The sequence below is a fragment of the Anas platyrhynchos genome, chromosome 3 (genome assembly GCF_047663525.1).
Source record: "Anas platyrhynchos isolate ZD024472 breed Pekin duck chromosome 3, IASCAAS_PekinDuck_T2T, whole genome shotgun sequence".
In the NCBI taxonomy this organism is placed as follows: Eukaryota; Metazoa; Chordata; class Aves; order Anseriformes; family Anatidae; genus Anas; species Anas platyrhynchos.
This window is the reverse complement of record NC_092589.1, coordinates 67,802,288-67,946,466: the sequence shown is the minus strand read 5'-3', so window position 1 is coordinate 67,946,466 and position 144,179 is coordinate 67,802,288. Positions and strand designations below refer to the sequence as shown.

At 36.4% G+C, this 144,179-nt stretch overlaps 1 protein-coding gene across 9 annotated transcripts; it reads right to left on the bottom strand.

Annotated features, from left to right (window-relative positions):
• Window positions 1-60,250: 60,250 nt before the first annotated feature.
• On the bottom strand, window positions 60,251-142,529 carry TBC1D32 (TBC1 domain family member 32). 9 transcript variants are annotated; one of them, XR_005264622.2, is made up of 35 exons: window positions 142,381-142,529; window positions 140,359-140,513; window positions 137,485-137,646; window positions 135,263-135,440; window positions 134,552-134,623; window positions 133,230-133,355; window positions 132,221-132,299; window positions 131,983-132,083; window positions 131,835-131,896; window positions 131,237-131,381; window positions 130,413-130,472; window positions 128,759-128,858; window positions 128,350-128,487; window positions 126,691-126,783; window positions 126,298-126,440; window positions 121,284-121,411; window positions 119,886-120,087; window positions 116,002-116,084; window positions 114,244-114,382; window positions 113,510-113,597; window positions 111,865-111,983; window positions 111,067-111,183; window positions 109,197-109,285; window positions 97,497-97,619; window positions 95,655-95,763; window positions 94,758-94,851; window positions 84,030-84,155; window positions 78,844-78,927; window positions 69,025-69,094; window positions 68,067-68,182; window positions 66,934-67,088; window positions 65,136-65,276; window positions 63,757-63,945; window positions 63,534-63,598; window positions 60,251-60,927 (listed from the first exon to the last, which is right to left on the bottom strand). XR_005264622.2 is itself a non-coding variant. In XM_072036065.1 (35 exons), the coding sequence occupies exons 3-35, from the start codon at window positions 140,511-140,513 to the stop codon at window positions 60,808-60,810; spliced, it is 3,906 nt and encodes a 1,301-aa protein (XP_071892166.1). In that variant the 5' UTR covers window positions 140,865-141,092; window positions 142,381-142,397; the 3' UTR covers window positions 60,251-60,807. The 9 variants fall into 9 exon arrangements, 6 of the variants coding, with proteins under 6 accessions (XP_071892166.1, XP_071892165.1, XP_027310414.1 ...); XM_072036065.1 differs by lacking the exon at window positions 63,534-63,598 and adding an exon at window positions 140,865-141,092 and having other exon boundaries at window positions 142,381-142,397; XM_072036064.1 differs by lacking the exon at window positions 63,534-63,598 and adding an exon at window positions 140,889-141,092 and having other exon boundaries at window positions 142,381-142,397.
• Window positions 142,530-144,179: the final 1,650 nt, after the last annotated feature.

Genomic DNA, 144,179 nt, shown 5'->3' with positions numbered 1-144,179 from the left:
GTAGCTATCCATAAAGAATATACTGTAATACATTTAGAGGTATTGTAGGAATGAAAATAGTAGGGAAACAGAGATTTTAAAAAGACACAGCAATAGACCTTTCAGATAAGCACAATTGGCATCTGATAAAATGTCAGTTGTGATACAGAAGGGATTTTTACCTATGAGTGGATAATTATCTTTTATATGACTATTCAATTACTCTTTTTTACTAATAATGATCATACATGATAAGGCAGGGGTGGTTATGTCTGCCCACATTCTAGCTCTTCCATACTGGTTGTCCTTAAATGTGCATATGCATACCAGTAATGGAGCTGTCATATAGCTGTGCCAGAGAAGGTTTCAATATGCCTCAGATTTGTTAGTAGCTGAAATTTTCAGTGGAATTTAATGGGAAAAGAATAGAAGAAACAGAAATAAAAGTTGCTAGATAATATTTTCTGTATCTGCCTATTTCATGTTTTTCCTGCAAAATTTGTAAGAGGAGCACTTGTCTCCTGGCAAGGACATTAGAACTTTACCTGCATGGAAATGAGCGCGAGGTGTAACAGGAATGCCTCCATAACCTGAGGATGGGCCAAGCTTGCAGGAAAGCAAAGATTGACCAAGAAGAGGAAGGTTAGATTGCATTTCCTGGCAGATGTGCATGATACTGAAATGAGTATAGACAGTTGCAGACTCCTATTGTTTATATTTGTTCTTTTAAAAGGGCAAAAGAGAAAGTGCAATTATAGGTGTGTGTACAGCATATACAAGTAGAGACTTCTGGGAGCAGGTCTTTTAAAAATGTGGTGAGTTCTCTCCTTGTTTCTGTATGCTGAACATAGCTTAATGGAAATGACATGCCTCATTTCTTCCCTGTGCTCTAGTTTAGACATGACTCCTTTGTTTGTTTTTAAATAGTGCTCAGTTTATTTGAATTCCTTCTGGTTAAGGAAAACAAGGCTGCCTTAAAAAGCTGCTGGAACATTGGGTGCTATTCTGTTCAAAGGCATTAGCTATATAATTACTGTTTGTTTCAAATCCCAGTGTTTGTCCTCCTGGTTAGATTGCCGGAAGAAAACCTTTCCTCTTCAGATGCAGAAAGTAATATATGGATTTTGTTCAGTTTTTGTGAAGCCCCTCTCACAAATTACAGACATTGAACATCTGAGATAAACGCCACTTGTAACTGAACAAATGCATATTTGGAAAGGATTTTTTGTGTAGAAGTATCTCACTGACAGTGAAGCTTCAAAGAAGAAATCTTCTCCTTTCTGACTCCCTCAGTCTGTAAAGGGGAATGTATTCTTCCTTTAGTAAAGCATGAATTTATTTCCAGTTGTCCTTTTCATTCCCAACAGTGGTCAGTGTGCAAGATGTAAAAGTCTGTCTTCACTGAAGTCAGTGGTAAAACACCCAGTGACTTGAGAATGGTCATAGATTTCTAAATTGTCTTGCTGTCACTGGCACCTTCCAGTGAAATCATTTGCCCTCCCTTTGCCTCAGGCTGTGAGGCAATTTTTAAAATTGAATCCATGGAATCAAAGCTGAATCAAGTTTAAATATGCAGACAGATTTGCTTAATTATCTGATGGTTACATTACAGTTTGTGCCAGTTTTATGCTTTTATGATGGCATTATGCTCTGTCTTTTTCCAAGACATGAGTTGACATTTTTGAGGCACATTTCTTGGACAGGTATATTCCCATCCTAACCAACACTCAGATAGTGCTGGCTGGTGCCGTGGCTGGGGTGCTGTGATTGGGGGTGGCCATCACATATGATGCAGCTGAGTAGATAGAACTGAACTGGCTTAGAGCATGGGTGAGTAGGCATGCAGCTGGATGTACCTGTCCACATACAAATTGTCTCTGCTATGTGATCCATGAGATATAGTGGGTACCCGTGATTTTCAGGGGTTTCTTCCTGACTGTAAGACAAGGATCTCTCTTATGTTCCTATTGGCAACCCAAGAGGCACCCTTAAATCCCATAACTGATTCAGACCTTGTGGAGTGCTGGTGCTGCTTAACCATGCCCATGCAGGAGGAATTTGAATAGATAAAGAAAGGAGACCAAACTGTATATAAGAAAGCAAAACAAGGACTTTATTCCATTGAAATAATATGCAGGAGCTCACAAAATAGCTGTTTACATTATCTTGTCTCGATTTTACTGATTTGCTGTGATCCACAGTGTATTTGATTGCCCTTACATCTTTCTTATGTATGTAACTTTGACTTACAGTGAGCTCAGTAGAACAACATGATTGGAAATTGTTATGCAACCTAAACTGGAGAAAGTTGTTAATGTAGGTCTAAAATAGCCTCAAACTACTACAGTTAGAATGAAGAAACTTTCTGACATCACTTGAGTGACCACCCTAAAGGAAGGTCACATCATGCTGGGAAGTGACTTAGCCTGACAGAGTGGAGTTATTTCAGACTGAAAAAATAAAACTGTACTAAGCAACTCAAAATATAATATAGTTTTGTATAGTTATGTTAATTTTCTCTGTTTTGTTCTCCGTAGTGGGCTTGCTTCCTTGCAATGATTGTCTGCCCTTGATCTGAAACCTGAAAAGTCACTTTTAAAGCCTGTTCTCAGTGAAGACATGAAGTCAGTTACCAGCTTAGAGGTATTGCCTATTCTTTCCTATTTGCCTTTCTTTTATAGACATATGTGTGCATGTGTATACATATCCATATATTTCATATCCATATCCATATGGATATATCCATATCCGTATATTTCAAAACCAAAACCAAAACAAAACAAAAACAAATAAAAAAATATTTGTGCCCTGCTGCAGACTGTCTTGGAGGGAGGCTTCATGTCCATTTTTAGGGCATTAGCATTAAGAATTAAGAAAAAGAAGCTGGTTATGTGTTAACCACACTCAAAAGAATATGGTTCACTGTCTGCCTGGCAAAAAATAATTTGGAGATTTGTCCAAATAACGCTTAGGACACGTGTTGAATATCCTTCAGTGTTGGCTTGGGATTTACCCTTCTGGGGTTTGCTGCACCCAGCAGTCCAGTAGAAGCAAGGCTGCCACAGTTCCATGCCCCAGGTCCAGCCAGTAACGAGGCTGAGCATGTAATCACCCCCCACACACACCCCTACAGCACCTCTATATATATACTCATGGTCAGCCACACCAGTCAACACAGACACACTCAGCACTAGGGCTAATGCAAACAGCAGTGATGGCCTCATCTTGTTGCCCTCTCTGCCTGACCAGGATAACTTTTGTGCAATTCCCAAATGCACTTCCCTTATAATAAACCCACACACCTGGAAGTAACCCCTCAGTCTGTGGTGATCTCAGGACACCACAGATCCCAGTCTCCTGCAGACTCATGGTGGTGGCTGTCACCCCAGACCTGTGGGGCTGATGCCCTGGGGTACCAGGGCCCTAGAGATCCTTATGTCCCTGACAAAGTTATTGGGGTGCCCCCTGCCTGGCACCACACCCTTCTGCTTCTTCATGCCTGAGGAGAGCAGCTTCTTATCACACACCTCAAAGTGTAGCAGTGCTAATTCACTGCCTACAGGAATAACAATGCCAACAAGATTCCTGAGCAGTTTTCAGTTAAAAATTATATTCTGTCTCTTCATAATTTCCCATTTTAATATAACATTTTTCATGACTTAAGCAAATGTGCTGAGGTGCAGTACGCTATTAACTAATTGCTATGCTTCCTCCAAGAGGTGGCTGCATGTCTGTAGAAGTGTAATAATTTGCATATGCTTATAAAATATTTTGGAACTGTAAAAGTGCTGTGTAACTCTTCTCTACTCTGTTTTTTCATCAGATTTTTTCATCAGATTTTCAAAGCTGACTATTAAACTTCAGAAAAAATAAAATATTATCTTGTGTTCAAATTCAGTAAGGAAGATGAGGGATTTCATGTCTACAGGCAGGTCAAGTGCTTGTCAGATTTAAGAACAGCACTATGGAACTAAAACGAGATTGATGTCATTAACACTGAAGGAAATGTTCTTCATTCTCTGACTCCTTGCCTTCAGTTTTTTACTTTTTTTTTTTTGATACTCATTGCTGCAATATGAAAACCTCTCTTAAACAACTCTGAGATCTTTTTTTCCCCTAGATTGTGTTCTGATAAGCATATAATTGCACTCAAAACCCAAAAAGACCATGATTTTCATTAGAAATTTAATTGTGTTAACTCCAGAATCAGTGCAGTGTAAATTAGGCACAGGTGTAGAGCAAAGAGAAGGTTTCTTTACCTAAAGTGATTTCCTTTCTCTATTGAAGAGCTGCATTTCAGGACTCCAGATTTTGGGAAGATCTTACTTTACGACTAGAGAGTGTGTGTGCATATTTGTAATTGATACAGGCAATGATTTATTGCCATTTTTCTTTGAAACGTCTTAGTAAAATGGTCTTTTGCTGGAAATGCCCATCATGTGCTGCTGATTCTGCAGCTCTTTTACAGAATCCTTGAACTCACGGGTTTGGTTTTAATCAGGTTTGCTCTTTAAAATTAAGGCAGCACATAAATAATCTTACAGCATTAATTCAAAGTAGTTGTCATACTTGTCAAATGTCTGTAGTCTGCACAATTAAAGGCCTGTGGGGAGAAGTTGGGGAGGGGGGAGCACTGTTTGAAAGAGAATTTACAATGAAAGAGAGTCTTCTCTTAAACAATCAACAGGACACTAATGAGGTCAGGATTAAGCAGAAAAGACTGGATATTTTTGCTTGGTTGTTAATACAGGAATGCTTGAGCTTTATCAAGAAGAAAAGAGGAAGCTTAGATATTTGCCTGCTTCCTATACACAGCAATTGGTCCCTCTTCAGTACTCTGTCATGTTTTCCCCAGGGTAGCTTTTAAAAAGCAGTGTGTCTCTAGAGTTCCTCATTAAGCTTCATGTCCTTAGTCTGAAATTTACATTCCTTAGAGCTTTTTGGGGGAGGGAGAGGGATTGCATTTTTGTTTTGTAACAGCCTTTTTTTTTTTTTTTTTCCTTTTTTGGTCTAAATCTAGGTCTTACTTTCAGAAATCATTACAAATAAAAATGTATTTGATGTTATTGATGAAAAGCAGCAGAAATGAAATCTTTCATAATTTGTCTTGAAAACTCTTGCTGAAAAAAAAAAAAAAAAAAAAAAAAAGCCCTTTCTTAATGTGGCAACCCGTTTTTCAATATATAGTATGAGTAATGAATAGTCATTCTTCTTGCCTCGGGGATGCTGGATAATAATACACAGAGGATTTGCTTTATGATCATTTAAGGTGTTTGGGTACAAGTACACATTTAATCAGTCAGTTTTCTGAGTAGACATAGTAGAATAAAATGCTTTCATAGAAGATATACCTTTAAATATTTACTGAGGGTTGGTGGGATATGGTGTAGAGGAGTTGGTCATCGTATTATTAGATAAAATCTTAAGAGGATCATCTCCCTTTCATAGGATTGATTTTTATCATGTTGGCTCTGCATTTTATGTTCTTCCTTCCAGAACTCTCCCTGTGGTTCTGACGCTCTCCCAAGAAGCAAAAGACAAAAGATATTTCTTCCATTCAGATTTTATTCTGGTTCTTGTCAGTTTCTTTAAATTTTTTTTTTTTTTTTTTTTTTTTTTTTTGAGATTTTGATGATTCTGGCATTTCAAGGTGCTTTGTGAATGAGACATGAAGAGAAACACAGTATCTGTGGAAGAAAATGGATCAAGTAAATACTGAATAATAGTTTGCATCGCATAACTTTAAACATTAGCTCTTAGTTTTTTTCAGAGCTCTGCATGAGGTTGTTGCCACACCAATTCTTTAAGTAAAACTCTGCATGACTCTTCTCGACATAGAAAATATTGAGCTGCTACTGAATGAGGAAAGAAATACTGTTCAAGTCTAAGTGCCATTAACTTTTTTGCGTTGTTTTCTTTAGAGGTCATATTTTATCTCAATGTCCAGAAGCTGTAGAAAAGAGTAATATCCAGCCTGAACTTTCAAACTTAGTTTCCTAAAGTAAAACTAAATTTCTGAAAACTGCTCCATGTATTTTCAGTTCCTTAGTGACTTACTGAAACTGAAAACATTGAATGAAAAATATGCAATTTTAAATGTGATTGTTCACAGAAGTGTGAACTTGTCACAAAAGTGATTGTTCCCTAGAGATCTCACATTGGTATATAGCACATAGTAAGGCAAAATTTTGCCTGTAGCAAAGTCTTGTTCAGTGGGCTTGCACTCAAATGCCTACCAAAAGTCTCCATGAGTTACTTTGCTTCCAGATGGAATAAGAGTGTTCATTCTTATTAGATCAGCTTACTCCACTATGTAGTAAGACAGTTCTTAATGCTACCTCAAGTGACCTGATCTAACATAACATAGAAAGCTGGTTATTTTTTTTCCTCTCTGATCAGCCACAAAAAAAAAGTGAATCAAGTCTGTGATGCTCATTGAGAACTCAAATCCCTTTTTTCAAAACCCAAAGGCCTGTAATGCCTCTATCTTACCAATAATTGTGTCCTAACAAAAAATGTCAGAGACACCATTCTACTCCTTTCCATGACAAGAAGTGTCACTCCTACTTCATTTGGAATGAGCAAGGTTGATTTAATCGATCTTAATCCTGAGCCAACTTGAAAAAAGAAATTAGATTGTCAAGCAGTATTGAACTAGAGACATACCATAACTATCGTTTTACAGGTTTCATTGTTATCTGCCTGTTATCTTACAATTCTTCCAAGTCACTCTGTAAGAAGGCTGAAACACAGAGCATGTAACAAGGTAGGCAGACCTTATAGGGACTCTTGTCCATGGGACAAACATTTCTTCAAACCTTCCTCAAGCACTCCTTTGAGAAGAGGGGAGGGAGTGGGGCCACGTAAAAGCTGAGTTTAGTCTTGTTTCTGCTCTAACATGATTGTGTATTCCTTTGCAGTGTTGGATAAAATAGTTGGCAGTATGGTCCCTTTGACTTAGCATTAGCCCTTCGTGTAAGGGATCTTGAAGTGGTTTCATTTCATAACATGTTCCTCATTAATTGATGTTTTATTGTAATTGTCTTCCAAGACCTCTTAACTTCAGAACACTACAGTTCATTGTAGAAGAGCACCCTGGGCAATACTTTGTAAGCACAAATGATTTGGTTTTCAGCCATAAAACAGAGTAATACATCCTATATTGAGAAACAGCTGATTGTGTTTAAGGCAACTTAATAAGTTGTTTGTTAATGTAGTTAACACCCCAGACTGCATGTGTTTGGACTGCGTTCTCAACAATGAATGACTGTTCTGTTCTCTGTGAGATTAAGGCATTTTTAGGATACTAGTTAACCACAGAATTAAATCCCAGCAGTTATGTAAAGTTGCATTTCTATACTTGTTCAAACTCAAAGGTTGTTCTGGTTAAGTAGAATAGCTTTCCTGATTATTATCTCCCTAGTGGTAGACTGTTAGCTTGTTCATGTTTACTGTTAATCAATTTTTAAATTTCTGTTTATAGGTTCTGTGACTTCTTCAAAAGAGGTATAAGTGAGGTTCAAAACAGTTTTGTCATTTGGTTAGTTTGACCTAAGTGGTAATGAACAGCTTCTTCCAAGTGTTCTTGATTACAGTAGAATCAATGTTAATTTTTATAAGCAGTTGTTGTGCTAATTTATAAAATGCAAATGAAGTGATGTGGCTTGATTCACAGAAAGGTGGAGCTCAAAACTACAGCTGTTAATTTGAACAACACCCAAACACCTTTTGCAACAACTGACTTCAGGTTACATGATAAAGACAAAGTTCTATGAGGGTGTCACAATGTCTTGCTTTTTTCCTTAAAGTCTCTTATTTTCTTCACATTTTGCTGTTCATTAGTTTTTACTCTCTGGGAGAGAAGAAAAGTGTTTTAGTTGGTTGGGTTTTGTTTTCTTTGGTGCTGTTTAACCGGAATGGAAAAGGTGTTTTTGCTAAAAACCTCACTTGTAAACTTTTTTCAATAGAGAAGACAGACACATTTTCTTATCTTAAAAATAAAACAGAAACATCACCAAAAAAAAATAATCACAGTGTCTAAAACCTCTTTTTTGGTGGCAACTGCTTGTTAGATGTTGAAATAATATGCATTTTTTTGTTGTTGTTGTTTGTTTTTTAACTGATAGTCCTGTTTCCTCGGTAATACAATTGATGTGATTAGTATAATTAATAAAGAGGCCTGTATCATTCTAGTATAGCATAGGTACTCTAAATTTGGAGAAGATGCCAATTTTCAATTTATTTTTTGTTTGTTTGTTTTTGGCATCTTCCTGTGATTGTAATGTTTAGGTTATTTATAAATTTGATAAAACCAGTTCTTGATATAAATGACTAGCCAGTGAGTTCTTTGAAGACTATTAAGACTACTGAGGTATGGCAAATAAGAACATAAGAATTTTTTTTTTTATAACTAGGAGTGATTAAAAAAAAATAATAATGTTTGTTTCAGATGAATGCTTTATGAAATACCTGAGGTAAGACAAAGGAAGGGAGCATATAAACGTGGTAGGAGAGACAGAGGATAGTGGCAATAGTGACACTGTTTTGAGCATATTTGAACATTTTTTATGTGTTTAATTAAAATATATATATATAGATATTCTACAAGGGAATGCCTCGGGGTTGTTTTGTGATGCTTCAGTGCACATATAAGTACAGGTTTGCTCTTCTGCTTTTTAATTTGGGCCCATCAGTCATCTTCTGCCAAAACTGATTGTAAAGGAAAACTGGGATTTTGACTAAATGAATGGTTTCATAACTATTTTCTCCTGTCCATGGAAATCTCCAGAATTTTTAATGGAATACTAAATTAATGTAAATTGGCTTCTACATCTTCCTACTGAACAATGCATCTTGAGAAATCTATTCTAGCTTAGAGGGGACAACGGGAGCATATGAATCACAGCATCCATTCAGCATCAACATTTTTATTTTGATTACATTTTAAAATTCATCTTTCTTAAAAAAAAAAAAAATCCATATACATTTTCTGATCAGCTTAAATTTGAAAAAAGGTGACTAATTCATGTCAGAGTACTACAAAATGCAAGTGGGGTGTTTAGTGTTTTTTTTTTTTTTTTTTAAAAAAGGCATTTTAGAAGTATCTATATTTCAAGCACATGAAATGACTTCTGGTCATCTATCTAACATAACGCAAGACGGAAAGCATTAGCAAGCCAAGTTTGTGAATTATCAGCAATTATAATTCATAGGCCTTTTTCCTTTTTTTTTTTTTTTTTTTTCCCCAGGCAGCTCACAGGCCTCTGATCTATTTATGTCTTGCTCTTTCTCCTTCAGCAGGATCTCCTGTTGTTGTTTTGCTCACCAATGTTGTTTGTTTGTTTAATTTACTTGAAAGAGATCATCTTCTTGCTTATATTCAAGAACTTGTATTTTTAAAGAGCACTGTTGTTCTAAGAGGGTAGGGCTTATCCCTTGAAAATATTGCTTTAGGAGAAATTTCAAAGACTATTGGTACTTTCTTTATTTGTGTTATTTCAGCTAGGCTACATATTTGGGTATGATTATGGACACTCAAATTAGTGACTGACAGACTTGACATGTGGGTAGCTGAAATGGACAGACAAGCTTGTGTCAGACAAATTGAACGTTATGTTCTTAGTGTAATTTTTTGGAGGTGGATAAGCCCATTGAGGATGTTTAACAGCATGAGATCTATACTTCTAATTCCTGATCTTGACCATATTCCTGCCTGTTCAATGACAAAAGGAAAAGTGAACAGGTGCAGGAAGCCAGCACAGATGATACGCTCTTTGTTTGTGAGTGCACAGATGTGTTTTATCCTCATTTTGATGGAAATTTTATTCCAGGAAAGGATGTTCTCAATTTATTATTCATAGTTTTGGATGATCAGAGTAGCCTAGAAAATGCTTTCCCAAATGAGTTTACTCTACTATCAGAACCTGTATGAATGAACTTTCAAGTTTTAAAAGAAAAAAAGGCATAGTACAAGTGTCCAACACAGGAGATGTTCTGCTCTGTGTGCATTTAAGCAGGAACCAACACCACTTGTAATAATACACCTTTGTAGGATGCAGTGGAATGGCTGAGCAGTTTCTGCCCCATGTTTCAGCCCCCAGTTTCAGCTCTGAATCGTTCTACAACTGCAGTCTCTGCACAATTTGATTTACAGCTCCCTGCCTGTCTACTTTGATGGCAAGACAAAGTTATAAGAGCACAAAAAAGAAGCAGGTCTGTTGTGTGTATTACTGTATAGAAGTAAATAAAAACTCATGATTTTGAAAATAAGGGGTTTGTTTCTGAAGCTGAAGACAACTTTTTTTTTGTTGTTATTGTTCTTTTTATTGTTATTCATTACTTTCCTAATTGGCTTTTTTTGTTTGTTTGTTTTCTTTCTGAATACTGACTATGTAGTGAAAACACTGAATTTTGAAACTCTAAAAGACCATATGTCTTTAAAGTGTTTTTGATACTGTAGCAGAATTATAGGCTTTTTGAGATGAAACTGCTGCTATTTTCATAGATGAAAATCAAACTTGCTCAAGGTGTCATTGGCTTATTGTGCAGCCATTTTCAGCTTGCCTGGGTAAAACATATTCTCTCTTTTTCCTCTTCAGGCACTAACTGTCAAAAGCTGTGCTGTAGTTAAGTTTCCTCCTCGGTCATTTCTGATATTTCCTTTCATCTCTGGTTTCTTTTTTATACCTTATAATCCACCACATCTAGTGTTTTTAAGGCACCGGTCTGAGCAGCAGGTGCCTGTACTGGACAGTGGGGTTTGGGGTAGGCTGCAGGGCAGCAGGCCACTGTGCCACAATATGGCGCTTCCACTCAGACAACTCAGGAGAGGATGGTAGCATTGGCTGGGGTAAGTGATACAGGGTGACACAGACTGGAGGAGATACAGCTGGAGACACACTCTTGGAAAGAGACATGCTGTGCCAGGAAAGGCACACCCTGAGGGGCGGCAGCCATGGGCAGCCCACACCAGGACGGGGACACCCTGAGGGACTGTGGCCGTGAGTGGCCCACACCAGTGCAGAGACACCCCAAGGGACTTCAGCTTGTCACACGCTGATGTGGGTTGCTCCTGACACAGCAGTGCTACTCATTTCATTTAATTTTTGATTGTAAAGTTTTGTATTCTGGACCACTCTGACATGTTTGAACTCTGAAATGTCTTTTCAGTTAATTGCTTTTTAAGTTGTCTTTTAGAGTACAGTTCATGTTATTTCAAATTCCCATCTTATTCTGAGGTCATATTCATTTAAAAAAATAAAGGAGAGAGTAGCACATTTTCAGACAAGATATTCATAGCAAGTGAGCATTCATAAGATCAAATCAGTGTTTGCAGAATGGTATGAGTTGTTTATTTTTTATTTTTTTTTTTGGAACACTTTTTAACTTTGGCATAAGTGAAGAAAGAGAGAGATATGTATTCCTGTATAACAGAAGTCACATTCAAATTTAGGCATTTCTACTGTGTTCAGGGTGAGATTTTCCTAAGTCATCTGCTTAGCAGCAGAGCATCATTCTTCCCTCTGTTGTCCTCTGTCAACTCTACACTCGAACCTGTTCTCAAATAGCAGAAACAAGTATGGAGCAGTATGCTAGTATGGAGCAGTAGTTGTGTACACATACAAAAGGCAGTGAAAGAGATTATTCAATATATTTACTTACAACGGCTTTGTGGTATTTTAGGATTTCTGCAGCACTTTCCTGATCAAATCTTGTGTCAATTCAAACAGTTGTCTTTCTCTCTCATCACTCACTCTCAAAACTTACAAGTAGCAGAGGAAATGCTTTTCTCTTGAATAGAAGGAACCACAGTAAGCCATTTCTTCAGACATACCACCTCTGAATTGGACTTTAAGAATATTTTTCCTCAGTATATATTTTCACTCACGTTGGTTCAATGATTCAGTTCAAAGGATGGCCTCACAAACGTTTCTCGTTAAAGTGAAAGAGGCATCCCTGTACTTGTAAAGGATGTAGGGGAAAGAACTAAGAATTCCTGCTACTCCTGCTAGAGATGCTTTGCTATGGTACTGCAGCCTTCCTATACAATCGTTTTCTGTTGGCTAGTGTTCAGCTTCATATGGAAGAGCAGATGGAAGTGGCTAAAGGGATAATTAGGTATGGAAGCCATAGAAACCAACAGTTGTTTTTGTAGTCTTTCAGGTGCAGTTTGCAAAAATATGGGACCTCAAATATTCAATCTTCAGTCTTGTGCCATATCATGTAACAGCTCTTGAAGGCCTGCCTTTCTGTGTTTGCCTTTTGCCTCTATCTATCATCTGTTCACTTCACTTTCAAGTCAGGTGCTTAAGTTGGCATTTTCTCTTCCCTGCTTCTCTCTTTGAACATCTGAAGTTCATGTTTGTAGAGATGCTGTTTTTCCAGCAGGAATGCTCTAGCAGTCTGGACTTCCTCTTCATATTTGGCTGTCTGGCTTAACAGCTGCAGTTTGATAGTTATTACGATTAATTTAAGTATAAAATAAAGGCTTCACTGTGCATTGCTGGGCATTTTACACCTAGCTGACAGAAATAGCACCTTTCTAATTACAATGCCATTCTTGCACTGCTGTGTCTGACCTTGCTTATAAATCTGAGTCAGACAAGCGTACAGGAACCTTTAATTTAGAAACTGTCACCATTCCCAAAACACACAAATCAGAATTGCAACCTTCATTGATTTGAAAGGGAAAATTCTTCTTCTTAATGACTCAAATGTAGCCTTTTGTCAGAAAGGAAAGAATAACATCAGGAAAATCAGCATGCAAAGGCATAATTTCATGTGGAAGAATACATTATTTTGTTGTCTTGTAAGTATTGGTACTTGTTTAACTCACAATATGTTTATAAATAATAGCTTGATCCTGAAGTCAGGCACACATACCTACAAACCACCACCTACATACTCATTTAAAATAATCAAACTTAATTTTCTGTGATGTATACCATTTGGATTTGGAAGAAAAAAATGCTGCATACAATTATCTGATGTCCTATAAAATATAGCCCAGATTCAAAGAGAAACTTTTGCATGGTTATATGCAAGTTTGTAGGTGCTTGGTTGATACAAAAGGTCAGAAGCATTTAGACTCATATTTACCAGCCCCAACCACTTGGCTGAGCTGAAGGTATGTAGTACTGAACTTCAGGGTGACACCAAACATTATAGACATTTCACTAAGGTTCCTAAGTCAAGATCATTAATTATGATCAGGCCATAACTTTCAAGACAGAAAAGAGAGGCATCCCAAGATGTGATTAAACCCATATATGATCTGCATCACTGTCTAGATCCTCTCTCTTACTGTCATGAAAGATCCTGACATCGTTTGCTTAAATCTCTAAGTTCTATTAAATCTGTCAGTTTTATACATTTTGACCCTGAATTTCTCTTTCTACGTGATACTGACAGAAACCTTGGAGACATAAAGTGTTCAGGTATCAGTTCAACACTACTGAAAGAGAATTTAAGTCCAACCAACTAGAATTAGATTTACCTATATTAAAGAGTATTTGAGGAATGGCCTCTTCCAGGTTGTTTGAATTTTACCTAGCACAAGCTCAGAACTTTGGAGGGGTTACTATATCTCTTATAAGACACAAAATGTTATTAAAGCCAGTGAAGATGCTTTATGGAATCCTATTGAGACGCATATTTCTATTCTCAGAATCAAAAGGCTATTTTTGTTTAAGATCATGATATTCTGAAAATGTTATGATTATGAATGTTATGAAAAGTTTCTGCTTTTAATTTACAATGACTATTTTTATTTTTCCTTTCTTATTTATTTTTCCTTTCTTACTGTAATTATAAAATGGTAAATTGTTTCATATCAAATTTGGCTGCAAGATAAATTTCATAAATTTATTTTTTTCATAATGTTATATATGGAGTGTTAATTCGTGTCAGAAAAAATGGTTGATATTAATAAAGAAGGGGGACATTTGGGAATGGCAGTGGGGGTCAGAAAGCCTCGTGGTTGGTGATAACATCAGACTCTTAACGATGAGGTCATCAGGAATGTAAAGAGTTTAGAGGAAACAAAGAAGGGTGATTGAGGCGACGCTCTGCCGTCTGGGGTTGCTTGTTTTCCCCTCTGTTAAGGCACGGAAGTTGCTGGGGGGGGTTGCTGGTTAGAACTGTTAACATTTATTGTTTAATGTTATATGATAATAATATTATTAGTGTGATTTCAAGGGTTAACGAAACGCAGGAAAAGCAATCACGTTTTGTTGCTTTCGGGAACCTTGTGGTGGGCAACGCATGTGCAGAAGAGGGAGACAGTCGAAGCCGCTCCTGCAGTCTGGAACAAAAGGTTGCTAATGGTGATGGGGAAACCGTGAGCCTTTCACCCACAACGACCACCACAAAGAGAATTATAATATGAAGCGGGGATAGGATATCCATATGTATAGGCGTACTCGGGTTTCTTGTAAATATGTAACAGCAGTGTCCTAGATATATTTGGAAAGTTCGACGGGTGCGTGTGCGTGTTGGTAGAGCATAGACTCCCCGCGCACCCAGCGCTGTTTACTTGCCTTTTATAAATATTCTTTTATGTTACTAAATTCAGAGTTGAGACTTCATTTATAACAATTATGACAATTCCAAGCATTTCCCAGTTCTAATAATAATCTTGAACCAAGACATTACTATTGCATTGTTTTGTCTAGTGTATGAATAAAATAACTAAGTATAAGTTTTGAAATATGTGCAAGGGAATATCCAAATGACCAAGGTAGGAAGAAATACAGTGATGTAAGGAAAGGTTGTGGAAGATGGGTAACCCAGGAAAATGAAGTACAAACTGATGAAGACCAAACAGCGATCCTGTGTCACCAGAATCATTGCAGTGCTGGTCACCGTGCCTTCAGATAGGAAGACAAGAAGTGACTGTGAAATAATACAGATTTTAAAGTGTTTAACATCTTATTTTAGCAAGTGTAGGAAAGGATTTGTTTTAGGATTATTTCTTATACCAAACATAGTGAAATAAAGAGTGAACAGAAGTGGAAGAGAATTAAATATGGAATAAAAAAGTAAAAATACAATGATGTTCCCAGGATTAGTTAGAGGTAAGACTTTTCAGACTTTGAGGATGCTTTAGGAGACTTGTTTTTCTTTTCAAGTGTATGAATTCTGATGATTTTGTTCTGACCCAGAACCTAGAAGTGAAAATAATTGGTTCCAGAGGTAAGGTCAGTGTCTTCTGTCTATAGGGACCTCAGGAGCCTCACATGGTTCATTTATAATTTGAATGTATCTTTCTATACAAAGATTAGTGTGTCCTTCAGTCCTTCACAAAGTTTACACATGTATTTTCTAATACATAAAATACCAAGAAGAATATGAAGGAACTGTGTAAAATAAGCAGAAAGAGAAACTAGCTTCCCAGTAGGACTCATATTGGCTACTAAAATTATGAGGTTGAATGAGATCATATTTTATAGTTATGTCATTGTTACTATTATTTTTTTGAGGTATACCACATTTCATTAATCTAAGGTTTTTTTTTTTTTTTCCTGTTAACGTCTTTCACTGTGATTCAAAGTAGTGAATTTTACATGTTAAAAGAGGTGGCTTTAAGAAATAATGTTGCTGAAAGTTCTTTCTGCAGATCTAAAATGCTACTAAATCAGCACCTGTGTAGCTCATAAAAATGCATAACACCTTGGTTTGTTTTGGTTTGGTTTGCTTGTTTTGTTTCACTGCTTCCTTGCTTTGATTTCAACTGGTAACTTGAGCTAGAATGGCTCTGTGTACTTGAAAGCACCACATCTGTTGTGTAAGCACAAAGTGCTGTAATCCATTTAGAGCATTCTCCATACAAAGGTCTCACAAACTGCAGTAATGTGACTACCAAGTATCCACTGGGTGGTGCAAACATGCATTCTGTAGTTCGTTTCCATCAGATGCATCAGAGAGCAGGGCGATTGTCCTATTCACCCTTGCTGGCCATCATTGCAGTTTCTTTATCTTAGTTTTATCTCACATAAGCACAAACTTGATGAGCTGTAATTGAGTAATTCAACTCTTTGGAGTGCTGCCGGTGGGGGGTTGAGGTGCTGACCATCAACTGCAGTCTGAGTATACATTGTGTGGTATTCCTGTCAGAGGTGGTAAAGTGACCACTTTAGGATTGCACCAACTTTTGTCCTTGTTTCATACAATGAGAAAAGGTAGAAAGTACAAACTGATCGATCTTCAGTGTACAGATTTTAATTATGAACATCTTAATTGAATCTCCATTAATTTATCTCCGTCCTCCCTATTTAATTCTCATATTTAGAAACTCCTGGCATATGTAAAATATGCACTGTGAAAATTTTCTGCAGACATTTGCAGATATATCAGGAGGTAACTCTGCTGTAAAGGTTGCATTAAGCTTTTTAATTAAAACAGACATAAATTTTTCTATTTCACACTTTAATGATCAAATATAATCTTCAAAGATTCTAATGGCCATTAATTTTTTTCTAGAACATTTATAAGCTAAAATAAACTGTTCCATTAGTAGCAGAACTAATGAAACTTCTTTTCCTATTGACATCAGTCCTTGCACACTAGCTCACATTCGTAAATTTTGTCATGCAACCATCACAGCAGGCAGCATGCCTTGTCTGGAGCTGTACACATTCCTAATGGACAAATGGTATATTTAATTTTATTTATTTACTTTGTTTTGGTTTATTTTATATTTTATTTCATTATTTATTTTATTTTGCATGTTGACTGATTCTTCTGGGAACAGATTCAAACTGATGCATTTCTGATTTTCCTTTACTGATGGAATATATATATATTTTTTTTTCTTCACTAGAAGTAAATTTCCACTGAAAAATGAAACAAAACAAACAAAAACAACAAAACTTAACAAATAAACAAACAACTCCCACTCCACTCTGTGTTGCTGTAGCTTCACCTCCATCATTGTGTGCAGTTTTGGGCACCACCATGTGAAGAGGACATAAAACTACTAGAGAGTGCCCAAAGGACGGCTACAAAGATGATGAAGGGTCTGGACGGCAAGACATGTGAGGAGTGGCTGAAATTCCTTGGTTTGTACAGCCCAGAGCAGAGCAGGCTGAGGGGAGGCCTCATGGTGGCCTGCAGGTCCCTCACGACGGGAGCAGAGGGGCAGGCCCTGAGCTCTGCTCTCTGGGGACAGCGACAGGACCCGAGGGAACGGCATGGAGCTGGGCCAGGGGAGGGTCAGGATGGGGGTTAGGGAAAGGTCCTTCACCCAGAGGGTGGTCAGGCAATGGAACAGTCTTCCCAAGGAAGTGGTCATGGCCTGCCAGAGTTCAGGAAGTGTGGAAGTGTTTGGATAATGCTTTCAGACACATAGTCTGATTTTTGGGTCGTCCTGTTGTTATATATGGAGTGGTAATTCGTGTCGAGAAAATGGTTGATATTAATAAAGAAGGGGGAGGTTTGGGAGTGTGGCCGTGGGGGTTGGAAAGCCCCGTGGTTGGGATAACATTAGAGTCTTAACGATGAGGCCATCGGGAATATAGAAGAGTTTAGAGGGAACAAGGAAGGGTGATTCAGGAGACTCCATGCAGTCTCAGGTTGCTTGTTCTCCAGCCGTTAAGGCATGGAAGTTTCTGGATGTTTGCTATTACTGTTGTAGGTAAAGTTGTTTGACCAATGAAAAGTTGTTTTGAAAAAAGGAATGAAAAGGAACAGGTTAGTAGGACGGAGATCAGGACGGGAACAGGCACACTGATCGCCTCATGAAGATGGGTTCGGCCAAACTCAGCAAACCGCTCAGAGAAGCTCATACTGAAAGTCGCTGGAAATGGGCGCACTGGATGGAGTTGGAGAGAAGCTCGAGCTGAGAGAAGCGGAGCCATGCACACAACTGCCTCTCGCTGGTAAGAAGTTACGCATTATGGGGAATCATACGTCCTTGGAAACAAAGACTGTCCTGGTAACCTTACAGCTTATTCTCCTTATTAACAATAGGACAGTTTCTAATCCTGAAAAGTGGGACCAAACTGAGGTCAAGGTGTGGGACTCTGCAACTGAAAACAAGAAGGTTGCAGTGGGATTGCTCGGCACCTGGTGAGCAGTCTCTGAGGCCTTAAAGAGCCCTGTGGGGCCACAGTCAGACACGTGTGGTTTGCCAGACAGTGAGGGAGCTGCAGGTTCCTTTACTGATCCGACTGCTACGCCATGGGCCCCTCTGCTGCTACAGCCATCGCAGGCTTTTGCTGTTACACCCCCTGCTGACCTGGACGTGCCTTTTGACCCAGGCTTATTGGCCTTGAAAAGGAGACGGATATGCTTTTCTTCGATATGGGAAGAACGGGATACATAAGGCCTGAAGACTGAGTTGCTTGACAACTTAAAGCGAGACATATTGTTCAAAAGGAATGGAAAATGGAGACTGTTAAGTCATGGAACTTAAAGGATTGTTTGTTACCTTTTCTGATAGTACATATGTGTAGGCATACTTGGGTTTAGTATGTAAAAGCGATGTTCTATGTTTAGAATGTCTGATGTTCGTGTGTGCGTGTTAGTGGAGTGTAGACTCCCTGCACACCCAGCACTGTTTACTTGCTTTTTATACCTTTTATAGCTTTTATACCTTTTATAAGTATAAATATTACTAAATTCAGATTGAGTTGAGACTTCATTTATAACACTGTGCTGAGCCAGGAGTTGCACTCGGTGATCCTTGTGGGTGCCTTCCAACTCAGGATGTTCTGTGTTTCTATGACTAATATCCCTAAGACCTTGTCCACTTTAAAATGTGAATGAAAGCTACCTATTGAGGAGAGAGTGACAAACAGTATAACTATTTGCATTTTATATTTTAGGAAAGCTTACTAAAATATGATATGTTTAATAAAATAATCAAATTGAGGAGGTACACAGTTTTGAAATATATCTTTAAAGTTAAAGATCACTTTAAATATAGGCTAAGAGTTCCTAAGGTAAAATTCTCGCTGTAGGGAGCTTGCTCTAAGTTGTCTGTTAGCTCTCAGTGGGGTCAAAATTATGTGCTTTAATTTCATATAGGGGCATCTAATCAGACTTTCTTGAAAGTGTAGTTTACAGACTTTAAGCCAACAGGGAGACGGGGGAAGCAACACCCATTCCTTCTACTTTGTGGTACAAGGTAACTTGGGTCGGGGAAGATTTCCACATCTCAGTCATGCTCCTGTTGTGAAGCCAAGATTACAGATGCTGAATAGCATTCCTCATAGCATTTGCCAGTGTTATTTCTCCCTATTGCTAAAAGACTGCTCTTTATTCAGATTGCTCTGAATTTACCTAGCCAATTTACTGCATAAAATAGTGCAATAAAAAGGTCACTGTAAGGTCTCCCCAAAGCTTTCTCTGCTCCAGGCTCTGTTTGACCAGATTGGTCAAACAAATCCATCCACAGCTATGTATCATCTGTAGTCTTGTTTTTTGCTGTTGTTGGTTTTGTTTGATTTATTTTGTTTATGATATTATTTCCCTCCTAAGCTCTCCTCTCTGGGCTTGATGCCGTAAGTTTTATATAACAAATCTGTTGTGGTTAAAGCCAAAGCTGAGTTCTGATTTGGGAGATATATTTGACATGTTGTTTGAGAATGGCTCTGTGAATGAAGTTTTGTTACTATTTAAGCTGAGGGGATTTTTACTATAGATATCTTCACAAAGAGGAATTCTTATGGAATGGGTAATGCAGTGGTGGCAGTGCCCTCTAGTTCAGGCTGGTGGGGCTAGACTGGTGATTAGTGTGACGATGTATTCTTACATGGAAATTTGCAGATTGCTTTACATATGGTGCAATCATGCTGTTTCATACTGCATACGGTGTAATCATGCTGCTTCTCTAATTGGCTAATTAAGTTTTCTTTTATTGTGATTTCAAATCACTGAAAGGTGAGATGATAATTTACAGTCTCTGTTGTTCCCTTTTTCCTGCTGTTTAGAGAGCCCACCCTGAACTACCAAAATAACGTGTCATTCTTAAATTTCCAATTGACTACTTACATATGTACATTTACTAACCAAATTATATGATAGAACTTGTTATAAATATATAAACTTGTGTTCCATGACATTTGAGGCAAACTAAACATGTCTTTGACCTGATGGAGTTATTTCTTGAAGTACCTCATGAGGTTCAACAAGCCAACTGCAAGGTCCTGCATCTGGGTCAGGGCAATCCTAAGCACAAATATAGGCTGGGTGGTGAATGGATTGAGAGCAGCCCTGAGGAGATGTACTGCGGCTGTTGGATGATGAGAAGTAAAACATGAGCCAGCACTGAGCACCAGCAGCCCAGAAATCCAACTGTATCCTGGGCTGCATCAACAGAAGCATGGCCGGCAGGCCAAGGGATGTGATTCTCCCCCACTGCTCTGCTTACGTCAGCCCTCACCTGGAGCACTGTGTTCAGCTCTGAGGCCCCAGCACAAGAAGGATACGGATCTGTTAGAATGGGTCCAGAGGAAGTCCACAAAGATAATCAAAGGGCTGGAGCACCTCTCCTATAAGGACAGGCTGAGAGAGTTGGGGTTGTTCAGCATGGAAAAGAGAAGGCTCCGGGGAGACCTTATAGAGGCCTTCCAGTGCCTAAAGGGGGCCTGCAGGAAAGCTGGGGAGGGACTCTGTCAGGGAGTGTAGTGGTATGGCAAGGGGGAATGGCTTTAAACTAAAAGAGGAGAGATTTAGATTAGATGTTAGGAAGAAATTCTTTACTCAGAGGGTGGTGACACAGGTTGCCCAGAGAAGCTGTGGATGCCCCATCCCTGTAAGTTTTCAAGGCGAGGCTGGATGGGGCTTTGGGCAACCTGGTCTGGTGGGAGGCCCATGGCAGAGGGTTGGAATTAGATAATTTTTACTTCCAACCCAAACTATTCTATGATTTTTTAATTTTTATTTTATTGTATTATTATTATTTTTTAATTTACTGTTGCAGTTTCTTGATTTGACAATACAGGATTTAAAATTAAACCAGTAACCAAATTACAGTGGGGATTACTTTTTTGGGGATATAATTGCTAATTTGCAGTGATTATATTATTTTCAAATAAAAGAGATGTTAACACTCTGCCTCTCTGCTAATCAGTGTGGTCTCCCAAAATAGTAGCCTAAGTGGTAGTAAATTTTTGTTGTTTCTGTTGTTTTGTTTGTTCGTTTGGGAGGGGTGTTTTTTCCCTCTCCTTGCCTTTAGTCAAAACAGAAGTTTGTCCCAGTTGCTTGTGAAAACCTCAGAGGAGTGGTCTGAACCAGAGGATGGGAGGGCAGCTACCACGTCTGGTGCCTGACAGCATGCCCAGCACCAAGTCGCAGTGGTTTAGGTGCTGTAGCACCTTTGGTCTCCCCAGGAAATGTGTTTCTCCCTGAAGCAGTAACTCTTACGCAAGTAACTTTTCTAGTTCAGATAACAGTTTGTGCTGCAGCAGCTGCTTAAAAGCAGCAGTCAGTATATGGAAGGTAAACTGATAAGAAAACCAACGATTCAGAAGCCAGAATTACTTTTTCATGAAGCCAGTGTAGAATATGAATATTGGGATGACTGTCTCAAGCTTGTTGCAATTATCTTCCAACGATTTCTACATAGGCAGTGTTATGTAGGCAGTTGCTATTTTTTTTCTGTAAGTTTCTGTTTCTTGAAACAATACAGCAATTAACAGGGGAATTGCTGGGGTTTTGTTTTGTTTTTTGTTTAAGAAAAAAAATCCTCTATTACTCAGAAAGGGGTATGAGCCATTCTGTCAAAAACAGTTCTTTGAAATGGAATCAATGTGTTCTGTTGCTGTGCAGCCAACAACTCTGATTTGGAAGATAAAAGCAGTTACAAACCAAAGGTCTTCATTTACATTGAGGCACAATTGCTTGCACAAGTATATGAAACAAATCCTCTTTTTAACATGTATCCCAAAACTGAGGGAAGAAAAGCAATCCAACCCACAGATTTAAAATGGGATCTTGTTAGTGTTGAAAAACAGAGTAATTTAAAACAATGATAAAATTTTACATTCTCGTAACTCCCATTTGCTGATACAATCTCTGATGAGAGTCCTCAGATGGGAAGTTGAAATTTCGGAACTGCAAGGCAACTGGAAGATGAATTCCTGTGCTTCTGACAAACTCCTGTCAGTCTCACGGGATACAATTGAGATTGGAAACTTTGATGTTGAAAGTAATAAAGTACTTGACGAGAAGAGATTCCAGACACTGTAAGGAGATTGAGATGGAAAGTGATTTTGCCTTAGATAGCTCTTGGACAAAATTTACTTGTGTGTACCTTGTGAAGGACTGTATGCAATTAAAGTATACTACTTGCTAGAAGGCAAAGGTTTTGAAATTAGGTAATGAATGCTTTTTAGTTCTGGTGTGATGATGGTGTTTTGGTGTGGTAGTGAATTTTAATATCTTGTTGTTTTACATGTTGGAAGGCTTATGAGGGAAGGAAGGAGTTGTGATACGGTGATTATCATACCACTCCAATGGTTGACATAAAAATTTTACTTTGGAATACAAAGTCCCCTAGTCCCCTGTTTGGGTCTTTTAAATAACTTTTTCAGTGTTAGAAACAAATATCAATGCAATAAAACCAAAATAAATTGTTGTATTTCAAGTGTTCTATCAGTTTAGCACTGTTAACTGCTACCAGTGTTTGCATTTTTTAGACTGTGTTTTAAGAACTCATGAATTTCTGGTCACAGACTGAGAAAGGTACCTAATTCCTTTTAATCTGGGGAGGGATCTAAAACCCATCTTATTTTCTCCTTTAGTTGTAGACCTTTAAGAAATTGTGGTTTAACTAGTATTTTCTACACTGCTCTCTTGAAAAGGGAGTTAGAAGTACTGCCTTAACTGGGAAAATACCACATTTTCACATAAAGAAACAGTTTTAACTTTCTTGATTGTTTCTTAATTCCTGGAATATTTTTGCCTTGAATGAGCTGCTGCTACCTTTTACTGGCTTGCTTTTTCTCTTTCTTATGTTTTCATGCATATATCCAGTATTTCAATGGTAACTCTAAGCCAAATTGCCAAATGAGTTGTTATGTTGCTTTTCCTTGAATTCAATGTGAATTTTGATGTTTAGTTTTGAGATGGTTGTTTTCAGGTTGTTTGTGAAGAAAGCTGCAGTAATATTCAGATAATAGTAACATGTTGCTGGACCTTTTTATCTTTTCATTTTACATAGGCCTAGTATATATAACTGTGAAAAAAAGATATGGTTATAAATCTAATTTTTAATCCTCATTTTCTCTTCTTATTTTTGAGGTATGCATGTATAAGGTATCTCATAAGAAATCTTTGTGAAATTAAAATGTTAGTTTATGAAATGAATTGGTGAACGTATTGGCTTTAAACTGCATAAGCATTGATATTCAGCATCTTTATTAGTATTTCTTTTCAATTCTTAATCCATTTCTACTGATGTCATGGAACAAGAATCTCGCTCCCCTGAGGCAATTTAATATCTGTGAGCTCCCATAACTATGAAGCTGATGAAAATGTACCCTACTGGCTAATGTAGCATTACCATATGTTTATAAGGCTGTGAGTTCAAATTCTATTGTGTTTGTCTCAATTTAAAATAATTAAATGATTATTTTGTCACATTTTGCAGCCAGTTCATATGTGCAAAGTACTTTACATGTAAGGGATGCTTGCATCTTAAGCACTGCAATATTTCATCATGCTACATAATCAACATGAAAAATTTAGTCAGACACAAAAAAATTAAATAGTGTTTCTCCCTTTGAAAACTGCAGGGAGGAATGCTCTGAGGTGGCTTTGTCATTGACTAGAACAGATCTGTGCTTTTGAGCTTCTTAGTTCAAAGTGCCCTAGGTGGAAGCTGTACCATTGGCTTGTCAGGTTGAAACTAATATCATTTGTTTGCTTTAAAAACATTTCAAAAGAGCTTGTGCTCTACATGAATATGGTACTATGAGTTTTGTGAAAACAAGACAGGTAATCTAAACAATTTTAAACTTCTGCATGTTATAATTAAGGGTGTGTTTCCTTTATTTAGTTGCCAAACTTTCTCTTGTGCTGTCTAATATAACAGATACAAAGATATTTTATTTGTCCATCTGATACTGTTAAAAAAGTTCCATTATGCACTTGAAGTAGATATATAAGCTTTCTATAAATTTATTTCTGTACAAAACTGCAAAACATCACCTTCAAATGTATAATTCTTTTGAGCCGTGATTCACAAGTCTCTGTATATTCTTGGCCTGCGTTCAAATTGGTTAAAAGTTGCTTCCTTGAAGAAGTTTGATACCTGTACTTCTGAAAAGCAGCCTGAACTCCGGAGGAAGATGGGCTTTACTTGTGCCAGTAAAGCACAAATTTTAGAAATTATTCTCTTCAGTCAAAGGTAACAAAGCAAATGCATTCAAATTATGGAAACGGTCGCAAAAGATATATGGTAGTACATTCTTTTATGTAAGCATGCAACAACAGAATATGTAATTCTAGGTATTTATATATAATACTATATATAGTATTGCAAAATTTTCCAAAACACATTTAACATGTTGACCTGTTTACTGGGTAGCCAAATAGTAGAATATGTCAGTTAAAGTCTACCATTATTGCATTTTTATGTGTCACAGTAGAGAGAGAGAAAAAAAAAAAAAAAAAAAAAAAAAAAAGGAAGCATTGCTTCTGAGTGCATTTAGCAATATTTAGCAATAAACAAAAAGAATCCCCAGGTTGTTCAAGTGAATGTAATTTGAATTAGTTATCTCCAGACTTCTCTTGGGTAGGATGTTCAGTCACTTATATAACAGCACTTTATACATCTCTCTCTCTAAAACACTGAAGAGACTTTCTTGTCTCAAGAAGAACCTAATATTGCTGGGCATAGTTTCTCTCTCTGCCTCTCTTTTTCAGCATTCCCCTGACTTGTTACAAGAGGATTTGAATGAAGTTACTGGAATCTTCAGTCTTGTTAAACACTTCTCTTAATATAAACTATTTTTTCATACTGAAAGTAAATGTTTGCACTTTGAATATGTGTAAATTAAATCACTTTGGAAAGGAAGTACTGCAACTCTAATAACTATTAAACGAGCCAAGTTCCATTTGTCCAGAAACTGCTGCCACATTTTTGTGAAGATTAAGAGTTGGGTCTTTACCTTCATCAAATAGATTTTAATCTTCAATAGGTGCTAAAGTTAAGTGAAGTTCACAAGTGTGAGTGACAGGCACATGGGACAGATGTAAAGCATAAAGGATCTGGAGAACAGCATGGGCAAAAGTAATTTTACAAACCTTTTGAATCTATGTCTGGAAAAATACAACTTCATTAATAACTAGGGAAGTTCTGTATACAACAAGAAATTGCTAGTAGGTAGGTCTAAGATCAGGTCCTCAGCCAAATATGATGCCCCGGCAGATTAGAACATTATTTTGTTTTCCTTTCTAAATTAAGGAACGAACAAAAATAAAAAATGTCTGTCTGCCCTGGGAGACTTTTGATAATTTTAATAACCTACCAACCTCATATTAAATTCAGTTTTGCCATTATGATAGATAAAGGTTTCAGCAAAGCTATCTTTATAAAATTTGTTTTAAGAAATGCAAACTCTTTTCCCACTTTATCTTAATATTTGAAGGAGATCGAATTAAACATAGTTTTTAAAATAACTTATGAGGAAATAGTAACATCTATTAAACTTCACAGCCTAGTATAATCCAAGTCTAACACCGAATATTAAAAACTTTACTCTCCAAATTACTATGTACTTGAACCTAAGCAAGTATGCCTGATGCAAAATCTTACTGTTCCTAGAAGATTTTCACACTGGCTTTAAGTCTTTACTTTTTTTCTATCTTCCAATGCTTCACGTGTAACAGTGGAAGTTATGTTAGACTTTCCAGAAAAGGTAGCTGAATATGGCTACTGTTTGGTTTGGTATGGCTACCTTTGATATATGGCTGAGACAGTTACTGTAACCTGTAAATATTAACCCGTATTTGATATCTGACTAAGAAGGCATAAATTATTGATGTGAAGATCAATTCTTGATTAGGAGTAAAAATCTACGTTTTCTTTGGTTAGCTTGTTTCAAGAGCTACGTATCTTCTGATTTAAAATATGATTAGTTTTTAAATAGAATAATTTAGTATGTTCTTTCAGGGTATGATAATATCAATTGCTTGGAGCAATGGGGAAGTAAAAGATGATCTTTCTTGGAGTCATGACAAGTAGAGAAAGAAGAGAATATTTGGATAGAGAGTTTTTGAGAGCTGTGTCTGCACATGTGTATCATGTCTTTGCAGCAGAACTGTGCATCAAAGATGATCCTAGGTTCTGATACAGAAACTGTGCAAGTACACAATCATGTTGTTTTCTAAAGGAAACTGGAACATTCTTGTGCAGTGTTTGGAGGATACCAGGTTAGAAGTCCTTTTCTTTTTAATGTAGATACACCATCTTTACATGGGCTAAGAAATATTTTGCCTCTGGTTCTAACAGAATATTGCATGTCCTTAAGTTTTAACCAGTTTTAGAAAGTGGGCCAGATTCTCAGATCAAAGGCAGTCTTACTGAAATCATTGGAACCATCTCATCTCACAGAGAACTAACTTTCATTGCCACTTGCCGAGGCGATCAGCTCCGGGGCAGACGCGTTCTGCAGGGCCAATTTTTCCGGCACCGAGCCTGCTCGAGGGAGCCGCCAGGACTGGGCAGCCCTCGTGAGGAGCTGAACGAGGCGAGAACGAGGCACAGGCGGAGCCAGCAGCACCCCCTCCCCGGCCGTTCAAAAACTGCCCCAAGGGAGCGTGGCTACCAGGATGGGCACACAGGGCGTGGCGCCTCAGTAGGCAGGGCAAGCAGGCAGGGCAGAGCGCTCCCCCTGCCCATACGAACACCTCCTCTAATGGCGGTCTACCTCTAGCTCAGCTGCAATGATATACACCAGGCACAGCACTTCTCCAGGAAGTCTGTACACAGCACTTCTCCAGGAAGTCTGTACACACCCAGACCGACTGCCCGCTCAGAAATGCGTCAGTTCAGGTCTACAGGTACAGGGAGTGCCTGAGCCTGTCACTACCAACTGCGGGGGGCAGAGAGACTGTGTGCGTGAGGTGCGAGCAGGTGGACGACCTGGTCCGCCTCGTGGCAGAACTCCAGGAGGAGGTCGAGAGGTTGAGGGATATCAGTCAACTCCACGCCTCAGGACTGCCTCCACCAGGACAGAAAGAAGGGTGATTGTTGTGGGCGACTCCCTTTTCAGGGGAACAGAGGGCCCTATTTGTTGGCCTGACCCTACGCGTAGGGAAGTCTGCTGCCTCCCTGGGGCCAGGGTCAGGGACATTGCCAAAAAGCTTCCCAACCTGGTTCATCCCTCTGACTATTGTTCTCTTTTAATAGTCCAGGCTGGCAGTGATGACACTGAAGAGAGAAGCCTGAAGACCATCAAACAGGACTTTAGGGGACTGGGACAGTTAGTGGATGGAGAAGGAGTACAGGTGGTGTTTTTCTCCATCCCTACGGTGGCAGGAAGGGGTACAGAGAGGACACGGAAAGCCCACCTGATAAACACGTGGCTCAGAGGCTGGTGCCAACACAGAAATTTATTTTTTTTTGACCATGGGGTACTTTACTCAGCACCTGGCCTGATGGCCACAGACTGTCTCAAGGGGGAAAATGGATCCTAGGCCAGGAGCTGGTGGGGCTCATTGAGAGGGCTTTAAACTAAAAAAGGCCAAAGCTCATCTGCAGCTCAATCTGGCTACTGCCGTTAAAGACAACAAAAAAAGTTTTTACAAATACATCAATGCTAAATGGAGGACTAAGGAGAATCTCCATCCTTTACTGGATGCGGGGGGGAACTTAGTGACATGAGATGAGGAAAAGGCTGGGGTACTTAATGCCTTCTTTGCCTTAGTCTTTAGTGGCAAAATTAGTTGCTCTCTGGATACCCAGTACCCTGAACTGGTGGAAGGGGATGGGGAGCAGGATGTGGCCCTCACTATCCATGAGGAAATGGTTGGCGACCTGCTGCGGCACTTGGATGTGCACAAGTCGATGGGGCCGGATGGGATCCACCCGAGGATACTGAGAGAACTGGCAGAGGAGCTGGCCAAGCCGCTTTCCATCATTTATCAGCAGTCCTGGCTATCGGGGGAGGTCCCAGTCGACTGACGTCTAGCAAATATGACGCCCATCTACAAGAAGGGCCGGAGGGCAGACCCGGGAAACTACAGGCCTGTCAGTTTGACCTCAGTGCCAGGGAAGCTCATGGAGCAGATCCTCTTGAGAGTCATCATGCGGCACTTGCAGGGCAAGCAGGCGATCAGGCCCAGTCAGCATGGGTTTATGAAAGGCAGGTCCTGCTTGACGAACCTGATCTCCTTCTATGACAAAGTGATGCGCTTGATGGATGAGGGAAAGGCTGTGGATGTGGTCTACCTTGACTTCAGCAAGGCTTTTGACACTTGTTTCCCACAACATTCTCCTCAAGAAACTGTGTGTTCGTGGCTTGGACTGGTGCACGCTTCGTTGGGTTAGAAACTGACTGGATAGCTGGGCCCAAAGAGTCGTGGTGAATGGAGTCAAGTCCAGTTGGAGGCCAGTCACTAGTGGTGTTCCTCAGGGCTTAGTACTGGGGCCGGTCCTCTTTAATATCTTCATCGATGATCTGGATGAGGGCATTGAGTGCACCCTTAGTAAGTTTGCAGATGACACCAAGTTAGGTGCATGTGTCGATCTGCTCGAGGGCAGGAAGGCTCTGCAGGAGGATCTGGATAGGCTGCACCAATGGGCTGAGGTCAACTGCATGAAGTTCAACAAGGCCAAGTGCCGGGTCCTGCACCTGGGGCGCAATAACCCCAAGCAGAGCTACAGACTGGGAGATGAGAGGTTGGAAAGCTGCCAGGAGGAGAAAGACCTGGGAGTATTGGTGGATAGTTGGCTGAATATGAGCCAGCAGTGTGCTCAGGTGGCCAAGAAGGCCAACAGCATCCTGGCTTGCATAAGAAGCAGTGTGGCCAGCAGGGCTAGGGAAGTGATTGTCCCCCTGTACTCGGCTCTGGTGAGGCCGCACCTCGAGTACTGTGTTCAGTTCTGGGCCCCTCACTACAAGAAGGACATCGAGGTGCTCCAGAGAAGGGCGACAAAGCTGGTGAGGGATCTGGAGGACAAGTCCTGCAAGGAGCAGCTGAGGGAGCTGGGTTTGTTCAGGCTGCAGAAGAGGAGGCTCAGGGGTGACCTTATTGCTCTTTATAAGTACATTAAAGGAGGCTGTAGAGAGGTGGGGGTTGGTCTATTCTCCCATGTGCCTAGTGACAGGATGAGGGGGGAACGGACTAAAGTTGCGCCACGGGTGTTTTAGCTTGGATATTAGGAAGAACTTCTTTAGAGAGCATTGTGAGGCATTGGAATGGGCTGCCCAGGGAAGTGGTGGAGTCACCATCCCTGGAGGTCTTTAAAAGACATTTAGATGTTGAACTTAGCAATATGGTTTAGTAGAGGAGGAGGACTTGTTACTGTTAGGTCAGAGGTTGGACTCGATGATCTTGAGGTCTCTTCCAACCTAGACAATTCTGTGATTCTGTGATTTGCAACTTTGTCTGAGATTCTAACGTGTTGGGTTGTCCTTATTATTTGTACTCTTATTTTTGACTGAGAATCCCATTTTTATCAGACGGTGATTTCTGTCTGTCTTGTCTCACAAGTGATGCAGAACCTCTGGAAAAAAATATATATATGTTTACATAAAAAGATTTTTGTTCAGATTGATTTTGTAGAGTGACTTAATGTCCTTTACTTCTCACTGTGGAAATACTTCATGGGAAAGGGAAGAAATGATGTAATTTAGTTGAACATATCTGTATGAAATGGTGCTATTTGAAAGGGAGTCATAAATGCTAAAACATTTTTTAAAAATGTAGTTAAGTGTTTTGGAGCCAGGTTCTGAGCACAAGGTTCTGAGCACAAAAGGTTTTTTCTTTTCTTTTTCTTTTATTGATGCTCTGGAAGTTAGGTAGGTGGGGACGATGTTGTAACATGAATCAGCAGAAGAAATGAGCATTACTAGAGTGAATTGACATTTGAATGTGGGCATCTGGTATACTTATTTTTTCCAGCATGTACTTAGCATGTGCTGTGCTATTGTCAGAAAATCCTTTCTAGTACTGAGTGAGATTTGACAAATGATCCTTTATTTCTAATCCACTGGAGATGTGAGAACATTCTTCACAATAAATTTAAAACCTACTGCTTCACTTGACAAACAGCCAAATATTAGGTATTACAAGGTATTTTTATTTATAAAAATAATTTTATTTATAAAAATAATTATATATATATATATATTATATATATAATGATCTAGAAAAACTGACCATTGCTTATTTTCTATGGTATATAGTTCTCATTATTCTAGATTTTTTCCTTACTGCAAACAAACATGGACATGTTTGTGTATGTTAAATATATAGTCTTGAAACAAGCCTCATTTAGATCTGTGTGATTCTATGGTCACATTTTTGTCCTAATTTTGTGTCACATTTATAAAAATATATGTTTTATGATTGACTATGAGCTAATACTTCAAAGAGTTTTTAATTAATAATTTGTAATGTAGCTGTAGGAAAATATGAGGAGTTAAAATTTCAAAATAATTTTTATTTACAGTAGCATTGGAATGGCCCTGTGCTAAATTGGTTTATTGTTTAAGCTCGCAAACAGCACACTGAAATTTTATTGCGAAATAACAAGCCAAATGATTAATGCAGAATAATTTTTTTTTGTGATTATAACTTTTATTTCACTCATACCAAGTTGAATATATGTGTGTCTGGGATTATTTTTTACATGGTCCTAAAGGAATCTTTTAATGCAGTGAACCAGGCAACCTTTCAAAGAGATCCTATGCCCACTTTTAAGAGTCTGAACGTTCAGCTGTTTGGAAATATCTGCAAACGATCTTCATGTAGAGGTTCTCTTCTTACCTAGATAACTACGATCCAGAAAAATTAATGGGAGATGTATAAATTGTCATTATATTTCATACAGTAAAGGAAAAAAATAGTAGTAAGGAGTGTATGTATGTGAGTGTATATATGCATCTATCTATCTGCATTTGCTTTATACTCAGTACTTTAATTTAGAATAAGTTGCTAATAGTATTTTTATAGGCCTGGTTCTACTATGGTATACAGAATCCCCTCTTTTCCCTTTAGCTGGTTTCAGTTGGGCACCCTGTGGAGAAAGATATTACTAACTACAAGATATGCATGTTTATGTTGTGACATTAGATGTTAAAACTTATTCTGCATTCTCAAGTGACTTCAGCAGGCTTCTCAAAGGTACAGATGGTGATCCTTCCTCTGAAGTTCATTGGAATTGCTAAACAGCTCTGGCTAGCTAGCTCAGAACTGGCTGATGATCACGAAGAATACCATTTTCCCTCTTGGTTTGAAATGGACTTGGTACTGAAACGTTCATCATCAGTGTCAGGCACTGATGTTGGCCATGCTCTGTAAGCTGGCCGGGTGCCTTGCTGTAGTTTCTCAAGCTGCACAAATCTCTCCTTTTACTAGATCAGGCAGATCACATCTGACTGCTTTGAAGCACACGTTTGCCTGCATAGACAATATATTTTGTTGATTTTAATACTTAGAGACTCTTGGCCAGCATATTGTAAGGTAAAACCAGTCCAGTTCTACAATAAAACCATTTCTGCAGCTACTAGCAGAGTGCTGATTTTTAGACTTCTCCATTCTTCCACTGGGAGCTCTAACCTACTTAATGCTTTGTTCAGACCCAGAATCATCCTGGAGAGATTGCATTGTGTATACTGACTGAGAAATACCTTTGAAATATTCTAGCATTAGAATCTTTTATTCCAAGTTTGTTGTTTTTTTTTTCTTGCAGTTTCAAATTATTAAAATCTATAATACCCAACATAGCAACACTGCTACTACTAATAATGCTAAAGCTTTAAGTGGTCATCTGTCAAATATCCTTTATCTTTGTGGTTGGTAGTTGTGGTTTAGCCCCGGCAAGCAACTCCACTTCACACAGACACTTGCTCACACTCACCAGAGGATGGAGGAAAGAATTGGAAAGGCAAAAGTGCCAGAACTCATGGGTTGGGATAAAGACAATTTACTAAGTTAAGCAAAAGCTGTTCATGCAAGCAAAATGGAACAAGGAATTCATTCACTGCTTCCCATCAGCAGGCCATCTCGAGGAGAGCAGGGATCATCATGTGTAAAGGTTCCTTGGGAAGACAAATGTCATCACCTCAACATCCCCCCTTCTTCTTCCTTTCCCTCAGCTGCTGTTGCTGAGGATGGCGCCACATGGTGTGGGACATCCCTTTGGGCAGCCTGGACCAGCTGTCCTGGCCATGTCCCTTCCCAACTCCTGGGGCACCCCCAGCCTCCTTGCTGGCTGGGCAGCATCAGGAGCATGAAAGACCTTGGCTCTGCGAGTGCTGCTCTGCACCAACTGAAACATCCCTCTGGTATCACCACTATTTTAATCACAAATCCAAAAAACAGCATTGTGTGAACCTCTACGAAGAAAATTAACTCTGTCCCAGCCAAAAACATGACAGTAGTGTATCTTGTTCATTTGTTTTATCTATGCATGTTTGAAAATTTACATTAAAAACTTCTTGGGACTGCACTGGATTAGCCTACATGAGTTTGCCAGGCTTCAAAAGAATTTGTGTTTGTAATCTGTGTAATGGTGGTGAGTAGGAAAAGAGGAGTAAAGTGTTTCTTGGCTTACGTAATTTCCAGTTTAGAAATTTAAAATGCCATTTGTACTTTTCCCGAGCATTTCAGTGTGGAGCTGAGAAATGGATCTGGAGAACCTTTTGTCATTTGGGGCCTGGCAGTTATTCCTAACAGACTCTCATTTTGCTCACATTCTTTCCATAACAGATTTTTTTTTTTTCATGAAAAAAAATCCATGGATAATTAGCTGTATAATTTTCCTTTGCTGCATGCGTTTATCCCTGTATTGCTGATCTCCTTCATGCATTAATGGGACAACAAGGTTAAGCTTTTGGTGGAAGTATACGCTACAAATCATTAACCAGTTTCATCCCGCCCAGTTCTGGATACTTAAATGAGGTATTGAGTTGAGAGTTCCCAGTGGCCAAAAATGTAATATTCAGAAGGCAAATGCCTAGAGAAAGCAGGTAAGTCCAAAAAAGGTCTCTGAAGCTTCTTGTCTTCATTGACTTGAAAAGGACTCTCATGGTTAGGCTTCAAATTTAGTACATGAGCTGGAATACTCAAATGTGGATGGGTTAAAACTTGTCTAAGGTGTTTGTAATACCACAGTTGAAGAAAGAAATCCTAATTTCTTGAATTATTAGCATTTTTTGCTTCTCAAATAAGAGCCTTTCATTGTCTTCACTGTCTTTTCAAAGAAATAGGTGTGATCTTGAATTCTTCACTTTTAGTCATCCCCTCTCCTGTTTGAAACAATGAGTTTCACAGCTTGGTACATATCCTAACCTGCCTGTGGACTTTGTATTCAGGGTAGTGTTGATAAAGTCTGCAGTTCTGACACTGTTCATTCCAGCTGAACTGTATATTGTGGAGGTACTTGTGGTGTCATACATCTGTATTCCCACCACAGTGCTGAAGATTTTCCAAAGGGACTAGGCAGGCATGAGAGAGTAAATCCAGCAGGCTAACATTGGTATGGCATTTATTTTTCTAAAGCCAGTGGGAAAAATTAAATGTGCCTCACCAACCTGACAACCCAGGTACTAGTTTCCACCAAGATGAGTAGAGTGGTTGAAGCAAGACTGGAGTGAGTCTTGTGATGGTGTGTCTGGATTGATACATGAAGCACACTGCTATCCAGACATCATCTTACACCAAAAAAAAAAAAAAAAAAAAAAAAAAGAGAGAGAGAGAAAATTTATATTCAAGAAGTATTGCTGAGCTCTTAATGGGTAAAGGAGATAGGGCATCTGTTCTGCAGTGTTCAGCTCCGATGTCGTTGTGGCAAAGACCAAGGTTTCTCAAAATTTCCTCTTGTGTTTTTAATAGCGCCTCTTAAAAATGAACAACAGATGTTTGCCACCTATGTAGCGTATACAAATGAGGGAAGGGATTTACACTTGGACCTTTGAAATATGAGACTCAAAAAGGAAGCTATTCCATACCTAACTACAGTTCTAGGCTCCTGTGATAGAGTACAATGTTTGCAAATAAGTAGCTAAACCCTGACTGACAAGCAAAGCCATATAATGCCTAGCAGGTGCAGCTGCAAAGCAAAGTAGCTATTAAATTGGGCAGAAGGCATCCCTTAGTAACAGTGCCTCTGCCCACTTTGTTATGTGTGACCCTAGGCTAATCATTTACCTCTCTGTCACTGCATCCGTGCTTAAGAATGAAAGTAATATATGACATACTTGCTTTCTTAATAGTGTTGCTTGGAAAAATAATTATCTGAAGTGTACACAGAGTTCTGAAAATGTAAAATTCTGTATGAATCCACAGATGGCATTTGATTCCCAGTCTAGAGAGACAGCTGTGTTTCTTCATATGCTCCATTGTTAATTATTACAAACACATCCACAACACCAGTGATAAGTTTAGGTAATACCAAAGGGACTGCTATAAGGCCTCCTTAGAGGAAGTAAAAAGACAAAAATGGCTGCTGAATCACTGGTTGGGATGGAGTTGATAAGTTATTAATAATAATAATAATAATAATAATAATAATAATAATAATAATAATAATAATAATAATAATAATAATAATAATAATAATAATAATAAAATCTATACTAAAAATAAACTGAATATTGTTCAGATACACTACATTTTTGAATTTGTCCTTAGTGACAGGCTTTCTGAGTTTGAGATGTTAGAGAATTGCATCTCCCACATTTACTAAACAAAATGTTCTTCTCATGCATTCAGGCTTTAAAATTGCCCTTTGTATAGATTTCATGGTTTTGAGCATTACGTAAATCGTATAAGCAGAAGTGATGATGAGTTAGTGTCCTTACACAATTGTTTTAAAGTGACTGCTTATTGCTTACTGTATTTCTTCCATTATACCAGGAATTAAAGACTAAAGAGGCTTGTTTAAAGAGTGCTTATGATTTTTTTTAGCATGGAGAGTTCTAATTTGCCATTGTAAAAAAAAAATTAAAAGTATAGTGATTCCTCATCATTTTGTGGTCTGCATTGAAATTAACTCTTGTGAGAAGAGAGAGAGAGATTTGAGGGCACTTCTGGAAGAGGTGTAAAAGCATTAAATGAGTCATAAAACAATCAACAGCGGCAGCTATATACAAAATCTGCTGGGTACTAAAGGAGGCCAAGAATAATCTGTTATTTTCACATGTAGCATCAGGAGTTACTAATAGTGAAATGGTGCCTTAACTCCCCAAATAGGCATCAAGTGAAAGAAAATAGCTCGATAAAGAGGCCTGAGCCATCTTGCTAGCTGAAATTCTAAAAGGCATCCTCTTCTAGAGAAATCTGTCTCCACAAGCTGAGTGATTTCGGACAGAGCAGTGTGTGCCCTCACACTAGTTTCCCATGCCAACTACAGTTTATTTGTAGAGAAGTTATAAAGGGGCTCTTGTCATCTTTTTGTCTAGACATCTTTCCCCTATTCTGCTCCTTGCCAGAGGCTTAGAACTGAGAAGGTCTCTATCAGAGGTTCTGCAGTTCTGATGCACCATTTTCAGAGGCAGTTTAATTTTATATGTTACATTGCTCTTCCGAATAAAGCAAGTAAAATCTTCATCTAGGCTTGTGATGACTTGTTTTCAAAGTTTAAATCAAAGGCAGCAAGTGAGATGCCTTTAGAAACATTTTGGAAATTTTAAAATTTTACTCTTGCATTTCCCATTCTTGAACCTTTACTGACAATATGATTTGGTCTTCCACTTGCCTTCACCAAAAAAAAAAAAGCCAGTCAAGTATGCAAGAAGTTGACATGTTACTGGAATAACTGAGGGCTTCTTTCTTTCGATCAGAGTAGGTAAACTGCAGGATTTTTTTCATTTGGAGATTTTTTGTTGGTTTATTATTTTGTGTGTTTCTGCTGAGTATGAGTGTTCATCATCTGTTGAGTAGTTTCATCAAAAAGGGTGTTCCAACAAATTTCTGCTTTTTTTTTTTATTATTATTTTTGATTCATGAGCACTTGGAAATTCATTAGGCACTCAATCTCAACTCCTTCTTATATTGACATTTTTTTATGAACCTATTTTGTTGGTGTCTTCATTGGTTCTACTGGAGTAAGCAAAAAATAGCTTTAGAGAAAATCATATTACAGACATATCAAGAAAGGTCCTCTAAGACAGAGGAAATTAGGCTTATGGACATCTTGCCTGTCTTTTTCTCCCTGAAGGCTTCTATTTTGATTTATCCCCGAGATATGATTTAGGTTGGACAGCTGAAATGCTTTAAATCAGCTGTCTCATTTAAATGCCATACTCTGGAAATTCTGACAACATCCAAGACTGAACTTTTTTGGCATGAAACCTACTGTATAATAATTTATTTGTTGGCCCAGTAAAAGATATTGCATTATCTACCTTGTCAGTAGATTCTGACATTTACAGTGCTTGGCCCTTACCCTGGGACACATAAAACCCTCTTGATAAATTGCTTATTAAAAGGCTGGGTAGACAATAGGCACAATGACAGTAGCATATCTCTATTCCCTACCTCATTATTGTGGTAGCCTCTACAAAGAAATTAACTCTATCTCAGCCAAAACCAGGACAATATCTACCCCTTACTCCACCCCATTTTCATCATACTCAACACTTCAACACTTTCCAACACTTTCTATTACAACCTAACTAATAACCACCTTTTCTGCATTTTGGTATATACACATGGATATCATTCCATTAGTCTATGGGCCATCCCTCTAAAATGTCTGTTGAATTTATTTGGTCCATGACTTTGGGCTCCATATGTTATAACAGTCAGAAGAGGAGAGGGTGTGTGGTGTTAGACTGTTGTATGCTGAAGCCGGTTCTGGTTCTATCACCACTGTGCTTGTTCGGTTCTATCACTGACGCACTTTGCTTGGTTCCATCAAAATTTATTCTTCATTAATCACAGAATCACAGAATGGTTTGGGCTGGAAGGTGCCTTATAGATCATCTAGTTCCAACAACCCTGCCATGGGCAGAGATACCTCCCACTAGATCAGGTTGCCCAGGGCCCAATCCAGATTGGCCTTGAACACCTCCAGGGATGGGGCATCCACAGCCTCTCTGGGCAGCCTGTGCCAGTGCCTCGCCACTCTCTGAGTGAAGAATTTCCTCCTAACATCCATTCTAAATCTCCCCTCTTTTATTTTAAAGCCATTCCCCCTTGTCCTGTCATTATCTGCCCAAGTAAAAAGTTGTTCTCCATCTTTCTTATAAGCCTCCTTTGAGTATTGAAAAGCTGAAATAAGGTCTCCCCTGAGCCTTCTCTTCTTCAGTCTGAACATCTACAGCTCTCTCAGCCTTTCTTCCAAGGAGAGGTGCTCCAGCCCTCTGATCAGCTTCATGGCCCTCCTCTGGACCCATTCTACAAGATCCACATCCTTCTTGTGCTAGGTGCCCCAGACCTGTATGCAGTACTCCAATCTATGTAACTCTTACTGTAATACCATTGATATGGCATAGAGCAACTAGTGATGTTGTACAGCATCATATAGCAATTAACATCATGCCATTCAAATCATTGGCTATTCTCACCCAAAATCAATCTCCTTGAAGTGCACATTGGAATTCCTCATCCTTCCACATTACCCACCAAGTTCACCCAGGTCCTTGAGCAAAAGCAATCCCACAGATGGGTTTGCTTTTGACCAAGGCAGGAATAACCCAGACTGTCTTCCCCAGCACATTTTTAATGTGAACTACAGGGATTGTATCCCTTCATGCTGTACGTAAGTGTTTTGATTGAGCATGGCCAGCTCAATTGGCAGATCTTCTAGTGTTGACTAACCAGGTGGCTTTTGCTAAATATGTATCCCAATGTTTGAATGTCCCAGCACCTATTGCTCTCCATGTAGTCTTTAACAGTCCATTGTATCATTTGATTTTCCCGGAGGCTGGTGCATGACAGGGGACGTGATATACCCACTCGATGCCATGCTCTTTGGCCCATGTGTCTATGAAGTTGTTTCAAAAATGAGTCTCATTGTCTGATTCAATTCCTTCCAGGGTGTGATGTCACCATAAGAATTGCTTTTCAAGGCCCAGGATACTGTTCCAGGTGGTGGCATGGGGAATGGGATATGTTTCCAGCCATCTGCTCATTGCTTCCACCATTGTAAGTACATGGCACTTGCTGTGGTGGGTCTGTAGGATTGTGATATAATCAATCTGCCAGGTCTCCCTGTATCTGTATTTCAACCATTGTCTTCCATACCAGAGAGGCAGTGCATGTTTCACACTCATGGATGATTTGTGTAATTGCGTCCATGCTCAGGTCCACCCCTCGATCACAAGCCCATACGTATGTTGCATCTCTTCCTTGATGGCCTGAGGTGTCATGGGCCCACTGAGTTCTAAATAATTCACTCTTTTGTTGCCAGTCCAGGTCCACCTGAGCCACTTTGGTCTTAGGAGCCTGATCAACATGCTGATCATTGTGACGTTCTTCAGTGGCCCGACTCAGGTATATGAGCATCTACATGGCATACTTTTAAAACCAGGTTGTCTACCTGGCCATTTTTCTTGATGCTGTCATCAACAATGTCAGATAACCAGAATAGTGTGTGTTTGTTTTGTTTTGTTTTGTTTTGTTTGTTTTGAAATAATACCTTTGCACTTATTTCAAATGACTTTACATTCATTTAGTCTCATAATTCTCTTACAAGACAGAAAAGTATTAGCCTTCTGTTGTGGATAGAAAAAGTGACATACAATGTGATTCATATAACTTTTATCAGGTCATACATAGAGTTACTGCAGAGTCACTATGATGCAAAATTGCTGAGTGTATTCTTTTCTCCATGTGTGTTTTGCCTGTTCTCACACACAGACCATATTGCCTTCTGAGAGAATGGAAATATCAGTGGGATGCTTTATCTTCTAATGAATGGTAGATGAAATATTGAGTAATACATATAAAATGGGGGCTTTTGCTTCATTGTGAAAGATGAAAGAAGAAAGATGATATTTTTGCTTTAGAGCAACCAAACAAAACATTTAGTATAGCAGGAATCCCATAACTAATTAGAACCACTGATCATTCACTTAAGACATTCTTTTAATTAAAAAATAAATAAATAAATAAATAAATAGAAGAATGGAAGAATGAAACAACGAACTTTGGAATGTAGTTCAACTTTCTGATACACAAATAAGAATTAGAATAAGATATTTATAAGATGAGAGTTCTTCCCAAGAATTTTTGTCAGTGTTTGGTTAAAAAAAGGACTACAGTTTGGGCAATGATTTCCAACTTACGCTATCACTTAACAGTTGCATGTTGGAGCTCTTCTCTAGCAAAGCCATTTATCTATAAATAAATAAAAAACATGCTACACTTGAAAGATGCATCCAGGGATAAAAATGAGTTACCATCTGCACTAGAACATGCATGGTCCTTGGATGCAGGAGCAGAATTATACCAATGAAGATGTCCACAATTTAAAGAGCACATTTGAAAAATGGAAAGGGTTTAACAAAGAAATCAGGTGATTTTAGTGCTAGAGGAAAAAAAATAAAAAATAAAAAAACCCACAACAGTAAAGACTCCACTTTAGTGAGAGATTTAAGAAGCTCAGTCAGCTTAGTACTTGCTTTATTTTAAAGTGACAAAAGGTGAATTGACTACAATATGGAGATACCTAGATACTGTGATTTCTGAAACCAAGTAGCTTATTAAAATAGCAGAAAAAAAGCAAAACATTAAAGAAGGGTAGAGTTCAATCAGATATGTCTGCATAATAAGAATTATACTGCTACTTTTCGCTTATCTTAAGGATAGCAATTAAATACAGCCATCAAGCAGCATGACTACCCTTTAATACCTGAGCCTTAAATCAAGACTTTGAGGTAGAGATCAAATAGAAGTTGTCAGTTGGGTAAGGTGTGTGGCCTGTGTTAAGTACAGAGGCAGTACACAGTCATAAATGATTTATTTGGCCTTAAGATTTGTGAATTTTCTGTCAAAGCATTTTTCTTATTAGTTCTTTAATTCATATTTCCAAGGAAAAGAGCTTTACCCTTTAATCTTCAGTTTATCTACAACTAGGTTTGTTCAGAGTATTTATGCTGTGCTTTTTGGAGTGGTCCTGATTGAACTTATACTACTCATTCCCTCAAAATTGTCCATACAGCCCAGATGCTGTGTATACCCAGACTTTTTCATTATGTGATGAGGAGACTTGAGCATGATAGAAAACAGATGGTGGTAACTTTAGACATGTCTATTGCCTTTCCTTGGTTCTTGTGAAGGTAGGGATGTATTCTATATATCACTAGATTGATTTAGGATCAAGGTGCCTGGCTCTCAGACTAAGTAGCAGTTTGGTTTTGGGGCAGAGATAAGGAAAGACCCCCAGTGAGCAGTAAAGAGGCAAGTAAACAGTACCCTGAATATTCAGAACCAGTGTATTTTCCCTGACAACACATTTACATTCAAGGCATTCAATGTCACATCTCCTACTTTGATCTTGGATAGTAGAAAGCAGATCCTTTCTTACAATGCATATTAACTTTTGCTGGGCAGGTGCAGAAGTATCACAGTCCAGTTCTTTGCTGTCATCATGGGGTAGGATGGGAATATTGTGGATGGTTGGACTATGTAATCATGCAGAACATCTGGACTGCCAAAGAGATGCTACTACAGAGGAGTTGTTGTCCTCTTACTCCACCTGTTGTCCATGCAGGTAAACTGGTGCCTAAACAGAACAAGACTATAGTCTTTCATTGATGCAATTATTATTCAACCCCAACAATAAAAATAGAGAGCCAGTGACTGCAGACAGAAAGATTCCTATTGAAGTGGGTTTTTGTCATACCATGTAGTGTTTCATCTTAACAAGGACCTGGCCACTTTTCTTTATGCAGTCCCCATGCATCTGTCCATCAGTGGAGATAGTGGGGGTCTGCCTACTCAGAGATGAAGTGACAGCTAAAAGACATGGTCTCCATCCTCATTTAATTTAGCTCCAGATTGATGAGATTCAGGCAGTTTTCCTTTCGTTCCAAGGTGAAAATCTTTTAACCGTACTTCAAATAGAAGAAAGCTACTCACTTTGTTTCTGACAGAAAACCCAGCAGGGAAGAATCATTACCGAAGTGGTAAAAACAAAACAGTCTGTGCTGTCTTCACTCAGTCAAGTAAGATTAGTTTCTTTCAGGTCTGTGTATTACACATCCAGAGGCTGGGTATATGTTCTGAGGGAAGCCAGAAGCAATGAGTAAGTCAGTCTCACTTCTTTATAATGCTAGCATCATTTGGGTTTATAGTGCCCTCATTAGCTAAATCAGAATAAGTCACATAAGTCAAAGTTATGACATCTCATCCCCTAAAACCAGGAGGAAATTGTTGGCTTTTATACTGAATTATCACCTTCCACATGGGCTGCGCTTTCCAGATGCGGCCTGAAACAATTTTCACAGCAGTTGAAACCTCCTGTATTTATTGAGTGTAAGGGAACTAGAGGCCAAATGCACTACATCTTTTCAGCTGAATTCAATTTGTGATTCTAGAATGGAGACTAGGCTTTTACTAATAAAGCTTGGAGTGAGTCTGAGAACAGAAAAGATAAGCCCTTTTTGCTCTTTTTGCTACTCATTTCTGTGACTGAAATGTGAAGTCTGAACTTTTGCAAAGGTGCAGAACAGCACTTTAGGATTTCTTGAATAGCCCATTCTTCTTAATGGGCTTTTAAAAATCCTATTCTGAGTGTTTTTCAAATTGTAGCTTATTTCAGCTTTTGTATAACACTTCTACCTATACTCCACACTAACTCTCATTGTGTAATAACCGGAGGCTGTCTGCATTACATATGTGTGTTGCAGAGAAAGGCAGAAAGAAGTTTTGTTTTGCTTTGTTTTTTTACCTAAGGCATCACGTTACATCACATCACAACATTACAATACCCACGCATTTTCTTGCTTATATACGTACACATTGCTTATTGCTAACGTCATTGTTCAGGCTTATTCCTTGTTATGATCCTCACTACAGTTGAAGTAACAGTTCCTGAGATGGGTTAATTTTTGTAGATGCCATGAATTTAGACAAAACCATGACCACTCAATATCAACACAGCATTGGCTCTGCTCAGATTTAATGTTTCATCCATCTTGCCAGGAGTTTTCTCATCTCTTCTTGAAAGAAAAATGGAGTTATAGGAAAGAGACAATATTCTCAGTAACTGTAAATCATTGTAGAATTGATTTTAGTGGGATGGGGGGAATGAGAGGATGAAAGTGTAATGGTTTATTAGAGTTGAGATATGTGACCGTAATAGGCAGATGAAATAGACATTCATTGCAGTGCAGTACCATGTATTCCTTCTTTCAGGAAAGACCTTTCTCACGCAAAGGGGACATCTATATGTGTTTGTAAGGTGTATAGCCTGCATGTACTGCAGTGGGTGAGGGAGCTGGGGTGGAATTGCACTAAGCCACCCTGCTTGTATTCTGCCCATGTGTTTGGCTTTGTGAGGATGGTGGGAGCTCAATGCCCTAGAAAATGCCAATGGGCTGAATTAAATTCAGGAAAAGGTGATTTCCTTGTCAAATTGTGCTAGTCTGAACAGAAAGGCATCAGTATTCCCTATGAACTGATAACAGCTTTGAAAGATGTAGTATAACCACCACTGCCAGGAGACAGCATGGGCTGTTGTAGAATAGAAATTACACTGTCCCAAAAGGCTGTGTTGAAATAGATCTTCAAACCAGTGTTTTGTGCTTTATAAAAAGTTGTGATGCTTGGGGGTTGGTGAACCAAAACTTTTTCCCTTCCCCTTCCCCTTCCCCTTCCCCTTCCCCTTCCCCTTCCCCTTCCTCTTTTCATCTGAGGAAATGGGAGAAGTTTTAGTATAGGGATATTTGCTAACAGGAGTTGTTGAGTGTGTCAGTATATTGTAATGCCTAAAGCAGGAAGCAACAACTTAGCCTAAGGGAATGCTTTTAGGACTCTAGGATACCTGATAGGCTATGTTTTGAGGGTTACTCTTGATTTTACTGAAGTAAAAAACAAACAAACAAAAAAAAAAGAAAAAAAAAAGTAAAGAACAAAAGGAAATAGTTTTTCAGCAAAGGTCTTTCCAAGTTGACCCTGTAAATGTCTTACTCTTGAAGCTCTGCTGCATGAATCATAAGGAGATCAACATTGTCAGGTGTTATGTTTGCACAAATAAATAACAAAATATGAAACAGTTTTCTGTAGCTTAGTTGAGAATCATAAAAGCTACAGATTTATTAGAGGCATGTAGAAATCTGCACACTTTCTTGGAAGGAGAAGCACAGGCTGACACCCTACATCATTAAGTCTGTGTGGTTTTTTTTTTTCCATCTGGCTCACTTTTAAGAGTACACCAGTTTAGCATTTGATACCCAGAGTTACCTTATAATTCTGTGCTACTGTGGAATTTACTTTTGAATAAATGATGTGGACTAAGGTGAGCATTGCCCACAGGGGAAAAACAAACAAACAAACAAACAAACAAAACAAAACAAAACAAAAAAACCTAGGGAAAGGTCTTAGCTATGAAATTTGCATCACGAAATGGTGGGTCATAAAGTTTTTTAAATATCTGAGTGTCCTGTTAGTTTTGCATAGGATCACTTTGTTTAATGAGATAAACATGGAGCCATAAATTAGCTTCATTATTAATAAAAGAATAAATCAGGACTTCACAATAATGGCAAAAAAAAAAAAAAAAAAAAAAAAAAAAAAAAAGTGGTATTTCTTATTCTTCCTAAGATACTAACAATGTATAGAAATTTTCAGTTTTCTCTTCTGTTGGCATATAAGCGAAGGGGAAAGAATCATCAACTTATGAGACTTTTAGCCATGCACTGTAAAGATTTCTGCATGCACTGATTATGTTCAGAATCATAACTTTTATTTATGGAAATGTAATCTTTCTATATATTTGGTAAAGACAAGTTTCATTCTGAGTGAGGGTAAAGAATGGTAATCTAATGAGAGTCAGCTGTGTTCACAGCAAATAACTGACAGCTTGTAAAGGAAGGCTCCCTGAAGAGTTGCATCACTTCTTAAATGGGCTGGGAAAGCAATATGAATAGTTACTTATTTTCCTCATCTGCCTTTTAAGCTGTCTGAGTTAGTTTTGCTATACCAAATCAATTCATTGGCAGTGACACCCAGTAAAAAGAGTCTCATTTCCTGTCAGTCACGCACTAAAAAACCCATTGTTCAAGACCACAGTGTCAGGCAAAATGAACAAATTATATTTCACCCCTATCTAGAAGGCTGAGCTTCTGATGATGACTTTCATTTCTCTTAAAAGGAATTATGTTTCACATATTTCTGAGAGCATGGAGAATCATCCTAAGTACCTCAAAGAGGCTAAGGCACCAAGTCTTTTCTATAGTTGAAAAATGATCAATTCTTGTAATCAACAGGAAACAAATGTCAATTCCCCTGACACACTGTGTATCCAACATTGATTTATTGCTCATGAAGTCCTTCTGTTTTTTTCTCACTGATGCTATAGGATTACCAGGCATCCTCACAGTTAGAAGAGTAGACTGCACCATGGTGTGTAGTCATCTCAAGGTAGGATGACAATAAAAAGCTTGGGATGAACTACCTGGGACCTTCAAAAATCCAACCCTTGGCAAAGTTGGCCTTGGTGTAATGCAGGTGTGCCATACTAGATGCTTAGCACTAAATTAAAGCTAATCATTACAGGCAACATTGTAAGGCAGGAAGAACAAAAAAAATGACAATCAAATAAAGCAAAGTACGTTTGAACTAAATAAGGAAGGATTTAATGTGTGGCTCTTTTTTTTTTTTTTCCTTTGTGTGTGTGTGTATTGAAAAAGTGTTTTTCTTACTGACTTATTGCTAAAGTCAGTAGCAATAAAATGAAACTGGACTGTTAATAACATAAATAATTTTGATGATTCAGACTTAGTGCACTTTTAATTAATTTTATTGGAACAAGTGCTTTGCTTTTCTTGGAAAAGTGAAAAATATTGATAATTGGTAATTTGAGATCTGCATTTTTGTAACAATCAATGCAATCAGTGAGGGTTGCTTGTATAGTTTGAAGCAAAATGTAACATTTGAAGTGTTTTCTCTAATCATTTTACATGTGTAACTCTTGGCAAGATGCTAAAATAAGATAGTTGTAACGGTAAGATGATTATTCCTTCTTAAAAAAAAAAAAAATTATCTCACTGCTCTCCCTACAGCAAGTACTGCCACTATTGTTAAAAGAACAGTAAGAAAAGAAAAAAAACAAAAACAAACAAAAAAAAAAACCTGAGTTGACAAAGGGAAACAAAATGTATCTGTATCATTTCCACTTTGTGTATGTGAATGATGTGCCACTAAATCTTACCTTCTACATAAAAACAAAGGTGGAAAAACAAAAGGTGAATTACCAAGTTACTGAAATTGCTGGGAAAACTACCCTGACATTATTGGAGGCCACTGTGAACTCAGCATGAACGCTTAATGGCTGAAAGTTCATGTCTGGCAGTAGGTACTGAAAGTACACCTGGCTGGATGATGCACGCCTCAGCACATCTCATTAATGCCTGTCCACTTGCCTGAAGAAGATGTAAAATGCTTACGTGGTGATGGTAGGCTCCTTATGAAGTCTGATCTCCAAGGGAAAAAAGAAAATGCTAAGAATATTGGTAATGCAAAGGAGCTTCTGCTCTCATTAAAGCCCTCCTGATACTGGGATATGATGCAGTTTGGTACTCTGTGTTGTTTCAATACCTGACATGATCCACTATCAGGGAAAGAATCCTCCTGAACCATAAACACTGGGCTAAGTCAATTGATGGTAGTAATGACTCCCCTGAGGCTGTCTTTGTAAATGGCATTAAGGTCTGCTGTGGTATACTCAGTATTGGTTTGCTTGATACAGAAGAATTTGTATCAGTAATATGCTCTAAAACAGAAAAGAAAAAAAAAATGGTAGCCAATAAGATACTACTTACAAGATACTTCTTTTTTTTTTTTTTTTTTTTTTTTTTTTTTCCAAACCAGTCATTACTGTCCAGCAACAGGGGTGCACCCACCTCTGAAACACCAGCTAGGTTAAGATTAAATTTTGTTGGTTGTTGGATGTTTTGTGGAACAGAAATGCCAGTGGCACTTCTGCTTTCCAGGTATTCTGTGCTCAGTAAAATCAGAAGTTGCTGAACACCGTACATGCTCATGGGCTGAGGAAGTTTTTAGCTTTGTGAATTTACATACTTCCATGACAATATTAATCATAGGAAGTATGTACCATGGAGTAAAACCACTTTTAAGTATAGAAATGAAAATACCTAGTACTGATAGATGATATATTGAACTATTAATCTATTTTTTAAAATGGATGGAGAAAGCAACTTCTGCAATGTGTGAAAAAGTGCTGTGTATTCCAGAATAAAGCTATGCATGGTGAGAAGAAGGGTGCTTGGACTGGAGGCAGCAGGATACTTGTGTGTTCTGATATAACAACAAACATTGCTAACCAAAAAGTCCTAAAGCTAGTTGTCTTACTTGTCCAAACACTATAGTACATGTATATGGAGAAACATTTCAAGAGAAGAGGAATGTTATAAACTGAAAAAGAAAAATCAAACACATACAAATGAAGTTAACATAGAGATATTAAATGAGTAGTTGAGGAAATATTGTGTATATAAATTCTTTTAATGAACCTCTGCTGTACACAATGAATTTTTAGTTGCCCTGTAGCAAGCATGTGTAGCAGTCATCATTAAGGTGCGCAGATATTTTCAGAAACTACCTCTGAGGAAACATCATTTAGGGTTTTTAAGGATGTCAGATGACAGTCCCAGGGTGATAACAAAAGCCTTGAAAGTACAGGCACAGGACAACACAACAGGACCTCAGACTATAAACACAGCTGACTATTTATCGATCAGTCTGAATGCAACCTGGTTTTAGAGCATGACAAAAAAAAAACTCACATTGTTTGGTTTATCTGTGCTGATTACAGGCATTAGAGATGCCAAGGTGTATCCTGGAGAGTGTTGAGGTAAACAGGAATCTCCTACTGGAAGAAACTGTATGTTGTGAAAGATTGGTAAAGCAGAACAGAAATTTTGTTAGATCTTTTGCCAAGATTTTATATGGAGCATTCAGATAACTTAATCAGAAACAGAATTGTGTATCAGCCTGTGAATATTGACTATAACTTAGCGTATAGGTGGAGGTGTCTTTAGATTGTGTTTGCAAGTCTGCAAGACAAATTGGTGGGCTTGCTGGTACCATACTTCAGAAGTGAATAAGCAGAATTGATCAGGCTGATATCTTGTACTGCATTAATACACATGCAAGTATCATTTTATCATTAAAGAACATCCTAAGAGTGAACACTTGAAAGGGATGTTGGAAGGAACAAAACTAAAAACAAATTCTAGCATTTGCTGAAGAAGAAGGGTGGAGGGAGGGGGAGAGACAAAAGAAAGACAAAACGAAGCTGCAGTATTAATTTATACAGATGTCTGGGAGTGATCACCAAAGTATTCTTACTGCTTTGTTCTTAGTGTGGTTTCCATAGGAGGTTGTGGGGGTGCCTTCCTTGCTGCTTTTGAAGTTTGAAATCATAGCTTCAAATGCAAAATGCCTAGTTCATATTTGGCAAAGGTTCAAAAAGCCATTTTAAAGAAAAACGAAGGCCTTTTATCTTTCAAATGATCTACTCAGCAGGGTTGAACCCATGTTGGAAACAGCATATGCCATGATGGAGCCCCTACCAAATTATGGCCTCACACAGCCTACAGCTCTGCACACTCCTGCCTGGCTCCTGGAGACTAAGCAGAAAAAGAATGAGTAGAAATGCTACTTAAGTATGTATCTAAAGTGCTAATATAATTCTGGGTCAGTCATTAGATATAAAGCTTACACCAGAGAACTCTGGCTTGCAATGAGTGAACTTCTATTGCTTAAACTACAGGTCTTGATGAGCCTACTGCATCCCTGCTGTTACAGGCAAACAGCCTGAGGGGAACTGAAGCAACACAAATGAGGACTGGTGTCAGGTGCACAAGCAGTATGAAAAGAGAGGTAAAGTTGAAAAATTAACTATAGTAAACACAGGAAGGGTGCTACCAGTGGCCTTAGACTGGTTGTAAAAAATAAGCCCTTAGAGTTTCTTTAGACACGTAATACATGTAGCTAGTTTAAATTTGTTTTACTGATCTCTTTTGTACATGTGCAGATAGACTGATAATACACCTAAAATTTAGGTATAATACTGTACAGCTTTAGGAATTATGGAAGATTCTAGTGTAAATTTTAGAATTTTAGTAAGGTTTTGGCTGCAGCTTGCATCTTTTGATTAGAGCGAGGGCTTAAAATGGGGTTGGGCTCAGTATGGAAATCTCCCTAGCTGAAATTTCAGAGCCTGAAGTATCTACTGAGTTAGATCAGAGATTAGCAGTGATTTTTACAATATCAAAGGCAAATTAACAAAAGGGTTCATATATAGCTTGGTCCTAATACCTTTGGTATTGTGGAAAATTGCCTTTATTGTAATATCATCACAATTGTAAAATAAAAATACATTTCTCCTATTGGCATCAGAGTGAGGTGTGGACCAGAAACTCTTTAAAAAAGAGAATGAGAAAATGTTTCCTATCTAATCTCCAGTTTTATCTTTCTGTCCAGGCTGGGCCTTGTTGGTTTACAGCCTGGGCTGCAAGTCTGTCTGATGTTGCAAGATGAGTACATGTATGTTCTTTGCTCCTGCTGGGGTTTGCCAGCACTCCCAGAGCAGACAGGATGGGAGAATGGGAAGAGCTTGATCTCAGGTAGGCCAAGCAGGGTTTTTAATACCTGCTTTGGGTTTATGCAAAACTCTTCATTCTAAGGTGTTTCAAAAGAGATGCCTGAAGCTCAACACACTGTCAGTTTTATCAAAACGGTTCTGTCAAGAAACTGTCAGCTGCATAAACACAAGACAACATTGCACAGAAGGCACTGTTCTCCAGTAGGGCGAGAGCTCTGTTGATTTCATATACCCCTTGAGGTTGGTTTTTGTTGCAAGCGGATGATACTTTCATATCCTTTGGAACTGCAAATTTAAATTCTGATTGTCTCTGTTGTGCTCTGATTATTTTATGAAGGGCCTTGCTTTCCAACTCCATGCTGGCATACTAATTTGATAGTTATTTCTTTTCTAATTTCTTAGTCTCAGACCTAATGTTTACACTCCCTCTAATTGTTTTTTATTATTACATTTACTGTTTTAAATTCTGGTTTCTCTCTGTACCTTAAGTAGCTTGCTGCCATTGCAGCATCTTTGCTACACCACTGTGCACACAGTGTTCACTGTCTGCATTTGCATAATGAGCTAATCTTTGTTGGCTGATTACTTTGTGGAAAGAATTGAACATTTAACTGGTAATAATTGCAATCTATCAAACTGCACAGTCACCTCAGAAGTGATCACAGTATGTTTGCTGGAACTTCTGCTGAATTTTATGAGCTCTCACTCGCCATATTGACGTCTGACTAGAAACTTTACCTAACATTTAACTCTGTCAGAAGAAAACCTTGGATCTTAACAGGCCAGTTGTTCTGAAACTAATCAAAGCAAGAGATTTCTCAAAAAAAAAAAAAAAAAAAAAAAAAAAAAAAAAGTTAAAGGTAATGATGTATCTTAATATGTTAGTCTGAGACCAACAGAGATCTATGTACTTTTCCAAGGTGCTGTTTTAAATTATCTGCTCTGCACTGGTGTTCACCAAATTCATAATTTTAGTACTTTCTTTGCAAGCAGAACACCTAAATCTTTAATTTCTTTAGCTACATTAAATGACTCTAAAGTTACATATTGACTTAACCATCACATCTAGCCTAAAATCATCAATCTGCCTTTTTGCAGAGTTGATTTATCAGGTTTTAGCATGGTATTCTGTATTCACTGATGACACTGTTGAAGTTAAATCTAGGAAAAAATAAAATAAAATAAAATAAAATAAAATAAAATAAAATAAAATAATAATAAAAACAAACAAACAAAAAACACCAAAATCACCAATGTAATCTCAGTAAAATTATAATTTGGATTAAATAAGGAAAAAATATGTCAATATTAATCTCTACTACATGGCAAAGTGTGGTAGGACAAGGAATTAAACCCAACTCTGTCTTGAGTCTCTGCTGGGAAAAGACCTATGAAGACATATATGTAGACTTTCCCATATAGCTCATACCTTTTTTTTTTTCTTTTTTTCTTTTTTTCTTTTTTCATAAGTAACTACCTCTCATTTAGAGACTGTGTTTAGAACATTCACTTTGAAAAAACCTCTAGACAGATTTCTGTAGGAGCTGTCACAAATTTTAAACAGTAACAGGCAGAGCAAAAATTGTGCAAGGAGTTAATGACTGCAGTCAGGGAAGCTGGGGAAAGGCTAAACCTGGTTGATCCACAGCACACATTGTCTGACCCCACATCACCACAAGCTGACTGTATTGCCATTAACCTAGATTTTGCAATTAAAAGTTTGGGTATTTTACAGCTACTGGTTCAAGAACACCCTTCTGCTTCAGGCTTAACAATTTGGTAAAATGAATTCCTCATCTTATACTGTTGCAGTCATTGCATAACTTGCTATTGTTTCATTGTTGTTGTTTTGTTTGTTTGTTTTTTAAAAAGTGTGTTGGGTATAGAAGGACCCTAGGGATACATGCTGGCAACTGTGGCAGTAGTGGAGGAAAAGGACAGTTCAATCAGCAAGCTGACATCAAACTACATGGAAATCTACTGTGGATCTCAGCCAGGATTTTCCCAAAGGGTGCTGTGTTGTAGGTGCTGATCTAGCTTTCTTGGTTAGAAGAGGAAAGAACATTTGGCTGTTGCTGGTTTATTAGCTATTCATATCTTCTGAGGGATTCATTTGGAAGACACAATGCTGATTGCTTACCTCTGCTGCTCTCCAAAGTCATGTCAAACTTGCTGCTTACAACCCATACCACAAAGTACGTTAATGTATTTCTTCAGATCTTTCAAACTTCTTCTTTAATAGCTGAAATTTGTAGTAGGAATATCTTTATATAGGGGGAAAGCAAACCATTCTATACTGGAGTCTTGACGATTTCATTTTCTTTGCTCTAACAAAGGACAGTTTAACTGCACGTGACACAGGTGGAGGTGAGGAAATTTTTCCATGTGTGCACACTATTACTCATCACACAGGTTCAGCTTGCAAGCATGATGTCGCTCCTAGCACCTCAAAAGCAACCCCACAACATAAGCAGATGTCCTTCTGTTATTTTGATGATAAAAAAACAGCTAGTGGAAGGGTCTGGAAAAAGTCAAGGTGGTGCAAGCACTGGCAGTGTATAATATAGGAGCCGGGGGATTGTGGGAGACAGCAGCTTCACAGGTTGTTCTAGCTGTGTGTAAGAGCATGTCCTGGAAGTTCGTTACTACTCTTTTCCTCCAAGGAGTGTTATATTTTAAATAAATACTTGTTATTTTGGGGGGTAGTGATGATTGAAAGGGAGTGAGTGGTGGGTATGTGAAACATTGAAGAGGTTTTCCTCCTCTGAAAAGAATCTGGAAAATATTTGAGGAAAATACGTCAGAATGTTGTTTCAGTGACCAGTTCCCTTATTATTCACAAAAGTGAATGAGACAGCAGCCTGCAGATGGAATACGATGCTCTTCTCCTCAGCATAGCATGTTAGTCCTGCACAACGTTGTCAGTAGCTGCTTCCAGATCTGACCTCATAGATGAAAAGCAGCTGGCACTATGAACAACCACAGTGGCAGCCTGCAGCAGCACTGCAGAATAAATCCAGAGCAGTGGCTGTCGTGTGCTGTGCTGAGATTCCACCACTCCCGCACTGCAGGATGTTTTGGAAGCTTCAAGTCTGCTTACTGCATGTTGAAGGCAATCATTCAGGATATATAATTAATTTCTCTAAGGGAGAAAGCAATTTGGCTCCAAGTGTTTTGGCTGGAAAGTCATTATATTTAATTTTCCTGGGAGTCTAAAGAAGTTGAGGTATCTAGAGGTCACGTTTTCCCCTCCTCTCCATGATCTTATGAAAATGAACTTCCTAAGAGTATCTGAATGCCTCTGAAGTGATTTAAACAGATGGTCTAACTAGCTTTATGGGTATATAATTTCCCTCAGAAAGAATTCCTTGCCAAAGTTGTGTTTGTTCCAAACCTTGCTTTCCTATTTTCTAACAGGAAGCTTTTCTTTGTTGACATATAGCTGGAGAAAAATAACATCATAACTAAACACCACACCAAATCAAAGTGGGGAATAAGTTCTTCTGGACCTGAAAGCTTACAGGCACAAAGTGGGAGAGTATACTGGGCTGTTCATAACATGGGGCTTCACAAACCAAAAAGAGGCTAATCTGAGAAATACTTGTAATATGCCTTCTGAGTGAAAATTGTGCTGCAGGAGGTAGTCTTGATAATTCCATAAAATGCACTTTATCTAAACAATCAAGAATTTGGAGAAGAGGGCAATTCAATTAGATGAATGCAGATAAGACAAAATGGGCTCAATTAGTTAAATGATTATATTCTCTGTGATTTTTTTTCATCGCTTTTTCCTACTTTGCTTTTCCTACCTTTCATCTTCAGCTCTAGAGAACAGCTGACAAATGGATTTTGTTATTAGGCACTCCTTTCCCTTTCAATTAATGTTCATTTTACCAGCATGGTGAGACCCTCAGCCTCTAGGTTTTATTAGGAATATTGCTTTCTTACAGCAGTGACCTTACCTGCAGCCGTGATGCAGAGGGATGCTGCTGTGTATACGGATTGTTGTATTGGCTTATGAATGTCTGCATTAATATAAAGCAACATTTATAAAACAGAGTCCATTCTAAAAGCAGCTAGTTCCCACATCATGGATGAATGTGATACCATGATGGGCTCTGACTTAGAAACGGGAAATACCGAGAACAGATAAAAGCTTTTGAGAGAATAAACATTGATTTCTTTCAAATGGTTAATTTACCCTGGAGTTTTTATTTTTGCTGTGTTCATTTCTTTAAAAATCTACCACAAAAATCCCTGCTTTTCCTATTCATCATTCTGAGGTAGTTTCATATGTTCTCCCTGTCTCATTCTATTTCTGAGCAGGAAACCGACCTGATGAAATATTAGTCAAGTGTCAGTGCCCAATTTAACCCCATCTAAACTAATTTTTCAAATCATGCTGATACCTCCCTATACACCAGTGCATTTGTATGTTAAGCTTTAAAACTTTTTTTTTTTTTTTCTTTTTTTTCCCCTGCTGAAACAGAATCGAACAGTATCATGCTTTTTCAATTTACTGGTTGCTTGGTATCGGAGGAATAGAGGCGGTATGTTTTTTTTCCTGTCAGTCCACTCAGTATATGAAACTTTTAGAGCAGTTCTTGTTAGCTGAAGCACTAAAGCTGGTACCTCATTCATGATCTGAAAATAAAATATTTGTTCTGTGTTAGCTCAGAATTTGATCAAAAGTGGAATCCGAAAGCACATGGTCTATGTGTCCAGAAATAACATCGTAAGTGATTGGAAACTAGGTGCAATAAGCTAGCTTTGAAACAAAAATTATACCTTTTCTATTTAGGTATAGCCAGTTAATAAATAAAATGCCAGAAGAGGTGTCATGAATATATTTCTCAGATTTGCAGAAATGGTACAAATTTTGCAGCTCTCCAAATGACTTCCTTTCAGGGAATAAATGCTAGTTGCTTCTTCTGACACTAATGTAATGATGTTATGTTTCAAACAAGTTTTGATTTTTCATCTGCTCAGGCTACTTAAAATTGTATCTACAGTTCTACTCCAATGTGGTATACATTGTAATTTGACACGGGAAATTTGCTCCATCATTATCACCTACTGTTAAATTATTATCTGTTTATTTATTGCTCTCCCACCTCAGATATATGTCCATTTCAAACTCTTTTTGTTGCTGTTATTTACCTAAAATGCATCAAAGATAACTGGAAAATATCACATCCCATTTAATAATAAATGAATGCAATTTAAAAAATACATATTCTAGAAACAAAACTATGAAAAACATGCTGTGGAACTTGGAACAAACTACATACTTTAGTATGGCCCATGTTCTAGAGCAGCACGTATCTCAGAATACCAGATCTTGAGTGTTAATATTGATCTGATGATTTACTACGTTAGAAGCAAACCTGTTCTAGTGGATAGTTACCTTCCTTGTACAAATAACTATCCCTACCCAGGTGCCAGGCCCTCATACCCAAGTCATGGGGCTCCGTCTGGTCCAGCCTGGAGCTCACTGCTCCAATGCAGCGCTCACACACTCTCCCCTTGTCCCTCCATCCACAACTCCCCCGGGCACACCGCACGGCCACCGCCTGGTAGCTGGTGGCAGCCAACCCCACTCGCTGCAGCAGCCAGCACTGCGGGCCAGGGTGCCTTTCCCCAGCCCAACTCTGGCAGCTGGCGCTGAGCTTTGCTCACCCACATCCAGGTCTCGCCAGGAGTTGGCACTAAAGAGGGTGCAAATACACAGATAGTCTGGAAGAGATTTAATGAGAGAGAAATAGGACAGACTGTGGTGACCAGGCACAGGGCTTGGCCAGACAAACATACACATGGCCAGCCCTTTCCTACCTGTAACTTGTAGATCCTCTTCTTTACCTTTCATCCTCATAGGACCCTAAGTTTATGGCATTTACTTAGTACATCTTGTAGCTATTTTCTCAACCTTCTGAGTTTTACACATGCTTCCTGGAAGTTTAGGGAATGGAACAGGACATTTCTTTAATAGTTCTTAATGTTATAAATAGAGAAGATAGTCTCTTTATTCACAAATTAGGATTACTTTCTTAGCCACAATTCACAAATTTCTCTGTTGCAACAGTATGGGATTCTTTGTGGATAGCAAACTTGTCCTTGCCCTTGTCCCTGCCTTTCACAACAAAGTCCTTCATGTTTAAACACGGTGCTAACCCTGGTTGAGATATATGGTCTGGCAGTTGGCTGTATTAAAATGCAATTAAAATTAGCCTGCTTCACCAACTGACCCAGATAAATCTCTATGACTTAGTTGTCTCAGTCTTTATTTACCACTCCATCAGTTTTTGGGTCATCTGGAAGTGTTCTGAAAGCAGGTGTTAACATTTCTCCCATATCACTGGGTAGGTTGCATTTCCTGCTGGTGGTGCAAGTCCTGCTATGTGTCCTTGCTCTGGGCATGTAGATAAGGATAAGCCTGTTTCCTTAGGAGCTGTAGCTTGACATAATTGCTCTTAGCAGTTGTTTTTTTTTCAGTAATGATGTCCAATAACACACCTTGTTGGCAGATGCCCTGACAGTCTTCCTCGGGAGCTGCTGCTCTAACTCACTAGTGAGTGAAGGACCTGCTGTAATCTGAGTTTGATGTTAACCAAAGTTAGCTTCTTTTGAAATCAATGGAATAACACTGTGGAGATTAGCTGGACAGTGTTGAGACAACACAAAATGGTTTAGAGGAGCTGAGACTGTTTCTCTGTTGACCTAATGGCTGTTTGAGTTGGACATCTTAAAACAATCAGAAACAGTTTAGAGTATAACTGTCTTAACTTTGATCTAGTGGTTTTTTTCCTACTAAACGTGAAGTTTTTTTGTTTGGTTGGTTGGTTTTTGTTTTTGTTTTTGTTTTTCTTCTATTTGCTTTCAGCTCTGGTATTCCTCTTGTTGCATGAACACAATATACAGTAATGAGGAAGCTAACTGCTTCCACCTGCAGATCTGTCATTTGAACAAAAACGAGTAAACATTACTTGCACTTTTGTAGATGATAGATACGCAAAGCTTTCAGAAGTAAAATAACTTGGCAAAAGGCAACATGGTAGACATGACCAGGTGAAAATTATTTCTGTATATTACTGATTTCTTCCCAAATGGCTGAGTTATGCTGCAGAGGCTGATGAAGGAGGTGGTCTGGAAACTCCTTTTCTCTTAGGAATAATACAGATGTTTCTAATCAGCTTGGCATCCCAGCTGATGCTTGGGGGGATGGGATGAGAGAGAGAGGTGGAGGCAGCAGTGGTTTGGTAGCTCCCTGCAGTAGGAGTGTGGGTCAGGACTGCATAGCTGGAGGGATGTGTCTGCTTACAATTTTTTCTTAACATATCCAAGTTGGGGTTTTATTTAGTGTTTCCTGTGCTTCTTTGGTTGGTTGCGTGTTTGTTTGTTCGTTTTTGTTGTTGGTAGTGTTTGTGTCATATTCTTCTGTGTCCACCCCACCCCTTATGTTTCCTTTAAATCACGTTTAATTAAACTTGTTAGATATAAGCAAGGAAAAACTTTTTATCCTTCAGTGCTTAGACTAGGGGCATGTTGGGGATTGGGTACAATGAAAGCTGAAAATAAGAGAGAGAAAAAGACTGAGAGAGATAAGTATGATTGAGATAGAAAGCAGAGAAAAGGAAACTGGAAATATATAGAGATTTAGACAGAAAATGATTACATCTTAGTAGACTTACTGGCTGTTTATTTTATAGTTTTCCTATGCTTAATTATTTCCATGAAAGAAAGGGGGAGTTGAGTGAAAGAATAAATTTATATGTAAGCCAGCAAAGGTGAGTGAGGGACCCTTCAAATCAGAGGTAATATGGCATGTCAGCATGTCTTCAGATATCTCTTGCTTAAATGGTCATTTGTTTTTAGACTACCCTTGATCCAAAGAAGATGCTAGCAGTTTCCCTGACTACCATCACTTCAAACTCTGTTTCAGTCTCCTAGTACTGTGTGTCAATGTACTGCTTCTGTTATAACGGCACAATGGAATTTTAGGTTATTGTCAGGTACTAATATTTAGCACTTACATTTTCATGCATTAAATGTTTTACAAATACTCTAATGTACCATCCCAGCTCCTACATGGACTGTATGCTATTGTAAGCTGTTTTGCAGATGAGGAAACTGCAACTGATTTAATTGCTGGAGGCAATGCAAAAAGTGCTTTTGCCTGAGCAATTGGGTGCTAGGGGTGTTGGCTTTATATTAGCATTCGACTCATCTTTCTGATTATTGTGTGCTGTACTTTGCATTGATGTGATGCAATATTGATGAAACTCATTGGTATTAAGGGTCAGCTCTGCAGTACCTCTCTCTTTCTTAGGGGATAAGGAATATAAAGCGGCAGCTATTTAGCTGTTAAGAGTCCCTGGGTTACTCAAATGTATAGTACAGGAGCTAATTTTCTGGACAAATATCTCCTGCTGATAAAGGAATTGATAGCTTTATAATTGGTATGTTAATAACTACCAAAAATCTCTTTAAAAATGTGCAGAATTCTTAAAATCCCACGTTTCCTTGTGCTTATTTGCAGTCTGGTTGTTTGTCATTCGGTTGCTTAGGGAAGTAAGCCAACACAGTTGTCTTATTTTTTAAAAACAGATTTTTTTTAAAAAAGAGACTGTTATTAAGGTTAAAAAAACAAACAAACAAACAAACAGATTTTATGTGAGTCTTAACATTCTTTGACCCTGGTGTCAGGCAAGAACTTGTCATAACTCTTTCCTCATACTTGCCAGCCTCTTTTATCAATGTAGGTAAGCCAACATAGTTCACAGCAGTCCAAAAATATTTTAAACATTTTTTTTGTAGATAGGAAAAAAAGTTAAACCCATGAACTTATGAAATGCACAGTCAGGAAAATAGAAATTAGCGGCAAAACCTTTGTCAGTAGTGCTCACTCTCAGGTTACATGTAATTACAGAAATTCACTGCAGGTTCTAATGTAGTTTTATAATTTGAATGTGTATGTGCTCACACATTCATTTTATCCAGTGAAGTGATTTTTCAAGAATTTCACAGTAATGTTTAACTCATGGTGAAGTGTGGAATGAAATTGGTAAGTCTAAATTCAACACTTGTCGTTTCTGTTGGTGTTTCAGAAATGTTTTATTATATCTGAATTCTAATCAAAATATTTTTGAAAAGCTAATCTGTAAAGAGAATGTTATTGCAGGTGTCAATAAAATATCAAATTTTCCTTTGTTCTTTAACTGAATAAGGAACTTCTTAATGTTTAACTCTATGCAACATCACCTGGTAAACATAACTAGCATGCATTTGGGGAATTTATACCGCTTAATTATTAAAGTAGCTATAGCAGACAGTTGACCAATTATGCTGGCTATTTATACTTCACCCAACAAAGGCTTACTCCTATAAGAACAGAGCTGAAAAATAACTTTTTTGCTAGAGAAGCTGAATCTTGTTTCATTTGATAAAGAAGAAATGTCATTGAAAATATCACGGTACTGAACATCTGATATTGTACGATACAGAACTTGCTAGGTAAAGTAATTACAAAAAAAAATCTTTAAAGGTAGCTGTAAGAACAGGTTATTTCACTCTGGACTGAAATAGTACAAAAATTATTTTGGCTGAAACTTAAACTGAAATCTGAAGAAAGGATATATCTGGTAAGAAAAAGATATATTTGATATTTTGGGAATAGGAGGGTGTTACACAGATGAAGCTCTCAAAGCAAAATCTCCACTAAAGCCATTAATTGGTTTATTTAATTAAGTCAACTTTCATCTAAGACTTGCCTACTGTGACATTTCTGAAAGCAGACTGCTTCCCACCTCTAAACAGGAAGATAAAATGATAGTCATTGCATAATCAACTGCTTGGGAGCCAACTCATCACACAGGAATAAGATTCCTTAGTGAATTTCTTCAGAGCAGTTATACACCAATTTCAGAATCTATCCAGAGGCCTTTTGGCCTTTTTACGTACAGTTGTGATATAAAATTATTAATAGACAACCTAGAAAATGTCATCTAGTTGTATTCCAGGCCACTTTGATGGCCACAGATGGGTGCCCTGCACCAGTGCAAAAGGATTTCCAGATGTTCTGAAGTAAACAGAGCATTTAAAGCCAGTTCTACAGCTACTGCAGCATGTTCTGAATCCCAGCATGACTCCTGAACACTTGGTTTGATGACAGCTGGCTCTGTTATGATAGTTCTCGCCTCCTTCTTCTGGTATATCAGATTTGGACACTCCGGAAGCCATTATAGTAGAAATTTCCTCAACAGCCTTTCTTTAGCTGCTTCTTTCCAACTGCCACCAGCATGAAGATGCCCTGTACTAGATATTACCCTTGAACAACCCCAGAAAGAATAAAATGCTATGTAGAAAGTGGCACTGCATATTAGCTTAAGAGAGTCAATATAGAGGGGTACTGCTTATTTATTTTATAAATACCTCTGGTATTTATAAAACATAATGCCTACAGCAGAGTGAATTGTCAGATCACCAGATTTGTAAAATATTTGCAAAACACAAACCCAGCCTTCAGAACACAGTCATAGATGATCAGATGTCATAGATGATAAACTACTTTGGCAGATGAATGGGTATTTTAGCAACATCACTACTATTACTGAGGAAAGCACAAATGGAAAACCCTAAATAGAGGAGCCCACCAAAATACAGAACTGAGCAAGTAAAATTCTTGCAAAGCGAAAAGAACAAGCAATCTCCAAATACTGTGGAGGGTGTGAGGCAAGACAGGAGGGAAAGCTTCAGCTTGGCCAGTGATTGCTAGGATGTGCTTTATTCATTTTTTTCACTGGTAGAGGGAGTAAGAAGAGAAATGAGACATAAAATAATGTCTACAGTGACCACTACAGTTAGTATTAAGTAATTGCAAAGAAAATTACTCTTTTTTTTTTTTTTTCCTTCCCTGGGTTAGATATCTATTTAAGAGTTATATAATGTAATATAGAAAAGAAAGCTGTTAGAATGTTTAATCCACTCAGCTGCCCACTGACTTATCTAAAATCTGTCCCAGAGCAAATGGGATACAGTGCTCTTCATGCTCTTCAAGAAAACATGTTTCCTCTGAAATTGGGAATTTCAATCAACTTCAACAACTTTAAACTTTTACCTACATTGCACCAGTGTTAGAAAACACAGATTTAATCCTAGCAGCCTTAATTATTGCATTTCACAGATGATGAAAGGGAAGTGTAGATGAAACTTTATATCAGTGTTTCCCTGTTTGAATGAAATCAAAATCTTTAAAGAGGATTGTTTTCAGAGATATGAAAAGCAGGCTGCCTAGGGACTTCTCATTCACTTATGCATACCAGAATTATATGTTACAAATAGATGTTTTAAGACACAAAATGATTTATTTATTTATTTATTTTTAAAAAAAGGAATATCGGTCTTGTTTCATTGCATGCATTTGATCACTCTTTTCTCAACCTTATCCACAAATTCAGAACGGCTGTGTACAGAGAATTTATTTTTCATTTGTTCAGTTCTCATGCATATGAATACATACTAACAGTTGCTTCTAAGAAAAATCACTTTGTCAGACCCTTACAATATATGAAGTTTTTAGGACTGTGCTACAAGGATATGACAATAATGAATTGATTTGGAACCAGGTTCTAGGCATTTTAAGGAAGACGCTTCCAACAATCTACAGGTGATTTCTGAAGCTTTCTCTCAAATAAAAATGAGGCTATGCGTATAGCCTGTCTGGGAAAATATGATTACTGTAAGTCATCCAATTTAAATGAAGTCCTTTTGCAAAAACTATATTCTGAAAACCCTCCTTATTTATGTTACAGTATATACATTTACACAGCCTGACTTGTATTAGTGCAGATATATCAAATAATCAGTATTCTTTTAAAGAATGTAACCAAAACTGCAAAAAATCTATCTCGCTTGATCTATGTATTCTGTACTCTGATGTTCTTCATGTCTTTCAGTAGCACTGGTCTGTAGATCAGCTCCAGGCTTTGCATGTATTCTAGATAATCACTCACTCGAAATCCATGGAGTGCTTCTTCCTGCACAAATACACACAGAGAACATTTATTAGATAAGAAAAAGGATGCATGACTCAAATGTGATGAATTCCAGGCTGCTGAATAGAGTTAGTTTTGTTCTGCTTGCCATGGCTTGAGTACTTAAAGTACACATATTAAAATATAATTTAGAAATAAATAATAAGCATATCTGTTCCAGAAGGTACTTCCAGTAATTCCTTAACTCTTGGTAACAAATAGTTTTTTCACAAAGAAGTTGTTCATCTCATTTTTGGAAAGTATGACATATGAAGATTTTTAATGAAAATAAAGTGAGCTTTAAAAAGGCAACATCAGGTACTAAAATATTCTTTTTTTAAAAAAGGCATAACATCATCTTAATTCACAGCAAAGTTGTCTCCAACTTATTTCTTTATATGCAAATTTAAATATATGTATTAAGAAAAATAATATTTGTTTTTAATTTTACTAGCTACATGTAACTACTCATTAGATAATAGCAACAAAGGTGTATTGCTATCAAATCATAATTTTTTCATGAAATATAATGTAGGTTAGAAGCTTGAAAAATTACTATCAGTTCTTTGAAGGAAAACAGGCAGAAGGACTTCTTCATATGGTAAGTGACCACCGCTAGTATGAAATTGTGACATTACTTAAGAAAATATAAAATGAATACTCAAAGGTTGTTTATTATTATTATTAATTTTGTTTGCTTTTGTTTTTTAAACTTGGATTATGTTCTTAGAATAGTTTAGACTTCCATTTTTGAGGGAATTGCTCCACTACAGCAATTGACATTTGTGAATGCTGTGCTGAGAAGTTACAGGCTAAAACTCAAACCTAAATTTTTGTATTTCAACAGAATGGTAACTGACCAATACCTTTGCAAGTGTTAAACCCAGGTAACCCTACATGAAGCCTATACTATAAATGAAATTGAATAAAATGACAGAGTGAGTTTTTCTTCTTTAGCTAGATTAAGAGTTATCAAAAGCAAGAGTACAGTGAAAGAGCCGTTAACTCTTTCTGCAATGCTCTCAATGAATTGTAAATACTCCAGTAATTAATATGGAGTATTTCTCACTAATATAACATAACCATGACAAATCTCTAGTCTGTTTATAGTACAGGTGATAACATACAAATTCTCTTATATAGTTTACATCGACTATCCTGGCTGATGCCATCAAAAGTAAGTAGTTTTTAAGCTATATTGACCAAAACCAGGTCAAACAAGATGATATACTCATTAGACTGTATACCAAACATTTTTAAGAACAATGACTGAACTGACATATTGTTCATATTTAGAATAGTTCACTTGGAAGGGACCTACACAGATCATCAGCTCCAACCACCTGACCACTTCAGGGATAACCAAAAGTTAGCACAATACGGAAGGCATTGTCCTTATGCCTCTTGAACACTGACAGGCATGGGGCATCAACCACTCCTCTAGGAAGCTTGTTCCAGTGACCACTTTCTGGGTGCAGAACCTTTCCCCAACCCCCAGCCTGACCCTCCCCTGTCCCAGCTCCATGCCGTTCCCTCAGGTCCCGTTGCTGTCCCCAGAGAGCAGAGCTCAGTGCCTGCCCCTCTGCACCCCTCGTGAGGGAGCTGCAGGCCGCCATGAGGCCTCCCCTCAGCCTGCTCTGCTCTGGGCTGAACAAACCAAGGAACTTCAGCCACTCCTCACATGTCTTGCCCTCCAGACCCTTCATCATCTTCGTAACCCTCCTATGGACACACTCTAATACTTTTATGTCCTTTTTATCCTGTGGTGCCCCAAACTGCACATGGTGCTCGAGGTGGCGCCACGCCAACGCAGAGCAGAGCAAGAAAATCCCTTCCCTTGACTGGTTAAATATGCCGTGCCTAATGCACCCAGGATATGGATGGCCCTGTTGGCTGCGATACCACACTGTTGACTCAACTTGCCATTGACCAGAAATCCCATACAGGATGACAAAAGAAAAATAAAACCACACAGTATGGACATTGAAATAACCCAAAGGATGAGTATAATTGTATCAGAAGAATTGCACAAACAACTTTCAAAATCCAGAGCTGCCACAAATTTAATAAATTAATTGAATTAGAAGTCTACCATTGTTAAATGGATGGAGTTATATCCAAAATAACCGTAATTAAACTAGAGATCAAAATCACTGATTTTTGTAATGACTTGCTGTTAACTGATGACTTCATTTTAATGTAAAGTTTAGGTGGTATCAGATATGTCAAGATCTTGCCAAAGGAGTATGTATCGATATCATCCCGCCTTACTTATATATACTCAGCACAATAGAAAGAAAGACAAACAATAAATCTTAGATTCCAAGTTGAGTTCACTGTTTTTCTCCCGATTGCTGTGCTTTTGCTTTAGTATACTGGCAGAGTGCAGTTGCCTATTATCTAAGAAAGGCTGATTGTATAGTAATTGACATGTGTTCAGAATAACAAAGATCACTGAGCTTTGTGCCACATCTCTTCAGGCTTCAGAAGGAGACCACTGCATAAACCCACCCTTCTGAAGAATATCAACTTTAATGAGATCAGGGCCACATATACGGAATTGAACTAAATGCCCTAGTAAATTAATGCGACTATTTAAAGTTGCTTACAAGGAGAGGTGATCAGGACAATATGCAGGAAAACCATTCTCTGGAAAATACTAAACCACAATTTCCTGCCAGGAAGAAAATAAAATTAAAGTGTTATTTCACTCAGTTAAAATCAATAGGTGAAATTCAGTAAGTGCTTCTGATTAAGTAGTATATTAATTTTCAGTATAGAGAATTTTGCTTCCCTTTGGCAATTGAAAGAAATTCAAAAAGAAACCCTTACTTTCAGAAAAACCTGAAGATCTTGGGCTTCAGTGTGCTTCAGGATGTCTTTCTCTAGATGTCTGAACACAGAAATGCACATATATACTTGATAATCAGGACCAAGGAAAATACATGTAGCAATGTAGTGAGAGATCTCACTCCAGTCCATGTAATTCCAGAAACACTGAGTTATCCATTGCAGACAAATCTAGGTGAGAATAAAATTGTAATTAAATTGCTGTAGATACTGAGTAATAATTTATCAGTATTATCTCCTAATTTTTCTAGACTAACGCCCTTTTCCTATACCATTACCCTACTTACAAAAATAAAAGGTACAAAAGAGGCCAAGAATCCCTTTTTCTTCCCACAAAAGCACAGCTTCAAAATAGTTTCACCGAGTTCTGCTATACCTCATACCCTGCTTCTGTTCATATCATATCTGTTCATATACATTGTACCTGAATATATGGCAACTGTTGAAGTTGAGGCATAAAACTTCAAGACCAGTGAAATACAAGATGATTTTTCATTACCTAATTATAGGCACCTCATTATTCCTATGCTGAGATAAAATCCCTTATTTGCCACTCTTCTCAAAAAAAGAAATCCTAAACTGACTATTTAAAGCTGGCATCTGCCCCCATCTTATGCTGCAAATCCTGGAAAAAGGGAATTTTGAAGGCATAATATGAAAAATACATTTCTTGCCTTGGAACGGAAATAAGCTCTCTTACTCCAGTGAGATATCCTATGCATTGGCATGAAGCTGTTTATGCTTCATCATGACTGTAGTATAAGCAATATTCTGTACATACATGTAGAATTCGGTATTTCCAAAGCACTGTAGTAAGTACATAAAATAAAAAGTAACTAAATAAAAACTAACTAGAGAATAATTTTCTCTAATAACATTTCATTATTATAAAAGTTTTTGGTTTATCTTTTTTACCTAATTGTAATAGTTATAGTAGTCCTTAAAAAGTATTTATTTATTTTTTCTAATATCAACTGTACTGCTTTCTGTTACATATCTGTCCCAAATTTATCATTTCCTCCCTGTTGAAAACAGTGAAAATTATTCTGCAGAATAAGATACTCTAATTTTTTTATTGATAAATCTGAGTTTTTAGTATCTCACTTTTATCAGATTTCCTGCATGAACTTGTAATGGAAGATCATCAGTTGCAGTATACTGTCATTACTCTACAGAAGATAGTTAATATTTATGTTAAAATGCCCTGAGTCACTATGCATTCAACAATCTCTTATGCTGTTTCAGAACCACCATGCACATATATAGAAAAACCACAGTAGTTCCAACTTTAACTCTGAACATCTTTGATTTTGTGGATTTAAATCAAGAAGTTGAAGATACTTTGATATTTCATCAGGTACCTGGGACGGAGCAAAACCAGCCATATGAAAGGCAGAGGAGACAAGTGGTAACTCAGCTTTCATCAACATCTCAACATAGTGTGCACTGCAGAAATAGACTGGATGGATGCCAGATTCCACTGTGGTAATAGGCAGGTGCACCTGATTAACAACAAAATTGGGGAAAATAGTTATAGATCACAGAAGTGTGTTACTTTAAAATACCTTTCTGAGAAAAATATATACACTTGTAAGATAAGTAATCACAATTATTTTAGAGATAGGAAATAAAATAAGTGAATATGGAAAAAGACTGCATTGACATCTTAAAAACACGTAGTTAAACTAAAGAAAATCCAAAGCTAGAAACTGTTGTAAAATATATCTTAACTAATCCTTTACAATCTTAAGTTTTTATTGCATTTATGCTTTAATTCTCAAAGCAGGGAGGGAGAAAATGTTGCTGCATTTTAAACAAACAACAACAATTCATTTTTGTTGGATTTTTTTCCCTTTTACTGGTGGATAAAAAGTCAAACTTCTGTGGTATTTAAAATTGTTTTCTAGGTGCATGTTTCTTTGCAGTACATGTGGTGAGTATGAGAGAAATTTTGTTATGAGCTGCAAAAGAAACAGAGGTTATCATTATGGAAAGCTTTGGGTATCGGTGTTTGGTTTCTAGGTAATGAATCTTTGGCTTAGTGCTAGAAAGTTAGTGCACATCCTTGGGAATTTTCCACCTTCCTAAGGCAGTCTAATGCTTCCTAAAGCATTACAGTCTAATGGCTGGATAATTCCTCATTTATGTTTTGACATTTTATTTTAGTTTACATTGTGGAAATTATGCAAATAGGTTAATTATTTAGTTTTCTCTTTGTTTCTTCAAGATATATTGTGAAAGAGAAATCATTTAGGTATTTAGAATGGACATTAGTAATGCAGCAACTTTGCAATGCTGTCTAGCTCTTGTATGGAAGAAGACACTTAAATTCTCAGCACTGAGAATTTAGCACAATTATATTCACATAATGGAGCAAAATTTAATTGTGTTGGAACAGCCTTAGGGCTGGCCTTGGCGTTGTGAGCGGAGCAATACAGTCATTGCTGGTGAAAAGACAGACCAACTCGTCTTAACAGAGGTTTGCATACAGAAGAGGCACAAAATCTAGATGGTGCATCCTATGCCCCAGAACTCTGTAGTAAAGACAACAGTTATTTGATAGTTTGTGGTCAAAACATTCAAGACAATGTGAACATGTATGAAGTCAAACTGAAAGATGAAAGATTTTTGTTTTACACAGATGATTCCACATGCAATCAAAGATGGAAATCATGCTGCATATACTACAAACTTGATCAAAATACTAATAATTTCAAATTGCAAAGCATTCAGAATTTGGGCATTCAGAATTCAGTAATAATTCTTCAAATTTAATAAATACATGTTAGTGCTTTTAACCATAAAACTGAGTTTTACTGAAAATCAGAAGGATAAACTTCACATTGTAATAATACTACTAATAATAAAAGGTCTTGCATCAGAATTTGATGCCACTAACGAGGTTTATTTTTTTATTTTGTCAGCTTTAAAACTTGGTAACATTGCCTTTACCATCAGTCCACCTGTTATTTCACTACTTTTAAACAACCATTTGAGCAAATCTGTATTTTTCTGGAAAAAAAAAAAAATCAGGGTTATGCATTCAGTTAGAGGGCTTTAATGAAAACTTAATGCAATTTTAAAAAAGGGAGAAATTGATAACATGTATTTTAACTTTCAAAGTTGTCTTTCAAAAAGAATCAGCTTTTAAATTCTTACAGATACATGCAGTCTTGGTAGCCAGAGAAATGCTGAAACAAGAAGATGAGAAAATTGCTGAAGAAACATTAGAGTCTTCTCCCTGTCCCCTGACATAATGAGGAACACAGAAGATGCAAACCAGTCATAGCCAGCATAGCGTTCCTGCAAGCAGTCTGCATTAAAAGTTAAGGAACTTGGGCAAAAAACTTCTCTGCACTGCCATGCAGGAATTGCAGCCTTCCTCACTCCCCAGGTCTGAACATACAGAGTTAAGAGCTTGTTTGTTACAGATGGGACAATGGAATATAGCTGCACAGAAAGCAGTTTTCTAGAGACACACCTGTCTCTACAACTGAATTAAGAGAAACAATTTAAGCTGTTTTCCCTGTAGTCTACTCTTTTCCAGTCCATAAGCAAATGTTTCAAATCAGGAAAAAACAACAACAAAAAAAAAAACTAGAGAAATATGTAAGTACGAAATATGTAAATACAAAACCCTCACACAAAAACAAGTGTGCCCACAGTACAGGAACAGAGAATGGTAGGGGAAGAGGAGGAAAACATGAGTTGTGAAGATTAGGGGGGAAAAAAAGAAAAAGTAAAATAAAAGCTTTCAAAACAGAATTAAAGTATATGCTGACTACTTGAACTATATTTTAATAGAGATACACTAAGCCTAATGCTTGAAGAAAAAAGCTTATTGGAAACAGTTATCATTGCTATATTAAAAATATATATATATAATGTTCCATAGTACGTTATGTACTACATAATACAACTGCAGTACATCTACATAGTACATAGCACCAGAACATTGATACTGTGGGAGTACCACAAATATTTATTAATGCTCAAAGGTATATTGCTTCAGACTCTTTAGCATATACAGAGATATGTGACCCTACACCAAAAAACTTTATGACAAAAATTAATGAGAAACAATTTTAACAAAATATGGAACAGAATGACAAATATTTTATGGAGTGCATTGTGTGTGCATTTTAACTTAACAAAATTTCAAAGAAAGTGCCTTTTTTCTTCTTCTTCCAGGATATATTACACATATAACACCACCATCATAAACCCAAATTGAGGGCTCAAGTTCCACTAGCATTCTTAGGCCACACAATTTATGCAATCAAGAAGGATACGAAGTGAGGATACCACAGTTGTCTGCTGTTGTTTCAGAAATTGCTCACAATTCATTAAGACGAAGCACAGATCATTTTCAGCATGTTCTTTTAGCAAATTCAGGTATTTTCCATATCTAACACAAGAAATTAAAAACTGAAATTGCTTAAATACGTTAAAATAAATAAATAAAATAAAACTAAAAAGCAAGAATTCATACTTAATAGGCCTGTAAAAGTTAAGCAGTCATCACACTGAACATCAAAACCACAATGTTGTAGATATATAAAAAATGGTTTAATAAAAGCTATGGTTCTTCATTTGGGAATGGCAGACTATTCTACTCAGTGTTACAATTTCTTACCCAAATTCCTTGTAATTCAAAGTTTTAGCAACTGTGATGGGAAGGAACAAGGACTTTGTCTATGATACATGACTCATTTTCTTCACGTATGTTGTTTAGAATTCCAGCTAAGAATATTTTTATATGTAATTAAAGTATATTTTATATGTAACTATTGGCATCAGAATTCAAATATTAATGCTAAAGAAAACAATCTGTGGAAGTACAGACACATTAACTTTTCTTTCATCATAGCTCTGCAAATTATGAGCGAAATAAAATGTGTTAATGGCATATAACTAAGCTTAGCTAAACAGAACCATTTAGAGAAGTAATGTGAGAAGGAAAAGAAACATAACTCAGAATAATGTAATTTAAGTGGTAAATCTTACTAACAAGTTACAATTAGCCTTTGCAGCAATCAAGGACAATAACCTATATAATCTGTAAAGATAATTTAATTATGTACTAATACCTTTTTCGTTTTGAAATTTAGAATTCATTTTCTCAAAAGATTATCTTTAGATTTAGATGGCATAAAACACTGAGTTAATGGATTAAATATCATTAAAGTCATTCCATGAAATCAAACAAATTCTAGAAATACACTAGGGAAATATTTTAATACCATGTACCTGACTGTCATTTCAACACCAAGCAGCTGCACAGATGAAAGGCGTTCCTTCTTCACATCTGCATCCATGGCTAAAACAAAAGAAAAATATAATAAAGTATTATGAAAAATATGATTTGAACTGAATACTAATGTAAAGCTTCCATGCACAGATACTAATTTTGGAGATCTGTTTCATATTTAAGTGAGTTTAGCAGTATTTGCAAAGAAACATCAAGAACCTGTATTCCTCATACTTTTTTTTTTTTTTTAATTAAAATCACTTTCTTTACAGGAAAATGTTCACTTTTAATATGGTTATCATTAGCTTTAAAGCATGATGAGAACAAACATCATCTTCAGACCCATTTCTTGGCAGAGCTTCATCCCTTCTTGCCAAGAAATCAAAGCCGCATTTTCTGGTTTACTTTCTTCCATTCCAGTGGCCTTAAAGTCACCAAGCTGTAAAGCCAACCTTGCTAACAAAAATTCTATTTTGATATTAGTCTCATTGAACATTTTATAATTGATTGTTTTTTAAATATCCTGTATTTCCATGATTTTTTCTTTCACACAGTAATATATACCACCATTCTTTTGCATTTATTTAAATGAGAAATCCAAGTTAGATAAACAAATTAATAAATCGTGAATTAAAACAACCCCGTTGGTAACATTTTCTCAAAATGCTAAATTTTAAATGCAAAAGATGAAGTTCTGTCTATTTCGTGTTCTCATCTCATCTAAGATAACGACACCTCAAAAAAAATCACTACAGTAATACTATGCGCTAAAAGCTGAGGTCTTAAGCCTTTAACATACTTCTTTGAGACAAAGTGCTAATAAAAAAGAAAAAAAAATGAACTTAATTAAAAAATTGTCTAAGAAAGAAAGAAAGAAAAAGTGTCCTGCTCAGATGAGCTGTAGACTGAAATTTTCTTGAATTTATTCAATAAACTGATGAGATTGAAATAGTAATCTCAAGTCGAAGCCTTTTTTTTTTTTTCAACCCCAGAATAGAAGTTCAAGAAAAACAGTATTTGAAAGAATCCATATTAAATCACAGGACATTTCAGTTATAAAGCCCTGGAGATGCTTGAAACAGTTGCTAACTTTTTACAGTGTCGTGGTTTAACCCGGCCGGCAGCTAAACACCACGCAGCCGTTCACTCCCCCTCCCCCTCCCTCTCTGGGACGGGGGAGAGAAATGGAAAGTGAAGCCCGTGAGTTGAGATAAAGACAGTTTAATAATAATAATAATAATAATAATAATAATAATAATAATAATAATAATAATAATAATAATAATAATAATAATAATAATAATAATAATAATAATAATAATAATAATACAATGGTGATAATAGTACTACTAATAATAATATGTACAAAACAAGTGATGCACAATGCAATTGCTCACCACCCGCTGACCGATGCCCAGCCTAACCCCGAGCAGTCCGGCCCCCTCCCCCCAGCTAGCCACCCCTATATATTGTTTAGCATGACGTCAGATGGTATGGAATACCCCTTTGGCTAGTTTGGGTCACCTGTCCTGGGTCTGTCCCCTCCCAGCTCTTACTGCACCCCCAGCCTGCCCGTTGGCAGGACAGAGCAAAAGGCTGAGATGTCCTTGGCTTGGTATAAGCACTGCTCTGCAACAATTAAAGCATCGGGGTGTTATCAGCACTCTTCTCATCCTAAGCCAAAACACAGCATTCCACCAGCTACTAGGAAGAAAATTCTAACTGAAACCAGGACATACAGCTACTGTTCCGAGCTACCTGTTTTCTCAAGCTGCAAATACCACCCAAACAGTGCATTCTTTTCCAGGTTCCTATTTGCAATTGTGCAGCCCAGAGCTATACTGTAACATAGAAGCCATGGTAGAAGACAAGCCAGGGAGAATTTGAATGAGTTGACTAATGGTAACTAATGGTTAATTCAGTCCTGGCATGACTGTATATTCAGTCCTGCATGACTGCAGGAGAGAAGGAAACAGCCTGACAATCTCTACACCAAGGAAGCTCTGCTTCCTTTTCAAGATGAGCCTTCTGTGGGTGGAAATGCTGGAACTGCTCTCAGAGTCCAACAAGGGTGCTGTGAGAAATAGCCATATGACAGCACACCATCTGAACCAGTTTCCACTTTGTAACAACTTACAGCAAGTACTGAATGCTTCCTTCCTACCAACATTACAAGAACACAACTGATTTCATTCATCCTCATTGCCTTTTATTTTCTGGTATAATAATTCTTAGTTGCTGAAAAGGATCTTTTCCTCATCAGTTTTCCCTTTGATATTTTCCCCAGTATTATGAAAGAAGATAAAATTAACATAGAGTTTGGACCGAATAATTCTATATTATGTAGTAACTCATCAAGGCAAAAACTCTCACTTTCTTACACCAGTGTACTTGATATAATCATAGCTCTGTACACTATGCAGTTGAGTTACTACCAGTCGACAACTCACATTACGAACACAGAAATTGAGGTTCCTTGTCAAAATTTTTGATTTCCATTTTGCTTTTCCAATTAACAAACCGGGAACACTAGGCATTAGAAAACTACAAAGCCATTTAGAATACACAAAGGACCACTTCCTACTGATTAAAAACCGGACCTAGAAACCTTGAATGTTCCATTAAGCTAGTGAATTATTATTAAGAATAAGTTGGGTATGAAGATATTGCATATTGCAATCCATGGATAAAAAGCTTACTAGCAAGCTTGCAGTCGTATGTTGTGACTGTACTATTATAATGATGCTCATGACTCTGTGGATTTAATACACAATTTGATATTCTACAAAACATATTTGACAATTAGTTATCAATATACCTGAAAACTAACTGTCTTGAAAAACAGAAGGCATTGATGGAACAATTTTCTAAACAAGAATGCCACTTACCCTCAAACAAATGACAGAACACCGCTCTGAACTGTAAATTAGATAAGAACATGATACTGCACTGTGACTATTATTAAATGGAATGAACAACATGCTTTAGTAACTTCCTTTTTATTTATCTAATAAAAGCAAAATCTATGTCAAATAGGTATTTTATACTTCTTATTTTAAAAATCAAAATATGGTAAAATGGAAATTAACCCAAATTGAAACTTGAAGGATGACTTGAAAGATATTCCACATGTTCCTTTAGGAGCTGTATAGACTTACAATTAAAATAATAATAGTTACAATGGGAAGATGACATAGTCTCTCATTCTAAAATACGTATGACTCCACAGCAGTAGATATGGACCACTTTAGGATGTAAACAATTCATTTTGTTTAACCCTGAATCTACTCGTTACATTAGCAACCTACCATGCACTCTTCTAAGAAGCTGATCATGAAAAAAAAATATCAGTATGGCTGCTCTTAAAACTGTTTTAGGAAGCCATAATTTAATACAATCTTATTAATTTAAAAGAGAAAAAGATTCCTTTGAAACATCAATGACTGCAAACTCTTAATTGCCAATAATGACTTTAAACACGAGAATATGAACACTACATATGAAAAAAATGTAAAATAATAAGTTTTTCTACAATAAGGAAGTACTTATTTTTACCATTTTGTGATCTTCCCTTGTTTCCAACCTTTCCTTGTCTTCTTGTTTTATTGCAAATTCCTTTCCTTGGCTTTCATGCTTTCCCAAAAAGTTAGGGGAAGCAGGAAGAACAGGAAAAAGGGAAGACAAGGAGCAATTCTTTATGCAATCTCAGTGTTTTCTTGCTTTGAGGTTATGATTGATCAGTTGTACTATGGTTACGTCCATTTCAAGTGCTTCAATGCACAGCACTTTGCAAAAGTTTTGTAACATTCAGGAGCATAAAAACAGACATTCTGAAAAAGCACGACTTGCAAAGGCAAGTAAATAGTACTATTAAAGTCAATCTGTAGCTACAGATACTTCAGAGTGAGTTAAGTGGCACACGCAATCCAATTGTATTCTTCCTGATCAGGCTAAACTTCAATGCATCAACTTTACGACTCATCTGAAAGGTTTTCTTATTCATTTTTCCCCTTACCACAAAGAAACTTTTATGTGGTTAAGTCAGAAAATGGGCTACATTGCATTCACAATGAAGCGACTGGATGCCAAGCTGAAACAGCTTTACAGTACATTTCATACCACTTGTACGGTCTTTGGGTAATAATTTATTCCCATTTCACTGCTGTTATCCCAAAGAAACTATTGCCTTTCCTTTTGTGGTAAGTGGGAAAAATGACTAACGCTGTACTTACAGTATTGACTTACCTTTTTTCACTTGTTGGTGTTCAGGCCAAATCTTTTTATGGCAACACAAATAACCTCCGCAAAATCCTAAATTTTATCTCAGTCTATTTTTAGGTAAGAAATATTAGTTTTCTTTGTATAGATAGAAATTACATGGTTCCTTTAATCAAAGGTAAGTAATAAAACAGCAAACAGCTACTGAATATCCCATGATGGTCAGAGGCACCTGCATAATTCTTGTATGAGCTTCAAGGAATTTTACAATACGTAGTTATTTTTCCTATCAGATCTCTAGTCTTTGGCTTTGTCCATAAAAACTAGAATTGTGAAACTGACCAAATCTTTTATTTAAATAAAAATCAGCTTTTATTTTTCTTCTTTAGTATGTGTCTAAACATTGGCACTGTAAAGGTATCCAAGGAGGCAGTATAAAACACTGTGTGATATCCTTATGAAAATTATCTATTTTAAAACATTTTTTTTGGAGTTGGGGAAGAGTGGAAATCATACTTTTATCACCATATTCTCCTGCCATTTTGCTACTGTTCTTTAATGAACATCAAAACATCATCTCCTCCAAAAAATTATCCATCTATAACGCTTCTGACAAGATTCTGACTGAATCTTGTATTCATTGTTTGAATTGTCTCTAAAAAATCCCATTTCAAAGAAATATATTATTATTGTTGTTTTTAAACTGTGAATGAAGACAGACAATGGCTCCTCATCAGAGGTAAGTAAGTAATCTCAAGTGCAATTCCACTCTAATTGCTGAAAATATCTGCTAGGTCATCAGAAAGATTCCTTGTCATAATAGAAGATCAAAATATTCGTATCTAGAACTTCTCTGAGTATTGGTCATAACAAATACTCAAGCTGTTTTTGGCAGCAACATCTTTAAGAATAAACTACATTTTCAGTCCAGTTACGTAACAACTAGGAAAGGGCAAAATGCTTTTTGGTAATAGCACCTATCTTTAAAGAAGTGCATCCAACAAATGATGCAGGAGGAAGGGATGAATGCCCCTCCTTCCGTCCTTCCCTCTCAGCCCAGTTTGTGATGTAGTCCTGTATTTCTGATTCATTACTCCCTCTAAGAAGCTTCCCATTGGCATTTTTAAAATTTCTGTTCATCACCCAATCCACCTGATCACTAAGCTTATTAAATGGTAGAAAGTTCCTATGAGATTTTGTTCATCTGGAGAACTGAGCCTCAACTAGAGAAGGAACAAAGCAGGATATTTCAATTTTATGCCTAAGGCCTGAATACCTGCAATTCTATTGCTTCAGCTGTTTCAAAGGTAGAGGTCAGTGGAAATAGAAAACTCAACTGCAAGGTCACCTGCACCAACAGAGCTACCCAAAAGAACAGTTAACCATGAGAGGTCATAGCATTCCTGAGTATGGGAAGTTTGCAACACATGGTGGAGACCATGACACTAGCATATTACAGAATCACAGAATGGCCGAGGTTGGAAGAGAGCTCTGAAGATATCTAGTTCAACCCCTGCTGCTGAGCAGGATCACCTGGAGTACATTGTGCAGGATGGCATCCAGGCGGGTTTTCGATATCTTCAGAGAAGGAGACTCCACAGCCTCTCTGGGCAACCTGCACCAGTGCTCTGTCACCCTCATGGTAAAGAAAAAGATAACACTACAAGTGGAGTTCTTTGAGAAATAGGCTTGCTGGAACCTTGAGAAAACTAGTACATTTACAGAAAACATTTGTGTTTCAATGAACTGGAATTTGCTGGTAACAGGAAGATAAAGTAGCTATTTTAGTAACTTCATATCCCTAATGCATAACGCCAGTTTTACTGCTATAGCAAATTTCAATTGCTTGCCTCCTGCATCCTATTGCCTCTGACAGCTAGGCATCAAGGATTGGCTTTCAATGTTCATATCTTTTTCAGAAGAAAGACAAATAAAAGCAAACTGTAAAGTATTAATCTTGGGAAAGGGGGTGGACAGAGTTCATTAACATTTAACATACGTACTGTATATTATTTTCCTCATCTGAATCCACATCACAGCAGCATCATTGCTGCTAGCAAAAAGTACACTTCAAGTAAGATTTGTGTTACTGTTTATAATTAAGCACTGCAAATGCATAGTGGTTTATCAGTTATTTTTTCTTATCCCTTATCTTCAAAATGATAACAACCCAAACTAATTTGATTTTTCCATATTTGCAGATATTATAATAGACTGAAATCCTGAGGGATTCCACAGCAGATGGATGACTGTGTTATTCTAATTACAACTACCTACGGGTTTAGAAAGCTGTCATTTTTTTAAGATAATATATTTCCCATTTCAAGGAACATGATAAACACTGAGTATCTATACACTATACTGGATCCAGTTTCATGAAAATTGTGGCTTCTCTTCATTAAGACTAAACATTAGTTAGAAATTGTTTCCCCAAATCCCGATTTATTGAAGAGAGTGAATGGGGGACACATGCAATTGCAAAATGCATTTTTGGCTTACTTAGATATTGAGCTAGGAAGATGCATCCATTTCTCCCTTCTGTGCAAATACTGTAAGTGTAATACAGAACTGGGGCCTCTCAGCACATTCCGTCTTCATAGGAATGCCACACTGTATATTTTATTGGGTAAGAAAGAGTGAAATGAGTGTAAATTTGGCTACACAACTGATTCATACAGTCAAGCTTTTTTAATCTACCAGAGTGTTGTATAATCCTAGATTCAATTTTGGAACCGTATTTTTGTTTCACCTTCTTGACAATCGGCATGAGTTTATTGGTCTTAGCTGGTTTTACTGGAAAATACTCATTGCTACACCTGTCTGAAAAATGTGTTATGAAATTTTATTAACTGACTTCCTGTAAAACATAAAATAAACCTTTGATGAATCACACCGTTTGACTGAGCAACACATTTTCCAGAACTGGAGAACTCTTCACAAAAAGAGTGTGTGATGATGGCACTGTTGACCGGGGGGTAAAACATTAAGAGAATACCTGCCCTTTGCCTACAGTTCATATCAGTGTCTTATCTCCAGGCTACTGACAATCCTTCAGAAGGTTTCTCGCTATCCCATTCCTAACCTTATATTTATCACGACAGGGAATATCAAAATTTGCAAAAGAAAATTGTTCATCATCCAACCTGATTTTTTTTTTTACTGTGAAGGAGAAAGTGTCATCTTTAATTTCTGATCTTAAATGTATTTACTCTAGCTTCAAACTCCTGTTATTTTATTTGGGGTTTAATTTATCATTTTAGGGTTTAATTTATCATTTAGTAGTTCTGAAGGAATAAGTTCGTCATAATCAGAGCAAATGAGTATATTTTAGAGAGAATGAGGTATCTGATAAAACCAGTCATTTTAAATTATTTGTTAGATGCAACAAATCTTCCTGTAGAAAAGCAGGAGGACTTTGCATATTGCTGAATTCTGAGATTCACTTTTTTTCTCTTTGCAGCTAAAGCAGTGAGGTCACAATGCATCATGGAACTTTTATTTAAGAACTGTATACATAAACTTCTTTAGAGAATTCACGTCCAATACTGCCTGTATAATTATGCATGAAAAAGTGATTCATAAAATACAGAAAGGAATATTATACAGACTGGACTGGTTTTCTGAAAAATATATAAAAAAATAATTTTTAAAAATGGGTTGGTTTGTTGAAAACCTGTCCAGCCCAAGATTTTCAAGAGCTTTTAATTTGTTATATTTGTTTTGTCTCTGTATCTATCTTTTAAGAACAGAAAATCACAAGGTATAATTTCATGTATGTGATTGTCATACAATTTTCAATCTTGGTTTCTTTAAAGTTGGCATTAAATTTTAGATGAACAGTATGTTATTGTTGACAGCTCCATCTGATCAATGGTTCATGTTGAAATCATAGGTTAATGAAGTAGAAGATTCAGGTTCAACCTTCCTTAAGTTGTTTTAAATACTCATTTTGAACAATGGGTGGACAAGAGTGGATTGAAAATACACTCTTCTGCACTTCTAAGTGCAGAGGGTACAGATGTGTCCCTTCATTAGAGTTTTTCCACATTAGATGGGAACACTTAATGATTAAGTGTTGTGATTAAGAAACAGCAGGAATGCTCTGCATTGCTGGGCAAGACATCCACTTGGAAGTTGCACAGTTCCTCCTCCGTTCTTCTTTCAGTTAAGTTATTGCCTTATTCAGATCAAATCAAACCGACAACATCTAACAGGAAAAACTTTTATAGTCTGCAGGCTGCACTATCCTCTAAAGAACCAAGAGATAGGCAGCCCCCATAGCAGGACAAGAAATTGCACCTGAGCCTTTAATATCATTGGAGATTGTACAATACCTTAAACTTTGACCCAAAAAGAAAAATGTACAGAGAGGAGCAAGTTGGGAAGTTGGGAAGTCTAGGTGTCAAATCTTTTAAGTTGTGAAGATGTTATACTTTTAACAGAGTAGCTGAAATAATGATTTGAATTGAGACAGATCTATGCAAAAAGCAAGTTTTATGAGTCAATAGCAAGTTTTATGAGTCAATGAAAAATTTTTTGTTGCTCATTATGCCTCTTGAGAAGTCAAAAAGTAAGTAATAAACTGATGCAGGACAATAGGGTTTAGAAGAATCTTTCAGTACAAGTTTTTGAGAACTGATCTTTTAAGGAGGAATAAAAAAAATGACAGAACTGGCACTTAGCAAATCTCTTCCTTAAGCAAAGAGAAAGATTCTCAAATAAAATGCTCTGTTAAAGTATTCAGAAGATACATGGCTAAATGGCAAAGGCACTACATAAAAGAAAGAGATCTAAATTACTAAAGGTGTTTTATGCTTTGAAATTTCAAAGGCATGTCTGAAGATATATTTTCATCCTATGGATGTGAGAACAAAATAGAAGTATAAATAATAGGTCCTCCCCTAAGATGGCTTGGTCCTCTAGAACTCCAAATAAGTAAACTACGACCTAGGAAAGAAGTCTACAGATATTAAAGAATGAAACTGCATTTTCCAGTAGTTATTAACTATGCTTTTGTATCTTTTGATTTTATAAGTAAACATATAAAAGTAAAACATATAAAACATATAAAAAGTAATATAAAACATATTACTTTACATTCAGAATAAATTAACTTTATCATTCCTCCTTTGTTCCTGGCTGTAAGCATAATATCTGTATGAAACTAACACTCAGATTGCTCTGCCAACAATAACAATTCTACTAATGCGATATAAATGGCATAATTAGGGGTTGATTACATAATAAAGGGTTTTCAAAAGGTAAACCAGATTGCTTAAGCTTGCTTAAATATTTATGCCACCAGGTCTGCAAATCATCGTGAAATAGGTGTCAACAAATACTTTGAATGACACCCTTGCCTGTTCTTCATCTCCTTTCCACTGCACGCTAGAAATGTGAAAATATCACTAATAATTGTCTATACTGCTTCCTCAAGTACATCATCGTTTGCTCCAAACTGAGGTACATCAGTTAAGTAATGAATTTCTGAGTTGTTAAGGAAAATTTTCACCAATCCCCAAACCACTACAGAAATATTTAAAAGGAAAGTAATTTGAATATGAAGAGGCTTCACAGCAATAAATTATTAGGAAACTGACCTTTATAGCTTTCCATGCTGAAATAACAATCCGATCGGCTTTCAGAAAGACGTGACACGAACTTTTCAATTAATTCTGCCAAAACTGCAAAAAGAATAAAAATATTTAAATGTTAAAGGCAATGAACGAAGTGGGGAACTGTATTGCCTAACAAGATAACTAAAGCTATTTGAATTTCTGCATGTTTATTCATGTTTTTATGGGGGAACAATTCAAAGCATACTTAGTGCTTTTGCATTCCTACCACCATTCCTAGCTTAAATTAGATTTTAAATAGCTTTATTGAGAATATATTCAGTGTAAACTGAAAGAGAATTCACTATTATCTTTGTATCCTCCAAGGATTACTTCAGAATTTGCTACATTATTTCAATATAAAATTACAATTAACTATAATTAAACTACAATATTTTATCCTAAAAAAAAAAAAAAAAAAAAAAAAAAAAGAAGAAAAATACCCCAAAATGATGCCAAGAAAAGTGAATAAAGTTTTAAGGGCTGTTTCCAACATGACCTATGACCCCAAAAGATAAAATCTATACACTTAACTATAAAAGCTATACACTGAAAGTTAAATGACTAGAGTATTTCCATTTGGAAAATCTGTAATATCAGATGATGTCTGGAATGTTGTTATTCAGTTCTTTCTGTGGAATTTTGAGTCTGCACATACTGCACAGAGAAGCCCAATGCTGAAATCTTGTCACTACATAAGAAATTACATATCCCACCTTAACAGAATGTTAGCCAGGTAGTTAGTGACAACTTTCAATGATCTTCAATTCTGCAAGTTTGAGGCTCCTGCAACTGAACACACTAGCACCCTACAGAGGTAAACTAAAGGATACAAGGAAGTCTTTATAAATACTGCATGGAGGATATTGAGATTAGCCATATTAAGAACTTGATATAGCAATGATGAACATTTTTGATAAGTAAATGCTATTGTTATAATAAGCTGGTTTTAAAGAATAGCGATATAACTTTTTGCAGTAATGCAAAGCAAGGGAGCATTCTTACAGAGTAAAAAAGAGTTTTCTTACAGAGTAAAAAAGAGTTGGGATTTCCCGTTTTAAGTCTGCACTTTACAATTTCCTTGACATCACCTCAAATGCAACTCAACAGTGTTGAAGCTTCAGCACCTAGCCCCACAAAACTTCATGCATGCACAGGTCTTGTCATTTTTAAGCTGAATAATTCCGATAAAACATTTTAGCATGTAGCTGTACGAACAGTCATAGCAACACAAGCGAAGCATAACAATCTGTGGTGGAGATGGCAACGGAGAAAAGCAGAAAAGCAGAAAACTGTTGGTAGGAAAACTGGCAGAGAAGGAGTGCAAGCTTGCAGTGCATGAGGAGAAGGAGAAGGAAAGAACCTCGATGCACAGTCTGATGCTTGTTATGCCAGAAAAATAATGAAGAAAAGAATCTCACAGACAATAACTAACTCTTATTCCAACCATTTGGAAGCTAACAACCATTTTTTAAGCTAATATACTGACATTAAATTGTGTGTTTTTGTTTGTTTGTTTTAATGATTAACTGGATAAAAACATTTATGGAGATTTATCTAGAACTAATCCTTTTTTTTTTTTTTTTTTTTGTGAAGTTTTTTAGAGGCTGAGTTTGGGTATTCCCCTATATGTGAAAAAGAAGTTTCACTACAACAGCTAAAAACATGTTTACAGTCATAGTAACCAGGTCCAACAGTAAAAAAAAAAAAGAAAAAGAAAAAAAATCCTTTGCATTGCAAAGGATTAGCAAATCAAAATGAAAAATATTACACATATTATTTATATTGTTATGCATTTTTATGAAAAGAACTATTTGAGTCACACCTTTAAGAAACCACATAGGGCTACCAAAAAAAAATATTTTGTAGAAGAGCAATGGTTTATTCATTTTGTAAGAATAAACAATCTCACATCTTCACTAATAGGCTTAGTGAAATTTGGTCCACAAACATTGTAACAAATATTTGCGTAAGTAAAGCAAGAAAAAAAAATAGCAAAGAGGAATAAAGTATTTCATAATTCAATGTAAGTCAAGTCTGAACACTGTGTTTTTCTTCCCCTTTTTTGTTGGAAGCCATCCACACGCTTGACCTAACAGTTAAATATTCCAGTTCAGTGCTTGAGTTAATATGAGAAGTGACAGCTCAACAACTACTAAGCAATTTTTTGAAACTCAAGCACAAAATTGATTTCCACCATTTGAAAGTATTTATCTAAGTGCCTATCAGGATCTTTGAAAAGCTTTTAATCAAGTTTGAGAGGAGAAAAGATGCAGAAGAGTTTATCAAAACAAATTTGGTTAATATGGAAATAGAGGGTTTTCACAGGACATTTTCTCTTCCACAAGAATGTTCATGTGAAATGACAAGTAGCTATTTTAATTTTTATCTTTTAATACTAAATCATTTAGCTGCCATGTAGACACAATCAGGGAACCTTTGTAAAGATGGAGACTGGCTAAATGATTTTTCATTTAATTGGAAAAGGAGCCAAATGAAATTTAGAAAAGTTCATTGTACAACACAGTCAGTGTTGTTGCAATAGCCCACATCTCACGCAGAGATTATGTCCATACACAAAAATTAGTGTCAAGGCCTACCAATTTGTTTACGATGTTAATTTTCTTAAATTATGGTAGCTTGGCAGTATAAATATCAAAGTTTTTAAAACACTGACAATTACCTCATGTAAATTGAATCCACGCATCCAAAATAAAGACAATTGTAGCTTGGGAGTGTGTAATCATATACAAAAGAAATGGAAGAACTTTGAAATCTACTAAACTATTTCAGTATGCCATAAAACAGTTGTATTCCTACAGGACATTTGTTTTGTTATTTTTTCTTGAAGAATTAATGTACAAAAGGAAGGTAATTCAAATTGCTTCTAAACTGCATAAGAACACTGATTTAAAAAATTATGATTCCAACTGTTTTATTAGGTAACAACCAGAAGTTATTTAATTACTTCTCTGAGGGGTTTAAGCCAAAAAGGTCAAAAATCACAGCACATATTAGAAAATTTTTGATCCTCTAATGTAACTAGTATTAGGGGATCATATTCTATACCAATTCACAGATCCTTCAAAGGAATTTAGAAGAAAAAGAACTCTCTTAAGAGTCAACAGTAGTCCTTCTTGACTTGTGTTAGAGGTTAAAAATTCATGAATGAAAACCTTGGACAGTTGACTTTTTTATAAGTAGCATCAGAAATTTTCAACTCCATCAACCATAGATCAGTCCAATAAATCTATGAAAAACGCAGTCAGCAAAGAAAATTTTCTCTCACACACTTAAAAAGAGAATCTACAGAAGATTACTCTGCAGACTGAAGTTAGTCAAGTCTTCTTTAGTAGCACCAACGGAAGGCTGAAATTTAAGTAATTTTCAACCCCCAAAAGTAGCAAGATGTTCTAATAATGGTAGAAACATAGTATTTCATTGTCTTTGAATCCAGAAGACTCTTTCCATCAAAAACGAAAGTCTGTAACTATTATCTTAACTTCTACAGCAGAGTGCTGACAACTGAAATACTCTTTGCTGCGATTCAGATAGCTGTCAAGTGTGTCTTGATATAAGCTACATTTTCAACCCTTGACTGGGTTATTTTGAAAATAACCAAGTCTATTGTCTTCTGATACTGAAGAGAAAAAAATAGTCATACCTACTGAAAATATTCATCTTTTTCATCGCCCATCCCATGGAGTAAGATCTGATGTTACTTTCAACTTTTTGCAGTGATTGCTAAAGGCTGTAGCACAGGAACATCACAAACAATGACTTTTCATGAATTCCAAAACACTGTGTTGATTGTAATGACTCTATTGTCATTAAACATTCAACTCATTGTAAAAGATAAAGAAAAATCCTGTGTTTTCTGGTATGATTTCAGATGCAATTTCAAGAGCTTCTGATTATGTTTTTTGTATCTTTGAAGCCAATCAATGGTTGCTGAGACCAAAATAATAACTGCCTGAAGGTGAAAATTGCTCCAAAAAAAGAAATATCCTTCCCACATTTATTTTTTGTTTGTTTGTTCACTTTTTAAAAGAGAACATTTTAGAAGTAGATGGATAGGTCCTAAAGAATACTCCTGATCTAAGTCCAGATTCCTGAGGGAATCATGCCATGATGACTGAATGCCCCCCAAGGAGCAAGTAATTGTAGCTGAGCTTGTTATCTCTATCTGTATCCACATACAAAGCTTGACAAAAATGATTAGGATTTGGGGATGGATTACCTCTCATTATAAATGAAAGAATGTTACTATATAATTACATAATCTTTGCAACACCCTCAATTTCTCCTATGTAGAGTTTAAAGTCTCCTAAGATATGAGTGGACTAAGGATGCTGGATTGCCCCCAGACAGGAGAGAGGTCAGCTGCTGATACAACACCAACTGGGAAAATATAAGGGAGATTTCTTGAGCTAAAAACCAACAACAACAGCAACAACAACAAAATAAAAAGCTTCTACAAATCCCGATGGATGAGGGATGAGACGGGTTTTTTGAAACAGGCCCAAAAAATAGTTTGCTATCACACAAACTATTTGAACATTCAATACACTAAGCCTAGATACACAGCCCTGCAATTTTCCATGTAAATCTAATCTTTTTTGGGGGAGAGTTGGTTTGCCTGTTTCTCTTCCTGCTAAAGCCCAGGTTCAAATACAGAGAAAGCCCTGATGTGCTGAAGATGCTTCAGGGAGGCTGCAAAGACTATTCCAAAAAGACTTAGCTTGACTAAGGACTGTATCAGTGGTCCTCTAGCTGATCTGAGCAACCCAGAGACACGCAAAACTGCACAATAAGCAGCTATTTCCTGAGCATGCACAAATCTATGGCACGTTTACAGAAGGAATGATTAGAATGTTTCTGTCTGAGCTTATTGTGCTTAGAGCTGTGGAATGTTGAAGCTGCTTCTCTATTTTTTTCTTTTAGAAGAAAATATTATTTTCTTTTAGAAGACCAAAAGAAATTCTGCACTTTCAGTCCTGCTGCACCAGAAGACATACATGTAAAAGTCTGAGGAAGGTTCGTATCTCCTTTTAGCAAATAAAGAAAGCCATTCAAAATATAACATAATCCTCAATAAAACTTTAAAGAATCGTTGCTTACCAATGGCTTTCCGTTTACTTGCTTTTTTCAACTCTGTAAGTCATACTTACTTGTTCCACTGATGATATCCGGTCTGGCTTTCATGACTTTGCAGAACTGTCTTCTACAAATATCTGCCCACCCACTTTGTTTATCTGGATTTTTTAGGAGTGATAACAGCTTGTCAAGGTCTTTATCTAGAAGAAATTAAACTAGTGTTATTTTTTAATGACAACCTTGGGTTCTTTTTGTTCATTTTTCTTACTTGTTTAAAATTTAACTACGGTAAGTAATAAGTAGCTACTAGATACAAAGTACCACAGAGACAAAGTAGATGCATTCAGAAGCACGAAACCATACCAAGTATCAGGGAAGACAGACACATATAATAGCTTTATCATTAACTGGTATTTTTGGCAGACCTCACGCGTAATAAAGAAAAGACTAACTAAATATCCCCTATCCATGACAATTAAACTGGAGAAACAGCTAGTCTTAAAACTGATGATGTTCTGCTTTACACAGAACAGAAATATTTATTTTAATTATTGAAGAGTTTTGAACATTTAAGATGTTCTTGAAGCACATTTTATAACTCCGCTATATTTATTCCTCATTTGTCCCAAAATGATAAGAATTGGAAACTTATTTTAAAGATAGAAGTTAAACCTAAACTAAAACCTAAAATTTCATCACAGAAGCTAAAAGAGAAAAAATGGACAAAGAACCTTTATCATACATACACGGATTAATAAAAAAAAACCTGTGAGGTGGCAGCATTATTTTGTTGAACACAAAATGAAGCATGCTAGATAAACTGCAAAGTAACAACGTTCCTCAGAAAATTTCTACTTCTTTCAGTGAGCAGATTTCCTTCAGATGCTTCTGCTATGGGTGGATATAAAGGCATATAGGTGTATGCCTTCAGATTGCTAGGCATACCTATCAAGTAAATTTTGTGAAAATATACTGGATTGTCAATGGTATGAGAACTCCTATCTTCAGTGTTTCCCAACTTTAGCGCAAAGAGACAAAATTCTGCAGAAGACTACACTGAATGCATATGTTTGCTGTCACTGAAACATGCCCTAATAGCCACCTTGCCTATTTATTTTAATATTTAGAGAAATTTAGAATGTCACACTCAGTTCTCTGAAGAACCTAGGTGCACCCAGCATACTCCACAGTCAAGGGCCACAGACTCTTCATTGGTGCTGTCAGGATACAAGAATATAACACAGGAATTTTCTGAATTCCGAATGCTTGAATTTTACCTGAGCACTACTGAAGTACAGTATATAATTCTGCTATATAATAGGCTCAAAAATATCAGATAACATTTTTCATTAAAAGTTCAGCCTGCTTATAAAACAAACTCAAGGAATAGTTTACAAAAGGATTTTTATGAAAGAATCCTTTTTAATGCAAAGATAGAACTTCAAAGATTGCTCCTTACTGTTATTCTCACCTTGTTATTAAAGCCATATTCTTTCTTTACAATAGGAACACATCTTCAATATTAATATTGGCATTGATGCAATGACAAAAGACCAGTAAGTATGTACGTTCTTTTCTCTTGTCTAAAAAGTTTGTGGTTTTTTTTTTTATTATTATTATTACTATTTTCTACTAAGTTGGAGGAAATTACACATACTCTATCATTTTTCTAGAACAATCTCAGACTGAGCCAGTAAGTTTCACAACTGGCTGAGTCTAACAGAGGTTTGAAAACAGAAGAACCACAGTGACAAATGCAAAACCAGCTTGTGTAATCATACATGAAAATGTTAAGTTGGCTTTCAACAATATGGTATCTGTACTTAAAGTCTGAATATATTTTTCTTTAAATGAAACATTTCAGCAACCAAAATTTCTATCTTGGAATTCAAATTGAACAATGAATACTAGCAATCCATCTCTTGACACATGAGACTGCACACTGAATAATGCATACAAAGTACTGATTAAAAGAATGCATACATATGCTTTGGTTAATCAAAGAGGAAATATTTTCTTCCCATATCCAAGATTTGTTAAAAAAGAAAAATGCTAATATTAATGTGAAAGACTTGCTCTTCTACTCTTTTTTTTTTTCCCCTGAAGGCAGAACAAATTTCAAGTTAAAATGCAAACTAATTTTATAAAGTAATTATATGTAAGATAAGACTGATCAAACCCAGTTTTCTAGCATAAAATACTGGCCCTACAAAATGGAAACAATCAGTAAGACCATCTCTCCTCAGGCTACTTGGTTCCCAGAGCACCGGGGAGTGCTATGAAATATTTTGTGGTCAACTAGAGGGAAGAAAAATGTTGGTATCCTGCAGCAAGGTAAATGCACATGAGTTCACTTCAACTGTGCGCATTCCCTTTGCTGCGGGATCATGCAGTTCCTATTGTTATGAAAGATCATAGCCTGCACTACCACTAAGCATCCACTATGATGACAAAGTTTCTTCAGATGTTTCAAACTTTCTTTTGCTCTGTTTTTATGTTTGGGGTAAAATAAAACAAAACAAAAAAAAAACAATCACTACAGAAATGAATTCTGTCATGAAAGGTGACTTCTAATTAAAGATTCAAAAAGCATTTGAGCCACTCTATGGCTATTTACAAATCTTGCTGTAATTTCAAAGAGTAACAACAGAAAGAGTGATTGGGCATTGGAATGGGTTGCCGATGGAGTCACCATCCATGGGGGTGTTTAAGGAAAGGTTGCACCTGGTGCTTACGGATGTGGTTTAGTGGGTGATATTGGGGAGGAGAAGAGGGGGGGGGGACTGTTGGACCAGATGATCTTGGAGGTCTTATACAACTTTAATGACTCTATGATTCTGTGATTTTATACCTTCATAGTGTTTCAGTATTCAGTTTTCCACTACACCTTAATTGTTTCTACAATCAAAATACATTTTTCAAATGATCTTATTCTTTTAAGCTGATTAAAGGATTTTCAACAGAATTACTATACTGCATATAATTTATTTTAAGCTGGTCTAATGACCTTAATGATGTATAATCAGCAAATTGTCTCCCTGTCACTGGAATTTATTAAAACAATACATAGTATTTTTTAAAAAGCTGATTAAAGTAACTTAATTATCATTAATAATTCTTCCAAACTAATTAACATTAAATTCCTTTGTTATCCTCAAATAACTAAATCCTCGGTTAGTATCTTTCCAAATAACATGGCACTGATGCTTAGAACAGCTTATGTGAGTACAAAAATTTAATGCAAAGAATGATTTACAGTATTATCAACAGGATTCTTAGTTCTTTTTCTCTCTTCTTCTGCCATTTCCATAACAGGTGAAGGTTGAAGAAAATCATAGAACAGCAAAGCAACATAGCTCTAAAAGTTAAACAGGTTTTCACTTCCTAAGGACTGTAGTAATTCAGTTTGGCAGCTGAGGATCAGAAAATACAAGCTGGGATTTAAGAAGTCAACTTACCAAACAGAGACCAGGGTGAAATTTTGATACCACTGAAGGAAATAAAACTACTAAAAAAAATCCCCCAATAATTTCAAGAAAGTAGCATTTCAAGACCATGGCCCATCCATCTTTGCTGCTTCCTCCTGGCTTCTTGATTTGACCCCTATTATCTTTGCAGTTAGTCTCTATCATATTCTTCCTCTCCTGCAAGTTATACAAAATTAAATCTTTATTTTATTTTGTGACTGCTGAAAAGCACACAAGCTAACAGCTAGCAGCATCAATGTGTCTAAAACTATACTGTTTAAATGCTCTTTAAATTGGTCTTTTGCAATGCTAATTTATGCTCCAACAACAGAATAAGGAAATAAATATTACTGTACTACAGTCTTTTCTGAAACTTTGCTAGAGACCATAGACTACTGTGTTTGCCTTAAGGTTTCTCTGGGAAGGTAATACTTACTAATTAAAAACAACAACAGAAAAAGGAACTTATGCAACTTCAAATATGTACCAAATATAAGAAACATAGATATGTTTGTATGTATCTACTAAAGGTCTGCAAAAGTAACAAAAATAAAGAGTAAATGCTCCAGTAAAGTATTCAATACCCACTCACCCCTGCCATGCCAACACTTATTTTTCATTTCTGACAGAGAAACTAGCTTGAGATCCATGCAACCAGGATACTAACATAACCATGTATTTAATATACCCATTACAGTCTGTAACAGGTAACTCTTTTTCTTCCAGCTAAAGCATTTGCTTCTCCTAAATTTGTCATTAAACATGGACTAGCACCTCCTCCAACAGGTCATTATAGCACAAAAAACTGTGTCTAAGCGCATCTTAATTTTATTTTTGAATGAAAATGTCTTCCAACAAACTTATGATACCAAATAAACGCCAACCCAATTTCACAAGTTAGTAGGTAACTGTAACTTGCCCAGCAGTGACTAGCTGAAGTCCAATCACCACACAGTCCTCAGCAAAGGAGGAAGCCTACTGAATGTTACTAAGGGTGGAGTTTCACATTATTGCTAGAAGCATTCTAAAAACATACTGATGCCAAATCTTGATCTTCTTTTACCTCTCTTCTGTTACGTTACTAAATGGGTTCACTATTTATCCTAGATAAATGACAAGAATAGGTTTATTCTGTAAGAAATGCCAGAACTGCTGAAAGATGGGAAAGAGAGAAAGTAAGGAGGGCAGAGGAAGAAAATAAACAAGAGAAAGGAAAGAAAAGGTGAGGAAGGAAATAAGTGAGTCCTTCCTTTCTCAATGATAGTGACCTATTAAATAGGCCCAAAAATAACAACAAATCATACCTTAACAGGGTGATTGAAGTGAAGCTTATGTCTATTTAATTCATATGCTGCAGGCCCGCCCTTTTCCTTGTGTGTGGTTGTTTTCCCACCCCTTCCATTCATTTGTGCTAGCACTAGTTTTTCAATGTAGCCTTATTAAAAGAATAACCACATGTACCAGTTCATGAGGTTTTGGCTGGGATAGAGTTAATGTTCTTCCTAGCAGTTGGTATGGTGAAGAGCTTTGGATTTAGGATGAGAACAATGCTGATAACAGGGGGATGTTTCAGTTGCTGCAGAGCAGTGCTCACACAGAGCCAAGGCCTTTCCTGCTCCTGGTGCTGCCCGGCCAGCGAGGAGGCTGGGGGCGCCCCAGGAGATGGGAGGGGACATGGCCAGAACAGCTGGCCCAGGCTGCCCAAAGGGATGTCCCACACCGTGTGGTGCTGTGCTCAACAATAAAACCAGGGGAGTTGGCCAAGGCAGGCAGCTGCTGCTTGGGGACTGGCTGGGTATCAGTCAGTGGGTAGTGAGCAATTGCACTGTGCATCACTTGCTTTGTATGATTTTTTTTATCATTACTAATATTTTTCCTTCCTCTTCTGTCATGCTGTCTCTAGGTGACCTGTTAAACTGTCTTTACCTGAACCCACAAGATTTACCTTTTTTTTCCGATTCTCTCTCCCATCCCACTGGTGGTGGCAGTAAGTGAACAGCTGTGTGGTGCTTGCTGTCTTCTGGGTTTTAACCACAACTCACTACAGCTGCATGTGTGAGATTTGAACCACCACACCATAACTTCCTGCAACTTTAAACTGATTTAATTCCCTGAAAGATGTTGCTTTATAATTCTTTAAATTATTCTTGTGTCTAAAGCAGGCAAAGCAGAGGAAAATTCATAAATGCTTTACAAAACATCAGAAATGCCACAAGCCCCTTCTCATTTGATTATGTTCACAACAAAAGTGGTTTTCTGTTACAAAGAAATTCAGATCCGTAAAGCCATGTGTATCTTATTAAAAATCTGAAGTAAGAGATAATGAATAACCTGACCATATCATATTGCACTATCACATGAAAACAAATCCCTGCAAGGGTTATTATGAATTCCTTCTTTTAGGAATATCTGTGTTCATTTCAGATTTGCCTGTACGCTTACTTTTTCACCTTTCATTAATAGAGTAGAATTTCTTCAAGAGGAAAAAAGCAGCTCATATGTAAAGACTGCCAAAAATAAAATAGAGGAGAAGTCACAAAGTGCAGGTGACGAAAGTAACAGGAAAGCTATCACAGCTGGTTCACTGACAGAGGACCAGGGGTGGGGGTTCCATTCACATTAGAGGATAAAGTAAAGGCAGAACAACGGATGAGATAAAACATTAAAAGGCTTTAAGAACATGATTACAGAAGATTTTTGATAGCGATTCTGAATTCTAACAGTCACAGAGACAAAACGTATGATGGAGTGTGTATGGACATTGAAAACTCTAAGCAGTGACTGTAATTGCAGGAAAATTATGGACACAATTCTTCAGTCACACTCATCACCAACTGTCACAACTGCAGAGCTACGAGAAGAAAAGGACAACAGATCTGTGCTAATAGAAGAATGAATATTACATGGAATATCATTTTAAAAGTTTAACTTTTAATAACCCACGGTGTAGTTAATATTACAAGTCAAAAAAAAAAAAAAAACACATTATTTTTAATAGTTGTAACCTGAATAACAAAGAATTATATCACTCTGAAAAGCTCTTGAAAATTCTTCCTCAAATTACATTACTGAAATTGTAATTGAACAACTATAACAAAAGAAAAGCAACAGGATATCTTGCTGCAGTGTAAACAGGTGGAAATGGCATAATTAATTTCCACACTTACATAATGATCTGTAGAAATAATTTGAAGTTTCATTATAAATTGTATTTGACAGAGGTGAGCCATTAATACACTGCTTTCCAACAGATTTGCAACTTTAAATACTGGCTGAAACAATTAATGCACATTAAAGCACAACTCATCAAGTTGATTTTTCCATACATCCTTTCCTACAGCTATGTACATAACTCAGGCAAGTGCCTAACTAACACCTGCTAAACCAGGGCAGATTTGTAAAGAATGAAGCGCTACAGATTTTCCTCAAACACATGCAGTCCACACCTTCCACAAACACCCCAAAAGTTGAGTCTACCCATTGAAAGTATCATCATGAAATGGAAGAATGTAATTTTACCAGCATAAATTATGATTGCTTCATTTTTGATCCAGTGAGGCAAAATATCCACACCCAGTCCACACCCAAAATGCACAACCAGAAAGGTACCACTGCCGCATGTATCACAGAATCACAGAATCACAGAATTTCTAGGTTGGAAGAGACCTCAAGATCATCGAGTCCAACCTCTGACCTAACACTAACAGTCCCCACTAAACCATATCCCTAAGCTCTACATCTAAACGTCTTTTGAAGACTTCCAGGGACGGTGACTCCACCACCTCCCTGGGCAGCCTGTTCCAATGTCTAACAACCCTTTCAGTAAAGAAGTTCTTCCTAACATCTAACCTAAAACTCCCCTGGCGCAACTTTAGCCCATTCCCCCTCGTCCTGTCACCAGGCACATGGGAGAACAGGCCAACCCCCACCTCACTACAGCCTCCTTTGAGGTATCTGTAGAGAGCGATAAGGTCGCCCCTGAGCCTCCTCTTCTCCAGGCTGAACAAGCCCAGCTCCTTCAGCCGCTCCTCGTAGGACTTGTTCTACAGGCCCCTCACCAGCTTTGTCGCCCTTCTTTGGACCCGCTCAAGCACCTCCATGTCCTTCTTGTAGCGAGGGGCCCAAAACTGAACACAGTACTCGAGGTGCGGCCTCACCAGAGCCGAGTACAGGGGGACAATCACCTCCCTAGCCCTGCTGGTCACACTGTTACTTCAGAAGAATTTAGAGATGGAAGAACAAACTATTTCTTGGATTTTCTTCATCATAAACACAGCATGAATAAGTTCTTTTCAATGACCACCCATCAATATTCTACTTCAATTTTTATCTATGACTTCCATTACATTTGCTACTTTCATAAGCTACTTCAGGTCTGGGACTGTGAAAACGAAGCTCTACGGTTCCCTGACTTCAGAAGTACATAATCTTTACAGAAAGCAACAGCCATACGAGTTCCAAAATATTCACTCTAATTTCAGCTTGCATTCAAAAAGGCAACTTCCATCTTTTTTTTTTTTACAGCTGACACCACAATTATAAGACAAGAACCAATTCTGAAAGGAAAAAAGAAAGGTAAACTTCTCTTCAGGTGTCCATGTCACCTGGGTAAGAAGAGGGGAGGTTAAAAAGAGGTCAGGACAGTCAGAATAAAACCTACAGTTAAAACCTTTTCCACTTCAGCCAAAGAAATCGTACATTCTTTAGCAGTGCTAAGAATCTAGTAGTTTTAATTATTCATGTAGTATAAGCACCCCAAGAAGTGGACAGAAATGATACCATAGAAGTTACATAACATCACAGCGTGAAATCTGAACACCACCAACTTCAGGGAATCACAGAAGAACTGCACTAGCCTTCGTTCTTTAGTGATGGATATAACAAGCATTTAAACATCCCCAATCATATGATGTACAATTTTTTGAATGGCAGCAGAACTCTTGCCATACCGATGAAGTCTGTGTGAGCCCTGTCCAGCTATTTGCACTGAAAAAGAAATGTCTAACGAAAATGTCTTAAACTTTCTAGCAAGCTGTGTAACAGCTATACAACGTGAATGCTGAATAAATACAACTCCAAAGAGGTTGCTTTTAAAATCTCCACTGATGATTTCATGACTTCTAGATGCATCCTACTAAATTGTTTTAAGTTAATTTGTAACAAATCTTCACTGCCAAATAAACCAACTACTTTTTCTGCACAGGGACATGGAAGAGCTAACTGTCTTCCTTAAAATTGCTTTTTATATACTGAGAGACTTGCCTTTGCTTTTTCAGTATCAGCCGGTTGCAATTATTCCTTAATACTAGGGCCTAAGGAAACAGCATGAAGTTGTGTAAAGGGAGGTTCATGCTGGATGTTAGGAAAAGGTTCATCATTGAGAGGGTGGTCAGGCACTGCAACAGGCTCCCCAGGGCAGTGATCATGGCACCAAGCCTACTAGAGTTCAAGAAGTGTTTGACAATGGTTTAACTTTTAGGTAGTCCTATGTGGAGGGAGTTGAACTCAAGGATACTTGTGGTTCTTTCCAGCTCAAAATATTATGTGATACTGTGATTTCAGTCTATATTCATACATAACATCTCAAAGGCACGATTTGTAGCTCTGCTCTACAATTCCCCTAATGTACTTGTTTTTCTTAGACTGCTATACCCATGCTAGAGCACTCCACTCAAGGACTCACCGGCTTCAACTGCAAACAATTATCTCCTGTCCTGTACAAACATAACCCATAGATATTAATCATAACTTGTTCCAATCTCTTGTGAAAGAACCCTCATATCACTGTCATATTATAGTGTTGAAAAATTGAGTCCAGATATACCCCATTTTCTAATCTTGCTCTTGATTTCTTTTTTTCCAATTACAAGAATCTGTAATTTATGAATTTAATTCTTTTCATATTTGATCTATTCATTCTCACGCTTTTTTTCCACAAGAACTTACACATCCTGAAAGCTTCAGCCCAGCAAATCAGAGATTCACAGTTTGATGAAGAATAATTCATTTTAAAAAATTAGAATTGAAACAGAACACACTCAGTAGTGTCTTTTTTTTACAAGTAAAAAGCATTAAATGTTTTGTTTGACTATGAAACCAAATGCACTGTTCATTTTTGAGTTGTATAGTATTTTATAATATAAAAATGCCATTTGAAATAAAATATATTCCCATACCTCTATCTAACATACTTGCATATCTTTGAAACTTAATTCTAGTAAATTTACTTTTAGTCAAAAAGTTTTAACCAAGCTTTCCTAACTGGTTGTCATCCTGTAAAGCAACAAACACCAACCCCATTCCATTAGGCCACTTGTTAATGACAAGCAACAGAATTGCTCTGAACAAGACAAGAGATGTTCTGAGAGATATAGCAAATATTGAAGAGTAAGGCCACTTGCCTTCTTGAAGACATTTTTAAAAGAACTGGGCACCCATTTTACAGTGATTTGATCTAAAAATTTAGTGTCTTATGAAAATTACCATGGGAAACCTGAACAGTATTACTAAAGTAAATAAAATTCCCTTCTTTTATAACTACACTGCTTTTTCTCTTATCAGAGAAAGGAATCAGAGTATTCTGTTCTTTACAAATTTTGTCAACTGCTTTATTTTTCTAGATATCTATATAGAGAATATTATCTAAACTTCATTTGATGTAGAACTTCTATCACTTCTGAAAATCTACACTGGCTGAAGAAACTCACAAGTAAGTTTAATAAGAACATCTCAAGGATATAGTGAACATGAACAAATACAAAGGACAATTTACTTATTATAACTCATTCACCAGGTTCTTTTGCATTGTCTATGCAAATTAAAATCTTAAAATGTTTTCTCTGTATGAATTAAACTGCTTTGCCTAGATAGTTCTTCAAAGGATTCTTTAGTCTACCCACATTACAAATTGATATTCAATGCAGAAACCAACTATCCTAAACACTGTCTATTTCACACACCAACAAGTTTTGTAAACACGGGGATCTGAATCAAGAAAATAGTGTACAAAAGATATGTAGCTTAACCATAACGTCTTGCTTCAGTTACTAGAGAGACGATATAAATATATCTCATGACTCACCCACCTGAGACAAGCCAAAAGGTTAATCTTTAAGTTTGCATTGGAATTAGATTAGTAAACAGAGCTTTGCAGATTGACAGTTGCACAAAGCCAGACACGGAAAACCAAACCAACTTACTTAGCTACAAATGCAGCCAACAATGAAAAATCCTTAGGTATTTATGAGATCATAATCTATGGAAAAAAAAAATAAAAAAAAATAAAATGACAGATGTTTGTTCAACATCTACACTATTTGAGTGCTTTGTACATACCTTGTCTGAATTCAGTTTTCCTAGGAATTTCTGCAAGATAGCACTTTGGCAAAGGGAACGATGAAAACATTGGCCAAGGATATGGATCACTGCCCTAGAAACAGGACCAAAAAGAAATTAAATTAGGTCAAGCTCCCAGAACTATTGATTATATAAGAAAATAGGCTTTATATACAATTCAAGATGATATACTTCATAACTAAAATAAAAGTTAAAGGACACAAAATCCACAAAGACTTTGAGCCAAAACTTGTTCCAGCATGCACCACTGACAGTTTTGATGTTACAATTCTTTTTTCAACCAAAAGGGAAATTGGAAGTTTTTTTTTTTTTAAAACAAACAAACAAACAAACAAAAGAACCTTGTAATTCCAATTTTATGCATTGATCTAGCTGTCTTTCCTGTGCTGACAGTAATTTGTGTTCCATTTTTGTAAGAGTTACTTCATAAGAAGTAGAACATTTAAAGGAACTGTTTAACGAACACTGTACTGTTAGAACATTGATGAAAGCTCCAAGTATTAAGTACCACAAATGTAAACTCAAGCATGGAAAAAACATGATATAACAAATAGAAAGGTAATAAAGAAAAAACAGAAATATAGAAGTAAAAAATGGACAAATTGCATTCATTTTTATAGTGAGAAAAGTATTACTAAAATGCATCAATACAAAAACGTCATCTGATTGTGGAGTGTCCTAGGCACATGCCAACAGTGCATGCAGTAAAAAAAACGTATTTTTTTCAGTGTCAGTGTTAGCCCTTTATAAAGCTAAAGGTGGACTGCTATTTTATAATGTTAAATAATTTTCCATGTCCTAAAATATCAAAAAAAATGTTCAATTAATGAGGATAAGAGGTAAAGAAACAGAAATTAATAAATTTTAAATTCTAACCTTATCTAGTACTCTCTGAGGCAAAATCCTTTCCTGTGGTCCTCCAATAAGATATACTCTAACAAGAACATGGTTTCTCTCAACTGATAGGCCATCAATTATAATATCTCTGGAAAACAAAACAAGACACACAAAAAATTAAAAAATCACTACCACTTTGATTTACCAATGACTGTTTAATTCAGAAAACTGTGCTGAGCAAGAATAACTTCAGAGATGCACAGCGCAGAGTTAAAACATGACTTGGGCAATAAATAGGCATAAAGAAATAAACAGAAACATGAAGTGTTTTGTGATGTCTGCAAGTATTACTCTAATTTTGTACTCCTCTATCTAATACTGACCGGAAACATCTAAGCAATTAGGGGAAACAAAAGAGTAGAAAGGAGGGTTCCAAAGCTGGTGAAGGGTCTAGTGTACAAAGGAGGACTATGAAGATGGTACAGGGTCTGGAGGGCAAGACATGTGAGGAGCGGCTGAGGCCCCTTGGTTTGTTCAGGCCAGAGCAGAGCAGGCTGAGGGGAGGCCTCATGGCGGCCTGCAGCTCCCTCACGAGGGGTGCAGAGGGGCAGGCGCTGAGCTCTGCTCTCTGGGGACAGCGACAGGACCCGAGGGGATGGCATGGAGCTGGGACAGGAGCAGTTAAGGCTGGATATCAGGACAAGGTTCTTCACTGGGAGGATGGTTGGGTACTGAATCAAGCTCCCCAGGGCAGTGGTCATGGGCACTGAGCCTACCGGAGTTCAAGAAGCATTTGTACACTGCTCTCAAACACATGGTCTAATTTTTTGGGCGGTCCTTTGGGGACCCAGGAGTTGAACTCAACAATCCTTATGGGTCCATTCCAACTTGGGATATTCTATGATTCTAAAACTTCAGGCTTTGTTATGCCCACATGCTCAGTAACTAGGGCAGAAACAGTTAACAGCATCAAAATCTGTTCCCTTTTTTGGCCTATCAGCAATTTCTGCTTTCCCAAATAAGCAGTTATTCAGAACTTAACACACACCTAACTTGCTGTCTTAAATCAATTTGTACCTCAGGGTACAATTTTTTTTTTAAAGGAACTAAAAATCAATTTTTATATACCGAGTTTTTTAGAATACAGTATCTATTGTTTAAGGAAACAATAGGTCTCCTGTTCAAATAGTATATAACAATAATGTTTATCTACTGAGATTTTAGCCCATGCAGTTTGATTCAAGCTCTGTACTGGTCCCATACAGCAAACAGAAAGAGTTAAGTTTTTAACATTAAACATGCTGAGAGAAAGGACAAAATGGTTGGGACTAAATGAACATCCACTTCAATCCCCAAAATATACTTTCATTTTTTAAAAGATAAATTGTGCAATTTTACTTAAAAGTCAGCAATAGAATCTCACAAAAGTTGGGGAGCTGACTAAGGTACAAATAAAAAAAAAATTCAAAGTACTGGTGATGCCTTTAATATGCCTTTAATACATACATACCCTTATTTTATATTATATACATAGAAGAGTAACATCAAGTAATTTCAAAAGGCACAATTGCACCAACAAATTTTGCACTCCATTTAAAAATAAATAAATAAATAAATAAATAAATAACAAGATTTATGCAAATGAAAAGGAGAAAAATACTTGCCTTTCACTTTTACATTTTTGAGTTGGAAGTAGGAAAAAGAATGAAGTATCTTCTGATAATTTAAGATTGATGATAAACATGCTCCTAAGTAAATTTATATACATTAGATGCTAACTACAGTAAGAGCATCTCTGTGTTCAAAGCTACTAAGGAACTCATATATACTCAGGAGAAAAGTCTGACAATTCAAATAACATTTACATAGGCCAATTCTTACCCTGGTCCTTCAGAAGTTTCTGTGACATTTTCTTCCTGAGCAGTTAGTAAAACTTGTGATACTTTATAGCGAGTTTCCAAGAACAAAAGGGTATTAAGCTCACAGCAAAGCACATTTAACAACCTGCAGGACACATTGAAGTGATAGCGCATCAGTCAGAATTCCAGTAATGCACAATAAAACAAAGGTGAACATGTTTATGAGATCTCAAAATGGGGTGAGGGAGGAAGCGGGGGAGGACTTTCAGTATCAGAAAAATACACAGACAGAATTGGGTCAGGAACGGTTCTGTATCCTCTTTAGCCACTCAAGTGTCACAGACTCGAGCAAACAGGGAACGGGTTCCCAAGAAATTTTACATGTGCACTAAACAACCACAGAAAATAATCACTGGTCAGCTCAGTCTGGTTTTGAATTTCTATCACAGAACACAGAAGTGACACAGACTTAATAAGACATTACATGGGACATGTGAAGAAATTATATAATAGGTAAGGTAACTCAAGATCGGGTTACCATGGGCAATGTCAGGGAGAGACAAGATAAAAACACATATTTCCTTCAGAAAATAGGCTCTTAAACGGTTCTGTACTATCAAATTTAACACAGCTCAAAGGTAATAAAAGATTTAACATGCAACAGAACCAACAAATCTACTTTTTTATTTCAGAAAAGCAAAAAAATGGTAAATTAAGTCAATAATCACAACAGCATGACAGCACATTACACACAATTTTGCTTTGTAACTTCAGAGTAAATTAACAGTGAAACTAATCCAACATATTTCATATAAATCTGAGCCAGGTCAAGTCCAAGTTTTTTTTTTATTATTATTATTTTTTTAAAACTAATCTGTTCACTATAACACAGAAACAAATTGCATTGAAGGTTTACTGTTCATGGAAAATGATACAACTAAACATTCTTGTTGTTACTCTTATATTGTTCTATCACAATGATAAAACTCATCATAAATTAAGTCTGATCAGAATTATATTTTGCATTTACATAAGACTTGGTATGAACTAGAAAATACATATTGTTTGAAATTTTTCATCTGTTAGTCAATGCTCATTTCTTCCATGTAGTTCCCAATATGCTTCTACTGACAATAGCAAAAAATCATGGGCCATCCATAAGTAATTTAACGCCTGAAAATTCAAACAATTGTGACCAAGGAGTAAATAGACATGATGACAGTATGTCTTTTTTGTTGTTGCTGCTTTTTTAGTATTACTTTAAACTGCTCAAATTTCAAATGTCTGCATGTTCTATTTATTTTACATTAATTAGTTCCTGACATTGATTCATTCTCAGTACTTCTCCAAATCACAAAAGAAGAAATGATAGTTCAACTATATTTTTTTATTGCATTATAGGAGAAAAATCCACAAAAAGAGCACTGGAGCCATTACGAAGACAGACCATTTCTCCCATTAAGTACGACGACTTTAAATGGTAAAGAACCTGTTTGACGTTTCCAGCAGTCAAAAACAACCAGGAGAATACTGATGGCTAAGAATGCTTAGAATGTCTTTGGTACACAAGGCAGAGCAGAAAAATAAAACAAACCATAGTCAAACAGAAGGGATAGCGGTAGGATAAATGACAAAATATAAGAGACATGAACATGAACAGCCTCTGCTTGGGTATTCAAACGACATTTTAGAGGTTTAGACCATCTAACATGGAGAGTGGCTGAGAAAGCTGTGATTGTTCAGTCTGGAAAAGAGAAGGCTTTGCAGGGTTCTTATCAATGTACATAAAAAGCTGATAATAGAGTATGAAAAGACGGAGCCAGACCCTTCTCAGTGGTACACAATGGAGAGGGGCCATGGGCATGAAGCAAAATATAGGAAAATCCTTTTTTACATACTGTAATTGTGGTGAAATAGTGAAACAGGTTACCTAGAGATGTTGCAGAATTTCCAGCTTTGGAGATACTGTATACCAGCCTGTTCACAGCCCTGAGCAATGCTCTCTAGTTGAACATACTTTGAGCAGAGCAGTTGGACTAGACAATCTCCAGTGTCCCTTCCAATCCCAAATGATTGTATAATTATGTGAAAATAATAGTAAGATATACTATACTCCCAGGAAGAAAATGCAATACAGATAAAACCTCATCTGAGGGCAGTTTTTTATAGAAATTTTAATGAAATTCAGAAAAAGGTAAAATAGTTGTGAAAATATGGCAATGATAAATAATTTGGTTTCTGAATTCTGCATTTCCTGTCCCATGTCATTGCTGTCTTTCTTGGAGGGTGCTTCCTGAATTCTTCCCCTTCAACTTACAATCACAACTGCTACTTTAGAGTAGCACTTTCTAGTCTGAAAGAAAGCATGTTAACTGGTACTTGTGTAACTATGTAAACTGGCTATCCCCTTGGTTTTGGTAGATGGAATCATAATGATTTCGAGAATTATGGCAGAACAGTCAGTCCTTCGTGGGGAACAGAAATCTATCTGCTAAAAATAAAAATAAATAAAAATCAGTTCTTAAGTTGCCTATTTTTTCACCTAAAATAACAAAATAATAAAACCACATATAAATTTCTGATTTACTAAAAAGCACCTATTATGAAGATATCTTATTCTTCTCACTTCTTTCCTGTGAGTTTCCTTTTTAAAAAACATATATATATATATATATATTCTTTGTACTCCCCTTTTCTTGATTGTCTATTTTTTCCGAACTTCAAGTGATTCTCTCACACACAATCTTTTATTATGGTTAAACCCAATTCTGATTTTCTCCAGCTCTCACTACAGCCCGTAGACTATTCGTCCTTACTTTCCTAACACGTTCTTTCCAATCCCTATCTGATACTCTGTTCTCACTTCAGGCATACCTGTGAGTATTCCCTTGGCAGAAAAACATGTAAGATATACTATTGGATAGAGTAGGATATGGTACTGTCTGTGGTGGGTTGAATCTCACCAGCAACTAAGCACCAACACAGTTCTTGTTCACTCCCCAATGGGCTGGAGAGAAAAACAGAAGAGTTGAAGTGAGAAAACTCATGGGTAAAGATAGGCAGGAAAGACGGGGCGGGGGGGAGGGAAGAAGAAAAAAACAGTGATGCAAAGGCAATCACACACCACTTTCCACAAGCAGACTAGCTCCCAGACAGTCACGTAGCAACAGCTATCTTCAAGACCAACTTCCCATCCCACATCACCTTGGTTTTATACAGTATATACAGAGTTTCATACAGTATATCCCTTTGGCCAGTCTGGGTCTGCTGTTTTGGCTGTGTTCAATCCTATCTTCCTGCGTACCAGCCTACTTGCAGGGAAGTGGGATAAAGAGAAAGTCCTGCTCCTGAGCAGTACTCACACAGAGTCAGCCAAAACATTGGGGAGTTATTGACACTACTTTATGCACAAATCCAAAACACAGCACCACATAAGTGGCTGTGAGGAAAATTACCTCCATTGCAGCCAGACACAGTATATTATCTGAGCAAAAGAATATTAAAAAAATGTGGCATAAACAGAAACAATCCATGCACCATAGGGAAAAAGGAAACTGGCACATCCGAATTAATCTATACTGCTACATCAGTAACATGTCTGTTCAGGCAGGGAACAATGGTTAGCCAAACCTGAAACATGTGCATCGACATTTTCAGTAAGTCATTCCAGTGATGCAACCCCAAAATGGTAGGATAAACTGGTCTTCAGAAAAAGGTTTTCTTTTGGCTTGCAGTTACTGCCTGCTCTAAATACAGGCATGGATGATTCAGCTCAGTTTAAATATACAGCATAACATTTACAGAGAGTATGGGTCTTTGTTTCTCTCTCAGAAATCAATATTCAAAACATGAGGGGAAAAATGAGGATTGGGACCTCTTTACAGTAGCAGAATTTCCTTCTTGCTAAATGAATATGGATACCAACATAGAAACCCAAAGCAAAACTTTCATTAAATAATTCCAGTGTCATCATCATAGGTGATTAACATTAAAATGTTTAACATCGAAGCCTACGTTACCAATTTGATTTATTTTTTATTACTCTGAGTAACTGCCTGAGCTCCAATGAGAACATTGATCCAAAAAGTGAGTTGCAATTACTATCATGTGTGCCAGACCAGTACAGAAAAGCTAGCAAAAAGAAGCCAAAACCCAAGTTGGCTTTACAGCAGAATGGGCACTTGGAAGCTTTAACCATGCAAAGCTTCACAAGCTGCCTTTACAGACTGAACAGAAGTCAGTAATAATGAGCAGATAGAGTATGCCTCCACACATCATTTTTTAAAGAATCAAGGCTTTTAGTTGTCCTGAAAGCAAAGCTGATTGGGGTATTGAAGAAATATGAGATGATGTGGGTACAGTGTATTTATCAATACCCTGAGTTACACCTCAGATGCCTGGGCCATTGGAAGTTAGACTACCTACACTGGAAGAAGACTATTTTTGGGTAGTCACGTTTTTCCCAGTAAGGGAGCTCAGGGACTTAAGTATTTCTTATGACTTTTTCCTCATTAAAAGATTTTCAAAAGAGCACTTCTGCTCCAATGTATTTACAAACCACATGTAACATGATTGTTAATGGTAAGAGTCTCCCTAGACAAACAGAAATGTTTTTCATGAGCCTCACTTGCGAGCCTAGAGGACTTAAAGTGAAGCTGATTCTAAATTTCAGGAAGTGAAGTGTTTTCATTTCCCCCGATATGTATGAAGAAAAAAACAAAAACCAAACAAAAAAAAGCAAAACAAAACACCAACAAATAAGTGATAGAATCCAATCACAGAATCTGCTGTTCCTATTCCATTCAATATAAGTTGTTCTACATTAATATACTTAACAAATATATTGGCATACAAACTAACAAAAAAAAAATAATGAATTAACATAGTATGTAATGTAGAAGCAGATGAACATAATCTTGTTGCAGCTCCCCATCACTAGTAATGTAGACTCTGTTCTCTTATACTTTTAGATTATTAAACAGGTGTCAAATTTACAGGATGTATGTGCAATCTCCAGTGACCACTACTGATCAAGTCTTCCCCATACACAGCATGCACTTCCAGTGGGAAGAGGCTGGTTTCCAAAGAATTGCATATCACTTGCTAAACAGAAAACACAATTAAAATAGTAAAAAATGGCTCACTAATTATTAATCACTTCTCCTTATTCAACTTTAAAAGGCTTGGCATAAAATATTTGGAGGATTACACAGTCTTTCATGTTTCCAACATAAGATTTGAATTTGAATCTGGCAGAGTAAGAGGTAAAAATAAACATCAGATGCAATTCCCCCCTCTCTCACCATACCGTTTTCTCCCCTTGAGAGAAAGAACTCAATGAACATGGCTTGCTTTCATACCCAAATACATAATGACATAGGACGTGTCATTATGCAAAGAGTTTCTTCAGTACATCCAGCCAATAGCATCACAAATTTTGTTGCAGGACTTGATGTCCTAGCCTTGTCATTCAAATGCTGGTGATCAAAAGATTTATCAGACACATTAGACAACAGTGTTCATGGGCTCAGAGGAAGTATATTCAGAAGACAGATATGTGGAAGACAAGATGTACAACAAGGAAGGTGGAAAAAAAAACATGAAACTGTTAAAAGAATACTGCTTTTTCTAAATGGGATGTTTAATTTGTTTAAATAGAAGATATAAATCGTATAAAGAAAACAGTTTTAAATAAAAAGTCTTCCTTCAATTTGAAATGCATGAGATCTTGGAGAATTAAGAAAACCTTCTGCTAATCATAAGGCTTTTTAATAAAAAGAGGTCAATCCAAATAGCATGTTGACCTACGGAAAAAGAATTATAAGGATTCATACATTCTACCTTTATAAAACATGATAATCAATACTCCTTCTGTTGTGTTACAAGCATTAAAGTCAAATGCTCTTAATTAACAATATATATAATGTAAGTACAAAAGGAACAAATTATTTCATATGCAGCAGCTACCTCATTATTAAAATGCAATTATATTTATGAGGGCATGTTTACAATGCTGATGAAAATAGTAAAAGAATGCAGGGGTGTTTATTATCTATTTTTCCTAAACATGCAGTTATCCCTTGCCTAACAATCATATATTTGTTCGTCTCCCAGCTCCTGTAGGATTTAATTCATTCACTTGGATTTCACTGGAATGCACTAGAGGAAGTTTAGATTAATACATTCTGTTTTGAGGCAAATTTCAAGAGGCTGATTGATTTTGATGTCAATATAGTATAAGCCATTAAAATTTTCTTTCCTAAATCTTTCCCTTACTAATTTTGTAGAACAACAGAAATAGATATAATGCATTTTTATAATCTTCTGCACCCATTCAGCAAGTAAAAAAATGAGCATTAGAAGAAAAAAATGTATTCACTGTGATATACTATGAAACAACAAAAAAATACAACTTAACAATGTCAGAATATTTATTACACTAATCCAATAATAATACAATACCCACTTTCTACTGTGGCAAGCTCTATAGCTCTACAACTTGAAGCTGATATTGACGAACTTGTGATTTAGACTAATATTTCCAATTTTCTTTAATTTTTCATAAATATATACATTTAAAAGTACCATACAGAGTACTTATCATACATATGCACTGTAACAGATACTCTTTTTTTCAGCTTTACCTTACACATGCCTGAAATTAATCTACTTTTCATTGCAGTTCAAATTATGATTCTACAAAACACACTGTCTTCAGAAGTCTCTAATGCTAAGCAAGCATATTTTGTCTTTAAAATTAAACAGCCCCAGTTTGCCTATCTGAAGGAAGAGGATTTGATTCTCTGAGTTTTCCAGATACTTTCCTGCAAGAAGACAAACTGTTGAACAGAGTACTGTTATTTTTGCTTAATGCCTACTAGCACGAGGTGTTTCAATGAACAAGTGCAGGGCTAACAACTAATATTCTTCTAATTCTGAAAGTACATATACAAGATCTTTTGACTTTATAACATTTAGGAGCTTTACCGACTTATAACCAAAGAAATCCCCTATGGGGAAAAAAAAAAAGGCTGAAGGTAGTGGTATATGTATGTAAGAATGTAAGATTGATAAGGAAAAAAAAGAAACATGAAACCATGTCCATGTCTACTCTCAATAACAGTCTTCTTCTGTTTTATGCAAGTCAGGACTAACTGGATAACTTTGAACTTATTTTGGACTATTGATACTTTTTAGAGACTGGGGGTTCGTTATCTAAGGTAAAAAATTGGTACTTTGTCATGCTTTAATCCAGTTAACAATACAGTATCACTCCAAAATTCACAGAAAACTGGATTTCTGAATAGAGAGCACAGCTATATGTTAATGCCTGAATAATGCTTTAGGCAGAGGCTTTGAAAATACATATATTATGCATACATTTTCTCAGCATGAGAAAAAACTCGACTCACAGATGTATTCACCCTACTGAAATACTATGAGTTGCCTTGATGTGGGATATTCATTGGTCTGAAAGAAAAAGTATGTTACCACTGTTTACTCAACTCCTTTGTTAATAAAAGTTACAATGATTCAAAGAGATCAGCCTTGAAAGGGAGGTGGTTAAGTTTTCATAAAGGTTTTCACCTTTATGAAAATTGTTCTCTCTCACATCCAATAACTTTTAAGATACAATCAATATGTATGCTTGTATCAAAGAAATTAAGTTGATCAGTAAATTAAGGAAATTCTCTCTATAAATAAAACATTCAAATTTCTTAGTTTGATTACTGCTGTTAATTCCCTTTTCCTAGGATTCGTGCTCTGATGGCAATTTAAGTTAAGAATCTTCTAAAATAGAAAGTCTACTGAGAATTTTTGTATGGGTTCCTGTGCACCCAGACTTTCAGGCTGTACAGCGACTGAAAAGTCTTCAATGCTCTTTTATCAGCCAATGTTGACTGCTTAAAAAAAATTCCTCCTGCTTCTAAGTAAGTCCAAATCTGCTTTGAAGTTGAACTGACAGTTCGAAAATCATTCTATATATACATTAGGAACTATGAGCTTTCATTTTTCTATTCTTATCTCCAATTTCTCGTCTAAAGTTTCCCTTTTTGAATAATAATAATATAAAAAAATATGAGAAGTGCCTTCAGGTGAATAGATCTTATCCTGGAAATATGCAATAGCTGCAATAAAAGACAAATGGATCAGAAAAATAAAAAATAAATTAAAAAAAAAGGATTTAATTGCAAAATCACAAAATGATTACGTTTGGAAGGGACCTCTGGAGATCAGATACCTAGCAAGCAGGTTGCCAAGGACCATGTTCAAGTCGTTTTTGAAGATGTCGAAGGAAGGAGGAGTCTCCACTGCCTTTCTGGGCAATATACTCCAGTGCTCCCATGGGAGAGCAAAATGTATGGGATTTATGTCATTCACCTTTGTGGGTCAAGAAATTACCTGTTTAATCCCTGACTACAAAACAGACACCTAGAAGTGTGCTCAGAAAACTACACTTGAAAGCACCTGAAACGTTAAGACTCAACGGGCTTCAAAAAATCAAGATCCAAGAGCCTTTGGATCTCTTTGGATCAGACCAGAAATGACCTGCCAAAAGTCCAGGAACAATGAACCATCTGTGCCTGCTGAAGAAGGTTCTTAGGCCAAACCACTTCCGAGCTGAGAGTTACAAAAAAGGAGCCTCCCACTAGGATAACTTGCTGTGGAACTGATATTTTACTTGTCTGTACAAATGCACTCTCAGGAACTTTCTTTATAGGCTAAGAGATACTGGCTATGCAAAACCCTATCGAGCTTCCCTCCAATTTCCCTTTGATTTTTCCCTGACACTACTTCTCAGAGGAGGAAAGCGTGAAAAAGAAAGCTGTCAGTAGAGTCTCTGCAGAGGTGTCCATCAGTGTAATACTTCAGAATTCATACTTAATCAAAATTAAAACAATCAGCCACCAGAAAATGTAATAATAACACTGAAGAGATAAATGAATATACCTATACTGTTTATACTATATTGTTTAAATATACTATACTGTATTGTTTAAATAAACCATGGAAACACATATATTTTAAATTGCATATAGTTAAACAGTTAATAAACTAAACATTTTTAAATCACTGAAGCACAGTACACACATGAAGAAAAATACAGTGGTAAATGGCAGAAGTTGCTTAACATTCTAATAAACAATTTTGTAAAACTTTTGAGCAATAGAAAGGTTTTACAGGACCTGAGAATATAACCTATAAGTTAAACAGATCAAAGTTCAGCACTTGGCTCTAGGCAAGCCACAGTACAATGGTACCTGACCAAATATCAAAGTACATGGCTGTGCAGATGCTGTGAAAAATTAGAGAAAGTGGTTTGGGCTGTTTACTAGTATTAAAGTCATTGGGAAAAAAAAATAAAAAAATCTAGGTAAACATTTTACCAAAATCCTACAAAACAATTCAGTTTTTCAATGCTCACAAAAATGTGTTTTATTTCTACATAGCAGCAGAGAAATACAGTTCTTTTGCTCCTTTTAATGAGCTGCCTACATTTTCAGATCTGTTCAACATTTGATACTGTATTTGATCTAAATGCTGCTAAGCTTGATATTCTTGATGGGATTTGGTCAAGGAGCATACCAAGTGCACAATAAAAGGTTTACTTTTCAGAACACAGATGTCTGTGGTCAGCAGGATTCACAGAAAAGCTCATGGAACTCACTTTCAAAATGTATTTGACAGTAACTGTATACCTCTCACATTAAAATAATATAGACTAGGGTTTCTTGCAAGGCATAATACTGTAAACAATACCATAAGCATGGCAAATACCAGATTCATTCAGAATTCGAGTATTATTGTAATAGAAAATTTTGAGTAACTACATAATATTATATATTTGCCTTGTGCAGGCATTTGGATTTGCCATAGCAGAAGGCTTGTATGTGCCAATTCTCAATTACCTGGAGAAAAATAAAAATAACAGCAAGCCCCACAAGCTCATAAAAGGCTACTTAATCAATAACAAAACAGTTCATTACTTTTTTTTTTACTTTCTTTTTTTGGTGTACATAGGCCTGTATTATAATCCCTAGACTTGAATCATCCTGTTATAGGAAAGGCAATGAAGGGATAAGAAGGTAACAGGACTTTTGAACAACAACAAAAATAAAAATTTTTTTAAAAAAAGGAAGAATTTGGCAATTTGGCTCTGCGTATTAAGTGAAAAGAGGAATATCAGACATCTTCTGGATTTCCGCTTGTTTTTTGACTTTGTCTGTTTTCAGCAGAAAATGCAATTTCCACAGTGAACTCTAAAGCCCATCTTATCTGCTTAACCATATGGCTTCTTTTGACTGATTATGGATGAGTTTTTTACGTTGCTCGTATGTGTAGTTACAGGTAGTTCTTTTACCTCACAGAGCAGAGGCTGTGTTAAAAATGTTGTAGGCATTAAACACAACTTCACCACATGATTCATGGATTTGTATAACAGCCTTTGCCTTACAGCATGGGAGTCAACTGCTTACATGCTCAGATTCAGTAAATCATTTTTGCCTACAAAGAAAAGCATTCCAATATCACGGTACAAGAAGTGCATTCTTTTACCTTCTACGTCTAGAACACAATCTAAAAGCAAATTATTATTTTAAACTTTAAAACAGCTCACTTTCCCTCATTTTTATTTAAGTCATTGGGTTTCTGTCAAGCTTTTTATGGAGTCAGGATAAACCTAAATGCCTCATAGCATGTTAATTTTCAAATAATATCTTAGAATTTCTCATTCCTATCCAACCACTGATTTCACCCAAACAGCATTTATAAATCCCGATTTAGAAGACAAAATCATTTTATCTCCCACCTACGAATTCTGCCACTGTTCATATCTTCCATACTCATACTTATCAGCAAATTACACTACATCTTATCATTAGCCATACATAGTATAAAATAATTTTACCTTGGTATTAAAGTAAAGATACAGTTGCAGAAAGCTAATATTGCAGTCCGTAACCAACTGGGCTATACCCTGCCCAAGCAAGATTATCAAATATTTCCATACTATGAAGCACAATCCAAGACAGTTTTTATTTCAATCGCATGAAACATGTTACTAATAAATAAGTCTGTTAAAGGATTTATATATATATCTTTGGAAAACAGGGGGGAAAAAGCACAAAAAATGCAGAAACTCTAATTAGTATGTTAAAATATTATAAAACAGTTAAAATATGCTGACATTGTCATGTTCATGTTTTCTAATATTAATGTTACTTCAGGTTACAGAAATAATTGTGATCTGCTACTTTCAAAATAATTATGGGTGAAATTGGTGATACTTAAACCAATGTACTAAAAAATAATTCTAAGTAGAGGGAGACTATATATAGTAAAACCTCATATAGTTTAAAATACTTGGCTTATTATAGTACTTCAATATGATTTTTGTTGTATGCGCTACATGCACTACAATCAATGTAACACGTTCTTTTCAATCAGCTACACAAAATAACAACACACAATTTCTATTATTGCTTATCATATTACAATATATCCATTTACAGATAATAAGATTAGATTCATTGCCATTTTCATTTTGTAGAACGTTTTTCATTCAATCTTCTTCTGTTAAAAAAGGGGTGGGAGGGAGGAGTGTAGAATTTCACCTTCATGCATAATAAAAAACAAATATTATCTTATCAGAAGCAACACATCCAAGCATGTTATATCCTATTTTGTTAATGTGACCAGAGAATAAAAAAGAGCATCTTACCTCAAACCAAAGATATGTGATTGTTCATAACTGAATAAGGAATGAATTTTAGCTTCTGAATTCAAAATAATAAGCCTGTCAATGATATCCTGCAAAAGAAAGACAAATGTAAAAAAAAAAAAAAACAACAAAGCTCTGTATTTCACACAGATAACAGTTCTTTAGGGATGTTTACTATAAAATGAAACCTATTATTAAATATATATATATTTAAATTATTTCTGTAAAAAGAGGTGCCATTGACTTTTTTTGGTGGAAAGCAAGAAGAAACCACAGAGAATGTTAGGAAAATAACATAGTAATTAGATTTAAAAAATCACTGAATATACAAAAAGATCGTGGCATGGCATGTATTTGAGTTCTTATTCAGTATTAAATCACGAGACAAATGTTAAACTATTTTGTGTGTGTGTGTGTTGTTTTTTTTTTCATGTTTGAAATGTGTACACATCTAATTTAATGAAAAAAACAGCAAGTCCTTTAGTGTAACACCCTCTCTAACACTTGTTCAAAACACTGCCACTTACCTTCAGAGGCCAGCATCCAAGGCCATCCATGATGACTAGGCTTGAATGTTGAGGTTTATATCTTTGATCCTACATCATTTAATGTAACAGAGAGTTTTCTGAGTATTCAGACTCAACCATTATATGTTAATGTTAGATGAACACCCCCGTTTTAATGCCTATTTTCCTTCTGTTAACTACACGGTCTTGATTGTCTAACTTGGAGTTTTACAGTATTGCTATACCTGGAAACCTAGAGAATTCCAGAAAATTTTTGGAAGTTCCACAAAAGCCAAAGTAACATACGCTTTCAAAAGCCATAAAAAAAAATACTTAAGATCTACCACAGTTTGAAAACTATGAAATATTTATCATCTTCAGCATACATCTCCCCTGCTTCCAGTAGCTCAAAAAACTTTATGACTTTACTTTAGTAGTATCTAAAAACTTTATGACTTTACTTTAGTAGTATCTATCAGTGGACATGCCAATACTGAGTAAATTGGAAAAAAAAAAAAAAAAAAACTTTTCACAGCATTCACTCTTGAAATCAACAAAATGGTGTTACAAAAAAGCAAAAACACACACACACACACAAAAAAACCTACAAAAATATTTTCCAAACATAATGTACACTATTATGATATACACAGTCTAAACAACAACTTAAACTATCACCAATCCAGCTTGTTTGCACTAAGCAAACACTTTAATGCAACAGCAATTCAAAGTGCTAGCTCATTAGCAAAGATCTAATTTTAACTGCCACTCAAGGTCACAGATTAAATTTGCCTGTGCTTCACAGATGAGAAAAAAATAAATGGATTGTGGCTGGAAGAAGTGATACCAAATGATACTAACATAATACTATTTTTCTTAAGACTAAAATATGCCTTGATCAGTAATTTTCCGGTTAGTGATTTTTTGTTTGCATGAATCATCTGTGCTATTAAGAAAGCCTGAGGTACTTCTATTTTTATCTGTTTTTTTTGAATCCACAGTGTAATAAAGCAATATTATATACATACAAATATAGGTGTTTTCCAGCATTTGCTAGCATGCATGCACACACAGAGATAATGATGTCACTTTTTCCATGGAAAAACACACTCTCATACAAGCCAGGAAATAGGATCTTTAAATTAGGCATCAAATTTTTTATTATCTTTAGGATTTCAAAATGAAAATTTTGGTTAATATGAATTGATATGTGCATATACTGCCCTCATGCTGTATATAATACAAAATGCAGAAAATTTCAAAGGAGAAGTAATAACTTACTTTTTATTACAGTAATAATTTCTCAATAAATATATCCTCATGTAACTATTATTTTTCTTTAAAATCTATAAAACTCTACTTACAATAATATCTGTAGGTACTTCACGGAGTGAATACATTGGTTTATTTGGTATATCCTGTTTACTCAGGAGCTCAAGAACTGCAGGATAAGTGAGCAAGTTTATCAGAGACAGAAAAGACTAGAGAAAGAAAATAAGAAGGATGACAAAAGGTATTGTTAGTCAGCTAAGTATAACAAAATGTATGTTAAAAATTATTTACTTTAAGTTTGTTCTTATCCTTCTGTGTAGTCTGGAATTGACATAAATAGAGCTGCCAAAATCACTGCAAACCTGCCAGGTGTATACAATCAAAAAGGCCAGTAGTCTCTGGGAAGCATGTAGAAGCAATCAAATTTTACAAGTGGTGGCTTAGTAAAGTTGAATTTTTTTCCAATGGAGTACATGAAATATAATTCTGGAAATAACTTCAGAATTTTCTTTAAAATCCTAACACTTGTACTACCATGCAATTCTAAATTTTAGAGACGCTCTAAAGCACGCTCTAAAACACATCTTCCTCCCTGATCTGTAATTCAAGACTTGAACTGATAGCTAGTATTTTGAGATATTCACTTCTGTCATGCCTATTTCCTGTTATATGATCTTTAATGGAACATTGGCATTGTGATCTACCAGGTAACAGAATAATTTTTTCAATTAACCATTATTTGACTAGCATATTACATCAATTTTGCCCCATATGACAGAAAACAGGCATAGTTGCAATAAAAAACTAGTGAAAGTTATGTATCATAATATCTGAAACACAGTACTGTTTTTTTCCACGTCAGTAAAGAAGATTATTAATTAACTTCTCACCTTCTGACAGCTTTGGTCAATAGGGTCAACTGGAGTAGATTTGGGTTGAGTTATCCTCACATCATCTTTTCCACACTCCAAAAGAGTCCATAATTCAGTTACAAGGGCCTTTATAAACCCTAAAACAATTTTTTTGTTTTAATCATGAGAACGGTAAGAATATCAGAAAAACAATTTTCATATTAAAAAACATTTTATACCACAGTTCTAACTCAGATTCTCAAAATTTTCTACACTATGTACTAAAATTTCACAAGACAGACTGCCTGAGTCTTACTCTCTCCCTTCTATTCTCAATCCTTTGGTCAAGTTACCTTTCTACAGCAGTGTGCTGATATTCAATTTTACAGTAGCAGTTCACAAAGAATATTGTACTACAGTAGGTTGATATTTATATATATTGCATGTTTCATGTAAATGAGCAGCTGATGTTAACTTCTCAAGACTACCTAGCATTGGCTCTGGGGTTTTACTGGTAAGATATTGTAAATCTGTATTCATGCACAATTTATTGGTGAGTTATAGTATGAAAAGGGTATAAAAACATACTATAATGACCGGAAAATATTTGTAAGGGAAACACCACTAACCGAATTTAAATAGTTTAGTAATAATATTTTTTAAAAAAGGAAAAATAGACATCTACATTTGAAATCTCCAAGTCTAAGTTACAAACTTAATATAAACTTCACAGACATTACACAACCTGCTCTAAGGGCTGAAAATCAATGCTGATTATTTTTGATCTACCATTTTTCTTTGATGCTGAAGGCCATAAGAAGCAAGGGAACATTAAATAGGACAGATGGATTTACTCAAGTAAGTCTGCTCCTTGCTCTCTGAAAAATCCCAGAGGCATAAATAATAAACAAATAACAATCAGTTTCCTTGACTGGCAGAACTTCCCTGCCTTTGTAATAATCTTTCAGCCAAGCCACTTTAATTACACACCAACCATTTCTAGTTACTTAAAGAGAATATAAGCAATTTCTGTACCTCACTGAATTCCTTAGCAACTCGAGGATAGCTTTACTTTATTGCTAAGATTCTAATTAACACGACGACTACCTAGACACATGTGTGGTATGACAACAGTTAATTTCTCTGAACATGAATCAAAAAAATCTCAATTCTGTCTCGTTGCACCAGAGCAAAAACGACATTCAGGTCTATGAAGCTTCTCACTCTGAGTTGTCAGTAGCCATGGAAAAGTGCATATACAAATTACAGAAATCAGCACTTAATAATTCTGATCTGCCAATCAATAAGTACTTGCAAATTATTAACAGCTTTATTATTATTGTTATTATTCTTATTATTGTTATTATTGTTATTATTATTAACAGTCATAAATGCACAAGCAGCAGATTTCTGGAAATCACTAACAATGAAATAAAAATTTGTGTAACATGGGGGCGGGGTAGGGCTTTCATTGAGATAACTGAATGACTTTCAAGTCTGAAAGAATAAATTTCCCTGAATAATAATAATAAAAAACGGTAGGCATTTAAAGAGCCTTTGCTCATAATGCATAATTAATAATTATTCCAGTCAGTTCATCTTTTTAATACCTTTCCCACCATTTTTTTCTACTGTGCAAGACTACAGTGCATAACTATTCTTGTAACTTCCTTCTTAAAATTACCTGAACTCTGTAGAGCTACTGCACCTGTTGGTGTTGTTGCCAGTTGTGCAATAATCACTCCATTACCAAACTCTTCACATTTGTTTGTCTGTTAGTAACAAATATAAAAGCACAGAGTTAGTATGGAAGAGGACATGAAACTCTCAAAAGATCTCTTAAATATTTCCTGCCCATGTTTATAGAATTTAATCCACTGTAATATTAGACTTGAACAGTTCACAGATATTATCTTGTACAGACTTGCCAGGGTCAGATTCCAAGCAAAACATGAAGTAAAGTATCTTATCAAAATTTAAATGATAAATGCTATGTTTGGGAGATGCAACATCAGCAAATAATAAAAAGTTTGGTATTATAAATTTCTTTGCACACTTTCAGTAGTATGTCCACTATATTTTTTCTCCTAAAATGCATATAAGCTGATTTTTGGTTACATGCTAACATTTTATCTAGATCTCAACAATGCCTACCAACAAGATTTTACTTGGAACTTCTCAGTAAAAAGTCATAAAAACTCAATATATATATGGCATTCTAAAGATGGTTAACATCCAACAAAATTATATCTACGGGACACTAACATCAAAGATCATTATCTATAATTAAAATTAATTTTCTGTGCAGTATAAATGACAAAAGTTCTTCTGGATTTATTTTCTTATTATTTTCTTTCTTCTTTATTTTATTGTAACCATTAAAGGAAAGAAATACTGTACCTGCTCTATAACACTTACCTGGAGTTTTTTTGATAAACTGTTGAACATAAAGCTCACACAGTCATTCATGGCCCCTGTACTATGAAGCAGAAAAAGTCCTTTCGGTGTGGCAGAAAAATTTAACAAGGCATCTAGCAAGGTTTCTTCCCATAATAAACTGTAGGAGTAGCAAAATAATCATTTAATATATATATATATATAAATAGTGAAAAAAGGAAAAACTATAAATTAACTTTAAAAAGCAAAAGGTTTCATTCACCTGACTACATTTAGTCTATGTTATCTTAATAATAATAATAATAATAATAATAATAATAATAATAATAATAATAATAATAATAATAATAATAATAATAATAATAATAATAATAATAATGCACAAACATCCAAACTCATTCTGGCAGAAGGATTAGGTTACATGGTAAGGAAGGAGCATGGAACAGACAGATGAAGCAAAAGGGAACCAAGAAGACCTGTGTCATCCATACATGTACCTATGATTTACTGTTTAATTCTGGACAAGTCTTTTAAGGCATTAATGTGGCAGTTGCGAAGTGGCAAAGCTGGCAAAGACTTTCTCACTGATGTAAAAACACTGTGAGTAACTAATAAAAACCCATGTTTGAAGAGAGAAAGACTCCTGCTAGAAAATTAGTACAGAATTACAAAATAAGGAGCAATATATACAACAGTTGTTTTTTTTTAAGAGCAGTAATACTTTCTACCAACATGGCAGGGAAAACAGCAATTACAAAGAAGCAAGTATGATGATGCCTTCTGCCCTATAAAATATTCTGTCCCCCAAAATAAAAGTGAATCAATTCCATGACCTTTGAGAAGGTACTACCGACCACTTCAGGCGTCACTAGACTCATATGATTCTGCTTCCCTAAAAGCACTTGCTTAATGGATTCTCACTTGTAGTTCTCATTTTCCCGCTTTTGATTCCTATCACTAAGAATCCTATCCTTGTGCAGCAAGCAGCTTTTCTCATAGCAGTCAACCATTACCCCAAACTTTAATCACTTCTGCACAATCCTTGCCATTCTGTGTTCTGAAGCAAAAATTTCACACAGAAATTTATCAGTTTCTCTCGTTCTATAATGTAATAGAAAATCTAGATGATAGAAGGAAATTGTAGCTTATGCCAATGGTACTGATTAGTGATAGCCTCCTTAGTAAGAGCTCTGCATTTCTGAATTTCTTTTAACCACTAGTTTGGAATTGCTATCCAGTCCACATGCCACCACTACAGGCTGCAGTCAAAACTGTTGTAGTATGTTTGCAAATTATACATGAGATCTATGTTCAAGTATAATCAAAAATCTGCTTAAATAACTGGGTCTGCACTAACACCAACATAAATCTCAATTTTAAGGCTCACAGGTCTGTATGCTTCCAGATAAGAAATATACAGGTTTATATATATATACATATATATATGTATATATATATATATACACACATAAGGGACATTAAATTGCAATATAAAAGCAAGGATGTCTTTGTCTTAACATGTAAGATGGCCTACATTCTGACTTTCAGCCAGAATGTAGGCAATCTTGTTACATAGTATTATGAAGGTGTAGATACCATTCAGCAGAACAGTTTTAAATTAACATCCCATCAGAGCCACTCAAATGAGACTCATGCTAGGCTGACCATGTTCCTGGCAAAAGCCCTAAAAAATACAGGGTTATAAAATGTTGAATTGGGAATAAATTGCAGTGTCCATTCATACTTGTGCACATGCATAAATTAAGCATCAACACTTACACATTTTTTGACTCTAGACTTATTGATGAAGTAGAGTCTGCACCAGTTACAGGAGTGGGTACTCTTTCTGAAAGCAAGCTTATCTGTGAAATTAAAGTAATAATAATAAACAACCCTTCTTACACTGCTTATTTACACCATTTTTAAGCTTCAGATCTTGCTCATTTTACTTTAAAAAAACAAAGAAACAAATAAATAAATAAATAAATAACAGTGATCAGATTCGGAGTCTAGCCTTTGGTATAGAATATATCATTCTACTACATTTTTTATTCCAGGAAAGCTCACTTTCAATTTTTAACTCAGGCATAAACCATTTTAAAGCTATTACTTTTTTCTTTTTTCTTTTTTTTAAGTTTTTATTCTTTAATTTTTGAAATTAAAAAAATGTATTTTTTAATCAGATTTTTTTTTTAGCCAAAATTTTCATGCAAAAACTAAAGAAACAGAACAACATTTTAATTCTGCTTTTGCCACAGGTAATGGAAATAATAACCTCCGGAACCAATGACTCAATGCCAAATTTGAGCATGCCAATTGAGCAATTCTGCCTATTTTAATTTTATTTATAATATTCATTTTATTTATACTATTTATATTTATTTATATTTTATTTATAATTTTACTTATATGATTTATGTGTATAGGTATGGATATACATGAAGCTACAGAGAGATAAAGATTCTATATATATGTGTGTGCATGCACACATAAAAACATATTTGATGGTGTTTTAATTAAAAAGATGTTTAAAATTAACTTGTGTGAAGAGCACCTTATATTTCGGATTAATGGTTTAAAATTTTTATGTTTCTAGGGATAAGGACCATATTATTATATTCTAATGTAAGTGAGAAGTTGTTAATTTCAGTTAACTTACCCTCTTATAAATGTGATCTAAGACATCCACAGAAGATTCATGAATTAAATTAATTAGTTACCTTGGCCCTGTTAAGTTTCCCCTTTATCATCATCTGTACAAAAATGCCAGTTTCTCCCTCAGAATTCCAGCAAGATCTGCCATGTAAGACAGGTGGTAAATCTTTATAACTAATGCTTGGATTTTATTTTTATTTTATTCATGGCCTGCCATTTCTGATCAAGAATAAATGGTAGAATATTTTAAACTGCAGATGTTTTGAAATTGAACAACAGAAAAATATTTAAAAAAATCAAGATGGCAGAGTTGAAAACATGACTTTGCTGTCCTAAACTGTTGATTCCTGAAGCCCTGATTCCCCTTGATCTCCAAACCAATATGAAGAAATAGAATTTTGTCAGTTAAATGTTTCATGATTCAATTCCACATACTCATGCTATTTATCCCTTACGTGTCAAAACAAGTTGTCTAAATGATGTTATATATCATAATAAAATCTTTTGATGTGCAAAGTTTTTTTTTTGTTGTTGTTGTTTTTTTTGTGTATGTGTAGATGCTATGGTACTTTAGAGCAAATAAATGGAAATACCCATCAAAAGTATATGACAGTCTGACTGATAAACATTAAACAGGGTAACAAGTTAGTTCAAGTAAGACTTACTTGACTACTTACATACCAGGAAAGCACAGAAAGATTGACAGATTTTTGAGTTATGTGAATTACAGCATGATTAAATTGAACTAAACTCCAAAGTTCTCAATGCAAGGAAGAACGTTTCAAAACCAACATTTTCTAATGGGAAATAGAGTTTACTGTGATATAATTATGGTTGTAATATTTTACTTTCAATCAAGATTTATGCTTTTGTGATAATACTTGTATATGAAAGTAGTGAAAAATATCCACAAGGTAACGATTCAAGTCTTCTTTCATGCTTTATCTTTCTGATACTTTCTGCCTTAGTTTACATTGTGACTGTGTTTCTAAGCATTATAAAAGCATACAGCATTTGACAAGGAGAACAGATGTTCCATTTTGTTTCCCTTGCATTCAATCTCTTTCCCGCTTCCTTGACTTCAAAAAAAAGCTTTAGTATTTTAAACATTTTTTTTTTCAGCTTGGTCTGATCCTTCTCCTCTAAGAAAGTATTTTACAAACACTGGAGAGGGGAAAAAAAGTTTCAATTGTTCAGAATAAAGTACTGTAGCACAGCTTGTCTTTCCACAAAGAGGTCTAGTATCTGTCATTTAAATATACTGTTTCAGTTTTGCTGGAACCCAAAGTTGAAGTTTAATACACTATCCTTATCTAAATATTGACACTGTAATTTTAGTGATTCCAACCTCTGTTTGAATTTTACTTTACTGTGAACTTTCTGAAAACTGCTCTTGCAGCATCTGCTGCCATTTTTCCATATTAACAATAACATAATAGATGGTAAGAATTTTCAAACTGCACATAGGAACTCTGCTATAGGAACAATGAAAATAGAAAAGTTTAGTGAATAAAGCAAGGATCTACATTTCTTGTTCAGTAAATTTATAATAGAAAGCAAAATTGTCAGAGCTGTTGGACCCAAGCTCTCTCAGGCAGAAAAAACACTAGACTAGCATCAGACAGAAGTTAAAATGCAATCTCTATACTTCATAAGATATCCATATACAGGTATGACAAGAACACCTGCTTGCACATCTCATTATGGTCTCTTGAGAATATTTCAATGGCACCTAAGCATTTCAGTCAAATATTTGTAATCTCCTATTTTTCTCTGTATCTTCCACAAAACCTAACCAAAAATAATTCCTAACACACAATCTAAACCTTCCCTGATGCAGCTTGGGAACATTTCTTCATGTCCTACCACATGTCACCTGAGAAAGGAGATGGATATCCCTCACTACAACCTTCTTTCAAGTAGCTGTAGAGAGTGATAACGTCTCCCCCTCAGCCTCTTCCATCTAAACAACCCCACTGCCTTTAGTCATTCCTCACAACTCTTGTTTTCTCATCCCTTCACCAGCTTCATCAGTCTTCTCTGCATATGCCTGAGCAGCTCAATATCTTTCTTGCAGTGAGGGGCCCAAAACTGAACACAGTATTTGAGGTGCAGTCTCAAGGAGACCTTGTTGCGTACAAGAAGACAATTGTTTCCATAGTCCTGCTGGCCACACTATTTCTGATGCTGGCCATGGTGCAATTGGCCTTCTTGCCCACTACTGGCTCATGTTTAAGCAGCTGCTGACCGGCCACTCTTCTGGCCTATACCACTGCATGTGGTTGTTATGAACCAGGCACAGGACCTGGCATTTACCCTTACTGAACATTATGTGTTTGAGCACAGCCCATCAGTCCAGCCTATCCAGATCCCTCTGCAAAGCCTTCCTACCCTCAAGCAGACCTACAGTCCCACTAACTTGGTATTGTCTGCAAGAGTGCACTTGATCCCCTCATCCAGATCACTGATAAAAATGTCAAACAAAACTTACACCAGTACTGATCACTGGGGAACACTGCTGGTGACCAGCGGTCAGGTGGATTGAACTTCATGCACTACAACTCTTTGAGCCTGGCCACCCAGCCTGCTCTTCACCCAGCAAACTATGCACCTGTCCAAGCCATGAGCAGCCAGTTTCCCCAGGAGAATACTTTGGGAAACAATTTTTACTAAAATCCTACAGTAAGTAGACAAATTGTGAACATCAGATGACCTCTAGCAGCAAGGACAGCATTTAAAGAAGAATTGATCAATGAATGACAGGTCTTCCTATACATCCTCAGAGATCCTGGTTTAATCTTCAAGCACATAAGGCTTAAAATAAGTGTCTGCTAGGTTCACATATAGAAGCAAATTTTGAAAAGTAGAACTTCATTTTTAGAACAATTCCAAGTATTCTTATCTTACTATTTAAGTATGGGGAATCTAAAGCACAGAACAACTATTACATAACCTGAACCTCTTACAGTAATTTTTTTCTGATCTTCCCAATCCAAAGCAAGATTTACCTTTTTCCAGGCCTCTCCAATAGATTCATGCAAGCCATAAGGAATTAGCATCTGCAGGCCTTCACATGTTCTGTACATCTGACGACATACAAAAATGAAAGCTCCTTTAACAACTGGCAAAAGCTCGGATCCAGATAAAAGAGAAATGTCGTCATGAAGAAGTTTCTTTGTAAACTGAACAATTACATGAACAGCTGTAGGACTAGAAATAAAATAACATTTTTTAAATGTTGGTTTGTAGTCATCAATGAGCCTTGAAACAAATCCTTTGACAGAGCTTATAAAAATTGTTCTACAGGTAATGGAAAAAAACTATGACCCACTATGGAGCGACCAACTATATTAATACTTGCAACAGCAGTCAGAATAAAAGAAATGCACAGCGAGTGATTTTACTTTGGTTACGGGTTAACATAAAACAAAAATGCAGTCACAACCTTCCATCTTGTCCACATGGCCACAATCTACACAAACTGCGTGTTTTATAAGAGTCCAGTTGGGAAAAGTAACAAGACAATCATTTTAGCTTTTACTTAATCAAAAAGACTATTAGTATTCTTGAAGCACACTAGGCAAGATTTATCTTTGTTCTTCCTCTTTCCTATCTGAGAACTGCTTCTGAAATCTAGGTTAGAAACACAAAATACAACTCTTTCCCCAAAAGAGATCAGATTCACCACCATTTTCCTCCAAAAAGCTTTTACGTCCATACTCCCATAAAAACGTACACAACTTCTGAGCTTTCCCCTCTCAGAAGACATGTATTCTAAATAATTGACAGTCACAGACATAAGGGTTATTTTAATGACCTGCAGCTTAGATACTTTTAAATGCTAGTCTCAATTTTACTGCCCAATTTCATACTTTAGCATCAGCTAAGAATGCACTACACAAAGGATTAGAATATTATACAGATACTATATTAGGCACGCTGTTACAAATGTCAGTTTCTGATACAAGATCTGCCTTTACTACATGTATTAATAAGTGAATGTTACAATAAATCTATTGTTTCAGTAAATTAGGTTGATTTTTAATATTTATTCTAAAAACAAGCAAAATAGACAATATTAGACTTTGGTCTGAACAGCAGCACTATGAATATACTGGAACTACATTCAGAGAAAAAGAAAGCTCTCAAATGAATAGGAGAAACAAAGAAACCATGGAAATCTTCCTTAATAAAAGTATTTTAAAGTGTATTTTACCTGTTTATACACGTAAATATTTCCCTTACACATTCTCCAAAACAATTCCTACTTTAATTGATAGTGAGATATTTTTACTCCAAACATAAACAAAACATATCATGCTACCAAAAAAAATTGAAATGAGTCTCGCTTCATAAGACTAATGTAATTCATTACTCACTAATGTTATTCATTAATGTTCTCTTACCTATCTTCTTTAGCAGAGTTTTTATTTCCTCCATAAAGAAGAATAGAAAGACCTTCTTCTACAGCAGCAAACCTTGCCAAAATATCAGCTACATCAATTAAAGTGGTTTCAAGGCAATTTATATGTACCTGTTTGGAAGCCAAAAAAGAAGTTTTAAATTCAATGCTTTTGTGAAAGCTGTTTATTCAAGTCTGGCTTATCTATGCAGAACCTGAATGAAGGTCACCTTTCTGATGTCTGCTTAATGGTTTAAACAAGAAGTAAGTAGCCTACGTTCAAATACCATCATATAAAAACCTTCATCACAGAAGGTTGTAATTGCTATTTTTAATGATTATGGCAGAAATCTAATGACTACACAGACACAGAGAACACACATTTCTAAACTCTCTTCTCTTTTCCCACAATGAACGTGGAAAGACTCTTGATAAGTCACTTAGGAATGCAAGAACAGTATCTGAGTCAAGGTGAAATACATGCTAACTCCCTCTTTGCTGTATATGCATTGTCAACTCTTTGGCAAGATACGGAATTCCAATTTCAGAGGAAAATCTTGTGTGTCCACCTCATTTCTTGGCAGCAGTAGGTCTAAACAGCCCCTTGCTTTGGAACCATGAGGGAAGCCTTCCACACTGGAGCAAAGCAGAAGTCATCTGCTAATTCCTTATTCACTTCAGAGCACTGCACCTCTGAGCTGTAATCAAGAGGACCTGAACACTTAACATTAGGATTCAGTTTAGTCTAGTACTATCACTAGTGAATGTCCTACCTGAATAAAGGCTAAACTAGCTATTGCTCATTAGTAAGTAAACTCATTATTTCAATAGTAGACAAGCAAAATTCATGTATTCCATGAAGGACCTGTCAGAGAGCAAAAAGGGCAAGTTGCTCTGCAAGAGAAGGGAAGTCAGGAGCCAAGAGTGATAACAAGGCAGCCAGAGGCAGTGGCTTTCCATCTGATTGGCAGGTATTCCCACCATACCCAAGCAAGTTGAGCAGACCAGGTCCAGTGATGGTAAGCAAGTTCACTCAACAATTCAGATCCCTTCCATGGAGATGAGAGGAGGTCTGAGGTTAAGCCATAAAGCTGAATCAGTGAGCGATCAGGGTCAGACAGACCAGTGATCACTAGGCAACTCTACAGTAACAAGGCTGAGGTAAAACAAGCCAACAAGTCTTGTCTGTGGGATGGGGTTCAGATAAACGGGATGCCTGGCTTCAATGCTGCTACAACATAGTACAGGCAGGAAATGAGGGGGAGAACCTCAACTTAAAACCCACTCCTGAGATGGAGTGAGTCCACGCTGAGACATTACAAGAGACATTTCTGTGGGGGATCTCCAATGAGGCTTCTTCACAGAGCTTTATCAAACAGCTGTCTTCAAGGTTTGACATCCGCACCGCTACCTAGGTTGGCCCTGAGCCCAAGCAAATAAGCCCAGGGATGGGATAATTAGGGAGGAGATGTGTCCAGGGCCTGCCAGTACACAGCAGCTACAATTCTGCAGAACTTATTCCAGGGTCCTACAGGAGGTCACAAAAACCCTGTTCCTGTCCGTATGCCTCAATCTAAACATGAGGAAACATTTTATTTATTATTATTGTTATGAGGGTGACTGAGCACTGGCATAGATTGCCCAGAAAGCTTGCAGTCTCCCTCCTTGGAAATATTCAGAAGTTGTCTGGACATGGCCCTGTGCAAGTGGCTTGAGTGGGAGAGCATGGACCAGATGACCTCCAGAGGTCCCTTCTAACCTCAGCCATTCTGTGATTCTGTGAATATACAGAATGAACACACAGTCATGAAATAACTGGAGCTGTTTTCACCCAGAAACCGAGAAACACTCCAAATTACCAGAATTCATGAACAGATGTACTTACAAAAAAGAATAATAGTTTTCAAAGCAAGAAAAAAATACCGTTTGGTAATTTCCCCCTATACACACCCAGGAAAACAGCATGGAGTCAACAGTGAGATGAATTTTAGGCAAAGATGAACTAAGGAAGATTACTGTTCCCAGTAATGCTTGTTAAATACTTTATACATCAGAGCAGGGAATAAGGCACCACTATCCTGAAGCTGAAGTCCACTGCTTAAATCCTCTCCACTCTTCTGTTATTCATCAAGGAAAGCTGGACTCCTGGGAGCAGAGATTTTTACAGTGTTATGCAATCCAGCTCCTGCTTCTTCCCTCACAGGTAGCTGTATATTTTATACACTGCACCAAGGAAAAATAAATGGTATTTACTTTACAATTTAAGTAATTTACTATTATTGCCAGTGCTCAAGGTAATCAGAGAAAAATATAAATTTATTTCAAAACTTGACCTTGTTGCAGGAGTACATATAGATACTGTATTATTAGGTAAACGGGGAATCATTTAATTTCCTGATTCTTCTTGTGAAAAAGGTCATGAAGCAAGAGTGGAGAAAAGCATAGAGTAAGTTCCTTCTTTTCTCTTTAGAATTTATTGTTTTCTTAGTCAGGTTTTGTTTCTGTTTGTTTTTTGGGTTTTTTTTGGTTAAATTTTCATGTTATATAGAGGGTTAAAATCTCTCTCTGACCATTTATTTTTAGAGTACATGGTATAATTGTTCAGAATTTTAAGAAAGGAACATACTGTGCTGTCATTGTCTCTTCAAAAGAGTATTGTTATTATTTTGTTTTCCCTGTGCAAGACAAAAACACACATAGTATAGTACTTTGTTTATTTACAATGTGAATACTATGATCTGTACCAGCTATGTTTCAGCAGCAACTTAAAAGACCACAGAGCTCCCAAAGTCAACACTACTACCTACAAACCAATCCTTCTGACTACTCCTGCTCATAGCCACCAAGTTTCTTCTTCCCTCTCTACTGCATATATGGAAGACTACTCTGCTTAAAAAAAACAAAAACAAACAAACAAAACAAAACAAACAGGCAAAAAAAAACAACAGCATAACTTTTTCATCAGGCCTATTCTGCAACTGAGGAGCCGTATACCCACAATCCAGCACTGGAGAGACAGACAATAGATCCTTCATAGGGATGTGTGATTCTTACGTGTCTAAGAAGTACCAGTGGTTTGGCTGGGAAACAAAACCAATCCCCCTTTTTGTAAAAGAGGAACAGGGATACCCTGACTTTTCCTACCTTTTCCAGCTATTGGTTTGACAGAACTGATATAAAACAATTTGTACCTTCATTGGAACAAATATGACACGTTCCAGATTTACGACACATATACAGCCTACTATAGCCACTGTGCAATTAATATCCCTGAATATGACCTGTTTTGTTTTGTTTTCTTTTCTTTTAAAGAAAGAAAAGGTCCAGACGGGCCTTGAATATCTCCAGAGGAGACTCCACAACCTCCCTGGGCAGCCTGCTCCAGTGCTCTGTCACCCTTACCATGAAGAAGTTCTTTCACATGATGGTGCGGAACTTCCTGTGCTCTATCTTATGGCCATCACCCCTTGTCCTGTCCCCACAAGCCACTGAAAAGAGGTTGGCCAAACCCCTCTGTCTCCCACACTTCAGGTATTTATAAACATTGATAAGATCCCCAAAGATTACCAGTGTCCAAGCTATATGCAGGCTCAGTGACTTCTTATCTTTTAAAAAAATCTGTGCTACATTTCTGCAGCCTACAATAAGATCAAGACAACTTAACGTGCTAACCCTGCAAAGCATTCATATATAGCCTTAAATAAAATGCTTAAGCAATGCTAGTAAACTCAGTACAGATACTTGCAAAGGAGTATCACAGAATGGCCAAGGTTGGAAGGGACCTCTGAAAGTCATCTAGTCCAACCCCCCTGCTGAGCAGGATCACCTAGAGCACATACTGCAGAATGGCATCTAGGCAGGGTTTGAATACCTCCACAGAAGGAGACTCCACAGCCTCTCTGGGCAACCTGTTCCAGTGCTCTGTTCCCCACACAGCAAAGAAGTAAAGAAGTATTGACATGATCAAGCTTTTCTAAGACTATGGTTTTAAACGTTAAAGAAATATATACTTTAAAATATTTATTTGGAAATATTATTTACACTTTTTCAAAAAGCACTGGCATATTTTGATAGATTAAAATATTTACAGGCATTAATATGAAGAACCTTTCCTGAAAAATAAACAAACTGCACTGAAAAAATAATCAGGAGAATGTTGAAAAAATTTAACTTTAAGAATCTGGATGAAGTATTTAAGTTAGGAACCTAAACTGTCTTTACAAGCTTTCATCTCAGGAAATTAAAAAATTCTCAGTTATTAACTTCTCTCAAAATAAGACAGCTCAGGCAGCTAGCGCATGCCATCTGCAGTTCAGGCCCTCAAATTCTTTGTCTTGAGACTAACAGTCACCTAGATGGATGTAATCATCTCCATCAAAACAAAAACAATAGGATGGGCTGAAACTTAAACTGCTTTGCAGGCAAGTGCAACTAGGCTTTTAAGTACTTAAAGGTAGGTAACATTACACAAAATATTTCCAATTCTAATAGAGATACCTAAAATAAAAGAAAAAAAAAATGAAAAGAATAAAAGCTCTTTCCTCTAACATTTCAGAAAACTACAGTTTTCTATAAGGAATTACATACTTTTTCCCATAATAATTACTGAAACAATTTTATTTCAAGTTGCCAGCCAAATTTAAAAATTAATAGAAGTCTCCTTTTAAATAGCAGACAGAGCTGATAAGAAAGATAATATACAAAATACACATGTGAACATAGGAAAAAAATCAAGTAAGCTTCCAAAGGGAATAGTCTCACTACAATTCAATTTTTGCTACTATTCAGAAGATTTGAAAAAACACTTTTGTCAGACAACTCATAATGACAGCATGCACAACTTAAGGAACACTGTAATAACTAATGTAGAAAACACTACGGAAGTTACCACATGATTACATAAATCTTCAATGTAGAAAATATATTAAAATGATTCTACATTTTAATTACATCTACATTTTAATTACATCTACAAAAATTCTACAAATTTAAAAATTATTTTGAAGACTACTACAAACCTCTGTACCACTCAGTAAACTTTGAACAGGATGAAGTAGGGCATTTATCACTGCATCTGTATATAAACATTCAGCAGCACAACCCGCTTGATCACAAAAAACTTGCAGGATCTCCATAACAAGACTTGCTGGAGAATAATTGTCTGTCAAATACAAGAAGTATTAATTTATATTTCAACTTACACAAACATACCTATATAGCATATGCAAATGCTTTTGAATCATAATTTCATTAAGAACTGATTTAACAGAGAAATGAAGAAAAGGTAGGAGAGGAAGAAAAGATAAAAATCTTCACAAGTAACAGACCCGAAATTAAAAATTGAAAAAGAGAGTTACCAAAGGCCTCATTACTATTATACATAGTAGCATATATTAAAAACAAACATTTACCTGTATGCACTGCCAAAGTTGTCTTTGAATAACTTGGAGAGCAATAAATAAGCTGAGTAAATAACACCAAGAGATCGGTTAGGGTAACACAATCTATTAAAAAAAAATCAAAAGAAAGCACTCTTGAAATTAAAGTGTGACTTTAATTTTATAAATAAAATGAATTATGTAAATATGTAAGAAACAGTTTGTTTTGCTGAGAAAAATCAACATCATGCATAGAATCAGAATGGTGTGGGTTGGAAGAGACCTTAAAGATCATTTAATTCCAAACCCCTGCCATGTGGGCAGCAACATCTACCACTTGATCAGGTTGCCCAAAGCCTCATCCAACCTGACCTTGAACACTTTCAGGGATGGGGCATCTACAAACTTCTCCAAGCAACTAACTATGCCTTCATAGTAAATAACAGGTAAATGTACAACTGATACATCAAAGGGCATGCACTTCCCAGGAAATCTACTGGGTTAATTCATGATCAACTTTTAAGGCTTAATCTTGCTCCTAGTTTAGCCAATTACATTTTCACCATGTCTTTCATTGAAGCAGGTGGAAGCCAGAGTTTGAAAAAACTGAATGTACATGGCTGTTGGAAAATGCATGACCTTGCCACTACATTAAGTGATACAGATGGAAAAGGGACAAGCTGTCAGATACAACCCTTCCTCGGGTCTCAAACAAAAAACAATGATTAGCCAAATGCATGCTGGGAAGTATTGCTCCAAGTTTAATGCAATTATATTAATAAATCTGACAATTTGTGAGGAAAGGATTGGTATCCATGGAGCAGAGAAGTAGCAGAGAAGACAGATGATAAGATCATTACTTTTATGGGGGAGAGAAAAAAGTAAGCATCATCAATGGATCACTGATTAAATGGAGTTATACAGATAATCCATAAATGACAAAAGGACTTGATTAGTGGATGTTTCTTCCTCACCACTGTTCTATACAGGGTGTAAAGTTATGATCCTCAAGCCAGAGGTACAAATTACCTTCAAAAGACAAAAGAATTGCTATCCAGAAACATTATTAATTCTGTATTGGATTAATAGAGATATTAATAGAATGCAAAGCTACAATTGTCACCACACAATGTATCACTACATGTAGATTTCTCTGGACTTGCAAGGGCTTTTACATCTCAGCTCCCTTGCCCTTATTGACACCTCTGTTCCACAGGTACTGAGTTTATTCTACACTTTTTTATCTTAATTATGTTAATAAGTCAAACTCAGTGCAATTGCTTTCAATTTACATTTAGCTTGAAGTACTGATTTTGTTTCACATCTGAAAAACTGTCTGGGTGCCTGAACATGGCTCTTTTCCAACCAATTATATCAACTGCCTTGACAAAATATATTACTCGTACCTAAAAAGACTGAAGCACTTACATTCTGAGCCACATCCCCTTCAACATGAAATTAGTATATTAGACATAAAGAAAAAAGTGTCTATTCAACCATACCCATTAAAGATTTAAAAAAAAATGTGATGATGCTCAAAATTCTCCATGCCATCTTTTAACAAAGTTTTACAGGCACAGAATCACTAAAACAGAACATCATCCTACAATGTTCACAACATTGCAGTGGAAACATCAGGTACAGGCATACTGTTGCTCAACAGGTTCCATTTTCCTCACCCCTCCCTCTTACCTTTTTTACTTTTCAGCTGTACTGGAAAGAGACTTCGGCCTTGCTTATAGATCAACAATCTGCCTAAAAGGCACAGCGAATGAACAAAGTAGACATACTGTAATTCTGGTCCAGTGTAAGAGAATTTCTGCTTATCACCTACAACAATAAAACCAAAAAATTAGAACTTGTCTTTATTAATTTACTTGCCAGTAGTTGGCTACTACCTGTAACATATATGAGTCATTTTGTATATAAAAGCAGAGACCATAAGTAGTTAACCGCTGTTATTAGTACTCTCAAAAGACAGACAAAATACTTTTGACAGAAGAAAATCATATAGGATGTCTTTATCTTGAGGCATCGTGCTTAAAGACATAGAGAATGTGAATACATGTGCAAACAACGCGATACATGCAAAGATACTCACTAGAATACTGCTGGGAAAAGTCATTGACTCTAGAAGTTGTATTAACTGCTGCCTTGCAAAATTCAAAATAATCAAGACATTGCTGGACAGCTGCGTTAATCTGTGGAAAAAATAATAACAATAATAATAAAATGTCTGGCATTTTACAAGAAATGTGTTTACTTTTGTATTCTAATATCACATTCTAGTACACAAGAATGTAAACTCTCACATCACTGCAACTACCTCATGTTTCAGCGCCTTGGTTGGGGTAACCATCAAAGGGGACACAAAATTTTACACGGCTACTAAAACACATTAACACAAACTTCAGCTATATAAGCATTAGGACAATCAATCTACAAAAAAAGAGTACAGAGAACATGCAAGTATTCTGAGAAGTTAATAACAATCTGTGATTACTATATGGTTAATACAGAAGATTTTCATTATTCACATGGAAAAAACCTCTGTTTACACTACAAGTACTAAATTGTAAGTTTGGTTACTGGGTGCTGCCAGTGCTATTACTGACCTTTGCAAAGGTCAGTATATACAAGTATATAACTGTATATACAAGTTGAAATTGTATCATTGTGCATCACAGAATCACAGAATTATAGGGGTTGGAAAGGACCTCAGAAGATCATCAGGTCCAACCCTCCTGCCAAAGCAGGTTCCTTAGAGTAGGCTGCCCAGGTAGGCGTCCAGACTGGCCTTGAAAATCTCTAGATAAGGAGACTCCACAACCTCCCTGGGCAGCCTGCTCCAGTGCTCCATCACCCTCACCATGAAGAAGTTCTTTCGCATGTTGGTGCGGAACTTCCTGTGCTCTATCTTGTGGCCATTACCCCTTGTCCTGTCCCCACAAGCCACTGTAAAGAGGTTGGCCAAACCCCTCTGTCTCCCACAGCTCAGGTATTTATACACATTGATGAGATCCCCTCTCAGTCTTCTTTTCTCCAGGCTGCACAGACCCAGGTCTCTCAGCCTTTCTTCATAGGGAAGATGCTCCAGGCCCCGTATCATCTTTGTGGTCCCCCGCTAGACTCTTTTCCAGGAGAATGTATTTAGAAACAAATCACAATACAGCATATGCAATAAATTTAAACTTACGTCTTTTTTCATTTTGGAGCTGCTAATTTTTTTACATACTGAAAAGGTAAAGCATACAGATGTGCTAAAAAAAACCACACTTTTACTCCATGCTTACTCATTATATTAGACTACTCTGCTAATGAACTTCCTATCATAAACTTTTTGTTCCATGGAGTTTCGTTTTACTTTGCTGACACTTTGAACCCATGTTTCATAACAGAACTTAAAGAAAACAATGTTTTTCTGAGTTTCTTTTCATCAAAAATCCAAATTCAGCATTGAGTTTTTGCATTTTTTCATCTTCTATTTTTATACACTGACAGAAATAATTCTAAATGTGGATGCAACATAAGAAATTAACAGAAAATAATCCTAATTAAATACTTGCCATAAAACAATAAAATTTCTACTTACCCAAAACAGAACACATACCCTTCTTCATAATTTAATCAGAGATAAAATTAGGAAAGAAAAAAAAAAAGGCTAATCTAATCTAGATAAAGAACATGGAACAGCTCTGACAAAAAGGACAAAGCAAAAACAAGTTCCAGGTAAAATTTCCTCGGGAAATACTTACCAAAGATTTATATTTCTTTTCCAATAGCCTAAGTACCACTGTTCTGCTGTAATACGCATGCTAAAATCACAAAGAAAAACTAGAGTCAACTCCAAAAATATAAATTTTACTTTTGAATCAAAAAGTCAAAATTATCTCCAATTTTGTTCCATTAGGAATCCTGTGCACAGTACATATTCAACACATTAAACTCCAGCTCATGTAAACCAGTACTATACCCAACTGGGCCTTTTTTTTTGTAATAGATTAAGATTTTAAAAAAAGGTCATTAGAAAAATTCTGAAATGTGCAGAACATACAGTAAAACAGAAAAATCAGTAATAGTGTTGAAATGCTAGATTACGTCTAGCATTTACATTGACATGACAATTTACATTAAAATTGTCATGTAAATTTTAAGTTATAAATTTATACATGATAGTCTGCAAAAACCTCTAGCATCCACTACAGGAGACAATTCGTGTAAGATAACATAACTGTACTCTCATGCTCAGCACGTCTTCCAAATAAAAATTGGAGTCTTTTGGCAGATATCAATCAATTACAGCAAATGGACAGAAAAAATGGCCTGAAAAGCAGCAAGTTCCCCAAAGATTTATGTAGATTAGTAACCAAACAGAAAGGGACAGAGCAGTGTTAATGGGCAAAGGACTTAAATGCCTAAAACAAACAATACACTTCCTTTATTATAGTTCTTATTATAGGTTGTTATCAAGGTCACAATAGGTCTCTGATAACAGTAGTTATAAATCAAGCTTTTCAAAATACATCTGACATCAACAAGTTTGTTTGCTTTTTTTCCCCTTTGCTTTCTTTTTGCTTACCGTCCACTTTTTAAACCACACAGCTTTGATATCTAGCAGAGCCAAAAAGTAGACTGGACTCAAAAAGTCTTGAGAGTCAGGATGATTAGGATCGTGTTTTACTGACAACAATGACAAGGTACTCTCCACTATTTCTTCCATATACCTTATGACACAAATAAGAAAAAAATAAAACAAAAATCACTTTTCATCAGTAATATTCACACCCAAAATTTATTGTAAATCCTTGTTGTTCATGCATATCTTAAATACTAACCACGTTATCTTTAATTTGGTCTTGTAAGGATATTAATTATTTGTGCTACCATAAATAAAATGAACAGCAACATACATGTATATTCTCTTATATGATTACATATTTCATAAGCACTAAATGTTACACTTATGACATTGTAAAATGCTTTGAAAGCTAAATACGCAGCCTAATACCACTCCTATATACCATGACCACTCCTATATAACTCCTATATAACTTGCCTATTCCACTTTTCCTTAGCACTGACCAGTGATGTGTGGACCCTGTGAAAATATAGTCATGTAATTTTAGCAAAATACATAAAAAAAAGCATTAAACTAAGAGACAGTGAAGGTGACATACTTTTCAGCATAACGAATCCAGGAAGAAGGAGCTTCCTTTTGGTACTCATTTAAAAGACGGACCTGTTAATATTAGTATAATTAAAAAAGATTACATGATGTTTCAGTAACGACAAAAATTTTAAGAGGTATGGAAAGTTCATTTATACCTTTTTAAGTAAATGATTTATGTTTGCATTAGATACATCCAGACCTGCTGAAATACGAAGTGAATATTCTTCAGAAAGAAAGTAAAATTCCAAGTGTTGTGCTAAAACAGAAGAAATAAAACCCATCTCAATGACAAGAGTGGCAAAATAGACCATATAATAGTCTCACAGTAAAAGGTAATCGATTTTCAGGAAGTACATGACTCTTGGAGTCTTAAATATAATTTAATGCACATACCTAAACTTGTATAGACTTCTCGTGTCATATTAAATGGGGATGAAGAAAATGTTCTTGCATAAAACCTAAGAATTTTCTCCTAAGGAGAAAAAAAAAAAAAAAAGCAATGTATTAAATATATTATATAACCATGAAACTGTATATTAGTACTGCACAATAACAAATATGTAATGACATTATTCTTAATATATTGCTCAGTTATCTATATAGATGTGAAGCACATTTTATAAATATATAGTTTGGGACCACAGGAGCATACAGTATGGAAGACGTTTTTCTTGAATACTTCTACTGACAGCACCAGTGACAGCACCAGCCTCACTGAGATACAAAGAGGCAGATCAGGTAATATTGCTATATTTTTCCATTAACATTAATGTTTTTATGTCATTAACATGCCAATGACTTGTAACTAGCATTATTTTAAAAACAACTGTAGACCTAAACTGAAAGAATAATACATGGCAGCAGCTGAGACAACATTCATTTCTCTGAAAATCACTTTAAAATTGGGAGGGAAAAAAAAAAGAAAAAAGGCTTGATTGACATAATAAATAATCTGAAAGTAGTTTAAGAAGCTACCACATTTTGTCTTCATCAGTGCCTGTGTAATATTAATATGTATCATTTTCTTATCATCATGGAGTATACACCTAACTTAAATAGGAAACATTTACATAATATGTTTTACATGAGTTTTGGCAACATGTGTTTTGTTGTTTTTTTTAAACCATTCAAACCTCTTCACTCCCCATTAAAAATATATAATGGTGTACAGCAGTCTCTAAAATTCTATCAAAGCGCTGCTGTAATCTTTTAAATCAAGACCTCCTGGAATCAAACAAAGTTTTTTAAAAGAAAAAAAAAACAACACTATCTGATGCACATAGTAAGTGTCTTTGGATCCTGCTAAAATAATCATAACACATATGCAACTTCTTGCTCCTCTTGAGTACTGTTTACTACAGCTAGACAACTGATAACTAAACATAGAAGAACATCAGCTTACACTGAATGTTGCATCAGGATCTGACAGAGACATCGTTAGATGCTTACGCAGATTTGGCCAACCCGCAGAGTTGAGTACATTCGAAGGAGGGGCAAAGCACAGTGTCTGCAATGCTTCTTGGCGAACCTGAAGTGGTCAAAAAGACAAACAATACAAATCTGTTCAGAGCAACCTCTCAGATAAGTAATTTACAATATAAGTTGTAGGAAGGAAGAAATATGACTTGGTTGTACATCAGATAAGGAGTCCCAAAATACTTACCTTTTGCTACGTTATCATGGTGATTTCGACAAAACAATACATCAGTGAGAAGAGGAAAAAAAATACGTTTTAAGAAGCAACAAAACCATTTTAAAATATTAGGTTTTAATATTGCAGGTATTATATTAATTTCTGGTTTACTTTCTGCTTTTAATGAATGATTTTGTTATCAAGAATTATAGAAAAATTACTTTATCTCTGAATGCTACAATTGCACCTAGCAGTTCATTAAAAAGTCTATAAGGAAAACTGGAAATAAAACACTATTTTACTGCAGAACTTTCATCACGTTCATAATTAAGTAATTTAAAATAACTTTTTCTTTGTTTTTCTATTTGTAGACAACTAATCGCTAGCCCTTTATTTCATATTGCTGAAACCAACTGTAGGAAATTTAAGCATATTTAATAGCATCAGACTTTTTACCTAGTTTTCTAAGAAAATGTGGCCTATATGATCACATTTATACCAGTTCCCATCTACCATGACCATTTCAATTGCTAGACAATCACGAGCAAAATTTAATGAGAGAGAGCGAGACAGATTGATCAAAACAATAATGATTTTCCAAGCTTCAAAAATATTAAAAGCTTACTGGTGGTCAGAGACCCAAATTAGTACTGACACTGACAGAAAGGCAAACCTAACTTGGACATTATATATTCTACCTGGCAGCAGCTTGTTGATGAAACAGCAGGCACCCCTCTCTTCTGAGGACTCAAAAGGACACTCAAAGGACAACGGGGAAGGTATCAAGAAGGGCAGAGGATACATGTGCAGGAAACCAAGGTTGAATAATTTTACTTCTCACATAATTAAAATTCCCATCTATAACACAAACTCCCAACCAAAAAAATAAGATACTTGCTGCAACTAGTTTTTGAGCCAAATGGTTATAAAGAATGAAATATTGCACTGCAGTGCACTTACCACGCTGAAGCCAATATATGAACTGACACAAGATTCTACTTACATATGTAAGAACAATTACATGCATATAGTCTGTTCTCCAATATGCCATAAACATTCATTTGTATTCAAATTTCTTCTTTTAAACTTACTTCCTTAGGCTGAATAGGGTCAAGTCTTTCTACAAGCAGTTGCAATTGTTCTTGACTCATGAATGTATAACTCTGTAATACACATTATAAAATGATCATTAGTGTATTTTATTAAACTGAACAGCAGAAGATTAAAATCATCAGTCTTTTTGATACCTAATTTACTTTTAATAATTTGGACTTCATCATTTATACTAATTTAAATTAAAGTAAACATTCTGAATGTTGTCTGAGGTTTGGCCAAAGTTAAATTTTCAGCAACAAAATTATTCCTTACGCATTTTTCTTTGTTTTACTTAGAAGTTTCCTTTATCTTCAGAAAATGCCTTATAATAACTCATTAAGTAATACAGTACAGTGCAGTACTCTGGAAAAACTACACCGTATTTGGCTCCTAAAAATCACAAAAAGTTGGATGAGACATAGCTTTTACCATTATATTCTCTTGTTTACTTTCCATTATTTTCAGTACTTGTATAGGCACTTTAGAGTATATGCAAAGGATTCACCTCATCTAGTATATGCTGTCTAAAGGTTAGACAGCTAGTATAAACTCAGTAGTTCAATTTGCAAGAAAGGCAATTCATTCATTTATCAAAGATAGGAAGGATGAATCATTTTCTAGGGCTGCTTCTCAATTTCCACTAGCAGAAACTTAACAGTTGTGCAGCATCATGCTTATTTTATAATGTAGAAAGAAAATACATTTACTTGGTTGAACGAAGAGTCACTGTCAGAACAGTTGTCTGTATAATAGCCGCTCTGACATTCTTTCTTTGTTTTACTATCCATCTCCTTATTACGCATTTGATCTTCTTCAAACTTATTAATTAAAGACTCTACCACAATCATCATGATGTTCTTCAAGGCATGCATCATTTCTCTGTATCTTCAAAGTAAAGAGGATTTTAATATTAAAGGGCATAAAAATCACATTTAAAAAAAAAATCACTAATTAAGTCATGAATAACTGAATATGGCATAACGCTACTTAGACCCAAACTCATTGAAGGAACAGAAATGAACAAAAAACAAATGCAAATTCAAAACAAGCAATAAAACATGCAGGTATCTAGATCTTTCAGGAAACTAAATTTTAAAATTGTAATAAAACTCTCTTTTGCCCTTCTAAAGCCATTCAATGAAATCATCACATGGTAACCCTGTACTGAGAGTTTTTTAAGAAGGAACGATGTGAACCCAAAGGGAGAATGTGTCCCTGACCGGACAGATCAGTTCATTGTTACTGTTTGTGTTTTCCCATTTTTTCTTTTGCTATAAGCCTTGAACAGAACCCAACAGAAGAGAACACGTCAATCCTGACTCTTGAGTACAGGCCATGCACACAGAACTGTTTAGAAACAACAAAACCATGATTTTTCCAAATTACAAAACAAAAGAATAATAACATCCATGCAGAAGCAATTCAAAATAAAAACCTTTGGTGCTTTAGAAAAACATCCTATTTTAAAACTGGTATTTTATTTCAAGTTACTTCTTACTTTAAGGCTATTAGTACTAATTTTAAGGTCACCAAGGACATCATAAAGTAGAACTGAAGTACTGCATAAAATCATTTTAGTGGTTAAAACATACAAAGCCAAAAATTATTGGTTTTTCTCTCTGCTTTTAATTTCACTGTTTTCACATTGTACAAGTTTAACTTCAGTGAAGTCCTTATCATGTTTCTCAATGACAGCTAATATACAAAAAGGCACAGATCTGATTCACTATGACAAAAGTATACTGTTTGCTTTTCATTAAGAAAACCATACTTTTAGAACTGCTTTCAGCAGTATTATGTAGACAGATTTTGTATAGGAATTCCAAAAATAATGTGGTACATAGATTAAACTTTTGAAATTTCACATTCTTTCTGGCACAAACAGCTGTATATACTAAAATCCGTTTTATAAGTACTACTCACTAATGCTTTAAAGAACCACAGAAACTACCTCCCTGTGCAAATTCAGTATCTGAAAATTCAGTAAAGGAGCTACAAGCCCTTGTATTCCAAAGGGAAGTTCCCTTCCCAATGCCCACAAGAAGGGAAGAAAGTTTGTAGGGAAGAAATGAACAAGAAAATAACTGGTGCTCGCAGAGGTTTGTCTATTTAAGGTTTCTTTACTAAATATGGTGTTCAAAACCAATGAATCTGTAATATGCTGTACTATGCCATGTAATATGCTATGTAATATGCTGAGGTAGTTTTCCACACTAACCTACTAATCTCTGCCTGGCTGACTTCTGACTCAGGATGACATTCTGAGTCAAACATACAGAAAATCTTAGATAATTCTACACAGTTGATATATGTAACAATTGTACCACAGACAGACAGCATTGCAGAGGTATCTTTGAATCCAAGGAAGAAAGCTCAAACATCAATTTCTAAACTTGCCAGTGATCTAAACATACTACTCTCAAAAGACACCTTGCTAGATCTCAATGAAGCAATCTTCAAAACACACCTGTATTCTAATGCTTGCCATGCAGAATCTCCGTTTATATCTAAGGAAATTACCATACTGTAATACTTGATAAGAATACAATATTTCACTTAGGCCACCTTCCATGTCAGAACTGAATTTCGTATGCAAATAACGAACAAACATGAAGTAGTGACTCTCATCTTTCAAACCTTATTCCTACCTAACTCTAATCTCAGATATCTCAGAAGCTTCACAGATTTGATGCTTATCATTTTATGCAATGGTTCACACTCTTCATTCCAGAGTGAGCTGAAACATGACAAACTGAAATGTAAAGAGTGGGAATATCTGAATTGTTTAGCACTGATTTTTGAATGCAAAGAATCACATTTGTTACCATTATGTTTCAGAAGTTATGTTTTTCAAAACACATTCTGGAAACAAAAAAGTAAGACAAAGTCCAAGAAGTAACAAAAATGTGAATTACATGCATGTACTTACTCTTTGGATTCACGAGTCTTCTTTGTAACGTGTTGAACGAAAGTGTCATAGCCAGATACTTCACCCTGATTTTGAGCAGCAGTACATTTTTCTGTTTCTTCTTCAATCACAGAGCCCAGAGTATCGTTTATATATTGTCTAAGGTATTTCACAAATTCATAGCTGAAACAAATGTGTAAAATTAAAATGTAATTACTTTGAGCTCACCATCTCACATTTTCAATGTTGCATTAATATTAGCCATCTCCTTTCCTGACTTTAAAGTAAGGGTTTATGTATGACTTTCAGAAAAATAAATTCAGCTGTGAAAACACACAATAAAGTTTGATTTTCTTCAATACAGTCCTTCTCAGCATGTTCTAGGAAGGAACAATATCAAATAGTTTCTAATTTCCCGTTGTGCTTCTTCTAAGACTAATGTAAAAGTTTACTCGGACAGATTAATGTTTTACAGACAAAAACAAAATAACAAGAAATCTCAAATTTAAAATTCTAAAAGAAACATTACTTTCAGCATCCTGAATATAATGCTGTCTTATGTTATTTTCATCTGGTATTATTCATTTTAAAGTGAGCATACAAAAGGAAAAGAAACACAGAAAACTCAGCTTATAAATTCATCCAACATAAAGGCATGTATAAGACTTTAAAACTGTCTCATGATGATAATGCCGAAAGTCTCACCCAAATTCATAGACTACCTGTCAATGATATGGACGTGTAAAATGGAAAGAAACTGGCACTTCACATTCTTATTATTAGATACTTACACAAACATAACATTAAATAATAAATTAAAAAAAAACTCACTGGACATACTCCTCAGAACACATCTTCACTAAAGAAATTGATAAAAAATCATTTTCAGAATATATGAAGTTTTGTGGGTTTTTTTGTTAACCTTCTGATTTGCATAAAAGACAAGGCAAACAGAATCACATGAAGAAAATAACTATATTCACCACTAGGTGCCTCATTGTAATTTCATTTTATCAAATGCAGATCTGCAACTACTTTCATTAATTACAATAAATTAATAGTAAGAAAATTTTTTTTAAAGTCAGTTGACCATGAAAATATAGAGTCTAAAGCTATAAAATGTAGAAGTAAACAAAAGCTACTGCTATAAATTATCAGCTTTTGCTTTTCGGTATTAAAACAAAAATTTATACTCAAGATACAGAAAAAATAAAACCACAGGAAATCTTGTCTTCTATTGTGCTATCATGATATGTACTTTCTCACTGAGTTGTCTACCTCAAGTTCCATCAGGTGTAACAGCCCTGTATTTTTCCCCTGATTATTTCCTTTCCCAAATCACTTTTGTTCTCAATGAAAGTAATGGAAATGCATTTCAAGAAAGATACAAACATATTTATTTGCATTTTCATTTGTCAAGGCTAGCTTCAAGGCTAGCTTTTTACTCCTGTAATAATGAAATTGCATGAATCTCCACCGAATGAAAGATTTCATAAAACTTTCTTCCTTTTTTATTTTAATGACTGTAACATTTCCATCATTTCCGTGGTATACATCTTTGCAGTGACTGCTTCACTCTGAAATACACAACAATTACATCATTATTCATGCCACAAAGTCTATGTCTGCTTGATGTCCTACAGCTATCTTCTGCATCTTTCTTCCAGTTTAAAAATACATTGTGAGCGTTTCAGACATTTCAAAACTACTTCTTAACATGCAAAAGCACATCAGACTGTTTAGGCTTACAATAGACGCTCCAGGAAAATAAGAGTGTCAAGAATGTCTAAGGCTTAGATTAAAGAAAAAAAAAAAGGTTCTAATTATATAGTGTAAAAAAAAAATATGAGTTTTACTACTGCATATAAATTTCAAATTAGATTCAAATTTTCTTTTTGTTACTTTCTGAGGTCCCTGTGTCTCTCTTTTCTACATCACAGTGGCAACAAAAGATAGAGTAGATAAGTCTTAAAACTTGGCAGGTAACCAGCTTTCTCAAGAGAAATCAAATCACAGACCTCTGATCATGAAAATGTCTTCAAGGTCATTTAAGCTTGGTATTCTCTTGACTTGTCACAGATGCATTCTGAAAATCCTCCATATAGTAAAAAACAAGCATGTATGAGTACCATGGAAAGGAAAAGAGGAGTATGTGCTCCAGAAATCTAGCATACCATGTAAGAGACGCCACACAGTCAAATTTGATTTAATAAAAAAATGTGATGCATTTCTGCTTTATTCAAAACATAAATTAAAGAACAACTTACTGATAAGATATACAAGGGTTCAGCAATATATGCTAGACAGAAGAATCAAAAATGGAAGCCAGAATAACTTAAATTTTTAAAAAGGTACCTGATAAACAAAATTATACTGTCTTGCAGGTGTCAAAAACACTCCCTGACAGTCTTCAGTCAGGATTTCTTCTAAATTCTGTTTGCATTTAGTACGTTATCATAGAAACATTTAGGTTGGAAAAGACCTCTAAGATTACCTTGTCCAACCTTTAACCTAGCACTGCCAAGTCTACCATTAAACCATGTCACTAAGTTTTACATCTACATGTTTTTTGAAGATCTGATTACATGTGCATGTGCATTACTGTTGACAATGTTTAGCAGGAATTGTTGAGCTGCTTATAAGAGAGAAACTTACAAAACAATTACAGTAAAAATAGTGTGTTGCCAAGAGTAGGGGAAAAAAAATCAGGAAAAAGGCAAAATTCATTGTATTCTCTTTTGAAATCTTTTGCGATTTCATTAGTGTCAAGAATCCATATATAAAAAATACATACACACTCACACATCAATACCAATTGCAAACATTTCCGATGAATAACATAGCTCATCAAATTTCATCTCCTTCAAAATATTAAAAATAGCAAAATAGTTTTACTTGTGAAAGTTTTCATCAGTTTCCTCCAAATGCAAGAGAATCTCTTCTGCACATTCCACTGATGGGGCTCCAGTGATTTTTTCCTTCACACTTTGCAGCAACTGTCGAAGCATAGACTGCAACAGAGCTTCATCTTCACTTGTAAATTGAGACATCTGTATGAAGCAAATACAAAAATAACATGCTTTCACAGATTCTTTCTTCTTTCCTCACCTTAAGATGAGGAAAATCATAGAATCATAGAACAGCATGTGTTGGAAAGGGACCTTAAAGATCATCTAGTTATAACCCTCCTGCCATAGTCTGGGATGCCACCCACTAGATCAGGTTGCTCAGGGCCTCATCTAACCTCATCTTGCACACCACCAGGGATTGAGCATCCACAACCTCTCTGTGCAACCTGTGCCATTGCCCCGATACGCTTACAGTGCAGAATTTCATCCTAATGTCTAATCTATATCTATCCTCTTTTTAAGACCATTCCCCCTTGTCCTATCACTTTTTACCTAAGTAAAAAGTCCTTCTCCAACCTTTTTGTAAGACCGCTTTAAGTATTAAAAGCCCATGATGAGGTCTCCCCGGATCCTTCTCTTCTCCAGGATGAACAGCCCCAGCTCTCCCAGATTTTCTACATAGAAGAGTTGCTCCAGTCCTCTGATCATCTTTGTTGCCCTTCTCTGGACTGACTCTAACAGGTCCAAAAGCATGAAATCTTCAAATGCTCACTCTTTTTCCTGTTACACACAGCATGAGATTATGGTATCAAAACACATGACCATGGTAACAAAACACGTGATATGAAATATCACGATAGGGTCTATTTCAGACAAACTGGAATTGATACAATTAAATCAGTTTTAATGGACCTCCTGTCATCTTGGGGCAATATTCTTACTGAGAATACTGTATTAAGAAATCCTACAGTTCTGTGTGCAGTTGCTTGAAGAACAGTCCATCGAATAGGCACAAAACTATGGCATAACTACCAAAAAAAAAAAAAAAAGTTTCAGAGATGTAACAACTACCTTGATGAGAAACCTCTAAGAGTCTTGCACCTTCTTCTCAGATAGTTTCGGTGCCCCGTCCTGATTTTTTGGATCCCTCTATTCAGAGCTATTGCAGTGCCCATGGTGAAAGGTGTTGGCAGCTTTTGCAAGCAACACAGGCCAGGTGGAAATGTTAGATTTTTATTTTTTTTTCCTATAGTATCAACAGCAAAGTGACCTGACAGAGTCCTCCCATTTCAACACTACAGCTACTAGGAAAAACTAGGAGCAGCAGCAGTGAGAAACTGGAAATATCTATCAAGTACAGAAGACAGTGTCTTACCAGCTCAGTTCTCAAGGGCTGCCCCCTTCAGTCCCTGTACCATCCCCCATTAAAAAAAAAAAAAAAAAAGGCATTTTTAAAGACATATTATGGAGATACCGGCTTCATCTCTAGCTCCCTCTGAAAAGTCTCATTTGACTTAATCACTAGCTTGCTTATCTTAAAATTCACTTGTAATGGCTTGCGTTTGGGTTTATTTCAGCAGGCATGTGACTCACTGAGTTTCCCTGGAATTGTTAAACGATCTTTTTCTCTCTGGGAATCCTTATGCCAAGCCTGGCTTGTGCAGCCTTTTCAAGCTCCAAGTTCATTTCAGTGCAATCGCCCCACAGCTGAAAGCCTGCCCCAAAATCCCATAGGGTGACCGAAGAAGAGCCCTGTAGCGGCCCTATCTACCCACCGCAGGAGGCATTTCACACCAGCCTTTGCCTGGGCAAGGTGCTGGTCACAGACGCGACCATTTTAGCAGCCAAACACCGATTCCAGACAGCAGCAATCGGGCCGGCATTCCCACCTCTCCCAGTGCCCACCGCCTGTCATTCCAGCAGCTCGCAGCCTTCGGCACCAACCTGAATTGCTCACCACACCGCCCGAGAGCCCTCCCTCACCCGCCATCCCTACGGGGAAGAGCCGTGCCCGGGCCCCGCGCCCCCCGGCCCGCCCGGCGCCCCCGGCCCGCCGGGGATCGATCACCTTACGGCGGCGGCGGCCCTTAGCAACCGGCGGCGCCCGCTGCCGGCTCTCGCTGGGCCCGCAGCGACATCGCGAGAGGCCGCCGGGGCGACGAGGGCCGGGCCGCGGCCGGCTCCTCCCTGCCCGCCCCGGGAAGCCGCGGCCGTGGGCCCCGGGCCGGACCCAGCCGCCAGCCTTCCCCGGCAGCTTTGCTCCTTTTGTGCCCTGCAGGGTTTCTGTCGAAATCCCGTTTGCTAACGTTCTCCCAATTTACACCGACATTTCTATTTTCTGGTGCCCTATAACTGGTAGCATGGAGTGGTGGGAATGCTACAAAGTCGTCAAAAATATATTATTATTTTTTTCTGCGAATAAGTGCAAAACCAAAAAGAGCAAAATCATTTTGACCTGAAATCATTTCCCCTTAGCTTAGCTATAACAAGCCCAGAATGAGCTATAGTGGGCACTCATAGTAAATCGTGATTGACAGCGCTTGCATGTAAAGTGACACACTGCATTTTTATCCTCTACTCTTTGCTAATGATTTCGATCATGTCAATGTTTCTAATCTTCCATGGTGAGATATTTCTGTAAGGGCATCTGTAGTCCCTCCCGAGAAGTGTTGGGTCTGCTGTCTTACAGTAGAGCTACCGCCAAATTGGGTCCAAACATGAAAAATGCAGTATTTCCATTGAAGAGTGATGGTTCAGGAATTAAAACATACACCTGCTGTATTGTTAGCTCCTCAGAAACAAGGCTGTGGTCAGCTGCAATGGAGTCTATTCACCTGTTAGCAGTGGACAGTGCTATTCACAAAACAAACAGCAGAATAATTCTCTACTGACTGCTGCCTGCAAGGATCTTGCACCAGTCTTGCTAGCTCAGCCATGCACTCTCCAGATGTCATTAATGCAGTGTTTTGGCTACAATCAACAGCAACTTATTCTTGGTCTATGTTGTACTCCTCTTTCATGGAAAAGAGTTTTGGCTTTTTTTTTTTTTTTTTTTTTTTTTTTTGTCTAGATAACAACTGAGGCTTACTTTATTGTGGTACATCACTTCTGATTTCTCCCATTGTACATGTTGCTTTACAAGTGCTCATTTAAGTAACAGCATCTCAGTTTCTTGGCTGGTATGGAATAAAGGAACAATAAAATTAATATTCAGGATTCCTAGTCCTTAATGAAAGACGCTTCATTTTAGTATGCCTTTGCTATCTTATAGAACACCTTAACAAACTGCATCCATAGCAGCTTCATAGGAGGTTGTCATCCTACCTGCCGTGCTTCTGGAACCTTTATATTCCTTTCTATTCTCTTCCACTTTATGTTTCATTCAGCTGCTTATGCTACATGTTAGCCGCTACTGGAACCTGGAGTCTTCCTGAGCAGAGCTGGCAGATCTCAGGTACTGTTTGGCATGACCATTAGCGTGCATCCAAGCAGATACCTATTGAGGGTGATACTCCATGCTGAGAAAAGTTTATTATGTTTACATTCTATTCTGAAGTTCATTATGTTTACATGGATGGGTATGAGTCACATGAGAGAGGTTGCAGTCACTGAAATTGATCATGCTGATTGATTTCACTGATTTCACACTGGTGAAATTCCACTGTCTCTTATAGCCAAGGCATCCTTCTCAATGGCAAAAAATACTCCAGATTTTCTCTCCCAGCAGTACAAACAGGAAGACCTCTCCTAGCTCAGGAAGACAAGCAATACAAACAAGTCTTCTTAGGATTTCCAGGTTCTTAGTGCTGACTTCAATGATTCTAGGAACTTAGAGGAACACACAAATGAACCAGTTCTTCAAATATG

Bases quoted from the DNA above. Each gene is read 5' to 3' on its own strand.
- TBC1D32 (XM_027454613.3), bottom strand. From the start codon at position 140,513: ATGTCTCAATTTACAAGTGAAGATGAAGCTCTGTTGCAGTCTATGCTT. The intron at 111,984-113,509 runs GTAATTTTAAGA...AAATTGTTTTAG, and splicing joins AGTAGCTCTACAGAGTTCAG to GGTTTATAAAGGCCCTTGTA. The intron at 94,852-95,654 runs GTTAGAATTTAA...TCCTGTTTCTAG, and splicing joins CTCAGAGAGTACTAGATAAG to GGCAGTGATCCATATCCTTG.